The sequence below is a fragment of the Lutra lutra genome, chromosome 11 (assembly GCF_902655055.1).
Source record: "Lutra lutra chromosome 11, mLutLut1.2, whole genome shotgun sequence".
NCBI classification, from domain to species: Eukaryota; Metazoa; Chordata; class Mammalia; order Carnivora; family Mustelidae; genus Lutra; species Lutra lutra.
Window position 1 is genome coordinate 81,050,456 of NC_062288.1, and position 117,084 is coordinate 81,167,539.

The 117,084-nt window shown below is 37.4% G+C and overlaps 2 protein-coding genes across 2 annotated transcripts; both read right to left on the reverse strand.

The window, feature by feature from the left end:
- Positions 1-11,114: 11,114 nt before the first annotated feature.
- Positions 11,115-62,649, reverse strand: IQUB (IQ motif and ubiquitin domain containing). Its single transcript, XM_047695148.1, has 13 exons — positions 62,526-62,649; positions 56,772-57,205; positions 53,644-53,778; positions 50,548-50,709; positions 50,289-50,461; positions 49,567-49,722; positions 44,373-44,583; positions 38,191-38,366; positions 29,604-29,774; positions 26,814-26,990; positions 21,619-21,867; positions 20,320-20,505; positions 11,115-16,364 (listed from the first exon to the last, which is right to left on the reverse strand). Exons 2-13 carry the CDS (start codon positions 57,199-57,201, stop codon positions 16,182-16,184), a joined length of 2,409 nt encoding a protein of 802 aa, XP_047551104.1. The 5' UTR covers positions 57,202-57,205; positions 62,526-62,649; the 3' UTR covers positions 11,115-16,181.
- Positions 62,650-69,867: 7,218 nt separating this feature from the next.
- NDUFA5 (NADH:ubiquinone oxidoreductase subunit A5) lies at positions 69,868-83,727 on the reverse strand. The gene is made up of 5 exons (XM_047695164.1): positions 83,598-83,727; positions 83,275-83,319; positions 78,594-78,710; positions 73,155-73,220; positions 69,868-70,026 (listed from the first exon to the last, which is right to left on the reverse strand). The coding sequence occupies exons 1-5, from the start codon at positions 83,616-83,618 to the stop codon at positions 69,925-69,927; spliced, it is 351 nt and encodes a 116-aa protein (XP_047551120.1). The 5' UTR covers positions 83,619-83,727; the 3' UTR covers positions 69,868-69,924.
- Between the last annotated feature and the right edge of the window lie 33,357 nt (positions 83,728-117,084).

The following is a 117,084-nucleotide window of genomic DNA, read 5'->3' on the forward strand; positions in this document are numbered from 1 at the left end:
AGTTTCAAAAGAGGGAGATTTACAGAGGAACCCATTGCAGACCCGGACTCAAGAAGTAACGGTCATGAGTCAATATACCTAGAGCAAGTAGCCTACGTTTTGTCACCTGAAATCAAGAATGGCCTTGGGGAAAACTGCTGTGCGGCGCTTCCCATATATGTAATAAAGCTGGAGTTAAAGGGAGTGGGGTGGTGTGTCCCTTTGTAAAGAAATTTCACCCCCAAACTACCAGAACTCATACAGCAATTCAGTAATGTTGCAGGATACAAAATCAATGCACAGAAATCAGTTGCTTTCTTATACACTAACAATGAAAATATAGAAAGGGTAATTAGAGAATTGATTCCATTTACTATAGCACCAAGAACCATAAGATACCTTGGAATAAACCTAACCAAAGAGGTAAAGGATCTGTACTCGAGGAACTACAGAACAGTCATGAAAAAAACTGAAGAAGACACAAAAAGATGGAAAAGCATTCCATGCTCATGGATCGGAAGAATAAACATTGTTAAAATGTCTATTCTGCCCAGAGCAATCTACACTTTCAATGCCATCCTGATCAAAATTCCACTGGTATTTTTCAAAGTGCTGGAACAAACAATCCTAAAATTTGTATGGAACCAGAAAAGACCCTGAATTGCTAAGGAAATATTGGGGGAAAAAAAAAAAAAACAAAAAAAAAAACAAAAAAACAAACCTGGCAGCATCACGTTACCTGATTTCAACCTTTACGACAAAGCTGTGATCACCAAGACAGCATGGTAATGGCACAAAAACAGACACATAGAACAGTGGAACAGAGTAGAGAGCCCAGATATGGACCCTCAACTCTATGGTCAAATAATTTTTGACAAAGCAGGAAAAAATATCCAGTGGAAAAAAGACAATCTCTTCAATAAATGGTATTGGGAAAATTGGACAGCTATGGATAGGAGAATGAAACTCAACCATTCTCTTACACCATACACAAAGATAAACTCAAAATGTATAAAAGACCTCAATGTGAGGCAGGAATCTATCAAAATCCTAGAGGAGAACATAGGCAATAACCTCTTTGACATCAGCCACAGCAACTTCTTTCAAGACATGTCTCCAAAGGCAAAGGAAACAAAAGTGAAAATGAACTTTTGGGCCTTCATCAAGATAAAAATCTTCTGCACAGCAAAGAAAACAGTCAAGAAAACAAAAAAGGCAACCCACGAAATGGTAGAATATATTCGCAAATGACACTATAGAAAAAGGGCTGAATCCAACATCTATAAAAAACACCTCAAACTCAACACTCAAAAAACAGATAATCATGTCAAAAAATGGGCAGAAGACATGAACAGACACTTCTCCAAAGAAGACATACAAATGGTTAACAGACACATGAAAAAAAGTTCATCATTAGCCATCAGGGAGATTCAAATCAAAACCACATTGAGATACCACCTTATACCAGTTAGAATGGCCAAAATCAATAAGACAGGAGACAACAAGTATTAGAGAGGATGTGAAGAAAGGGGAACCCTCTTATACTGTTGGTGGGAATGCAAGTTGGTGCAGTCACTTTGGAAAACAGTGTAGAGATTCCTCAAAAAATTAAAAATAGAGATACCCTATGACCCTGCAATGTACTACTGGGTATTTATCCCAAAGATAAAGATGTAGTGAAAAGAAGGGCCATATGTATCCCAATGTTGATAGTAGCAATGGCCAATGGCCACAATTGCCAAACTGTGGAAAGAGTCAAGATGCCCTTCAACAGACGAATGGATAAAGAAGATACAGTCCATATATACAATGGAATATTACATCTCCATCAGAAAGGATGAATACCCAACTTTTGTATCAACATGGGCAGGACTGGAGGAGATTGTGATGAGTGAAATAAGTCAAGCAGAGAAAGTCAATTATCATATGGTTTCACTTACTTGTGGAGCATAAGGAATAATATGGAGGACATTTGGAGAAGGAAAGGAAAAGTGAATTGGGGGAAATCAAAGGGGAAGACGAACTATGCTAGACTGTGGACTCTGAAAAACAAACTGAGGGCTTTAGAAGTGGGAGAGGGATGGGTGAGCCTGGTGGTGGGTATTAAGGAGGGCAAGTATTACATGGAGCACTGCATGTGGTGCATAAAAAATGAATCTTGGAACACTGAAACAATAAAATTAAATTTCAAAAAAATAAATTTCAAAATTTATGCTAGTATCTATGGAAATAAGTAATAGACATTGGGTGAAAAAGTTAACCATGCAATTTCTAGGTATCAAATGAGAGAGGTTATTATACCAAAAATAGTAAAAGTGGTTTTCCATCCTCATTTACAGTAGAACAGAGGACATAGGACTGGTCTGTGACATGAGAAAAGTTGCTTAAATGACAGGAATTTCCCAGCAGGGAGGACGTGTAAATTGTGGAAGGGGTTAAGAAATTAAGGTGTCAGCGTTTCATTAGTGAAAGCATTTTGGAATCTATATTCACTCATGTATTGGTTACTTCTATTTTTTAGAGAGATAAATAGGAAAATGTACTTGATCAGTAGCCCGGTGCCTATTCCCAATGCTCTTCTCAGTAACCAGTGCATTCCTCAATTAAGGGACAGGTAACAAGAGTTCACCTTCATGGATTATTTAAAAAAAAAAAAAAAAAAAAAAAAGACTCTTGGGGAGCCTGGGTGGCTCAGTTGGGTAAGTGTCTGCCTTTAGCTAGGACATGATCCCAGGGTTCTAGGATTGAACTCCAGAGTACCATATCGGGCTCCCTGCTCAGTGGAAAGCCTGTTTCCCCCTTTCCCACTCCCCCTGCTGAGCTCTCTCTCCCTGTCAAATAAACAAAATCTTTAAAAAAAATTAACCCAAAATAAATAAAAACAATAAATTAATAAAAGAGCAGATGTCAATGTAGTAGACAGCAAGGAATACAGAAAATCAATTAAAGTACCAATAAAAGAATGAAGAAAGGAAATTCCTTTCAACAAATGGTGCTAGCACAACTAGATATATTAAAAAAAGAAACTTCAGTCAATCCCAGTCTCACTTAATATACAGAAATTAATTCAGATAAATCAAAGACCTAAATGTAAAGGCAAAACTACAAAGCATGTAGAAAGAAGCAAGAGCTGCTAAAATTTAGGGAAGGCAAAATTTTCTTAGGATACAAAAGCACTGACCTCCAAAAAAATAGCTGATTAATTGGACTTTCATAATTTCATAGTAAAAACTGTCACTTATGAAAGGATACAACTAATACAATTAAACAGAGAGCCATAGACTGGAAGAAAATATCCACCATACACATATCTGACAAAGGAGTTGTATCCAGAATGTATAAAGAACACAACTAAATAATAAGAAAACCTACCCAATTACAAAATGGGTGAAGTACTTGAAGAAACACATACAAACAGAATCCATAAGAATGACACAATAAAAACAGGAGAAGTTGTTTTTCCCTTTGTCCCTGTTGTCAACAGGGATATGTAAATTAAAGCTACAATAAGATGCCCCTTCACATCCAATAAGATGACAAAAAGACCCACACCTCTAAATACTAGTAAGGATTTAGAACAAATATAGTTCTTATATATTGTTGGTGGGAATGCAAATACACATTTTTGGTGGGAATGCAAAATAATATAACCAATCATGGAAAAAACTGTTTAGCACTTTGTGCTAAAATTGCAGATACACCTACCCAACAACCCAACAATTCCAATTCCAGATATTTGCTCAATAGATACGAAAGCATATGTCTAGAAAAATGCTTGGTAAAGGAAAGTTCATAGCAGCTTATTTATACCAGCCCAAAAAAACCTGGCAATAATCCAAATAAAATACCATTCAACAATAAATATGAATAAATTGCTGATGCATTCAATATCAGTGAGTCCCAAAAATATTACATTGCACAAAAGAAGCCAGGCACAAAAGAATTCTTTATAAAACTCAGGAACTAGCATTGCTCATCTTTGAAGTCAGAATGGTGATTGTCTATGGTGGGTAAGAATTGACTATACGGGACCACAACACTACTTCCTGACATAATGTAAATGTTCTATAACATATTGGTTATATAGATATACACATTTTTCAAAATCCACTAAACTATACATATATGATCTATGTATTTCACTGTTTACAAATTCTACCTAAACAGTAAAATGATGCAATAAAAATGAATTCCTTATATATACTTTACCCATGGTAAATAAAAACTCCAACTATAGGTATATTCAGGGACTTAGGATCCTTTTTATGAGTCATAAGTTGTCAAATTTATGTCTTATGTAATATGGCTTTTATTAAAAGAATAACATGACTACTTTTGCTATTTCTTATCATGGCATTTTTATTAGTATATTGATGCTTTAAAACAAAGTACTATTAATGATTTATCAAATATCCAAGGCTACTTTCTTTTTCCATACTTGCGTAACATACAAAATTAGACATACGTAGTCTAATTTTTAACAATCCTGCATATTGTGACGTTTTGGCTTACATAGTTTTCCCCTAACAGTTATTTATAAGGGGTTTAAAAGGTAGATCGAGATGAGTTAAGTCAAATAATAATGTAATTTAAAAGCTGGAGAAAACAGCAGGTATTAAATTCATCCTAAAAATAGTTAATATTGCTGGAATTTTCTCCAAAAAAAAAAATTACAAAAATAAATTGTTACTACAAAACAGCTGGGGTTTTTGTTTAGCAGATAAGAATTCTTTATTCTCAATTAAAAAGTAACTTAAACATTTTTTTCAACTCAAGAGTCTTTTCTGGCTACTTGCTGTGCATAACACAAATTATATAGTTTCTTACAATGCAAGGCTAACTCCAATTGGTCTTATTCATATCAACTTTAAAACAGGTATGGAAAATAGAGCTATCACAATATGTAATATTTTTATTCTAATAACTGGTATTTCAAAAACTTTTACATTAAGAGAATATTTGTAAATTATAAAGCTTAAAAAGTTAAAGACCATATATAGTTCTTTGTTTCAAAGTCAAAGCAGTCTCCTAAAGTTTGAGAGAATTACTGGCTTTACAAATTAGAAAAGAGAGAACTAGTGAGTTGTTGTCTTCCTAAAATTGGCTAGCTGCTTCTAATTCGGGGAGGATAAATGCAGGTTAGGAAGACCACTGGAAGCTGCCAAACACAGATATTAGTCAGGAGCCAAGCTGAGTGGAGGAGAGAACCAAGGAAGCAATCTGAAGATAAAGCTGTTGTGAAGATAGATTTTTCTGAGTAAGGCCACAGGAAGTTCATAACCTCTTGAATACCTGTAAAGCTCATAGCTTGCAATGTATCATGGTAGTTGTTCTGGAACATTCTCAGAGTTCTGTCTCTTCTGAATAAAAGGAAAGAGTAAAGATAAGGGATAACTCATGGGTCAAATTAGCATCCACTGGCTGTTGGGCAAATTCCCAGAGAGCCATGTCACTATTTTATAGTTAACAAGCATGTAGGTGACAAAAAACAAACAAAAAAACAAAACAAAAAAACAGTCATTAAAGGGTAGACCTAATTCTGAGTATCCTCCAACAACATATTACATATGAAATCATAAAAGAAAACTATTCTGTCCTAAAAAAAACTTTAAAAAAATACTTAAAGGAAGCAAACTTTAATCCTTCATTTAACAAACACTTAATATTTCCTGTTCCCCTATATTTTACATATACAGTCTAATTTTTAACAATCCTGCAGCTGAAGTATTGCCAACTTTACTTTATAGATGAGAAAGCACAGAAAGATTGCAATTTTTGTCTATTTACCCGGGTTCCTCTAGGCCATGGATAGCATTTTACTTAACACTGTGGCCCCAAGGCATAACAACTAGTCCATATTAAGCCTGAGAAATATGTGCTGAAGAGATGAGTAAATGAGTGAATGAAGTACAGTTGGGCTGGCCCTAAAAATAGTAAAATATTAGAAAAAGTAGAGACATGGGAGAGAAGATAGGAAAAACAACCAACCAACCAACCAACCAACCAAGGGTAATATCCAGCATGTGAAAATGCATACTGTGTAGATAACAATTTGAAGAGCCATCAGGAAAAAATAATCCAGTCTCTTTCTTTCATTACTTGCTCTTGCACCTAATTCAATTCATAAATCCAATACTAGCATGAAATACTAATACTAGCAGAATACTAATTCTGACTCTCATTGGAGAGTCAGAAAAATACAGACTTCTGACTCGTGCAAAACTTTTATACTCTGTTCACTATCAATTTGCTTCTGCATCACCTATATTCATCTTCACATCAGCTCACATGAATCCGCAATGATTAAATATTGCTCAGTTCAGTTTTTGATAAGCTCTTAATTTCAGTTTAACACGACGCAAATATATCAGCTCTCTAGAATGTGAGATCAACTTTTAACATGTATTTGTTGAGATTGTAATTTAATTCTACATTGTATGTGGAAAAGTTCAAATTCAGTTTAGATTTCACAAACACCTTGCAACAGCTGTATATAAAATGCTATGAAAAGTAGACACTGTCATTGTCACTAACTGTTCATTGCTGAGAGGTGCATAGTTTAGTATGTATTTTTCCTTTCATGATTACGTAAATGTATAATATTTATGGGGACTGTAGTGGAAATATTTCTTCCTGAGCCATTAAGACTGAAAATTGAGTATTTTATCTATTGTATGTGCATTAGATGTGTAATATAAATGTTTTTTAAATATTTTTAAATGTTTTTAAAAATATGTACCTGTTTTATATGTATTAGATGTGTAATATAAGAATGTTTTTAATGCAGTTCATTAAACTTAAGTTTGTAAAAGGACTATTAGAATTCTTTCCAAGCCAAGAGCATCCAGGGGGCTTCTGGTACAGCATGTAAAAAGTTTAGAAGTCCTCACACTGTCCTAACAAATAAAAAGCTAGGCTAACTGAAAAATCAACAACTCTTCTTAGATCCATAACAGAAGGAAGGTCATAGGACCAACCCCTGCCCACACTATTGGAGAGGATGACAGGGAAATAGAGAATCACAGCCTACTGGAACAGTATTCCTAATTGACCTAACAGATAACATTTTATTCAAAATAACAGCAACAATACATTTGATTGTGCCTTTGTATATGTCATTTATATGCTTATATATATATATAAGTGAAATGAATGACAGCAATGATACAAGGGATAGAAGGGAAGAATTAGGATTATTTTGTTATAGTTGGGGCTTCAACATTTATCCAAAATGTACAGATCCAGCAGTCAGAAAGTCAATAAGGACATAGTTGAACTCAAAACTAACACCAATTAGCTGCATAGAATGGACATCTACAGACTACATCATCCAAAAGAATGTATATTCTTCTCAAGCAAAGAACATCCAGTATATTATTCTTTCGAAGAAAGTTTTTCAGTTCTCCCTCTGAAGTACATATTACTGTTCTACAATATTTTATGGTGACAGTTTTGAAAGTGTAAAATGATGTTTTATAATGCCCATTATGGAATGATACATTATTCCCATAAGGCAACGTGGAGTACTGCCTCAAATAGGGCACCATAGCATACTATCTGGAGTATCATTTGGAGATGCCAGGGATTTTGTGAGATCTGGTGAGAATGAAATCATCTTAAAACCAAAAAAATTATGAAAGTGTTCTTTCTCAACCAGGTATTGGTAACTCTCAACTTCTAAAAGGTAGAAATTATGACTTGTTCACTTAGTTACCCTTAATTTGACCATTTGTGCTCTCTAAAGAACTGTGTTGAGTCTCAAATTCCAATTCAGTGGGAATATTACTGTGTTCCCTGGAGAATTTCTTCCTTGTGCATTAAGACCTACAAATCTACTGAGTCCAAGGTTGAAGGGATGGAAAGTGATAATTTTATGTAGATTATGTGGCATAGTAGTGAAAGGGCTGCACTCAGCTTTTTCCTTTTGTTCCCAGGTCTGTGTACTTTTAGGATAGGGCAGACAGCACTATCCACTAGTCAGCTCTACCCATTTTTCCCCAGCCTATGCATTCCAGCTATGGAGGAGACAGCACATTCTGATCAGTGATTTAAGGCATAATACTGCATCCTGTAAGACACCACTCCAACACTCCAGAGTACTGTCACTCAGATGATGCCATAACTGACTCTTCAGTAGGCCATTCCAGAACTTTATGAAGTCAGATATTTCTGGGTAGTAAGGACATGGTAAGACCAGTGAACTCTGTGAGCATGAACCCACTGTCTCTTTCCTACTTTGTGAAATGAGTCCTTCGTTGAAGGTAATGTAATACATGACATCATAGTGGTAAGTAATGCTTCCTGTAGGTCCATGACAGAAATACTGTAAGCAAGGAGGACAAATCCATATGCATATTAAATACCCATATTTGTGAGGATGTCCTCTCCTTGATTAAAAAAAATCCAAAATACTCAACTATCCATCAGAATGCCAGCTGCTTTCCCTGAGGAATATTATCAGCTTATTAGTGTCCTCTGCTGTTGGTGAATTAGACACCCAGCTGTGAGGGTAGCTGAATGAGCCTTGGCGCAGCAAAACCCCTGTTGTTAAACCCATAGATGAGTTCCATCCATACTGTCAAGGTTAGTTTGTAAATGAACCTATCAAGCAAACACCAGAAATCTAGTAAAAGAAGCTGATTGACATACACAAGAGGATGAAGACTTGATTACTGACAGTGTCCTCTGCGGTGGATGCCATCTGGAGTGCTCTTACATAGGACAGGCTTATTTACACACATCTCCCCAAATGCCTTATCACTAATATTTAAATATTATTCTCTTCCTAGTTGATTAACCATTTAGGCACTGTCCATGGATCTCTGTAGATCTATACCACCATCTACATCCCACTGCACAAAAAGTGGATAACGAAGACTTGAAAGTCTTCCCTCGGAGAGAATTCTTTATCCGTGTCTTCCTTGGCCTTCCAAAGTGCAGCTGTAATCCAGTGGAAGCATATGTGCAGAACTTTCCCTAAACCAGACCATCAGTTGACACTATGGTGTGCAGATCCTCTGCAAACCAGTTCTTTTCTTTTCTTCCATTTAAGTGACCATAGGGAACTCTCCATGAGCCACAGTTGTTTGTTGAGGGGTAAGTGGAAAAGCAGTAGGAGCATATACCACAGGAGACCGAAATATCTGCTTCCTGTGGTTTACTTGTAACTTCCAAACCTGCAAGGGCATTCTTGGGTATACAATTCCCACTTTACAATGAAATGATGCTGTGTACATTTGACTTTATGACTGGGTGAATCTGATAACACACAGTTTATTATGGGCATTTTTTTAGTAATATAGTCACTTAGTGAATCACTCAGTGATAAGTATCCTCATAAGAGAAGGAAGAGTAGAAGACAGACACATAAAAATAAGGAGGCCAGGTGTGACCATTAGGGCAGAGACTGGAATAATAATACAGTCAAAGAAGCCAAGAAATTCCTGGAGCCACCAGAAGCTGGGAGAAGCAAGAAAAGATTCTCTCACATAGTATCCAGAGCGAGTTGGCACTGCCAACACCTTGATTTCAGACTTCTGGCCTCCAGAAATGCGAGAGAATAAATTCTTGTTGTGTTAAGCCATCTAATTTGTCGTAATTTGTTATAGGAGCCCTAGGAAACAAATACAGCTGTCCATTTCATTCCCACGGATCTGATTATCATTTAATCATTGTTATAAATCCCCACAGGGTCAAATCACTTGGCTCCTAGGGCTTTTTATTATAACTCTGTTCTCTTTTTCTCTGATGATTAAACTATACCAGTTGGCTTTTAGCATTAGGGATCCCATTGTTCCCATCAAATTGGGTTATCACATTCCAGTACAGCATGCCCACTGTCATCTCCAGCCTAGAGGGAACAGCTATACCACAGAGCTTTTCAAGGATGCTGGTAATCCACTCATGACTGCATTTCTTAATGCCTTGGTGAAGATCCTCTTGTGGAGTGTTGACACCTGTAAGAGGTGTCTGAGAAACTCACACATAATGGAGCCACCCCAACAACCCATTTTCCTGAGTAATGTTTTCCAGGGAAATTCTTGCATTTTGAGCTCATTGATATTTGCTATTTTTGAGGCCAGGCTTCAGTTAACACATCTAGAAATTCACAGGGCCTTAAACCAACACATAAAATCCTGAACTCTAGGCAAGCACGTGAATTTGGCTTGATACAATCTTTTGTCTTGGCTTTTTTGTTCTAATAGCCTTAGAATAATCTCTTACACATACTCCCCTGACTCTTGATAAAAACTGACACAATCCTACAACTCTTTCAGTATATAGGCTAACTCATACCAGACCGTACCTTGTTCATTCTTCCTCACTACTATCCTTACCTTAGCATGAAATCTAGCTGGGGTGCACACTTAATTGACAATACAACTCTATAAGCCTTACACCTGGCTCTAGACTTAATCCTTAGCCACATCCTGCCATGTAAACACAGGAGATAAGTAATTTCTGTAGAGTTGCCATAAAGGCTTTCTGAATTTCTCTCTGGGCCTTGTGTTGGACCTTCAAGGCTTTCAGTTTATCGTTTTCCTCATGAACCCTTTCTGGTGTATGAAATGCCATCCTATGGCACAATCTTTGTCATCAAAGTGACTACTTGGCTCAGCCATTTGATCTCGCTGTGCTTATCCTCCCCTCGCACCCCATTCTATGCCACCACTTGTGGTATTTTGAGTAATCATGATGCTACCACATGCTGCCTATCACAAGTGTCCTATTTCCCCTGGCAAGGAGGTTATCCATATGTTCTTCAAATATGTGAGCAGCCGAAGCCCGGATTCCATTTTAAAGTCTGTTTGCGGGGATCATTCCTGGTATCAATTACTGTTCTTGTCAGGGTCCAGCAGGTACACGTAAACTGGTTAATTTGAGAAGTATTTAGAAAAAGGTTGTTTATGAAGTCAAGGGCACTGTTTAAGGAAATCAAAATGAAAAACGGTAGCACCTTAAACCTCACTACAAAAGAAAACAATACCCATATGCTGAAGGAGAATGAAGCTCAGAATTCAAAAAGAGCTATAGCGCACAAGGGCTGACCACCCAACCAGAGATATGGTCTTAGGCACATAAATGCAGTCACTGACAACAACAGATCAAAAAGATAGGAGAAGCCAGGGGAATAAACACCCAACCTCTGCCTGTCTTTCAGACCTCAAATGTCCTGCTGATGCTTCCCATTGTCCAAAAGCAACTGGAAGACATCACATACTTACTGACACAATGCACAAAGAGCGGCTTGCTCTCTGGGCACAGAGCAGAAAGGGGAAGGGTAGAAGGTGGATCTGAAGAAGCAAATGAAGAATGTCCAGCAAAAGCCATGTTATTTCATCTTTTCATGTTTTTAAATTTGATTTGCTAATACTTTGTTTAGGATTTTTGCATCTATCTTCATCATGAAGTTGGCCTATCAATTTCTTTCTTGTGCTAGCCTTGTCAAAGTTTGATCAATGATGTACTGGTGGCGTGAGTTGGGGAGTACTCACTTTTTCTATTCCTTAGAAGAAGAGCATCTATAGAATTTGAATTTTTTGATCTTTCGATGCTCAATTGTGACACAGGACAATTTTACTCGCATTACACTTTGGGCAAAGCATATTATATAATCCTGCCTCATTTCGAGAGGGTGGAGAATTGCAGTCAGTCACCCAGTGCTCCCACATTTTCTACCTCTTGAGTCACTTCTCTTTTTTTCATTTTTAAGGTTATCTGGGTCAAGAACTGCTAAGGCTCTGAAAGGCTACCCAAACACAAGCTAACAAGTTTGGCTGCCAGAATGTCATAGATGACAGGGGACAACACGAGACTCCTGGGTCAGAGATGAAGCACACTTTATTGTTCACAGAAATAGAGCAGCCAGAATATCAGCATTTTGCCCTAATTCCCCCAGGGTGATACAAAGTCTGGATGACACATGCACACACATTAGAGGGTAGAAATCCTGGGCTTAGAAACTCTGACTCTTCTAGAGTGAACAGTAAATACTATCCCTATCTTCCAAGATTGATTACTATACAAACCACCTTCAAAATAAACCAGAAAAGAAGAACTACTATCTCTGCTCCAAAGATATGCATAAGTGCAAGAAGCCTATGGAGAATGGTTTTTTCAAGTGACTTTTTAAAAACTTATTTTTGTATTTAACAGAGATTAATCATTTATATTGTGAATAATAATTTATCAATATAAAGTAACTCCCATTTCTCTCTTTTTCTTCTCAGTTTCATCCTTGAAATTACCATTACCAAAATTTTGGTATCTGCTTGCATGTGACTATCACAATTTTACTAAATATCATACTTTTAACCTTTATATGTCATTTCATTCAGGGTATATATCTGGTACACAGCATTTAGTTCACACTTTTGATATAACTATCCTTTACTGGAGAACTTTAACCTATCTGAATTTATGCACTGTGATATTTCTAACCCAGTTTTCTCTAATATGTACTTCCTGCTAACTTTAGAAAGCAAAAACCAAAACCCTTTATTTCACAATAGTTCTCAAATTTGTTGTTTCCTTTTTCTCTCTAGAAATGTGTTTATAATTCCATCCTCATTCTGCTACCAGTTGCTTTTAAATTTTTAAACTAAATATTTGAATATCTACTTTCTTACCTATCTGTTGACACTTCTCCAACTAAAAAGACTTGGAAAAATTTCATCTCTCTGAACTCTCCAGTAGTAGATACTTTATTGGAATAGGGTATTATTTTTACAGATTGATTTTTTTTTGACAGTATAGATTTTTACTTGAGGAATTACTTTTGTTCATCACATTGTTTCATAATCACACAAATGATCATTTAGAAAGGATCTTGAGGTTATAGGACTCACTATCATTTCTCATTTACGATATCATGCCCATACCCTTCTGCCACAGTTTTAAGGTGGGCTGGAATACAGAATGGGAAGGCAGAGATTCATGATATGCTTCCTGATTAACAATGTCTTTCTTCTGCCTTCATAAACATGAAGTAAAATTCTTGGGTCATTTTTTTTTAACCCTCAAAATTCAAAATCCTTCAGTAGAAATGTTCCTCCCTTCTGGCATTTAGTGTTGGAAAAGAAAAATCTATGAAGCTATTGATTTTATTTTCTTGTGGCTAACTTTTCCCCTCTTACTTGAATGCTTATAGAATTTGTCCAATATTCTTGAAATTCAGAAATACCATGAGATTGTGCTTTTATATGTGTCTCTATATTAATTTTCCCAGTACTTGGTAGATTCTTTACACAGCTAAGTTATATGTCTTTTTAGCTTAAGAAATTGGCTTTAAATCTCAATTTCCTAATTGTTCCTCCTTTTTTATTCCATTCTAGGCTCATGTTATCTTTAGTGTAGATACAGCAAGACTATTAAACTTACTATTTTTGCTCATCTACTTCATTACTTTGTCCTTTTCCTCTAAATTCTAGGGAAGTATCTTGAGCTAATCCATCAAATCTCTATTTTAGATTCATCTTTAAAGTACCAAATGTGCTGTTCATTGCCATCTATGTGTTGTTTTTGGTAATTAAGCAATTGTTTATCCTGTGTAATAGCTATTTTTTCCCAGTACCATTTTTTGCCCAAAGGACAAAAAGTGCTATCAAATATCATTAACATGAATCAAGAGATTTGATAAACGAATATTTGTTCTCATTCCTCAGAGGGTCCCTATTTGATTTTTGCTATCTAGTGACTATTCTTCATCAGCTTGTTTTTAAAATTTGCAGATATAAAATTCTGTCCTATTATATTATTTAGGCATCTATCTATATAATACAGTCCTCATGAAGGAGAAAGACGGAAACACCTGCTATAGTTTCCACTTGTTAGTGGGCCAAGGGAAGTATCATCATCAGGTCATAAACTAGAGGAATGCAGATACTATGAAGGCAGGAGAACCAACTGCTAAATGAGCTGTTGCTTTCCAGTATGCTAGCGTTAGGATTTTAGTGGATAGCAACCTGACTTCCCCCCCCCCCCCCCCCCCCCCCCCCCCCGCCCACTGACAGCTCTCTAACCAGATACGCTCTCTAACCGGATACGTCTTCTAGCCCCTTCTGCTTTGGATTTTCAGATAGCTGTCTAAATTGAGAACTGTAGTTCCAGAAGGACTGAAAAGTGCTTACCAGAATGTTCAGGAAAGCCTGTCTGTTCTTAGCTGTTTTCCCCCTTAGTGGTTATTCTCCCAGTTCTATAGGTACTGCCCCTTTCCTATATTCAATTGCTCTAGCTGGTCTACCACTCTCAGTTGCATTCCACAAATCTTCCATACTAACAGCAAATGCTATCTGGTCAGTTGCTTCATCCCTAGGGTGAACAGTGGAATTCCCAAAGATGCTTATTTGCCCCTATCTGAATATTTCTCCCCTGATGCTTGCCTCCCCAGCCTTTTTTTCTAAGATAGCATGTTCTTGTACACTGTCTAATGAAAATCTGGTCATTTACATTCCTGTGTAAACCCACTGTTCTCTGTGTTAAATTGTTACCTATTTATTAGTGATCAGAATGGTCTCCAGTCTAACCCTATCTGTAATTTACCACTGAGAAAGTTCCAGAATGTCTGAATTGTCCATGGAAACCTGAAAATAACTCATTATAACGCTTCTCTCTTTGATGTTTATTTCCTTAAGAACAATCACCATGTGCCATGCTTTTGCCACAAAAAGAAATAATTGTAGATGTCCTAGAAAATATATTGCTGAAATATTGGCAAATATTTATGTAGAACAGATATTAATATTTAGATTGAATTCCTTGAGCACTAAACTGAAGAGAACAGCTCATTAACTACTGATGGGAATCAGGAGAAAAATTCTCCCCTCACCCCTCACTCTCAAATTATGCCATGTGTGCATGCACAGGCACACACATGCACGCACACATGTGTGTGTGTGTGTGTTGTGTGTGAAATACTGCTACCTGAGTTATAGAGCTTCACTCTAAATTCATACTAAGATGGTATCTTCTATTTAGCCATCTAGATCCACCATCCCCATTATCTACTCCACTCTTTTCCCTGAAACTGCATGAATTATGCCAACAGACATCTATTTCTCCTGCTTTCCTTCTGGGATCTACTAATGGGGAAAGCAAGCAGGAGACTAGAGAAAGGGAGAAGTATGAAATCGGAGTATTTATTTCTCCAGTTCATGAGACCACCTAGGGCTGACTATCCCATGACAGTTGGCTTCTGATCCTCTCAACTACCTTCTTTACACTGAGCATTCTCAGACCTCTTCCTCTGCATGTTCATTTAAGACAAGGGGTCGAGATAGCCTGTATCTCATACTGGCCCTGAGTTCCTGCACTGTTCCTTTAGTTTCCCTAAATACTGCCCACACTTTATAATAACTCCCTCTGTAAATACAACCTCCTTGAATTTTCCTATTTTGAGTGTCAATTTCTTACTAAGACACACACACACACACACACACACACACACACACACACACACACTGTTCATCACTGTAGGTCTCTGACATGCATGTAGTCAAGGTTATTTCTTTGTCTTACTGAGGAATAAGGCTGTTAGAGTTAACTTAACCAAGTTTATCCTTCCTCCAGAATGTCGTCATTGCCCCATTGGGAGTTTTCCCCCAATAGAGTAAAAGATGGTTCTACTGTTTACCCTGCTTTCCAGCATGGAATGCATTTGTTTGTTTATTTAGAAATAATTCCAGTTGTTTTACTGGGATTTTAGGAAGCATGGAAGGTAAAAGTAGAAAATAAAAAGTGAAGATTAAAATCATTGTATTTAAATATAGCGTCTTTTATCCCACCTGCAAAGATTTTTAAGGAAGAGAATTTTATGTTTCCTCCCATCTATATACTGACTATTCCACAACTACATTTAACTTAAATTACTTGAGTCAAAAGTTAAACCTAGCTTTTGTTTGTTGGTTTTATAGTGCACTGAAATTTCTAAAAATTTTAATTGTGAAAATATGAAAAATAAAATGTTCTCTTTACCTTAAAATATTACTTTCAGGAACTAAACTGTATTTCAATTTTCACTAAACGTCTAATAATAAAACATTTATATGAGGATGTTTTGTCTTCATAAACTTATAACACTATGAGAAACAAAAAAACAACTAAAATCAATAAAAAGATAAAATTCTATTTCCATATTGTACAGCCTCTGTATTCCTCTATTAGCAGTGGACAAAAATGCTGATCATCAAATACTCCTGGATCTTCTAGGGACTAGGCCTCTGGGACACTATAATCTTAGGAGTTGTTTCTGAGTGATATTTCTTTCGGATCTCATCTATCTCACCATCACCAAGTAAATATGAAGCCAGCACTGGAATTTGAGAAAAATAGTTCTTAGCCAGGATATGTTTGTGTTTGATCTTGTGAATAAACAAGGGTTCATATCCCTGAAAAGAAAAGAAAATCAAATTCTATTAAATGTCACAGATATATTTTGCCAAACAAAAAAATAAAAACACTTTCATATCTTGGTGCCCTTGCTCATCTGTCCTCTCACCCCAGAGAACATTGCTTCCTACTTTGTCTACCACCTTTCAGGGCTCAGCTGCTATGCTGCTCTAACCCTGAAGCCTTTTCTGACTCTCCCTCTGACCTCTGAGTCCAAACTAATCCCTCCTTCTTCTTACTTGCAAGTACTTTTATGTATTTTAATTGTAATATTTAGTTCATTCTGCCTTCAATTTCACTATTTGCTTGAGAGTCCCTCCATTATAAGGAATACTCCTTGAAGGTTCAAACTGGGTCTTTTTTATATAAGTGTCTCTCAACACCATCCAAAATCAATATATTTGAATGAACGATTTTGTCACCTTGGTTCTCTCTTTAACTCTACTTCAACACTGGTTAAATTACCAACTTTTGCCCAAGTTATTTTTTCTAAAATTGGTACTTATCTCCCAATCTCCAGGGTCCAAAACAAAGATTATGATGGTATTCTGACAGTATAAACTTCTCTTTGTACCCCTTTTTACCACCTTGAATTCCTACTTCATGAGTCCATTTTCTGTCTTCTAAACAGAAAATAACCTTTCTGCCTTTATCAAGCCTCTGTACCTTGCCACTTTAATTCTTTATTAATGTTTATGCTTCTTGTCTCTCCACAGCTAGAACAGTACTTTGAACGTTTTTTGTTATGCAGCATTGCCACTGTATATGACCATCCGTTTTCTTTTTCTTTTTTTTTTTTTAAGATTTTTATTTATTTATTTGACAGACAGAGACCACAAGTAGGCAGAGAGGCAGGCAGAGAGAGAGGAGGAAGCAGGCTCCCCGTGGAGCAGAGAGCCCAATGCGGGGCTCGATCCCAGGACCCTGGGATCATGACCTGAGCTGAAGGCAGAGGCTTTAACCCACTGAGCCACCCAGGCGCCCGGACCATCCGTTTTCTAATGAGAGCCGCAGACTGCTTGCTGCCAGCTCCACATCCGCTCTCTCTTCCCCTGGTATTCGGAGGCCTGATCTTATACTGTGGGATGTGCTCAGCTTTCCCAGCCTTTATTCCAGCTAGGGGTGGGCATGTGACAAGTTTCCGGCCATTATACATACATGTATGTATATACATACATACATACATACATACATATAACAGAAGCCATTGGACAAAGCGTACAAGAAAGTTTTTTTAAGAGAATGCAGGAGATGATTTAACTATTTCATCCCTAAGAGTCCACAAGCATGAGAATGAAAGTCAAGTGTTAAACAGAGCTGAAGAAAAGGTCAGAGGGCCTGGGCTTCTGAGAGCACTGTGGAGCCACCATCTGGACCCCAGACTGTCAACCTCTGGACTTCTTGCTTGATGGAAACCAACTTCCCATTTGATTAAGTCATTATCAATTGCTTAGTCTGTTCTTTGCAACCAAACTTGGATACAGCCGAAACAATGAAGACTTGTATCCATACACGTCCTTGTTCTACTCCAAGCACCTAGCACAGTACGGGGCAGGCACATTCAAAAGAAAATTCTAATTGAATTAATAAATACCATCTATTTCCTTTATTAATCTTAATCGACACTTCTTTTCAATCAAATCACAAATACAAATTGTACCTCCTCCTAAAATTTGTTTTCTAATAGTAAGACATCCCTCACTAAAGATCCCTCTATCGTGTCAAAACAAAGGTAAAAAAAAGCCTGGAGAAAAGGAGCCAAAGCATACAATATTCTGGCAGAGATTATTATGTAGGAGTTCCCTGGGCCTATTTTTAACTTTCCTCTCTACCAGACACATATACCAGGGCAAAATACTCATCCCTTGCACTAATCTGTGTTCTACCACTTCTTAGTCCTTACTTCATTAAGAAAATTAACACATTTCTGATATGCAACACTAAATTACATGTGTACAGAACTTAAAAGGTTTTCAAAGCACCTTCACAGAACAAAAATGTAATCATTAAAGGTAAGATAAGCATATTATGGTACATACAAGCAAAGGAACAATAAGCAACTTTTAAAGAGTAATATAATATGGAAAGATATACAGTATATATTATCCCCTTTTCACATTATCCCCTTTTGACAGATGAGGGAACTAAGGCACCGAGACATGAACAAATTTGCTCGACTTCTTCCAGCTCCTAAGTGATAGAGCCAGAATTCAACCAGGGCTGCTCTGATCCTCTGTATTGATTGCATGCGTTTAGCTAATCTTCACAAAAATTTATGATGCAAAGAAGTAGGTCTTAATGTCCTATAGATTATGAGCGACAGAAATGGGGAAATTCTGGGTCAGATCTCCTGACTTTAAATTCACTATTGTTTCTACTTTGACCAATGTGCACACAAGAAACTGCTCTGCATCATTTACATTCAGAGAACAGAAGCCTTTTTCCAGGCTTTTCCCATAACTTGTGTCGTGATTTCAGGGAGCCAAGATTATTTTAAAGTTTGAGCATTTTTTTACTTACTGAGAAAGCAAATATCTCTGGGCATTAAGGAAATCCTAGAAATGCTTTAACTTGTGGCAAGACATAAACTATTCTTTAATGAGGCTGAATACTAATACTTAACCGATTACATTAGGCCGAAACCATAAAAAGATGTTGTTACTGGTTTTTTTTTTTTTTTTTTTAGTTTGTTTGGTTGAGAACCTTAGCTCTATTTATAGAAATTCAGTAAGATCGTCACCCTGAAATCAGAAATGCATGTGAATAGAACATTTAATTTGGTACTGCAGTAATTTGATTAAATACACAAAAGGAGTGTGTGGATTAATTGAAGCAGTAATATCAGCTTTGGGAATGAACTTCAATCCCACTACGGGTCCTAGATGAAATAATATTGTAGTGTTGGCTATGCTTTCTGTGATTAAATATTGATGAAGCAGTTTAGTTTACTAAATATAATATTTAACACAGTTTCAGTTTCATGCTGTTTTTTCTTTCAATCCCTTTTTCTGAGCCTGGCTTCTCCTAGAAAATTATTCAAAAAAGCTAAAAATTTAACTAGTTTCTCCTCTTTATACCTTCTGCCCACCCAGTAAAAACAGAAGCAGGGAATAGCACCATTCAAAATGACTATTAAATTTGAAGTCATTTCTTTATTTTTTCTTAACTGATATTTTGCATGAAATTAATAGTATAGAAATTTAATCAATAGAAGGTAGAGAATCAGTATCAGGTGTTGGGATCCTATGTTTGCTCGGTGTAAGAGAATCTCTGATGAACTCAATTCTGCTCATCAAAAGGTTTTATGGATTGCATCTTGTAAGTAACTAAAATTAAATGGTATTGAATTTTTACAGTGCTTTCCTCACTCCAAGTTAGTTGGGAGAAAATAAAAAATGGAGTCTCAGAACCATACCCCTCACTATGATTCCCATTTAGAGCACAAGATTATGAGCAAAATTTGAGAATTTAGTGTGCTTTTTAGACAGACTTATGATGGTTAATCAAAGAAGGGCAGATTCTAGGTTATATAATATCTATCTGGTATTTCATTTATTCATTCAGCAAATACTTACTAAAACTCCTAATGTGTGACAGGCACTGGTGTAGTTTATTAGAGAGACAGACATGAATAAGCTAAATAAAATTCCCTATACTCATGGAATTTACCATGGAATGACATGCTTGAACTTGTTATTATTAGCAGAGAGGGGAACCAAGTTTAGATACTTGCAAGATGTTCAGATCTCTTATCTTGTCCTTTTCTATGCCCTAGCATCCTTTTAATTTTAATCGCAGCCATAAATACCATCCACACATTTTGTTACTGTTATTCGTTCTCTGTTTCTTCATCCAATGGAAGCATGAAAACCATGCATGGAATGAAGTAAAAGATTACACTCTAATATTTTCACTGATCAAATTAATTCCTCAAATAAATTTCCACTTTCTTACCTCTTCGATACTTGTTAGCTTGAGATGAGCAACACCTTCATCTTTGGTAAGAAGAATGCAGTTCCAGGGGGACCATTCCAAGGACTTATCCCACCTGACCATGACCAGATCATTGAGATCCTTCCAGGCACTGAGCACTGACTGCGATGCCCAGATGTTCTCTACCAGGTACTGAATATCTTGTAGCTGCATGTCAACACAAGTTTGAAAAATAATGTTTTCTTCTAAACATAACAGTTCTTTAAGATTATTCTATTACTTGAGGAAATAATCATATTGAGCACATTTTTAAAAGAGAAACTTTATTCATGAAATTTTTAGTGCTTCTTATATCTTCTAATTTTTTTTAAAGAGTTTATTTATTTATTTGACAGACAGAGATCATAAGTAGGCAGAGAGGCAGACTGGGGGGGGGGGGCAGGCTCCCTGCTGAGCAGAGAGCCTGATGCGGGGCTCGATTCCAGGACCCCGAGATCATGACCTGAGCCGAAGACAGAGGCTTTAACCCACTGAGCCACCCAGGTGCCCCATATCTTCTAATTTTTCACCAAATCTCTGCTCACTCTGCCCAAGCTACATTATTAGTTTCACAGTCAGAGAGACTGCATCTTTAACCCAGAGAAAGATACATATATTTCCTCCAGTATGCTAATTTTACCTTATGTGTATATGATATTCAGGGCTTCTCAAAATGTATTATTCACCAATATCCTTATCCTAACCCTTATCCTCAGGGTTATTGTAAGCCATTTTTTTTTTCCACTTTACAAATGAAAAAATTGAGATTTGATAAGGATTAAGCAATTTCCTTAGTGTTATTAAAAGACTTTGTTGTCTTAATGAAAAAAGAAGGAAAACGGGGGGAAATGAAGTAACTGTTTAAAAACCTTTTTTTTGTTTTTTAATCTAAACCATAGTAGCTAAAATTCTTGAAATGGTTTTTTATCCCGAGGTCTTCAGACTTAGAATTGCCAGAGGGGCAAGCTTCGCAAAGTATAAGCATAAAGAAAAGAACCATTATTTTAAAGATTTTCATTTATTTATTTGACAGAGATCACAAGTAGGCAGAGAGGCAGGCAGAGAGAGAAGCAGGCTCCCCGCTGAGCAGAGAGCCAGATGCAGGGCTTGATCCCAGGACCCTGAGACCATGACCCGAGCCGAAGGCAGAGGCTTAACCCACTGAGCCACCCTGGCACCCCAAACCATTATTTTAAAAGGTTTCTGTGGGAAAGCAGGAATCTTTTCTGTAAAATCAGTGAACAAATTTCATCCATGACTGGAAACCCGCACTGATCATACCTGGATCAGGAAAGCAATTTTGGAATCATCTTCATAATCAGCTTCTGAATAGTAGAGCCGCTGAAGTAAACATTTGTACTTCAAAAATGATTCTCGTTGTCGAGTCTCATTGTCAAGATTAATACAGTGACGACACCGGTATATGCGGCGTAAGGTGGATGAGACGGCAAACTCTGTGGAAGGCAAATAGAGCTGGCAACCGTGGCAAAAATAAATCTTCTTATAAAACTTCAATGGGTCTGGAGGGACCTAAGTAGTAAAAAAAAAAATAAAGAAAGAAAAAGAAAAAGAAAGAAAAAAAGAGAAAAAGAAAAAGAAAAAAAAAAGAAAGAAAGAAAGTTACAAAAGTCAGGCCAAACATTATTCAACAGAAGCATTGAGGGCTAACTTATCTTAGAATGAGATTAAAAAGTTGGTTAATTCTTAGTCTTATTTCCTTTAACTTCCCATTCTACACAAAATTTAAATTTCAAGCAGTATTCATTTATCCTGCCAAAATATTAAGAAATCTGTATTATTTTTTAAAAGAATTTAGATTTTTGGTGTCCTGCTACATTAATCTTACAGGCTAGATTCACATATAAATAAAAGCCTGCTAAACTAAGTGTTTTTCTCTTTTCATTTATCTTAACACTAAATTTGGATTGGTTTAATGATCCATATTCAAAACTTGAAACTCTATATCATATAGTGGTTCTATTTTTTTTTTTTTTGAGGAACTTCCGTACTGTTTTCTGTAATGGCTGTACCAATTTAAATTTCAGAGAACAGAATAATACAAGTGTTCCCTTTTCTCCCTATCTTTGCCAACAGTTGTTATTTCTTGTCTTTTTGATACTAGCCATTCTTATAGGTATAAGAGGATATCTCATTGTGGTTTGGATATGCATTTCCCAAACATTAGTGGTGTGAAGCACTTTTTCATGTTCATGTTGGCCATTATATCTTCTTTGAGAAAATGTCTATTGAGGTCTTTTGCTCATTAAGATTTTTTTATTTATTTGACAGAGAGAGAGATCACAAGTAGGCAGAGCAGCGGGGGTTGGGGGGAAGGCTCCCCACCAAGCAGAGAGCCCGACATGGGGCTCGGTCCCAGGACTCTGAGATCATAACCTAAGCTGAAGGCAGAAGCATAACCCACTGAGCCACCCAAGTGCCCCTCTTTTGCCCATTTTTAAGTTGGGTTAAAATTATTTTGCTGTTGAGTTGTTATAAGTGACTTTTTTTTGTATTAATTCATCAGATACATGGTTTGCAAATATTTTTTCCCATCCTGTAGGTCACCTTTCATTTTGTTGACTGTTTACTCTCTGTGTAAAAGGTTTTCAATTTGATAAATCACATCTATTTTTGCTTCTGTCACCTTTGCTTTTATTATCATGACCAAAAAATCACTGCTAAGGTCAAGGTCAACAAGATTTTCCCTGTATTTCCTTTTAATAGTATTATAGTTTCAGGCCTTATATTTAAATCTTTAACCTATTTTGAGTTGATTTTTGTATGTGGTGTGAGATAAAGGTTGATTTTTTTTTTGCATGTGGCTATTCAGTTTTTTCAACATCATTTAGTAAGGAAACTATCCTTTCTCAATGGTATGTTCTTAACTCCATTGTGGGTTTGTTTTTGGGCTTTCTATTTTGTGGCATTGATCTATGTATCTGTTTTTGTGCCAGTATCATACTGTTTGAACTATATAGCTTTGGAATATACTTTGAAATCAGGAAGCATGATGCCTCCAGCTTTGTTCTTCTTTCTATACGGGCTATACGGGCTCTTTTGTGGTTCCATACAAATTTTAGGGTTCTTTTTTTTTTTCATTTCTGTGGGAAATACCATTGGAATTTTGATAGGGATTGGGTGGAATGTACAGATCACTTTGGGTAGTATGAACATTTTAACAATATTAATTCTTTGAAAAATATTTCTTTAGTACAAAATAAATGCCAACAGCATGATCCATTTTAAAAAGGAGTAAATTCAGGGGTGCCTGGGTGGCTCAGTGGGTTAAAGCTTCTGCCTTCAGCTCAGGTCATGATCTCAGGATCCTGGGATGGAGCCCCGCATCGCATCGGGCTCTCTGCTCAGCAGGGAGCCTGCTTCCCTTCCTCTCTCTCTGCTTGCCTCTCTGCCTACTTGTGATCTCTGTCTGTCAAATGAATAAATAAAATCTTTTAAAAAGGGGGGGGGGCAAATTCAACTTCACTGAAATAATAAAAATCTGCTCTGTTAAAGATACTATTAAGAGAATGTGAAGACAAGCTACAGACTGAGGAAAAATATTTACGAATCATCTATCTTACAAAGGACTTACATATAAAATATATAAGGAATTCTCAAAACTCAGTAATGAGAAAACAAACAACTCAATTTTAAAAAGAGGGGTAGTGGGAAAAGGTATGTGCAGATACTTCACCAAAAAGTTACATGGATGGTAAAAAAAGATGCACAGAAAGATGCTTAATATTATATGCATCAGGAAATCACAGATTAAAATATAATGGGATACTACTATACATTTAGTAGAATTCCAAAATTAAAAGAGACTGGCAATCCCAGCTTCTGACAAGGATGCAGAACTATTGGAACTCTCACATTAGAGATAGGGATGAAACATGGTTCAGCCAGTGTGGAAAGAAAGTTTGGCCATCTCTTATAAAGGTAAATATGCATTTACCAGATGACTCAAAATTCCCACTTCCTACGTATTTAATCCAAAACAATCAATTTACACAAAAACTCACAATCAAGTGTTTGTAGTGATTTTACTCACAAAAGCCCAACACTAAAAAACAGTCTAATGTTCTATAACTGTGAATGGCTAAAAAAGCTCTAGTATACCCAGACAACAAAAATATTACTCAACTCTAACAAAAATTAATGATACACTCAAAAACATGGGTGAGTATCAAATGTAATATGCTAAAGGAAGGAAGCCTGTTCTCAAAAAGTTACATATAGTGGGATTCCATTTATATGACATACTGGCTTGGGTATAACCATAGATATACAATGCACACCCGTGTCCGTCAAGGGTCAGGTTGCTGGGGGAAGGGCTGACTACAAAGTGGCAGCATCAGGGAACTCGGGGGGAGGAGGCAAGACTATTTCTTATCTTGATTGTGCTATTGATTACATGACTGCATTTGTCAAAACTGACCCCGAATAGTCAAATTTGTTATGTGAATGTGTAGAATATTAAAATCTATTACTGCAAATATGTGAAAACTGAGTTAAGTATATAGAGGACCAGAAGGTAGCTTGGGCTAATAGAACATTAATTTGAATAAGAAATAATATAATGGGTAATTTTTCTCTTGGAGTTTTGTTATATTTATATAAATATTTTTTTAAGATTTTATTTTTAACTAATCTTTCCACCCAATGTGGAGTTCAAACTTATAACCCTGAGATCAAGAGTTGCATGTTCTACAGACTGAGGCAGCCAGGGACAATGACTTTTTGTTATATTCTCTTGCAATACAATTAAGTTTTAAAAATCCATTAAAGGGGGGCACCTGGGTGGCTCAGTGGGTTGAAGCCTCTGCCTTCAGCTCAGGTCATGATCTCAAGGTCCTGGGATCGAGCCCCGCATCGGGCTCTCTGCTCAGCAAGGAGCCTGCTTCCTCCTCTCTCCCTCTCTGCCTGCCTCTCTGCCTACTTGTGATCTCTGTCTGTCAAATAAATAAATAAAATCTTTAAAAAAAAATCCATTAAAGGGGTAGCTGGGTGGCTCCATCAGTAGAGCATCCAATTCTTGGTTTCTGCTCAGGTCTGATCTCAGGGTTGTAAGATCGAGCCCCACATCAAGTTCTGGGCTCAGTGGGGAGTGTGCTTAGGATTCTCTTTCTCCCTCTCCCTCTACTTCTCCCCATTTGCATGTGTTCTCTCTTTCTTTTGCTCTCTCTAAAAATAAATAAATCCTAAGAAAAAATAACAAAAAAATAAAAATCCATTTAAAATAAAATATGAAATTAATTTTATTTTTCTAAAAGTTTTAACTAGGGTGCCTGGGTGTCTCAGTTGGTTAAGCAACTGCCTTCGGCTCAGGTCATGATCCTGGCGTCCCATGATCGAGTCCAGCAGGGAGTCTGCTTCTCCCTCTGACCCTCCCCCTTCTCATGTTCTCTTTCTCTCTCTCTCTCATTCTCTCTCTCTGTCTCTCAAATAAATGAATAAAATCTTTTTAAAAATAAAAAATAAAAGTTTTACCTAAATATTAAGATTTTACATCAAAAAAAGAGCAAAATACATGTTTAGCCGGCTTCTTAATAAATTATAACTCTAAATATAATAATTAGAATATAACACTATTTAGAATTCTTTAGTAAGCCACTCCCTTCCAAACTTAAAAGTGTTTTTAAATAGTTTTGGACAGTAAGAAGGCAGTAAGATTGACTCTAGACAGCAAAATCCTCATAGAGACCTAAGCATGTTGGAGCTGGAAATGGTAGTTTAATTCAAATACATGTTACACTTGGAAGCTCTCTCAGGATATCTGTTCAGTCATAACTATGACTAAGCAATAAGTCTTTTTTTTTTAAGATTTTATTTATTTGTCAGAGAGAGAGAGAAAGTGAGCACAGGCAGACAGAATGGCAGGCAGAGGCAGAGGGAGAAGCAGGCTCCCCCCTGAGCAAGGAGCCCAATGTGGGACTCAATCCCAGGATGCTGGGATCATGACCTGAGCCAAAGGCAGCCACTTAACCAACTGAGCCACCCAGGCGTCCCTAAGCAATAAGTCTTATAAGGAAACACAAACAAGGCACGTGTAGAATCCCAGAAATGAAGAGTTTAACTCTCTCTGAGGCCTCATGAAGGAAGGGACCCATGAATTAAATGTCAGAAAATGAACAAGAGTTAGCTGAGTGAAGTAGAGGACAGCATTCCAGGTGGAAATAGCAGTATGTTCAAAAGCATGATAGTGTGAGAGAATAGGATTGCTCAGTGTAATATTCAGTTTGGTTCAGAGAGTGGGGAAGAAATTCGAACTTAAAAATACAGACACAGAAGAAATTAAATGACTACATTTAATTTATTGACATAAAAAACAATCATTCTAAAGAGATTTCACTAACAAGATGGTCTTCCACATGGACCCCAAGTTAAAGCATTAAAACAAAATTTAAATGTAGTTCAATTTACTATGGCATATCTCAGAATTCTGAGAAAGGAATAAAGGAAAAAAAGTAGAGTACCTTAAGATGTCTTGCAACTTCTGGATTAAATAGAGGTGTTTTGATGTAATGAAAAAAGAGTGTTGCAATTCTTTTTCTGAGTCCTTCAAGATTACGATGTTTGACTCCTCTCATTATAAGGTCCACCTCTCTGTCAATCAATTCTAGAATTTCCTGAGTCAGTTTACATTCATGTTCCTATATAAAACACAAACATATTCAGTACAGAATTTTTAAAGTCACTAAGTTCGTTTTCGAAATTACCACCAAAATGAAAACTATATTCTAAAATGAAGAAATCCCAAAAGAAACTGGTAAGAGTATAAATTGGTTCAACTAACTTGGAAAAAAACTTGACATTATCTAGTAGAGCTTCAGATATGTGTAATCCGCAATCTAGCAATCCCACTCTTTAGGTGCTTTAGAGAAATGTGCATATAGGATCATTGCTCGTAATAATCCAAAATTAGAAACAACCAAATATTCACAAATAAATTGATGACATAAATAAGTGATGGCTTATTCATAGAATACATATAGTGACAGAATATCACATGTATGGAAATGAGTAAGCTATATACAATACCAAACCAATCTTACAAATTAATGTTGTTGAGCAAAAGCAGCAAGGCACAGTATCATTCCATTTAAATAAAATCAAAAAGTAAGCAACACTAAACTATATTATTTAAAGATATATGTAGATATATATATATACACACACACACACACACACACACACATACATACATACATCATACATAGGTGGTAAAAATATGAAGAGAATCAAGGAAATGACTGCTGTGAAAGTCAACATTCTAGGGAATGAGAAGGTGAACTGGGATTTCAAAGAGAAAGAGGGATACTCACAATGTTGGCAATGTCCTGTTCTAGGGTTTGAGACAGGTTACATGGTTGATGACTTCATATTTGTTAAATTGTATATATATGTATATTTTACATATTTTTTCTGAAAATTTGTATAATTTACAATAATTTTTTGATAAAGTCACAGAAATGAGTATGGTTGAAAATGAAAGCCCCAAGTAGGAGTCAGGTGATTAGGGTAGGATCTATGAATAGTAAAACAGAAGTATGTTGCTCCAACTGCTCAAGAGAGGATTAAAAGAAACACAGTTTGAATGAGGAGTCAGAACGTGAAGTCAGTGCAACTGTAAAATAATGTTCTTCTGCACCTTTTAATACATTCTTGGTAAAGCTAACTCAAGAGTCTGTATCAGGGGTCCTTGACCATAAAGGCGTATTACAGTGACCTGGGGGAGATTTTTAAAGGTTTTAACATTGCCCTCCCACTTGAGGATCCAATTTAACTTCAAATGGGGCCTAGATATTATCCCTTATTCATTGATTCTCATATTCTCTCTCTTTCAATCTCTCTCCTGTCTCTGCGAATCTTGCTCTCTCTTTCAAGCTCTCCAGGTGATTCTAATGTGTACTCAGGTTTAAGATTCCCTGGTGTCTCTTAGTAATTGTCATCAAAGTAATACCTATAATTCATTGAGGGCTCCCTATTTGTAAGCACTGAGAAATACAGATTATAGTTATTTATATTTTATAAATATATATGTACATATATATACACACATATATTTATATCCTCTAAGAAACTAATTCTATAAATGATGAAACAGATTTTCAGAAATATTAAATAACTTATCTAATATAATATAGCCATAATGAATAGATCCAGAATTTGAGTCATGCTTAAAGGCCTTAATCCTCTATCAAAATATTGTTAAATAAATATACATGTAGATATACTAGGTTAAACATATTATTTAAAATATGCACAACTTATTTTTATAAGCCTACCCTTTGTTTTTGTTATCTTTTTATTATTATTGTCATCAACCAGTTTATGTTCCTAAGTATGTCAATTAGGAGGATTTCTAACTGTATTCTTCCCTACCTGCACTCTTTTTTCCAATCTGGCTCTTTTACTGCCCACCATGGATATCATACTCATTTCCAACCTCTGGACCTACTGCTTCTCACTTTCTTCCCAACTATTTCTATCTTCCAATGTTAGTCACTAAACAAACATCTTTAAAAAGGTAATCCAGGACAAAGGCAGTCAATGCCTAATTGAGTCAATGCCTTTGTTCTCAAGATGAGAAGAAATGCGGGCACCTGGGTGGCTCATCTGGTTAAGTGTGGCTCAGGTCATGACCTCAGAGTCCTGGGATAGAGCCCAGTGTTGGGAAGTCTGCTTCTCCCTCTCCTTCTGCTGCTTCCCTCCACTCCTGCTCTCTCTCTAAAATAAATAAATAAATAAATAAAATGGGGAGAAATACAAGAGATCTATGGAGACTTACTTTCCAACAAGAACCATCTACTAAACCACTTAAAGTGTCTTAAATCAATAAAGAGAAAAAAATTAAAATATTCTAATGCCACTTTAAAACTGCTAAAAATAAAATTTTCATTGAAAAGTGTCAAAATATATAGACAATTGCTGTTTTATTGAACTGAGTTGAGTATTACCCCCATGAAATATTTGCATCCATCCACTGCATAGATATGGGTATATTTATGTTTAGAATATTCATTTTGCTACATTTATATTTATTACATATCATAATATATAGTTTGAGAACTTTTAGATAAATATTAATGCATAAACCACATCCTCCCCGAAGTACACCAAAACAATACAGCTGTTGACAAAATAAATTCATGTATATAAACATTGATTAATCATCTTTACAATTGATACAAAACAGTTTATTGTAGTATTCATTTTTTAAAAATTGATAGTAATACCTCAAAACTAAGAGAAAGTTAATGTACCTTCACAGTATGTTTAAGCGTTAGGAGTACATCCAGCCTTTCATCTTGAGAGATATTTTTCAGCAGAATGCACTTATAGATGTTTTGCAGCTCTCTGGCTCTGATGGTAAACTGTGTATCCATCTCAATTATTTTGCCACTCAATGTTCTCCATACCTTTGGAGCTGAACACTTAAAAATAATATTATGTTTATAATTATCAGTTAATGAAAGGTTAAAAAATAATTTTGTTACTTCTGTTAAAAGCTAACTTAGTATCATACGCTTTATGAAAAAAGTATCATTAAAACTTGAGGAAATTAATTGAGGAATTTGTAGACCATGGGAAAGTAAAACATTTTAGGGAAAAAAATATATATATAAAAGAGCTATTCAGTCTGCCGAAGTGCAAACATTTCTACAGGGTTCAGAATTTGCTATTAGTTTGTACTAATCAGTATGTCGAATGGCTTAATGGGTATACGGAATAACTCATTACCCTTTGGGAAAAGGCATGCTATTTGGAATGTGTAAAAATATAATCTGCTTGGTTACATTGATTTATAGAAATGTGTCTTGATCATGCTTTGCCAATTGAAAACAACTTTTGAGGAGCAACGGTTATAATCCTCAAGGCATTAGACCTACAGATACTACAAAACGGGACTCTGTGAGTTAAGGTTTTGTTTTCCATAACACAAATCTACAACAAGTTCACAGTTCCTTACAAAGCAGATGTCCTGGTCAAACAGCTATATTTAGCTATCTTAGCAGTGCTATGGTCCCAGCTGATGGGACTCCCTATTTCCCTATTCTCACTCCCTATTTCCAAATCTGGATTGGTGCCTCCCAACCTAGCCTACCCCAGGAACCGAGGGTTAAAAATGGCTTTCCCTTGCCCTGAAACTCATCTGCAGACTCTTGGGCTAAGAATTCAGGAGATAGAGTGTGGAGTAGGACACCAGAGACACCCTCTAATGAAGATTAAGTCTGTGTTTGACACTGCTCCTGTTCCTTATTACTGAGACTTTAAGAAAAAATGCATTCACCTAGAAATTTCACAGTAAAAACTCACTATTTTCTCCTCTCCTTTGTGGTAATAAAGCTGCTCAATTTCTTTCCCTGATGTTAATCTGTCAGAAACAAGGCTATTTTGATGATGACTATTAATTGTCCAAAGGCTGGATTTTTTATATGCTTAATGGTAACTGCTTTGGAGACCTGCAGTCCAATTTATGCTATACTTGAAGCCATTTAAATCTTAGATTTGATACAATTTAAAGTTTAAACAGAAGCCCACGTATAGGAACAAATCATCAGGAATGCAGACTAGCCAAATAGAGAAATAATATAAGGTTGCATTTAGAATGAGGAATTTTTAGTTGCAGACTTAAATTATTTTTAAATTTTTTTTTGCATTTCATATTAGCTAAATTGCATTGAAAACTGAAAAGAACCATCTAAAAACAACTTTATTTGATATGTTTTCAAAGGAATGGCAGCATTTTCTGAACAAAGCCAAAATAAGTGCTGTTCAGAGCTAGGAATTTTCATCAGAAACTTTAGATTCCAGTTCTAGTTTTAATTCAGCAAATGAGAGGCTGTAAGCCTATAATAAATCTATATTCTTAGGGCATAAACCTAATATTAAATAATGTACTACAATTTAGCAGACTGATAGAATTAACTCAAATTTATAAAGGATTATAAAAGGGAAATAGCTCAGTAAGAAAATATCTTATAGGGGCGCCTGGGTGGCTGAGTCGGTTGAGTCTGCCTTCAGCTTAGCTTGTGATCCTGGGGTTCTTGGATCAAGCTCCTTTGAGACCCTCGTCAGCAAGGAGTCTGCTTCTACCTTTCCCTCTGCCCCTCCCCCTGCTCGTGTGCTCTCTCTCTCTCTCTCTGTCCTGCTCTCTCTAACTAAAAAAAAACAAAAAACAAACAAAAAAAAAACACTTTAAAAAAATAAAATATGTAGTCATTTAATTATTATTACTTAGAAACAAATAAATATATATATTGTTTAAAATAGATATAGCCTTGTTTGGAGTAGGCCTCAGAGTGTTACTAAAGTTTAATGTTTGTTTCAAGGCTCCTTTTTTAAAAGTTTTAAGGTATAAGCAATCTTAGGCTAAGTTTCATATTGTGAGATTTTAAAGTCTAATATCTTTATCTTTCCATGCAATTTTCTTCAGGGTGGTTCTATTAAATGCAATGTCCTTTCTTTCAGTAATGCGGACAAAACCTTTTGCTCTGCAGGCAGTAACTTACTTCATTTCTAATAATCCAAGCATAACTACTTTTTAATGAAATGCCTAGTTCATCTACTAAATTGTATTTTAGCTGGTAAGACTGATTTAACTCCATCTCCCCTCCAAGTTTTTAGCCCTATATAATATGGTATGATATGGTAATACCTTGGATTTTCTCCAAATACATTCAATGTCCAAATCCTTCCCACCCTCCAAGTTTTAATCCAAACCCTACCTTTTCCATAAAAATTCTTAACTACTATGTTTTGAACCAATGACATTGCTGGTATCTGAAGGGCTACTGTGAACACATTTGCTACTTGTGAACACACACATGCACACACACAAGTATGCAGTGTGTCTATTTCAATCACTCGGGCAATGAAATTTAAATCCAAATTGTTCTATAGTTATCTTGTTTGTTAATTTTATTTCTCCTGAAAGATTATAAGAAATAAATCTCTCACATAGTTCTGTATATCTGATAGGGCCTACCATACTCATTCATTCATTCATTCAACAAATATTTGTTGTGTTTACTATATATTAGTCAGTGAATTAGGCAGAGTAAATAAAATAATATACTGACTTCAAGAACTCTCAAATCTAATAACATGTAAAGATAAGAAAATAAGTAATTAAAATAAAGGGTGATTATGCTTGATGATTGCAGGTAAATAGGAAACTAACCACAGGTTGCTATGAAGCAATTAATGGGTGAAAAGAAAATCGTATCCAAGATGAAACCTGAAGAATAACCAGGAATTAGCCAGAGTAAAGGGAACTGAGCAATATAATCAAAGAATCCTGGATTTGAAGTTTGAATTTCTCTAGTTAGCAGTAAAAGATAGAAAAAAATTCTGTTTGACAAAGCTGTTTTTACACTTGGATATATTTCTGCCAACACTGATAACTTGGTCTTCATTCAAGTCTAAGCTTCTTTGATTTCAGGCCTTAAGGTATTTTTTTTTTACTCCGACACAGGAAAATGGGTCAACCTTGCTTGTTTCTCTTTCCTATTTTCTTTTTTCTTTGAAAGCTTTGGCTGTAATAAGAGATGTGCAACAATCATGTTCTTAAATTGCTTTGGAAAACAGGAGTGTAACAAATTCCATTAAGCTGCCAACAACTGAGACAGGGCAAACTCCGGGGGAGAGAAACAGAAGAACAGCAGGAAGACACATTTCAAGGAAGGGAAGGTGGGGAGATAACAAAAACCTTGAGAACAGCAGGCTTCCACAGAAGAGGAGAAATGACTGCACTGGGAGAGGAGGGCTTTCTTCCTCCTAAATTAATACTCAGGTCCACAAGGGCACAAATTAAGAATAACCCTAACCCCCCAAAAGCTACTGCGTAGTGATCAACTTTTCTTTTACAACAGCAAAGGGGTTTTGTTCGTACACAGAGGACACCCCTGTGAACTACGGTGCTCAGAGAGAAGCAGAAATCGGTTGCATTTTTCTATCCCATTAGCTGTTGGCCACCAGAGTATGGGAGAGAAAAAAAAAATTTAAATGACAGAGCTCACAAGGACTGCAGTTTTTTTAGCTAGTGACTGTGAGAAGTCGTATATGAATCAAAAAAATAAATGGCCTTGACTCTAGAGAAAATGTCCTGAAGAAATTCAAATTGTCTCTTTAACACAGTTTGGGTGAAGAGAACCCAAGATACTCTAGAAACTGGCTGATGCTTTCTTATTCGAATTTCTTGGCCTGCTTTTTTTCATCTCTATTGGCTGCCAAGGTCAATGTTTGATGTGTTAAAGGTGTTAAAATCACAGATTATTTAACTAATACTTCAAAAAAATCTTTAGATTAAGCCTTTTATGGAGAATGAAGACTTAGTATGAATCCATAATAGCTGATTAGTTTAATGCCTTGATTGGACTATTGGAAATAACAGCATTCATTACTCAGAAATTCAATGTGCAGGATAAGAGGATTAAAAATAAAATATTAGGGGGCGCCTGGGTGGCTCAGTGGGTTAAAGCCTCTGCCTTCGGCTCAGGTCATGATCCCAGGGTCCTGGGATCGAGCCCCCCATCGGGCTCTCTGCTCGGCGGGGAGCCTGCTTCCTCCTCTCTCTCTCTGCCTACTTGTGATTTCTGTCAAAGAGATAAATAAAAATCTTTTAAAATAAATAAATAAAATAAAATATTAGTTCAGTAAACCATATAATATTTAAATACAATGAAGTTAAACTAAAACCAAACATAAAATTTTATTCTCCAAAGTTATTTCCAAATTATAGGAAAATAAATATTTTCATTATATATCTATACATTACAGGGCTAAATGTGGATTTGAAAGTCTGCATTATAGCTCTGATCATTAGTTTTGACATTTGAAAAACTCTGACATTGATTAGTTTCAGGGATTAATTAATTATAAGCTACTTTTTCTTAGTAATAAAAAAAAACTGCTGGATAATAAGTTACTTCATGTTTTATGAAATTGGCACTGTCTCCACCTGAATCTTAGAGACAGTGCTAGGTGTGGGGGAGGGAAGAGGCAGACAGGCCTAAAGAGGAATAGATATTGTAGAAGTCTTTCCAAGGAAAGACTATAGAATCTATCTTTATTGGTCTTTTATTTTTTTATTTATTTATTTATTTGACACAGAGAGAGAGAGAGAGAGAGAGAGATACAGCGAGACAGGGAACACAAGCAGAGGCAGGGGGAATAGGAGAGGGAGAAGCCAACTCCCCACCCAGCAGGAAGCCCAGAACCCTGGGAATATGACCTGAGCTGAAGGCAGATACTTAACACACTTAAGACTGAGCCACCCAGGCACCCCTAACTCTATTGTTTTCTATAATGTTTAGTATGGCATCCTATACAAAAAAGTGATTTAAATGAATTTAAATAGAATAACAGATTTTGTAATTTACCATAACAGGTTAAAAGTAGGCCAAAGTCACTGTTAGTCAATATTTTTAAGGACTAGACTAATTAAGCTATGTAATGGATAAGGATCAACTTCAAGCGTAGCAGTGCCAACCTATGGATGTGTTTTCCTTGCCCTGAACAACATTTTGGTCAAAACTAAGGTAAGATTCCCTTGTATCAGCTAAAATGTCCATTTCCTTTAAATCTTAGCCTGAGGATTGGTTTATCAGCTGAGGTAACTGTGAATTTAGAATTCAAATTCTAAAACCTATGACTCACAAAAAACCTTTCCCTTGATTTCTACAAGTTCTTGTGGCTAATTTTTCCCTTTTTCCTTCAGTCTTCTGGTCTTCCTTGCATCCTTTTCTGTTGTCTTGAATCAGTGTGGACACTAGGCCCCAATCATTTCTCTTGTTCCGTCTCCTCTTATTAACAACAAAAAAAAAAAAAAAAAGAAGAAAGAAAGAAAGAAAAAGAAAGAAAAAAAAATCTTGCCCTTAATCATTTATTTAGTAAAAAGTCACATTGTGCCCATTGCCTTCCAACTGTCTCCTCACTCAACTTTCTCTTTTTCTCTTCTGGCAACACTCAAAAGACTTCCATCTTCTTGGCAATTCTTTCTACACTTAGGATCCTTCAGGGCCTTAGTTCCTACCCCAAAAACTTAACAGTTTTTACAAAAAAAAAAAAAGACTAAGACCTCATCCTTGTTTCTCATGAAAATTTTTGTGAACAACATTTCTCCACCTCAATTTTTTTTTTTTTTTTTTTTTTTTGTGAGATTTCAAGACCTTCATAGAGTGCTATACTTCATGAGAAAGAGCAATGGGCATCAACCGGCTCCAGAGTCAATATTGTATATGGGGACTTGATCTCTTTATAATTCAAAAAATGTTTAGATACAATGTTAGACCTGAAGCCTGGGGTGGTGGGGCAGGATGGGAGGGGGTATAAAGACATAAGTAGGATAGATACTGTATAAGTATTAACAAGAAGGATTTAAAGTAGTTTATAGCAAACAAAGCATCAGAGAAAGCCTAACTAGGAACTCCTGTAGAAGTTCTAGCCTCAAATGAGGAAGGGCAGGTGCCACTCATCCTCCCTGTCCACTGCACCTCAGAGGCCCCCAGCTCCTTTAAACATTCTGGATCCCTGCTGCCCTATGTCCATGCTACCCTTGTGGGTAAGGTTAATGATCAGACACGTAAGGAACACAGTTCCTGGTGGTGAAGCCGGATTCAAGATAAAGAAACTTGCTAAAGGAATAAGTTTAGTTTGAAATATGACTGGAAAAATATGAATATTATGCTTCCAGCTTTTCTAGAGTGAAGAGTTTCAAGAATCTGAAATGACAGTATCTATAGTGCCTAATTTCTTGATAATACCTGAAATACGAAATTACACAACCATTATTTCTGTCCCTTTGTTTTCCTCCCTGCCTTCTCCACAAGCATTTAGTAAAACTCAATGATCAGCACCCTGCTAGGATAGGAGGACACAGAGAGAAAGACTGCTCTTGGTTAAGAAACTCAGTATCTAAGAATGATTCACAGATGTAAATACAGATATGTAAGTAGATATAACAAAAACTGACCACTATGTACTAAAACAAAAGTGAAACAGGGTCTCATGAAAGTGTATAGTACAGGCTAGAGTAGGACGATCAGCAGATCCCTTCTGGGAGAAGGGGCATCTGAACTTGTTTTGAAGGGTACGTAGCTAGCTAGCTACTAAGGAAGGAGGGAAAGGATGTTCTGTGTGGAGGCAACACTAGAGGCAGAAGCATGGAAGAAAGCACGTGGTCTTTCTGAGGCTGTGCAAGTGAATGCGCACAGCTAGAGGAGTGTAGCTATAGTTGCGAGGAGAGATGACAGTGAGACAATAGCAGGACAGGTGAGATGTGCTGAGGATCAATGATGAAAATCCTTGCTCCCTGAGGACAGTAAGGAGGGGCAGGAGCAGAGCTGTGTGTAGTGAGGTCACTAGGGCAGCGGTCTGGATGACAGAGGTGAGACTGGAGGCTGAGCCTCATTTGGAGACAGAAAGTGATCCAAATGAGAAGGAAACCCACATTCAACTGAATTACTGTCAAGCTTACACACACATTACAAGACCTCTCATGACCGCCTCTGAGGGGACCCAGGGGAGCAAAAGAAAGGAACTGCTCCATAGCATTTCTTCAGAAGCCTCCCATCCTTTCATTTTCCAGCAGGATCACAAGGCATTCCACCAGGATTCAGATTAGCTGTGGTTCAAGTCTTCGCCTGCCTGGCCTGTTCGGGTACAGGCAAGGTCATCAGGGTGCTATGGCAGAGCCATTTCCCTATACGCAATAGTAGTGGCTTTGAAAAGATAGAAATAAAGGACTGAGAAGATTAAAGTAATAAAACAAACTGGTTGGTGGTTGGATGGGATGTCAAGAGTAATGCCCAGGTGTCTGCCTGAAGCAAATGCATAGATGACGAAACATCCATGAAGACAGATTATGTGAGTGCTATAAAATAGGATCAGTTTGGAGATGAGGAACCAGTGAGATGGTTTAATTTCAGTGTTGACATGTCAACTTAAGGTGTATTCTTGGGACACCCAGAGAGCAATAACAATAGGCAATTGGATATGTGATTTGGAAGCTCCTGAGAGGGGTCTGGTTTGGACCTGCAGGGAGTTCCGGCCTGTAGGTAGTAGTTAAAGCCACAAGAAAAATTGAGATCAAACAGGAGAGTGTATTAGTAAAATGAGAGGGCATTTACAGTATCAAAAAAACAAGTTTTTTAAGAATGAATATGTTCAAATAACAAGAAGCATACAACTAGAGTCACTATAGGCAAAGATCTTGAAGAATTCTATCTCTTTTCTTCTTTTCTGGAATAGCTTTTAACTGTTGGGAAAGATCAGATTTACAAAAGGAGATTGGTCACTATGGAAACACGCTATGCAATCAATATCAAATGGGCCATTTCAACACGAAAAGGTAATTAGTTTTTCCCTTAAGTGTACGTTTTCATGGTTTTCAATAATCATATATGCTTTTGATCAGAAAGTTCTAGTCAGTTAATGACCTGGTGAGCAAAAGCAAAAACACAAATCTCTTTTCCCCAGGTTGCTTTCTATGAGACATCCCAAACCCAGACATTCTGTGACTTCAATAACTCTCCACTTCATCAGGGTGTGCAATTCATCTAACTTCCAGACCAACCTAAAGCTAAATGAACAGTCACAAGGAAGGTAGCTTTATTTTTTCCTTCATGGCCAAAACCTTTTAGTTAAGAACATATTGATTTCATGTTAATTGTCAACTATTAGTCTAGGCCACAGTTAAAAGTCTAAAACTGTAACAGAAAAAAGGAAAACACATACATAAATTTTAAACATGTAAATTTGTACAATGTAAGTCTCTTCTTTAGTTTATTATTCTACATTTTTAAACTCAGGATACATTCTTATTTAAATAATTGTTACTTTACTAACCTTATCCAAAAAAGCTTGTATCGATGCTTCCCGGTTTGCCATATATGCAGTGTATCTATGCCTCCCAATGGAAGCAATTATCTGGGTCTCTTTCTCCAGAAGTTCACATAGAGCAGCTTTCCTTTCAGCTCCAGTGAAAGACTGGTTAATGCGTACAAATTCTTCTTGCTTCCAGACTAAAAGAATAACGTGAAAAACTCTTGAGTTTTTAAAATCCCACATCTTTTCAGAAAATTTTTTTACCTCATATCCTGACAAACAGTATTTTATTTGTATGTCAATTTAAATAAAATTATACATGAATATAAGCATCCATATTGTACACCTGACATATGAAAAAATAGGATAAAATGGAAGCTGAGAAACTTAAAGCAATAAAATTAGAGTCAAATAAAGGGAAGACGAAGGAAATCAGCCCAGATAATGTTACATTTTGCTCTCCCCAGTATTGAAAAATATACGGTTTGGGTTTGTAGCAGCCATGAACATGTACTACTCAGATCCCCCTTCAAGAATATGTGTTTTTGCCAACTAAGCCAAATAAGGCAGTCAGAGAGACAAATACCATATGATCTCACTCAGATGTGGAATTTAAGAAACAAAACAAACGAACCAAGGGGGTAAAAAAAAGAGAGAGGGGAAAACCAAGAAACAGACTCATAACTCTAGAGAACAAACTGGTGGCTACCAGAGAGGAGGTGGATGGGAAGAGGGAAACAGTTGATGGGGATTAAAGCATACACTTTGTGGGGTGCCCTGTGGGCTCATTCGGTGGAGCCTGTAACTCTTGATCTTGGAGTTGTGAGGTTGAGCGCCGCCTTGGGTATAGAGCTTACTCAGAAAAAAAAGAAAAAGGAAAAAGAAAATAAAATGATAAAAAAAAAAAAAAAGAAGAATTTCCCTCAGGAAGATAACCCCCCAAAAGAAGATACACAGAGGGTAACATGTTATTTCCTTCCCATATATATGTATATAAATATATAAATGTGGTTAATATTTCAATATATATACATTTCCCATATATTTGTGTGTGTGTGTGTATATATATATATATATATATATATATATGTTTACTATTCTGATATATGTGAAAATACCTATCACTAAATTGTTTTTTACCTTTCCAGCTAAATTCCTCCATAAGATGACTCAAATTTCTTAATCTTAAAACTAATGATTATTATTCTTTTTAAGATTTATGTATTTATTTTAGGGGCACCTGGGTGACTCAGTTGGTTGAGCAGCTGACTCTTGATTTAGGCTCAGGTCATGATCTGAGGGTCCTGGGATCAAGCCCATAAGGGTCTGTGCTCAGCCAGGAGTCAGCTTGAGATTCCCTCTCTCCCTCTGCCCCTACCCCTACTCATGTTCTCTCTCTCTCTAAAATAAATTGTTGTTTCTGGCCTTCTTGTGTTATAACCACTGCCTCTGATAATATCTAATTTTAAAGTTTTATCAAACTACTACTTCTTCCTCTCAACTTTCCATTTGAAATCATCCTGATCAGGCCAAGGACATGCCACTGATATTCTTTATAAGAATCCACTCTGTCCCTTACCAGGAATACATTATTCAGACACTGTACAGCTCTGTCTGTTGAAAAAGAAGATTTTTAAATTTAAAAGCTAAATTGTCTTCAGCAAAAGGGTTGCAAATTTAAGGCCTAAATTATGTTATGTAAGTCCAGAAAATCTATGATTGATGAGTTTATCCTTTAAGAGTAGTTCTACCTTTTGAAGGGGTGGGGGGTGGGAGGTTGGGGGCACCAGGTGGTGGGTATTGTAGAGGGCACAGATTGCATGGAGCACTGGGTTTGGTGCAAAAATAATGAATACTGTTATGCTGAAAAAATAAAAATTTAAAAAAAAAAAAAGAGTAGTTCTACCAACCAAAAGAACTTTTAAAAATTTGACAAAATCCATATATCCAAAGGCAGTATATGAATGAAGAGAAAAATTGCTTGCTTGTGGAAATAATAACTTAGAATATTTATCTCATGGGATTATATAGATGTTCCCAGAAAGCAAATAAAAATTGAATGATATAAGTAAGCCTATTTTACTTCCAGTTTTACATTAGAATCCTTTGGGGCCAATAATAAATTTAGGCCACTAGGCTATTACTTAAGCTATTCCACCAACATTGAATAGCAATATACTGCTCTCCTAAGATTAATACTTAAGTCCTGGTGCATATATATATATATATATATGTGCACTCAAATTCATTTATATTCATATATATTCAGACTTCACATTTTGCTCAAATTATTAGTATGATTTTTTAAAAGGGAACAATCCAGTGAAGCTAATTAGAAATTAAAATAACGGGCTTGCATTCCAACAAAATTCTCCATTAGATGAACAACCTCCTGTAAATTTACAGTAAGGAATGGAACATGACATCAGAGAAATAGCATGTCCCAACTACCGATAAGGAATAGAAACTCACAGGAATCAGGAGTAGATGGACAAAACTTATTTTCTTTCTGAATTCACAGTTTCCAGACCTATACAGAAAAAACATTTACGAAAACAAAAGAGATTCTGCCCCCTTTCGTAAAACATATGTTCCATGGGGATGATAATGATAAAAACAAAAACAAAATTGGAATATTGAATTAGTTTTCTAGGACTGCTATAACAAAGTATCATACACTGGGTGGCTTAAAAAACAGAAATTTATTTATGTCCTCACAGTTCTGGAAGACAGAAGTTCAAAATCAAGGTGATGGCAGGATTAGTTTCTTCTGAGGGCCTCTCTCCTGGTCTAAAGGGACACCATCCTCCAAAGTCTCTACATGATCTTTTGTGTGTGTGTGTGTGTGTTTGTGTGTGTGTCTCCTAATCCCCTCTCCTTATAAGGACATCAGTCATACTGGTTAGGGCTTATCCATGTGACCTTATTTTTTTTCCAAGTTACTTTTTCAAAGGTCCTGTCTCCAAATTCAGCTATATTTTGAGGTACTAGGGGCTAGGACTTCAACATATGAATTTTTGGAGGAACACAATTCAGTACATAACAGATGTCAATAGCCACCAATATTTTTAAAGAAGAAGATATTAAAGGAACTAGTTCAATTGAAAGAATATATTTTATCTCCTTAATTTATCTTCTTGGACAAATCATCCAATTTCCAGGTCTGAAGTTCAACTATAAAATGAAAGGACAGGACTAGTCCTAAAATCTACACACATTCTAAAATTTCTGAGATCTAAACTTGCAATTTTCAAATAAGAAATAGCAGAACATACAACCTTTTGTCCACCACTAGCAGTTTATAATCTGCTTTTTAAAATCCTCATTCACAGACTGAAAGCCTAAATGGAGAGAATCAAGAAAGATTCAGTGAACGCCCAGAGCCAGAGTACGTCAATGGACTCCAGAAGATAGAAGTCAAGATAGATTGAGATCAAGAAATAATAATTAGAGAAGGTCAGAAAATGCCATCAGCACAAGTTAAAACAAGGCAAAGGGTTAGCAGATTCAATTCAACAAATATTTACTACATAAAATGAGCAAGCGTCTTATCAGGCACCCTCCGTACAAATGTAGACAGTTAAGAAAGTGGTGTTTACAGAGAATCATGGAGAAGGAAAACGGGCTCTGAGCCTAATTCGTGCTGTCAAGAGAAGTTTCCTAAAGATAATGATCCCTATGCTGAAGTAAGAGTGACAATTCAGATCAATGAAAGGAGTCACCTTCTACATACTGCTACAAAAAAAAGAAAAAAAAAAACATAAAAATAAAATAGTGTTGCCTGGAAATGGTCTTGATTTTGACCCATTACATTTTCTTACATACTTATATTCATTTTCTTAAAATGATATATTTTGCCTTTATTACCGAGGGACATATTACCCAAAGGAAAAATAATTAGGGGCTATAATTCAAATTATGCAATTGCCACTAGGAGCCACAAGAGGGCAGCAGTTTCAAAGACAACAACAAAACAACTTCTAAATTATTGAATTTTAATTTAGAATTTCAGGGCTGGAAATAAACTAAGAAATATTTCTTTTATGTAAGAAATTTCATTTTCTCCCATACAAATCATGTGTAGACATACAAAGTATGTGTGTTCTACTTTAATACAGAAAATGGTATAAAATTATTTACCATATAACAGTAACTTATGTATGTACGTCTTTGCGCTTTTAAAGTACTTTCATGGGGCGCCTGGGTGGCTCAGTGGGTTAAGCCGCTGCCTTTGGCTCAGGTCATGATCCCAGGTCCTGGGTTCGAGCCCCACATCGGGCTTTCTGCTCAGTGGGGAGCCTGCTTCCTCCTCTCTCTCTGCCTGCCTCTCTGCCTACTTGTGATTTCTGTCAAATAAATAAATAAAATCTTTAAAAAATAAAAAAATAAAGTACTTTCATAAATGCAATATTTATTTTCACTTTATAAAGCCCTGTGCAGTAGTAAATATGCCAAAGATCATTAAGTCCTTTTTTTTTTAATGTCTTTTTTTATTTATTTAACAGACAGAGATCACAAGTAGGCGGAGAGGCAGGCAGAGAGAGGGGGAAGCAGGCTCTCTGCTCAGCAGAGAGTCCGATATGGGGCTCGATCCCAGGACCCTGAGACCATGACCTGAGCTGAAGGCAGAGGCCTAACCCACTGAGCCACCCAGGCGCCCCTTATTAAGTCCTTTTATAGATGAAGAACCTAAGGCTTAGAAGTGAGTGACTTGTCCAAGTTAATAGCCATTAAGTAGAAAAAGTAGAACCTCATTCAGCATATTTTCTGTTGTTTGCACAACTGTCAACCGAGCAAAATAACAATAAAATATCCTTTGGTTTTTTTCATATGTGAATTTGGAAAATTATTTGAATAGAGTTCTGTTATACCAGAACTTTAGTTTCATGCTTGTTAATAAGACCTTTCACAGACACTTTGCCAACAGTACTGTCTTTTAACTCTTAACACTTAGAAACAAACTTTGTTTTCATCTGAGAGAAAATGAAAATGGAAGTGAAGTTTAAAGTAAAACAGAAAGTATTTGCGGAGGTCAACAATTAGGAGAAAGGGGAGGCAGACGTAAAGCTGAAGAAGGCTGTTACCTCAAACACTGCCACATTTCTAAAGCCACTCAATTTTGCATGTTACCAAAGAGAACAATGTATTAGTATTGCTTGTTAGACCAAGTGTTTAATTGTTTCATCTTTTGGTAAATATCATGTTACCATATAGCTATTTAAATAGACCCAATATCTGACACCTAAAATTGAACATGTTCGGTTACTCAATCTAGAGATGGCTGCATTTCAACATCTTTGGGTTTCCCCTCAGGGACCCACTCATTCATTCTATTAATATTTGTTGGGCATGTGAACTAATCACAGAAAAAGAAATCATCAAAAAAAAAAAAAAAACTAAGTTATTCTCTCATGCAGATTACCATCTGGTGGTGAAAATTAATGTTAAACAAAAAGATGTGTTATTACAAACTGTGGTGGTAACATAAATGAAAAGTTTTGGGTACAGTGGGAACCGTGATGACAACAGGATATCCAGGTTCTTCCATCAGTCACAGAAGCCTCTGACAAAATTTAAGCTGAGATTGGAAGGAGGCAATGGGAAAAGGCTTCAAGAACAGTGTAGCTACTGCCCTGAGTAGGCAGTACTTGGCCAGTCAAGTAACTGAAGCTTTTAATTGTGTCAATGACTAGCACACATCTTGTGGAAGAAATAAGGCATAAGTCACTTGTATTGAGACAATACATTTATACTGATCATTAATGGATGGGAATTAAAAGGTATTGCCCATCTCCCCTCTAAAGAGCGGACTCAGAGACAGGCTGTTAAACTGAGGGATTCCAAATTGCTCGGCTCTGAGTTCACAAATTGCCAAGACCATCAGAGAATCAGATAGGACAATACTTCTCTTTTTACCTCACAGGGATGATCAAATGAGATAATACACCAAAACCACATAATTCACAGAGCAGTATACACATTTTATTTACCCATTGCTAATATAAAAGCATTCCCAATTTTATTCCTGCCTTAATTCTTGTCCCAAATGTAAAACATTATTTATCTCTTTAAATTCTCTAGTCGGAGATTCCTACGACATCATCCTGAAATAATGTTTTCTTTCTGTCTTTAGTAAACCTGTTTTTCCTACTGGTGAAAACTTATAAAACTAATATTTTATGTGAAGGCTATTTCAAACTCACGTTCCAGGGCATTATAAAGAATCTCAAAATCTTCTTTTGTTTGAGGATTATGCCTCCGGTAGTAGTCCAATTTGATCCATTCCTCTTTTTCTTGTATTTTCCTTACTTCTTCCTCTGCTTCCCACTTGAATCTTAACATTTTCTGTCTTTTCAAATTCTCTACCACAACTTTAGCATGCCATTGTCTATAGTAAGTCTGTAGCACTATTACCTATAGTTAAATTAAAAGGAAATAAAAAGTATTCATTATCAACTATATCAGACAATAACAAAAGGCAATGGTGATTATTTCTATTTCAGTGTGTAATTACTAGAGAGTACCGAGAGTCTAGGTTTGCCCTATGCCAGGTGTTCTCACACACAGTAGACATATAAGCTGTGGGTACTGCACATCAGCAACTTGGCTTTGAAATCTAGCAAATATGCCTTCCTAGGAGGCAGTTAGCACAATGATTAAGAGCACAGGCTCTGGAGTAAAATTTAGGTCTAAATCTGCCCTCCGCTACTCACTAGATTTTTAAATTTTGATTTTGCATATAAAGCCCTCAGCTTAACCCTGATATATCACAAGTCCTCAATAAATACCATTATTGTTATGAATATTAATTGTCTCTAGTTTATCTTAACTATCATTAGCTTAGGCTCATAATTAAAACAAAATTTCATTAACTAAACACAAGGCAGGTAGGTTATGTGTAGAAGCCACCAAAGGCAGGTTAGATAAAAGAAAGACTTAAGCAAACACGTGTTTGTTAAACTGTGAGAAATATAAGTATGTCTGAGGTTACAGTACAGTACTAAATCCTCAAGAAACTTGCAATGCAGCTAAGAGAGCTCATATTTGTATTTACTAAACATGTAAATAAAATGTGGAGAGGCTAGATCAAAATTGAGGACAGAGAATATGCTGACTCATCCTTTTACTATAGCCTAATCCTTGGTAATTACAGAAAATCATGTAAGCAGAAACCAATAAGGACATGGGGTCATACTAAAGGAGTCCTCCAAAGGAACAGAAACTCTGAAGAATTCCCTCAAGAAAGGAGACCGGTAGAATAAATTAAAGAATCTATGCCTAATCGTCCACAGGGAAGGTGGAAAGGCAAGTTAGAAAATACAGAAGAGTGAAAGACTACTCCAGCCCTTAACCAATCAGGCCCCTCTAAGGGATGTTCCGGCAATTGATAAGGTAACTGATTGAGAAATGCAGCAACAGAAGTATTTGCCTCTAGGCAAGAACAGTTAGTGTCCCAGAGACTGGTGACACCCAGGAATCCGAACAGAAGCTCCCTCTTCAGAACACTACCTCTCTTCCACAATCAAGGCTTGGCCATCCCCTAAAACTACCCCATAAGGCTGTAGTAAACAAATATGCTTAGCACACTGGACAATGGGGACTTCAAATACCCTGCCTACACACCGAAGAATAACCAAACATTTGGGAAGAGCCCAAAAAATATAAGGCAGCTCATTCAACAAAGAAAAGTTTACTTTTATGTGAAACAATTACTAGAACGGTGGTTCTCAAAGAGTAATGGTCAGACCAACAGTTTCATCTGGAAAACCGTTAGAAATGCAAATTATCAGGCCCCACACCAGAGCTACTGAATGAGAAATCCTGGGTAGGGCACAGATTCTGTATCTTACAAGTACTCTTGGTGTTCCTGATGCCTGCTAAAGTTTTAGAACCACTGTACTACAGTAAAACAAAACAAAACAAAAATCAAGACCAGACTAGAAAGAGTTAACATTTTCAGAGAATAAAGGGGGGGGGGCGCTAGTGAATCAATATTTAAACTTCTTTTTTTTTTTTTTTTTTTTTTTTTTATTTGACAGAGAGATCACAAGCAGGCAGAGAGGCAGGCAGAGAGAGAGGAGGAAGCAGGCTCCCCGAGAGAGCAGAGAGCCCGATGCGGGGCTCGATCCCAGGACTCCGAGATCATGACCTGAGCCGAAGGCAGCGGCTTAACCCACTGAGCCACCCAGGCGCCCCTAGTGAATCAATATTTAAAAACCAACAAAAAAATTTTATAAAATTTTTATTTTTTCTTAATTTAAATAAAAATCAATAGAATGCATTTAACTTGGGTGCTATTACACTTATTAAATAGTGACACTAAAACACAGTTGTTTAAACAATAAATACAAGTTTTTCCCTTCTTATATCATAATCCAGGGATTAGCAAGCAGCTTAGAGCTGGTAGAAAGCTCTATTATATTCAACAAATGGCTTCCTACTTTTATGACCTAGGTGGCTGGCCCATTTCTCATCATCTTCCAACCAGTAGCAAGGGAAAAAAAGACAAAAGAATGGCAACTCAGGCATGGGTTGCAATGTCACAAGCAATGTCACAAACAACAGTAATCTCAGTGCAAAAAAAAAAAAAAAAAAAAACCCACAAAAAAACAAAAACAAACCAGCCAGCAACTCAGCTGGGATTGTCTTCTGGAGCAAGCAATAGACAGGCAGACTAGCCAGAAATTAATCAGGGAGATCAGGAAAATGAGATAGCCACAGTGAGCTGTGATAACCTCCCAAATATCCCTAGTAGCATAAAGGCTGAACACATGTACAAGGATAAACACATACTCAGAGAGTGGAAAAGGTGTTCCCTGTTTCCATATCCCAGGCTGCGAGGTCTTGTGCAACAGAAACGCAAGAAAAAAACCCAGCAGAAAGTAAAAGCCAGGATATACAGAAACTGAACTTGTCTGGACTTTGAATGCATCTTTCAATATACACATGGGTCCATTAGCTAAAGTGGAAGTTTTTGTTTTTGTTTTGTTTTAAAGTGGAAGCTTTACTAGATCAAGGAATTTGAGCACAATCTCTGGTCAATCATTACCTAACCATTAGGGAATGCTAAACCAGGGGTCCTCAGGAAGGCAAACTTAGAAATAGAAAAACAACAATAACAAATTGACCAGAGACATCAATGACTTCCTACTGTGATAGAGACAGACCCTAAAGCAGGTTTTAGCAATGGCACTGTTGATACTTTGGACCAGGTAATTATCTGTTGCAGTGGGGCTAGTGTTCCTATGCTTATAGGATGTCTGGCAGCATCCTTGTTTTCTACCCATTAAAGCATGGTAGCACCCCCCACATGTCATCATATCAAAAATGTCTCTGACAATGTAAAATGTTGCTAATAAGCACATGAAAAGATATTCAATATCATTAGCCATCAGGGTATGCAAATCAAAACCACAATGAGATATCCCTTCAGACTTACTAGGACATCTGTAATGAAAAATATAGACAGTAACAAGTGTCGATGAGGATGTGAAGATATGTGAAGATATTGGAATCCTTGTCCACTGCTGGTGGGACATAAAATGGTGCAGCTGCTTTGAAAAACAGTCTGGCAATTCCTCAAAAAGGTTAGACATATACTTACCAAATGATCCAGCAATTACACTCCTGGACATACACCCAAGAGCAATGAAAATATATGTCCACATAAAAATTCGTACACAAATGTTTATGGCAGCTTTATTCCTAAGAGCCAATAAGTGGAAACAGCTCAAATGTCCATCAACCGATAAATAAACAAAATTCAGTATATACATTGGCATGGATACAATAGGTATATCCAGTTGAGTATATACAATGGGATATTATTCTGTAATATAAAAGAATGAAGTATTGGTACATGTCACAACATGGAAGAGCCTTGAAAACATTATGCTATGTTTTTAAAAAGCCAATCACAAAAGATTACATATTGTATGATTCCATGTATATGAAATATCCAGAATAGGTAAACCAACAGAGGCAGAAAGTAGATTAGTGGTTTCCTAAGGCAGAAAACATTGGAGGGAAATAGGGACTGACTGCTATTGGGTCAGGATTTTTTTTTCTGGGATGATGAGAACATTCTAAATATTGTATAACTCTGTCTGTAATAAAAATCATTGAATTGTATACTTTTTAAAAAGTACATATTATCTTGAAAAAAGGGTTTTAAATGGGAAAAAAACCGAAAGAATTAATATGGTTCATTGGAAAATACCTATTTAACATAAAAGACAGCAAAGGAAGAAGAGAGGACAAGAGAGACATCTGACATACAGTAAACAAATAACAAATGGCTGATATAATCCAACCTTAACAATAATTACATTAAATACAAATGTATTAAATATTCAATCACAAGGTAGAGATTATCAGACTAGATAAAAAGACAAAATCAAATTATATTGTCTACAGAGAAATATTCTAGATTAAGACTCAAATAGGTTGAAAGTAAAAGGACAGAAAAAGATAGACCATGCAAACAATAACATAAAAGAGTTGGAGTGGCTATGTTAATATCAGAGAAAACAGACTTTGGTGTCCTTTTGGTTTCAATTACTCTGGAAAGCCCCCTAGGTGATTCTACTGTCCCAATGATTAAGGCCAAGGTATAGAGAAGACAAAGCTAACAATGCCCAAAGGTAACACACAAACCCTTAGGAATCCCTAAGAGAAAGGGAAGGAAGGATTAGGGGCATTTAGGATTATGGTTCCTTCTACTGGGGGGAGACTGGAGATAAAAACTGCTTTTAATACCAGTGAAACAGAACTCACACTAATAAAGATTCTCTCCTTGACCAAACTCTAATCAGACCCCTCTGAGCAGTTTTTTAATTAGGCCTCAACTTTTGGGCTTCTGTGATCATGTCTGAATTGTTCAATTTTAGCAAAAGCCTGCTCAGTCAGTTTAACCAGGATCCCATCCTCAATATTTAATGAGGCTCTTATAATATAAAAGAAAATTTGATCTTATAATATACTTATAATATATGGCTCCAGACAATGCCTAATCAACTCTGGTCTGCCTTCAGTAAAAAATCCTGTTTAGGATGGTTTAGCCAGAATCTCCCCTTACCTCTGATGTTTTCTTAGTAATTTTCCATCCACCGACCTCTACCCTACTCCTTGGCTATAAATTTCCACTTTTCCTTGTATTTAGAGTTGAGCCCAGACTCTTTTCCTCGACCAAAAAACCCCATTGTAGTAGCCCCTCCTAAAAGTCTGCCTTACCATCTTCAGTATGTGTTACGAGTAATTTTTTCTTTAACAGCACCCATGTGGGTTGTTTTGTAAGCTAGTGTGGCTTAAGGAAACACACAAAGATGCACACAGAGCAACTGGCTCATTTCTTTCATTCTTAGTAATAGTATTCACTCATAATAAGAGTTATCTTACCGACTGTAGTCTTTGAGCATGGTATTCTGCTGCTGAAAAATAATTTCCTGGTGTAACCAGTTTATCAGTCATGTTTGATACATACACACCAATTTTAGTCATCTGCGTGGATGTTGTATTTGTAGTCTGTTGGAGCTTTTTTCTCTGAAGAACTGTCTAAAATCAAAACATAAAAATGTAAATATCTACTATGTACACATCTAAGTGAGTAAAGAGGACATTTTTCTGTGTTGAGTTAATTTTCTGTTATTATTTGAATTACTGTATAATTCCTTGGAAGATTTTAACTTAATTTTTTTAGGTTTTTATTTAAATTCCAGTTAGTTAACATACAGTGTAATATTAGCTTCAGATGTACAACAGAGTGACTGAACTCTTCATGCATCACAACAAGTGCACTCCCTAATCCCCATCACCTATCTACCCATCCCCTCACCTCCTCCCCTCTGGTAACCATCAGTTTGTTCTCCATAGTTTAGAGTCTGTTTTTTGGTTTGCCTCTCTCTCTCTTTTTTCCCCTTTGCTTGCTTTGTTTCTTAAATTTCACATATGAATGAAATCAGACAGTATTTGTCTTTCTCTGACTTATTTCGCTTAGCATAATACTCTTTAGCTCCATCCACATCATGACAAATGAGGCAATTTTTAATTTTAGAGAGGTACACAGAACATCTGTTCATTCTGCAGTTTCAAAAACCTACACAGAAAAATAAAAATATTACCTGGGTATCCCTAGAAAATACATTGTCTTTTTTGGGAATCTTTTTAGGTACAGTTTGCGTTCCAGCATTGTGATATTCTATTCCTGTTATTTTATGTCTGAATCCACCAAGAAACGGTTTGTGAAAGTCAGATTTTATAATCTCAACAGCTACCTCCTGGTACTCAGTAATGCCTAAGGGGGTAAAACCAAGACTGAATGAAAGTTCACCTACAAAGGGACTCTAAAATACTTTATCTAAAAGACATGAAGTAACTAACCAGTTTGTACTCTGACAGTTACGATTTGAGAGGCATCATTTAATCCTTGTATTCTTTTGATTGGAAATAGATCTGGATCTGTAGAAAAAATTTCCACTTGTACAATATCCTGTGGCTTAACTCCATGTTGCAGTAGAGTCTCATTATTTTTAAGAATCATTCCTAAAAATGACATGAAATTAGAAGTGCTATGACAAAGAAATAACCATATATACTCATTGTAAGGGGATGGAAAACATCAAAGATGATTGTATGAACACATATAGTTCAATTACTGAATAGAATATTGATGATGTCTACCCCTTGCTGTAATGTTAGTACAGAAAGTGCCACAATGGGAAAAGTTAAGATGCAAGAATTCAGCACTACAAGTAAAGCTACAACTCTCATAGGATTTCTCATCAGAAATACAAATATAGAATAACCATGCAACTCTATAACTATTTAAAAATAAAAACATATTCTATGAGCAAAATCATGTTCTAAACATTGAGTCTCTAAAAAATCACAATGTGTTATATGTGAACATGGACATATCTAGATCAGGAAAAATTTGATTATTTTCATACCTATTCCTCTCTCCAGTGCAGAAAAGCATATACTCAGAGTTCCATCCTTCCCTTTCTGCTTCTATAATAAGGAACTCATATAAATAAATTCATGAAAAAGTGGAATTAAGGCTTAGGTTTGTGCTGGAAAAAAGTGTACATCACTTTATTTTTATGTTATTTTATATCTTTTTTAGTTCTATCTCCCTTCATTGGTATATCCTGTAAATTTACTCAAATTTTACTTCTCTATTTCAAGGAATACAAAACTATATATAATGTTATTGGCTGCTGTTTTGATAGAATCTCTATCACTCTTCCGATGCATGGTCTTCCTAAATTATAGGTAGGAACTCGAACATACCAAAGATTTTGTGACACTCATTCTTAGAAATATATCAGATACCACCAGTCCATTTTCGCTATGTTTAAGAAAGCACAAAGACCCGAAATTCTTAACTCAAAAAAGTAACCTGAATATTATATGGACTATGTGAAAGGTTGCCCCAGAATATATCCATGTCCTAATCCCCAGAACCTATGAATGCTAACTTATATAGCAAAGATGTCTGTAAATTTTATTAAGTTAAAAAGTTTGAGATGAGAGATTATCCTGGAATATCTATGTAGGTCCTAAATGTAATCACGAATGCCCTGAGAGAGGAAGAAAGGGAGATTTGACTACAGAGGAGAAGATGATAAAACAAAAGCAGAGATTTGAAGAGGCTCTACTGCATGCTTTAAAGAGGGAGGAAGGGGCCATGAGCGTATGAATACGGTGTACAACTCTAGAAGCTGGAAAAGACAAGGAAGCAGATTCTTCCCAAAACTTCTAGAGGGAAAACAGCCCTGCTCACATGTTGGATTCATCTGACTGAAACTGACCTATGACTTCTGACATCCAGGACTGTAAGAGAAATCATGTGTTAAGTTATTAAGCTTGTGGTTAATCATTACAACACCCATAGGAAAACAATATAGATTCCCAGAGCCCTCGTCATTCCTCTAGTTTGTGTAGGAGGCTTAATCCCACCAAATTTGAACTCCAATTCTAGTACTAGAAAAAAGCACCTATGTTAGAGAGCAGCTGACATAGAATCAAGCTCTTTTATTATCACGGCTTACATAAGCCTTTTACTCAGTGGTGATGACTGGCACCTACACATAAAGGTTGGTCATGAAATACAAAGAACAGAGAGTCTCAAATACCACTGGGTAGCTACTCCAGTCTCAAAGTGCTCTCTCCTCCAATTTTGAACTTCATCTTATAGAGAATGCCAAGCAAGCAGTTTCAAACTCCGTTTTTGGAGTCATACCTATATTTAAGTTCAGATTCTACCATTCATTTGCTGTGTGAATTTGTGTAAGTTTCCCAAGCTTTAGTTTCCTTCCTTCAAAAAAAGTTAGTAACAATACCTACCTCAAAGGGTTGTTGTATGGACTGAATGATAATGTGATAATGTAGGTAAAACATTCTGTAGATGGACTAGCACATAGTACATCTCAATAAATTAACCATCATGATTGTTATTACTAATAACTATTTAAATTTTAGCGTTGTTTCTCTACCCGAGCTTTAATAGTCAGTTGTTTGAATACATGAGCATCTTAGTATTACAACATATTCATTATAATAGTTTTCTAAAAATAATTTTGAAATTGAACTGATTATTTTCTCCGATTTGATGAGGAGGAATTTAATAGGTATGGTTTACTCATTTTTAGTGTTTAGGATTTTCCCACATGCAGAAAAAATGTTTTTATTTCCCTGGAAAGTTTTTTTTGTGGCATCTTTATAAGTTAATACAAAAACTTCAAAACTAAAATATTAGCATCTGTGCAGACATATTCTACAGAAACATTTATGTAGCTAGACTGCTCTCGCTCTCTCTTTCACAGTTACAAAGACTATGTCCTCTCAGGACACAAGGCTACTATAAAGTGGGCTACTCAATACTGCCCATAAAAAAGAAATAAACTTGAACACCATGGGAAAGAGAGTTGACCTTAATGTATCAAGACTGACAGAGAAACCATCTTTAAGTCCTTTTCTTATTCCATACATACTCATTCCTCATCAACTTCTCTCAACCTCATTGTCTCCCACTCCCCGCACAGAACCTACTTCTAGCCACTCTAAACTTCTTACAACTTCCTCCGGAGTCCCAGATTTTCTAACTTCTTTGGGACTTAGCACAAATATTACCACTTTTATTAAATGAAGCTTTCTAGACTCCCAGTTTCTTTCCTCTCTGTTCTCACAGTTTTTTGTGCATATCTCCATTAAGACATTTACACATTATGTGGTATTATTACATCATCTTTCTGACTAGTCTGTAAACAATTTCAGAATGAAGATTTTGTTTCATGTTTCTTTACATCTTCAGTTCTTAGCTAAGTATTTAGAACAAGTATGTCCTCAATAAAAATGTGTTGAATGAATGCATAATCATAATATAATGTTCAAAGAGTAGATATTAATTTAACAAATCAAAGGTCTTGATTATGCACATGATAAAACTAAAGTTTTATTAGCTTCCCAACTTACCTGAATATCTTATCTGCAGTATATTAGATGGGATCTTTAGTAGATACGAAAAATGATCCTTGAGGTATTTTATAGTGATATCTATTTTAAAAGGCATTATAATTTCCTGGCCCACAGGAAAAAGTACAACTTTTACTGTAGATAAAAAGAGAAAAGAAAGAACCATAGTCAAAAGCAAGGGTCAGCAACCTACAGTCCACAAGCAGAGAGAGAATGATGGAGCAAGTTGACCTTAATTTCCCCCAACCCCAGCTCCAAGTTCCAATCTTTTTTCCATTCTCTGCTATGAGGATCCATGCGCATTCAGAATTACCTTCTCACTCAGAATTCCACAAGAAATAGGAAATAAAACTAAATTGCTTTTAAAGAGTCCCAATATTTGATATCATACTGGTATTAATTGGTACTAATCTGGTATTGGTATCTGGTATTATATTATTCAGATATAAATAGAAGAACATCTCAGAAATGTACTGAATAGCAGAACGGGAGGCCCGGAGACCTAAGGGGTGTCCCTGAAGCTGTGATGTGCATGTGCAAGCTTTGATTATATATTGATAGCATGCATCCATAAGTCAGTGCATATTCATGAAGTTAGGAAAATCCAATAGAGAAATTTTCAAAGAAAAAGATATCTAAGTCCACTCTTCTTCCCATAATTGATTTATGACTATGGCTGCCAAAATGTAAAACAGAAAAATCACTGTTCATTACAAATATCTAGAATAACTAATACAAATCTACTTTTCACAAAAATGGACATTACGTGGCTCACTACCCATTCTATAAAATAGGAAATCAAGACACTTACATATTGATAATAAAGAAAACCTTTATAGAAGCTTCTTATAATGGGGTAAACTTTCTTCTTTTATATCTACAGATTTTTAAATTTTAATGGAGAAGATGTAATGAGTAAGAGGTAGAAGTGAGTGACAAGTAAGAGGGCAGAGTGTACACTGTAGACCAAAAAAGTTTTGTACATTTCTAAATTCCTGACATATGATAATTTCCATAAAGCTAAATGACACATTTATCAATAACCCTAGAATAAAATTTAACTAGGCATTGATAATGCTGAGGTTCTTTGAGATTGTTAAAACTTATTTTCATAGCTATCAACAAAGAAAACACTCTCACAGATGTTAAATTATCAGAAAGCTAGTCTAGTTGTTTTATAGAGTCAAAATTCTATGGTTAACATATTTTAACATTTTCATGGCAGTGATTTCCTAAGCTTTGGGAAGGGGAGGTATGTGAAGGAATTCACGAACCCTAGAAAGCACAGGGCCAAGACAACTTAGTTCTAATTTCCATGTGCTTGTTAAAAACTACAGTATCAGGCAATCACAAAGATATCAAAAAATGGAGCCCAGGGACTGCCTGGCTGGCTCAGTCAGGAGAACATGTAATCTTGATCTCAGGGCTGCAAGTTCAAGCTGCACATTGGGCAAGGAGATTACTTTAAGAAACAAATGAACAGGTATTCTTGACTGGATTATTTGTTTTTTGGGTGCTGAGTTGGTAAGTTATAGATGCTGGATACCAAGATGAAGTCTCTTACACTGTTGGTGGGAATGCAAGCTGGTACAGAAACTCTGGAAAACAGTATGGAGGCTCCTCAAGACTTTAAAACTAGAGCTACCCTATGACCCAGCAATTGCACTACTGGGTGTTTACCTCAAAGATACAGATGGAGTGAAAAGAAGGGGCACCTGCACCCCAATGTTCATAGCAGCAGTGTCCACAATAGACAAATTGTGGAAGGAGCTGAGACGTCCTTCAACACATGGATGGATAAAGAAGATACGTTCATATATACAATGGGATATTACTCAGCCCTCAGAAGTGATGAATGCCTACCATTTGCATTGACATGGATGGAACTGGAGAGTATTATGCTAAGTGAAATAAGTCAAGCAGAGAAAGAAAATTATCACATGGTTTCACTTGTATGTGGTATATAAGGAAAAGCACAGAGGACCATAGCAGAAGGGAGGGAAAACTGAATAGGAAGAAAACAGAGAGGAAGACAAACCATGAGAGACTCTGGAGGTGGGAAAACAAATAGAGGGTTGCAGAAGGGAAGGGGGTGGAGGGATTGGGTAACTGGGTGATGGGTATTAAGGAGGTCTTGTGACATAATGAGCACTGTTATACACAACTAATAAGTCACTGAACACTACATCAAAAACTAATGATGTACTATATTATGGCTAACTGAACTTAATAACAAAAATAGCTTTTGAAATAAATAAACAAACAAGAGGGAAAAGGAGCAACCAGTTAATCAGCCAAGTAGGCTGCTTCTAGGTATAACCACCTTCTTGCTGCTCCACTTTGGCTTTGTTACCAACAATGCAGTAATAACTCCTACATGCCATGAACATTATGCCTTTAAAACTAACCAATAATACAAGAGAACAACAATTTTTCCAAAGCTAAATATAAAGTTAACCCTAAGCAGAAGTATGGAAATATGTAAAAGTAACAAGATATGAAGAATGAGCCCTGAATATGAAACGAGGAATCTGGAGTCAAGTTCCATTCCAACTCTTTCTTGCTAGCTATGAACAATTAATTCCAAAGAGGCATGCAAAAGAACTACAATTATACTCAAGAATCTGTCCATTTTCCAAAGTTCCTAAACATTTTAAAAACATACTTTACTTAGGAAAAAATGGATCAATATCAACTTAAAATTTAATGGTGTTCATCTATTTTGGGAAAATAGAATAGAGTATCTTCACACTTAATTAAGAGATCAGGGGCACCTGGGTGGCTCAGTGGGTTAAAGCCTCTGCCTTTGGCTCAGGTCATGATCCCAGGCTCCTGGGATGGAGCCCCGCATTGGGCTCTCTGCTCGGCGGGGAGCCTGCTTCCCCCTCTCTCTCTGCCTGCCTCTCTGCCTACTTGTGATCTCTGTCTGTCAAATAAATAAAATCTTTAAAAATATAAATAAAAAATTTTTAAAAAGAGATCAAGTGGTAGTAGCTACAGAAGTTTGGTGGATAAAGGAAAGGGAAAGTAATGTAATAGCAAATATAAAACAAATCTTCAAGCAAAACAAATTTGAAAAAGCAGCCATTCTACAAAATGAGGAAATTCCTATCTTCCCTATGTAATACCTGTTGCTAAAGGATTTTTCACTGATGCTTTCAGAGATTCCTTTATAGCCTTTATCTTATCCAGAAAAGCCAGAGATCCAGGCTTTGAATACTGTTTGGCTGGCTGCATTACATTATCATATTTAGTTAGATAGTGCTCTGTAGAACTTTCTGGAGAATATGAAACTTGTTTGGGCAACAAAACTTCTTCCATGAGTGGTTCTTCATCTTCTGGTTCCACGTTTGATAAGCCCTGGTGACCTTCCTCCTTAGCATGTGTTGTATAGCCCTCACTGGATGGTTCAATTTCAGATTCATTATCTTCTGCTTGATCTGACTCTGGAAACTCTTCAGAGGGAAGTGGAATACTGATAATCCCAGAAGCATCTTTATTTTCTTCTGATGCATTCACAACATTCTCAGCATCAAATTCTTCTTCCTGATCAGACATTTTCCTGAACCAAGAAAAATAAATATATTTATTACACATAAAAATTTCTACACCAGATATCAAATTCATTGGTGGTATACAGCAGTGTTTATAATATACTATAATGCTCCTTGTTATTTTGTTTTAAAATACTGATTATTTTAATAATGGCATCAAGTAAAAGCATTGGTGAATTTTTAATAAAAACACCACAGAAAGTAAAAATTAAACCAAAAGAGAGCCTCAAAATATAATCAATTTGAGAAAAATCTACTGTCAAGAATATACTGAAAAACAGGGGCACCTGAATGGCTCAGTCGGTTGGGGGTCTGCCTTCAGCTCAGGTCATGATCCCCCGAGTCCTGGGATGGAGCCCTGCCTTGGGCTCCCTATTCGGCAGGGAGTCTGCTTCTCCCTCTGCCTGCTGCTCCCTGTGCTTATGCACGCTCTCACTCTCACTCTCACTCTCATTCTATCTCAAATAAATAAATAAAACCTTAAAAAGAAAAAAGAATATATTGAAAAATATTTTAAAATATACTGTCGCCTCTTCCTTATTAAAAAGAACAATGCCTTGTGAAAGGACTTATTTGAATAGTTTGTTGTTTTTTTCCTGAACACAAACACAGGATTTATGCTTCTGGGATTACAACTGATTAGAAGCTCCAAGGAATCCCCCAGCTCCACAGAAACCATACCCTGGATAGTATCACTCTCTGTAGTAGTTTTGTTCTCACAAACCGTAGCAAGTCACCAAGGACCTTTGTTCCCCAAAACAAACAGATCAACAAACAAATGTGGGTTGATCTTGGAGCTGATTAGGGCATGAGGTACAGCAACCAAGAGCTTTGGCTTGGGAGACCGTAGGACAGCATCCAGGACGTGGGCCAGAGTGGGCTAGGGCGGCCGACCGCCAGGCTTCAGGGGCAGGAGCTGGATCAGAGCAGTGAGGAGCCCGTCTGTGGGACGGATACCTATAGAAGCTGGCAGCCAGGAAGGGAGGGCAGAAGTGACCTTGAGGCATATTTCTGTAACAACAGCAGGGGCAGATCAAAATTCAGAACAGTAGTGAGGTGAAAAAGCTGTGTCTGGGGCTAACAAATTCAGCACAAATCCTTCAGAGAAAAAAAATAATAACCTTAGTCACTGAAGTTGTCTCGCTGCTAGATGACAAATTTCCAAAAATATGCACTATCTGGAATAAAAATATGTATGTGTTGAATTAAATGAATATACCGTTAGAGTTGAGGAGAGAATTAGTAAACTAGAAGATAAAGAAAAGGATTTTATATAGAATGCCGCAAAGAGATAAGGATATGAAAAGTATGAGAGATTAAGGACCATGCAAAAGAGAAAAAGTCTAGCATATTTTACTGCTAAGGGTATTTCTTCGCTTAAGCTGAGAATGCTTTTGTACTTTCGAAATAAAAAATAACAACCGAGACTATATGTGGCCTGAGAAGCCCTTTCCAGAAAAAGTCTGTCAGCCCCTGATCTGATATATGCCAAATTGGAAACCCAGAGAAAACAAAAAGAAGAGAGAAAATATTTTTAAAGGTGATGGCTGAGAATTTTACAAAACTGATGAGAAATATGAATCCAAACAGCCAAGAGGCATAACGTAAATATATGCCCAATGGGATAAGTAAAAATAATTCAAAACCATGTAATTCAAAGCCAATGATTCAAAGCCACATACATTGTAATTACATTACAGAGTAACAAAAAGAAGATATGGAAAGCATATAGTGATAAAGGATATATCATCTACTGCTTTGAATAATAATAATAATAATAATAATAATAATTTGCTAACATTAATACAAAGGAAAGAAAGGAAATACAAAAGAAATTAATACAAAGGAAAGAAAGGAAAGATTTCTCATCAGAAGTATAGAAGCCAACGTAACAATGGACTAATTAAAAGAAGATAACTATCAACCTAGAATTGTGCACCTAGCAAATTTCTCTTTCAAGAAAAAAAAAATAGAAATATTTACAGATAAGTTATACCACAATACCTGCTCTAAAGAAAGTTCTAAGGGGTACACTTAAAGAGGAAAATGGGCTCAAAAGATGTTCAAAGTGCAAAAGGAAAAGTGAACAAATAAATTACAAGCATATGGGTAAACACAAATACTGTCAACACAAAATAACAGTAGAAAATTGAAATATTAGACAATAAGAATATATAATTGGGAAGGGAAAGATGAGAATGAACGGTTCTCAAATTCTTATACTGTTTACAAAATTGAGGGCTATGATATTCTTAACCCCAGACTTTGTGAAATTAAATATACATACCTGAATTTCAAGTACAACAACAAAAAAATGAAAGCTTTACACTTCCAAAATAATAAAGAAAAAAGCAAAATGAGAAAAAACAAATAAAAACTCAAATTTTAAAAATTAAGAAACCTCTTTAGGTTCTCACCTACAAAAAAATTTTCCTTTTGGCTATTTTCTCCTATAATAGGACTTAATGGCCTGATTAAAGAAAGACTATCATAAAGAAGCCCTGACTCCTGGCAACATATTCCTCCCACCCCTTTGGAGAGGCTGAGGTCATGCTTTTGTTTCTATCTGGTGGGTCATCCTTCCAGCAAAATAGCCAAGATGTCATCTTCTAAAACAGAAACAAAATCAAGAATGTCTGCTCTTCAAAAAAAAACATAACTAGAAAACTAAAGGGACAAACCATAGCCTGGGAGACAATTTTTTGCAAAGCTTCTATCTGATCAAGGACTTGTAACCAGAATATATAGAGAACTCTCACAATTCAATAAGAAAAGAGTAACACTTTAAAAGTGAGTAAAATAGTTCAACAGGCAAGTCAACAAGAGTACATACAGAAAGCAAAGAGGCGGGGACAGGACTGGAGTGGCACAAGTGTGATGTCGCACCTGCACTGAGCCACACTTGCAGGTGCACCTGAAGATAAATCCCTCCTCAAATTTGGGGCCTAGCTGTCTCAGTTGCCTCAGTCTAGCCCTGGTCCCAAGAACAAGCACATGAAAAGATGTTCAATATCATTAGTTATTAAAGAAATGCAACTTTATATATATATATATATATATATATATATATTCATATTCTTTAGCCCAACAATGTCAAGTGCTGGTGAGTATGAAGACAAGTAGAACTTATAGCTTGATGGTGGAAACAAAAATTGGTACATTTGAAATAACTTATTTTTCTTATAAAATTAAACATACATGTATCATATGACCCAGCAATCTATGTTCTTTACCCAGATAGAATGAAAAACTACATTCATACCAAATTTGCAGACACAAGTTTATAAAGCCTTTATTTTTTTTTTTAAGATATTGTGTATTTATATGCCAGAGAGAGCATGAGCACAAGCAGGAGGAATGTCAGCCAGAGGGAGAAGCAGGCTCCCCGTTGAGCAGGGAGCTCCTTGCGGGACTTGATCCCAAGACCCTGAGATCATGACCTGAGCTGAAGGCAGACGCTTAATGGACTGAACCACCCAGGCATCCATAAAGCCTTTATTCTTAATCACCCAACACCGGAAACAACACAAGTGTTCCTCTGTTGAGGCATGGATCCTCATACTATGAGACAGTAACAAAATGGACTACTACTCATCAAGAAAAAGGAATAAACTATTGATACAACATGGATGAATCTCAAATGGATTATGCTAAGCCAATTCTAAAAGCTACATACTGTATAATTCAATTAAGTGAAAAAGCAAAGCTGATGGTTCACAACCTCTCGAGTTCCGTGGGGGGTAAGCCTGATACTGAGCCCCAACCATGGACTCCAAGGAGAAACTAAAGAAAGAGGCAGCACTCCAGATTTGTAGGTGGCAAGTTTAATAAGCGAGGAACCTTACACACTAGGCTCATCTTTGGCAGCTGCAAGACAGTAGATCTCTGGACCCACTAGCCAAAATCTTAAAGAGTTTATCTAAAGAGACCTTTAGGGCGCCTGGGTGGCTCAGTGGGTTAAGCCGCTGCCTTCGGCTCAGGTCATGATCTCAGGGTCCTGGGATCGAGGCCCGCATCGGGCTCTCTGCTCGGCGGGGAGCCTGCTTCCTCCTCTCTCTCTACCTGCCTCTCTGCCTGCTTGTGATCTCTCTCTGTCAAATAAATAAATAAAATCTTTAAACTAAATAAATAAATAAATAAATAAATAAATAAATAAATAAATAAATAAAGAGACCTTTATTGGGTTCAGTCAGGTATCCAGTCCAGATGGTCTCAATTACACATTACTCTCTGGGTCCTTGAAGCAGCCCGTAGCTAGGGGCCTTGGGTGGGAGGCCCATTCCAAGGACAGGGGAGGAGACTGTGATTGCCCCAGTTCAGTTCACTGGTCAACCAGCAATCACACCTCCATGACTGCCTCCAATGAGAACACATGCCAGTACCTACCACGTTACAGGTACAACTACATATTTATATAGGGACAGAATAACTGTGGAAAATAAAGGGCAGAGGGGAGGATATGAGTGTAAAACAGAATTTCACTGTTCATTCTTTGTACTGTTTGAACTTTCTACCTTTTACATTTGCCTACTCAAATGTAAATGTTTTAATCTTAAAAAAAACTGTTCAAAAAGAAAAAAGAAGTCCCTATTATGATTGCATACAAAAAATGTCCCTCTTGATCATAGAGGAAGGGAGGGAAAAATGAAACAAGATGAAACCAGAAGAGACAAACCATAGGAGACTGTCAATCTCCGGAAAGAAACTGAGGGGAGGGGAGGGTGGGAGAGATGGGGTGGTTGGGGGTTGGACATTGAGGAGGGTATGTGCTGTGGCAAGAAAAAAAAAAAAGTCCCTCTTTCACCGACAACGCATGATTTCACTGATGTATCTAGAATGTTAGTGTAACCGGTAAGGCAAGGCTCCAGTTTTGCCTTCTACCAAATACACCTGTTGAATTTTTAAGTTTTTAGGAGGCACGGCAAAGACCACGGGAGGAGAGGAGGAGAGTGCCAAGGAGGAAGGCGTGAAAGCCCTCTATTGGCTCGACTGGAAATGTCGCCATGGATGCCCACACGTCTTCTAATGTCAGATCTGGGTTACACACAGGTCTTGCTTTACTGTCACTTAAGATAAGCACTCCGGGTGGGAGATGTTTCCGAACCCCAAATATGAGATACAGAGCCAGGAAAGGAACCAAGAAAAATGGGATGTTTTGCACGATTTTTGAAGTAGAGGTGGAACATTGTCCAGCGGCCACGCAGTCCGCAGAGCCATGGCGGGACCAGCGCCCCGCACAAAGTTCTGGGAGTCCCGCGCCGTCGTCACCAGTCCAAGGCCGGTCTGAGGGTGGGGCCAGGAGAGGGCAGCCCAAACCTGTCCTCCTACCTGACTGAGAAACGCAGCTACTCGGGTCGCGGAGGTTTCTCAAGAACCGCTCCGAGGAAGCAGCGTCCACACCCGCCGCATTCTCTGTTGCCTGCCATATCCTAGCAACCGCCCTACCACCGCCGGACACCGATCCCGCGAGAAGAGGCGGTGCTCGCGTTGGGAAGAAGCGCAGGGGAGGGGAAGGCGGGGCCCGGGTCTGGCGGCGGGCGGAGCAGTGAGGCAGAGGGAGGGGCGGGAGGAGGAAGGCGGTGGGGAGGGCTGTCGCGTGCAGGTTATTTAGATCGCAAAGTGAATGGGACTTTACTTTCCAAACTTCTCTTCCACCTGTGAAAGGGCTCAGTTCTCCGAACCAAACGCTGACGGCAATTTGGCTTACAGATACAAAAAATCGGGTCTGGCGAAAATGTAAATATCAAATGAGAGTGAAGATCTTGACGTAAAAGAACACAGTTGTACACAGAAGGTGCCTACTTGCATTTATTAAAATTAGAACTTGGTTCTTCGTTTTTCGGCAGCTAAAGAGAAAAACGGAGACAGGAGCTATTCCCTCTTTTAAGTCAGGAGAAGAAAAGTTTTGTTAATCACCTAATTGTAAAGGTTTTTAAAGAAGGTTTTTAAAGAAGCACGTTATTGGGGAAAAGGATCAATTATGTTCCTATTGCAAATGTAGTGGTAACTATCATGTGGCTTCATAATAATAGCTAATATTATTTGTTACTAAGCACTTCACATATATTTCTAATTTAACTCTTACAAGGGTTTTATTGATTAACCTCACTTTACCAATGAGGAAACTAAGGCTCAGAGAGGTTTTGTGGGGGAGCCAGGATTAAACCCAAGCAGTCTGATTCCAGAGCCTCCATCCTAAACCACTATTTTATGCTGTTTGCTTTAACACCCTTTGATATTTAAGAAGCATGTAAGATTAAGTGATTAAAGTTTTTGTTGTCTGTAGTACAAATCCATTCTTCCTTCATAATGTTCAGTGCCTTCATTCCTTTATAGCATTCTGCGGAAACTGCATTCTCATCTCCTCAATAACTTCCTAATGTCCAATTTCATTTTTCCCTAACGTCTTCATTCCATTTTATGACATATTTCTTACCAGAACAATATAAAATGTGCATTATATTCTCAAATATAACAGGCTTTAATAATGGTTTTAAATAAAAGCAAATGTGTTTAAATCACTTCATGAAGCCACCATGCATAAAGAGCAAAGACAGGGAAGCATTCATATAACTGCTCGGGTTAGTTCTTCATGGGTAAACCAGGTAAATCATAATGTATCTTATATTTTATTAGTAATGAGAATTCCACAGGTTTTAAAGACTCACCTTCTTGGTCTCTTTAAAATGTATTGTTTGTTGTCCTCAATGTTAGGGACAGTATGAAAAAACTAGGTTTAAGCATACAGGCAGGAGATGGAGGGAAGAAAACCTGGTGGTAGAGAACTTTTAAGTACTTCACAGTGTTAAGTGTGACTTGATAACCACTGTATGTTCCTATTTTATTTATGGTTGGCTGTGGAGATGATCTTATACAACTCAGTCTTACAATATGGGCCTAAATTGGTAGGCTTCTGAGGTAGTGTCTGCAGGAGGAAATGGTTACTACTTACCAAACACCCCCACACACACATATTATATACACACAAATATATAATTGTTTGGTTATACAAAATAAATGTGAAAGCAAACTGAAAACAACCAATAGGAAAAAGGCTCTCAATTCTGAAAGTAGCAAAGTAATTTTTAAATTTCATTTTATATTTTACTTTTCACAATAAACTTGTGCATTTTCTCAGGAATTACTGCCCCAAATTACTTATCTTTCTCATGACACATCTACTTTATTTATCTCAGTATTTATTTATACAATAAATATTTCTTTAAATGTGCTTTTATTTCTACAAAGATGCCACCTAGTGGCTTTATGAAATCAAGCATCTCAAAGTATTTCCCATTGTTACAAATAAATGAGTTAGAGAAAATATTAGAATTTAGAAAACCTGAAAATTACGCCTTTGGATTAAATTTGGATCGTACCTCTATGAGCTTGTTAAAGAGACTATATAAATACAGATCCATAGTCCCTTTTCTGAAACTTTAAGGGACAGATATGTTTAAATTAATTCAGATTTTTTAAAGGTGATATGGGCATGTACTGTATATTCTGTAACACTGTCAGGACATCTGGGGAAGTAGTCCAGGATCAAATACATTAAGAATTCTGTGGCAAAAATATATTCGTATTCACACATTAAAGTGAGATAAAGACCACAAATAGCTTTATGTCAATTCAGGTCAGATTTTACTTCCAAATGAGTTATGAAAAAGTTTGGTTTTATCCAGGTATAGAAAAAGAGAATGATGTGAAATATTCTGTCATACAGTAGTATGAGTATGAGAGGCATTTAGATTAATAGTATGAGAGCCATTTAGAAATGCCTAAAATGGTAATCTGAAAAAAACATATTTGAAGATCATGAGAAATCCCAAAAAAGAATCTCTGCAATGCTTTTCATTTAGAGTCATATACAAAAAGAGGTTAATTCATCATAAATTCCATCTAAGCACACTACAAAAACTTAGCTACTAATATAAACCAAAAGATCACTTTGAGCCATCTGGGTGGCTCAGTGGGTTAAAGCCACTGCCTTCGGCTTAGGTCATAATCCCAGAGTCCTGGGATCTGGCCCCGAATCTGGCTCTCTGCTTGGCAGGGAGCCTGCTTCCACCTCTCTGCCTACTTGTGATCTCTGTCAAATAAATAAATCTAAAAAAATCTAATTTTATTTTAGGTTTTATTTATTCTTTTGGCAGACAGAGATCACGAACTCATTATTAGCAATGCGTGGCAAGGTAAATTTGAGTTTTATAGCACATTCAAAAATTTGTGTCTTTTGTGTGTGTATGTGACTGGTATGTTCCCTTTCCCCTGCCCTATGGTTATGGAAGCATGAGTTGAAATGGCATCATCCTCAGCCCAGATACCTTATGTAACTCTTTTGAGAACTGTAAACCCTCATTAGCCATGCACTATGAATAAGAAACAAACTTCTGTTAAGACATTAGGATTTAGGGGTAACCTATTCTAATTTACTGTTTTTCTCACTACTTTCTTTCACTAAGTAGTTTTGGTTTATTCCCTCTCTAAATACTGAGTTTCAAATAAATTTCTCCAGTCCCTATCATAAATTCAAATCATCTATCACATTCCCACTTTGATTTCTTGTGAATTATATTAAAAATAAACATCTTCAGGGGTGCTTGGGTGGTGCAGTCAGTTAAGCATCTGCCTTCGGCTCAGGTCATGATCTTAGGGTCCTGTGATCAAGCCCTGCATCAGGCCTCCTGCTCAGCAGTTTCCTTCTGCCTCTACCCTTCACCCCAACTTGTGCTCTCTCTCTACTCTCTCTCAAATAAAATCTTTTCTAAAAAGAAAATAAACTTCTTCATCCCCCTGTAAGCCAAATTTCTATCTTCTCATTTACTGCTTTCTCAAAACATTAGTGTTACTATTATTATAGCATAGGCTATAATCCCATTGAGTACTGAGTTCTAAAGGAAATTCTGCCCTCAGATGGAAAATACTCATAGTATGTTCCTCAATTTGCTGCTTTACCCTAGACACCAGAACACACTCAGATGGTTTCTCTAACTCCTATTTGTTTATATAACCATAGAGCCTGGGAGGAAAAAGAAAAAGTGGGTATTAGCCAAGATATGGGTATTTTCCCATACAGAACATTGTTGATTTCCTCCCTTTGACAGAGAAAACATGAAGGTGCAGCACATGTCTTCCAGCGATTGAGGCCTGATGTAGGTAACAGGGAAATGGCAACTCTGAAACAGTCTGCTCTGTGGTTGGAGCACATGTGAAGCAAGGTCCTTTAAGACCTGAAAATCTTGGCTACGGAAAACAGTGAAACTGATCTCTTAAACTTCATGGAAGAGTTCCTGGATATACAGAAGAACATGAACTATCTGGAATACCATCTTGAAAGTCAGAAGGAATTCCAACGGGAATCTGTTTGAAAAGACTGCTAAAGCATCAGGTGAAGACTTAACTTCTGAAGGCAACACAGCAACCCTCCCCATTGTAGGAGGTCCCAAAGTCAGCTATGAAAGACTGATCTTACTTTTATCTAGTATGCTAATCCTCACTGTTGTGCTTGAAAATAAAGAGGCTTTCCATTATAACAACAGCAGCAAAAAGCTCAATTAGCTTCACTTCTTTAACTGCACTTTAAGATTAGAAGAGGGAATGATAATGGTAAGCTCCTTTTCTTCCATCCCCCAATTCTGAGAAGCTGGGGTGTGGGGAGGAAGTAGAATAGTGGAGAATGAAAGGACACAGGAAACCTGAGGCCTGGTGGCTCACAATGGCTGCCACTGCTGACATCATAGCCTTTCTACTCAGATAAGACCACTTCTGTAACTTCCGGTGTGGAAATGATGGCACCCCTCAACGCTGAGCCTTACTTACTCCACTGGGTGCTACATACCATTAGCCTATGATAGTCACAGTTTATACCTGTTACCTTTATGACATTATTAATACTTCTTTGATCTCTCAAAATCATTACAGGTTGAACAAAAAATTATATATCATCCTAGATACAAATCATTTCTATCCCAAAGGAAAGAATGGGATAAATTTGAATATTCTGCAATCAGTTCACAGAAGAAAGGGAGTGTCAACTTTGCTGCCACTTTCTTGTTTGCAAAGCTCAAACTGATTAGCTTCTTTTTCTTTTGAAGTGGCTGGTATGTGATTAATCTGAATGAAACCTAAGACGCCTAGGAGGAATTGAAATGGGCCATTCTGAAAATTACTCAAGTTAGTCTAGAAGCCACTCAGCAACACTGAATATCTTTAAATGGAACAATCACTTGTAAATGGATCAGGAAAGCCTAATCTGGACGTTATAGAGCAACCAGAAAATTTTTTGAAGGAGTAAAAACTATCAGATGTAAGGTGTATGGGCAGTTGGAATGGCAGTTAATAAATGTAAAAACATGCCCCACACAAAAATGCCTTTTAAATACCTACCCCATTTATATTATCTACCTATAATCCATATGAAGATTTCTGTACAAAATGAAATCCAGTTTACTATCTTTGTTCCTATTTGTTCTTTATAGTCATTTTGACAAAACAAATCAAGAAAGCAAGAAATAGGTTATTTTAGTACAGTCCCTATGGTATAGGCAGGAGTGACAGCAATGCAAGAATATTCATAAAAATAATATAATGGTTAGGAACATGAGTTCTGTAGCAAGACTCCCAGATTCAAAATTTAGTTCCACATCTTACTAGCTAGCTACAGGACCTCGGTTAATTATTACACCACTTATTCACCTGTTTTTCCAAGGTGCCTGTGTTGCCTATGGTGACCTACGATTGCAGAACACTGCTCACACTGAATTTTGGTTTCCTTATCTGGAGAAATGGAGACAATTTACAGGATCACTCTTTTAGGAGTTGTAGTGCAGATTTAAGAGTGAAATTAGTCAAGTACTTAGACCAGTACCTGGCAAACTAACAAATATTAATTATTGTTATTATATTATTACTATACTACTACTATTCTACCACTAGCATTTCTAATGCAAACATCAATATGGTCCCCTTTTTATTAACAGCTACAGGAACCCCGTTTGTAAAATATATGATGCCCAAGAATCGTGGGAGGTGAGACTAGAAAGTCTGATAGAGAAATCAAGCCATCTTTGTGTTCATGTGCTCAAAGGACCTAAAAAAAAACGTGGTTGATTAGGAAATCTGCTTGAATTATCTATACAGATATGCTTTAAGATCATGTATTTTTTTACATCTATAAATATGTATTATATTTACAGCAAATATTTAGGACTGAAAAGGAAGTTATAAATCGTAAGTTCTACTTTTTTTTACAAATAAGGAAATAGGTCAATCTGACAGGTTGACAACTTGCCTCCACTTGAGCTCTTGATGGCACTGGAACCATGGGATGAGAACCCCTGGACCTCTGACTCCCTCTAAAGCTTTTCCACTTTCCCCACAGAAGCCTTCTCTTGCATTCTGACTGCTGAAAAGTAACTCAACCCACCTCAATTAATGCTTATTTACCATTCAATTTACAGCTCTGTAAGGGGAGAAATATATCAGAAAAAAAAAATTTTCTCATTCTGAAAATTCTGAATGATTCTGCTTTGCCACAAGGATAGCAAAAGACACAAAAACATATGTGTACAAACACACACAAAAGTACATCTTTGAAGCTAAAAAATACCAAATTTAAGTACTGAGGACACATGAAAAGTAATTTATACCAACTGTTTCTTCCCTTGAATTAGCATTTATCTTAGGTTTGATACTCAACTGCACTCATATTGGAAACTTAGTGAAAACTACCTCGTGATTCCACTTTGAAGTTACAACCTATGTATGACTAAGATGTTCTGAATATAAGCCTATCTATCTGTATGTCAGATAAACTTTAGAAACTCTTGATATCTCTCCTTTTACATATACTCAATCTCTATCCTGTAAGCTTTGGTTGATCAAGAAAACTAAAGGCTAAGGAACAGAAAGCTAACTTCTTTAAATAACACAAATGGAAAAGTTTTTCCAACTACCACTGTAAGAAATTTTTTCTTTCAAGAAAGAAATTTTTCTTTCAAATACCAAATCAATTTCCTCAACTGTACAACTATAATTTGATGGCTTTTACTCTTACTACTTCACTTTAGTGACCTATAAATTTGTCTAAACAATAATAATAATTAAGTATCTTTCCTGTTTTTTGTTTGTTTTTTTTTTTCAGGATAAAAATCATTAAATGATCTGTTGAAGACACCACTATAAATACTTAACATTTTGGTTATGGCTTCTGTGCTGAAAATCTACAGGAATTTTTCCAATTAACTTTCAAATCTTTCTACAACCTTTCTGTAAAAAAAAGACAAAAAACAAGTAACAAAAAAAATCTTTGAGATAATTTAAATGAATGCTTTACATATCAAAAATGGATTCACAAGTCCTTATTACCATAGTCATCAATTTTAAGAAGTGTCATAAATATGTTCTGTATTAGCTTTCTTGATTATGTCAATAATATAGAAACATTTTTTTTTTTTTTTTTTTTTTTAAAGATTTTATTTATTTATTTGACAGAGAGAGATCACAAGTAGACGGAGAGGCAGGCAGAGAGAGAGAGAAAGGGAAGCAGGCTTCTTGCTGAGCAGAGAGCCCGATGTGGGACTCGATCCCAGGACCCTGAGATCATGACCTGAGCCGAAGGCAGCGGCTTAACCCACTGAGCCACCCAGGCGCCCTATAGAAACATTTTTAATAGAACATTTAATTACATCCATTTCCCATCAACACACTAATCATTTAATGATGATTATATTGGCCATTTCCATTGGTTGGCAGGAGGCTCTTCCACTAAAGGTTCCCATGGTTTCCACTGTAACATTTTTCTTGCCAGACTTAGTTCATTTTCAGCCTGTTAATAAAAATTTTTAAAAAATCATTTGATTACACTAACAGATATTTATCATAGCTAATGATTGAAATACAGTTATTAAAACCATTTTCATGTTAATACCTAATAAGCTATTCTACCATCAAATGTTGAACACTATTAATAAAATTATCTTAATTCTCATATCTACATAATCATGAGCAAGAATGGATGGCTTTTGATATTTTCTATTTGATTAAAATTTGCTATTAGAGTGTTCAAAAATTTACTTGGTGAATTTTCAATCTTAATTGTCTGTTTCACCATTAGACTATAAATTCTTTGAGAATGAGAAGAATATCTCTTATCTATGTCAATGGCTTTCAAGCTTTATTTTATCATGGTCCACAGTAAAAAACAACAAATTCTATTAAAGGATCCATAATATGCACATAAAACAAAACTAAAAATATCATTACGTTTACTAGCTATGATACATTATTTTCTATTTTTTTTTTTTAAATGCTAGTCATAACCCATCTAACTGACTTCCTGACCTATAATCACTTGAGACCCACAGTTTGTAAAACAGTGATCTATGGAGTGTAGAATATCATAGGGGCACAAAATTTACTGATTGAATTAATTTCCTTAGTCAGATTATGTTACATTTAACTTTTTCCCTTCAAACAAATGTGTAACTATTTAACAAATACTTTAGGTTCTTTTTATTTCACATTTTTATACAACAAAAAGACCTATGACAACTCCTGCTAACTTAGAAGAACACTGTTAAACACTTGTCAGGATGTCAGAAAAGGAATTCAAATACAGAATAAGTCCCAGATTCCATCACAGACTGTAATTCTTTAAGAAAGGCAATGCCTCATTTATGCCAGTGGGTCAAAACAGCCAATCTATGTTTAGCATCAAGTCTAAAATGTATACAAACAATGAGTTAGAAAATACCATAAATACTAATTAAAAATATCCCTAACGATGGCTGTTTCCCTGACAGCCCTCTGGCCTGGGTCTGTTGACCATTCATGCTTTCTTTAAGCCCCAAAGGCATCGTGTAGTGTGGGGAGGGTGCCTAACCCTAAACCATCACGAGGTCAACCCCATTTCAGGTAGCTGGACTCAGCTGCATGAGAGCTCTGTTGCCCATTCCTGCTCTCTTCCTTACCTCTAACACAGCACCTTTTCCTCCTTCTTCTATCATCCCTCTAAAAATGGGTTGTCAAAAATGGTAGCTACTGGGGCACCTGGGTGGCTCAGTGGGTTAGGCCTCTACCTTCGGCTCGGGTCGTGATCTTGAGGTCCTGGGATTGAGCCCCGCATCCGGCTCTCTGCTCGGCAGGGAGCCTGCTTCCTCCTCTCTCTCTGCCTGCCTCTCTGCCTACTTACGATCTCGCTGTCAAATAAATAAATAAAATCTTAAAAAAAAAAAAATGGTAGCTACTACCTACATGTGACTACTGAGTAGGCATTTGAAATGCAGCTAGTTCAAATTCAGACATGCTGCAAGTATAAAATACACAAAAGATTTTAAAGACTTCGTATAAAAAAGAATATAAAATATAATAATATTTTTATATTGGTTATAGGTTTCAATTAATGTTTTAAATATTTTAGGTTAAGTAAAACATTACTAAAATTCAAGCTTAATACTGCCAATGAAATTGTGGAGATGGCACAGCTGACTTAAAAATAGCTATTGCACCTTAAGACTGTAACTGCATAATAAATTAATGTGTAAGTTAAACTAATCATGATCAAAGTGAGATCTGACAAAAAAGAAAGAGGAACAGGAAAAGGGCAACAGTAAGTTAGGCAGCAAATTGCCATATGGTACAACAGCTGGTGAATGAATAGAAGGCCAAGAAAATCGGCCTCTGAATGACTGAAATAGTCTACATTCATAAAAGGCCGGATGAATGCCCTATTCCTCTTTTAACAGAGCCATCTAACAATTCTTTTGAATTTGTGTATAATTCTGTTGGTGATATACCTCCCTAATCACCAATACTACCCACTATATCCTTTTATTTGTCCTTTAATAAAACTGAAGAAATGGTTTTATTTTCTTTAAATTAAAAAAAAAAATTAAATGAAACAGAATTGAGTGTCAGATGGCTTCTAAGGGTAGACGTCTAAACCTATAATACTGTGGCAGGGAGGTGGGTGGTGAAGTGGTGGGGCAAAGCGGGGAATGTGATTTGACCAAATAAAAATTTAAAACATCTTTACATATGAGAGAAAATATTCAGTTGAAGTCAAAAGGCAAAGAAGAGACTAAAAAACTGTGCAGATAATATAGCAAAAGTTTAAGGTTAATATCTCTTTTATTTTAAAAAACATTCAAAGAAATATAGAAGATAAATGCTAATAAATAAATAAAATCTTAAAAAAAAACAAATGATAGAGTAAAAACATGAATGATGTAATATATAAAACACAAAATACAAGAACATATTTTAAGCTTAACCTTTTTAATAATTGGGGGAAAAAATGCACAACTTAAAAAAAGGCACAGGGGGGGCACCTGGGTGGCTCAGTGCATTAAGTCGCTGCCTTTGGCTCAGGTCATGATCCCAGGGTCCTGGGATCTAGCCCCACACTGGACTCTCTGCTCAGCAGGGAGCCTGCTTCCTCCTCTCTCTCTCTCTGCCTGCCTCTCTGCCTGCTTGTGATCTCTGTCTATCAAATAAATAAATAAAATCTTAAAAAAAAAAAAAGCACAGATGTGTTAATCAAAGTAAAAAATAAAAATACATTTTCATTTTATGATTTTGTGATTCAAAAAACTTGTATTTCTCCATATTAAAAATATACTAAGCCTTTAAAACACAAAAGTATGTATCTAAAAAGATAAAATTATTCAACTAATAGTAATATTGTTACTAGTTTGAACTAAAGGCTAACAGATTAAATTTAAGGTGTATCTAACTCCAAATCTCCAACAGAAGCCTCATAAATTCAAACTATAATTACTGATAAATATTTAATTGATATATACATGACAGAAGTATTTCCTATATGCAGTTATTCTTATATTTGAGAGTTGATTAAATAAAGAAATTTAGGGTTATTTTTTCTGGAATGTCAGTTTTGTATTGTGCCTCTGACCATTTAAAGCCAAACAGCTAAATATTCAACTTTTTGTTTACCTGAAGAATAACCTCTTCTAGTTGGCCACACTGAAGTTGGTCTTCTAATTTCTTAACATCTGGTTCCTACAATTTAAGGGAAAAAAAGAAAAAAAGATTTAAACAAAGAAGCACAGTATCTACATGTTTCAATATCCTAATTAAAAAGACCCAAATAGGGGCGCCTGAGTGGCTCAGTGGGTTAAGCCGCTGCCTTCGGCTCAGGTCATGATCTCAGGGTCCTGGGATCGAGTCCCGCATCGGGCTCTCTGCTCAGCAGGGAGCCTGCTTCCCCCCCCCTCTCTCTGCCTGCCTCTCTGCCTACTTGTGATCTGTCCCTGTCAAATAAATAAATAAAATCTTAAAAAAAAAATAAATAAATAAATAAATAAAAAGACCCAAATATAAAATAGCACTTATTATAGCAAACATAATTAATTTTTATTTTATTAAGCCCTTACTAATGTTTGCCAAATATCTGGCGGAAACCCATTTCATCTACTATTTTATTGTTTTTCTGTCTTAATATTAACTTGCTTATCAAGAGTAAGAAATATGATGTCCACCTCAGTCTTTCTAAAATACAGATTTTAGGGCACTTGGGTGACTCAGTTGTTAAGCATCTGCCTTTGGCTCAGGCCATGGTCCCAGGGTCCTGGGACTGAGCCTCACATCGGGCTCCCTGCTCAGCAAGAAGCCTGCTTCTCCCTCTCCCATATCTCCTGCTTGTGTTCTCTCTCTCGCTGTGTCTCTCTGTCAAATAAATAAATAAATAAAATCTTTTAAAAAATAAATAAATAAAATACAGATTTTAAAATACTACTTTATTTTCTTAGTATTTCCTGTATTTCTTCTGAGAGCATTAGTATTCAAAATAAATGCTACTCTACAACCCAGAATTCTACTCCTAGGTATATACCAAACAGAAAAATATAATACATTAACCAAATGGCATGTTCAAGAATGTTCACAGCAGCACAAATTATAACCCCAAACTAGAAATAATTCAAATAATCATATATAGAATTAATTAATATAGTATTTGGATATAACAGAATACTACCTAGCAACGAGAATACATGAACTACAACAAGATGCAAGAACACGGATGATTCTCTCAAACGTAATACTAAATGAAAGAAATCACACACAGAAGAGCACAGACTTAGATTCCATTTATAAAAAGTTAAAAACCCGGTGACATGAACCTGTGGTGTTAGAGGTCAGAAGAGTAGTTATCTTTAGGAGGGTAATAACTTGGAGGGTAAAAAGAGAGGATTTGGGCATTCTGAAAATGTCCTCTGATTTGGTGTTAATATGGTGTGATTACTTTGTGAAAATTCATCAAGCTCTACACTTAAGATTTTTGCATATTTCTTTTGTACATTATTCTTCAATAAAAGGTTTTTTAGAAAAGAAATGCTAATATGTTACCTAGAAAATACAATGACATGTATTTATTGCTAGTAAACTGAGCTTTGTGAGGTCCAGAAACCATGTTCTATACATACTTACACATACGTAAGGTGTAAAAAGGATGGTTTTTTGACCCACAAAAGGAATGAAAAGAAGGAGAAAAAAAAACAAAGATATCTTCTACAGGAACTGGCACGTTCCTGCTTCAGGGCATCTGCTGGCTAACCAGGGATATCTGCATGACTTGTTCCTTCACTTCCATCCAAGTTTTTGCTCATATATCACCTTCATAGTGAGGACCACTCTTGATAGTAACTGTGGTAGGTTAAATAATGCCCCACAAAATGTATATGACCTAATCCCTAAAATCTATTAATGTTACCTTGTGGGGCTAATACTTTGTAAATGTAATTAAGAATCTTGAGACAGAGATTATCCTAAATTATCCAAGTAGGCCCTAAATACAATTATAGGAATCCTTTAAAGACAGAGGCAGAGTGAAATGATGCACAGAAGAAGAGAAAGTAATGTGACCACAGAGGCAGAGATTAGAATGATAAACCAAAAAATGCTGAAAGCCACCAGAGCTGGAAGAGTCAAGGAACAGGTTCTACCCTAGAACCTCTAAAAGGAATGCAATCTTATCAATACCCTGATTTGGGCCCTTGGTACTAATTTTAGGATTTTTGGCTTCTGGAAATGTAAAAGAATAAATTTCTATTGTGTTAAGCCACCAAGTTTATTAGGACAGGCAGAGGAAACAAATATATATCGTAACATCCCTCATCACCTATATACACATCATTCTCTTTTCATTTTCCTTCACTGCATTTAACTACTTTCTAACATGCTATTTAATGTACTTCTTTATTAACTTACTTACTTCTTTGCCTCCCATCATTAATGTGTAATCTCCAAGAAGGCAGGGATTTTTATCTACTTTGTTTATTGTCATATAGGCACTGGCTTCCATCCCTACAAACATACATGGCATATAAAAGGCATTCAATGTTTCTTGAATAAATGAAAATAGTTAGAAAAGAAGGGGGAGGAAAGCAGATGAACATGTTTGAGAAAGACTGTTTAACTCAGAATTAACTGAGCTTTAAAGGCGAACTCCAAAAGCAAAACAGGGAAGGTGGTCAATGTTAAGAGACCCAGGAGAGTGAAGAAAAGAAGGCAAAGAAGGTTCAATATTTCCAACTCAAGAGAATCCTGTGCTAGGAAAAAATTCAAAATTTGTCTTATTGAAGGTAAGTTAATAATATGACTTCTATTTAACAGTGACAGAACGTCCTTAAGCTTAATAAGCTACCATGTACTGATCACCATGTGCTTGCAACTGTGTTAAACATTGTACATAATTACCTCATTCAGTCCTAACAATAAGTATTCAAGTAGGTATTATACCCGAATTGTAGATGAGGAAACTGAGACAAAGAAATGGACAATATGCCAATTAGTCACTCAGCAAATAAGTATTAGAGCTGAAATGAAAATTTTGGACAGGCCACAAACCAATACTTTTCACCAATATTCTATCTCCCTAGTATAATCTGAAAAAATATTTACTTTTATTTCCATTTCAGGCTTAGTAAATAGATATTTTATAATCATAACAATATTTACTGAAGACTTCATATAGGACTCTATTGAGGGTTAAAAATCTGTAATAATTTTACCAAAAACAGGAATCGATGATACAACTATTATACGGTGCTTGGGATTATTAAAACTATTTGTATGTAGCCTTTTGGATAGACAAAAATTTCTACAGGACCTTATATAAGCACCAGGCACTATGCTCAATTCTTGGGACACAAAGAGGAATGCAAGCATCAATCATAAGTAGCTTAAGGACTAGTAGAGAAGACATAAATAAAATACAGTGTGACAGGTACAATGTAAGAAAAGCAAGGAAGTTGTTAATCTCTACTTAGGGAGATACGAAAAGGCTTCACAGAGGAAGTAACGGATCTTGAGGCCTTGAATAAGCCAGAAAGACAAGGTAAGAGTATTCCAGGAAGATGGAAGAGAAAATACAAAGAAACACAATAATAAAATTACATGTAAATCACGAAATTATCAGCTGTTTGGTATTGCTGAAGTTTAGGGTATGAAATTGGAAATGACAAGGTAAGATTCAGAAGATAACCCAGAGTCAGACATTGGAGCACCTTCCATACCACTCTAAGGACTTTAACATGTAAGTCAGTGGTTCCCAAACCTGGCTGTACATCAGAGAAAGGCTTGGAGATAAAAGCAGTTAGGAGAGTTTCATACAACTAACTCAGCAAAAATTCTTAAATTCCGCGTCTGAGAAACACTAACCAAGAAACCACATCTGGATCAGATTTATATACTGAAAAAAAAAAAAGAAAAAAAAAAAAAAAACACTCTATTGGCAGTGTGGGGCATACACTGAAGTATGATGGAACTACACATGGACCAGTAAGTTACACAACAATTAAAAGAGCCCAAGTCAGAGAAAACAATTTTAACTAATAAGTGAAAGTAATGACAGTAAACTCTTCTTTGGTCAACACTGGGTAAGAGAGAAAAGAAAAATAGGGCAAAAATAAAGGAAGGTATAAAGATAAGAATTTTCTTTTTAAGAAAATACATTTTGAGGCCATCTGAAAGTTAATTAAATCCGTGGAAAAAGGGAAACAGAGAAAAATGATTAAAGTGGGATAAGGTTACGGAGAAGGAAAGCAGAGAAAGACTCAAAGAGCTTTACCTCACGAAAAGAGAAAGGGAAATTTCTTACTCTGTGATGGAAAAAAAAAAATGCATAAGCCCATTTTACCTAAGGAAAACATGAAATCAAAAGAAATGTTGAACTTCCCCTTACAAACTTTCATCTGTAAGCCACTTTCAGAATTGCCAAGCTAAGAATAAAAGTTCTAAATCAAATTGTTTTGCTGCATACCTAGGGAAAAATATTCTCTTTGGACTACAGAGCATGGTAACATAATAATAAGAAAAATGTATTAGGACCACTTATTACTTATATGTAAACTACTTTTAGAGTTTATGAACACTTCTGGAAAATTACAAAAGTCCATGAAATAATTGCTAGTGTGAAAATTTAATAATTGAAAAATTTAATTGTACAATAGTGCAATATAGCTTGGTATAAAAGAACTAGCAGCAGTCTATGGTGTGTCTGGCTAGGGCCTTTGATTTAAAACCTATAAATGCTTCTATTAGTCTGCTAGGGCTGCCAACAAAATACCACAGACTGTGGCTTCAACAACAGAAATTTATCTTCTCACAATTCTGGAGACTGTTAGTCCAAGATCAAGGTGCAATAAGGTCAGTTTCTGATGAAACTGTTGCAGAAACAGTTTCTTTCTGGCTTGCAGATAGTTACTTTTTCATTGAGTCCTCCTCACATGGCTGTCTCTTTTTATAAGGACACTAATTCTACTGAATCAAGGCTCCAATCTTAGGACTTCATTAACCTTCATTACTTCTACAGATGTTCCACCCACACTGGAGAGGGGTTAGGGCTTCAACATATGAATGGGGGGGAGGGGAGAGAGTCAGCCCATAACAATGTTTGATACAATTTTTGCTAATTAAGAGACTGAGTTGGTCCTCTCTGCAACAAAGCACTTTTTAAAATAGTTATTTCTGAGAATTTTTTTTTAAACACAACAGACATTTTTTGTTTTCCTTTCATTCTTCTCTACTCTGAAACTAGAGAAAAGAGGTAAGAATTGTTATATCTATAGATAAGTCAATAAATCAACAAAGGACCTGATCAGGAAGAGAGGTAAAAAGAACAATGTGAACTTAGAGAAGAGACCTACTGTTGTTATTTCACTCTGGTATTTAACAGTGGCTTGCACATGGAAGGCATTTAGTAAAAAGGAATTTGCTGAATGAAGGGACAAAGGATGGAAGGAAAGCAAAGAATAGAAAAGAGCAAAGTATATTCCATATGTGGAATATGCAAAAAATAAACAACTGAACTTTTTTGTTAAAATTGCATTGAAACCATCTATCCAAGAAAACAAAATCAAGTCAGCTACTTACCGCTTTAACCATACTCAGCTTCTCATTTGTAATCTGTTCTGTGTACTTCCTGTATGCTGCATTTTTAGGAATTTGCTCAAGAACATCAAGAATCTTTGTGTACAATATTCTTAGCCTCTGAAAAGACAAATCATATACATTTTCAGTTTAAAATATCATCTTAAGATTCAACAGAATACTTCAGAAAGTCTCACAAATTACAAAAAGGCAAAACAAAACAAAAACCCCTCACATCTGTTTTTTAAAAAGCATTTAACTCTTCCTTGTTGCAATTTCTTCATGTCTATGCACTATCACTTTTATAACTGAGGAAAATGTGAGTACAGTTCATTCCTGGACAACGCTGGGGTTGGGGGCCAGTCCCTGGCATGGTTGAAAACCCACGTATAACTTATGACTCTCTCAAAACTTAACTAATAGCCTACTATTAACCAGAAGCCTCACCAATAATACAAACAGTTGGTTAACACATATTTTATATGTTGTATGCATCACATATTATATTCTTACAATAAAGTAAGTTAGGGAAAAGAAAATGTTATTAAGAAAGTCTCAAGGAGGGGTACCTGGGTGGCTCAGTGGGTTGGGCCTCTGCCTTCGGCTCAGGTCATGATTTCAGGGTCCTTGGATGGGGCCCTGCATTGGGCTCTCTGCTCAGCGGGGAGCCTGTTTCCCACCTCCCCCACCCTACCACCCCCTCCTCTGCCTACTTGTGATCTCTGTCAAATAAATAAATAAAATCTTTTAAAAAAGAAAAAAGAAAGAGAAAGTCTTAAGGAAAATACACTTACAGCACTGTACTGTATTTATTGAAAAAAAAATATGCATATAAGTGGACCCAAGCAGTTCAAACCTGTGCTATTCAAGGGTTAAATGTAGAAATATGGATACTTTTCACATTGCATGAACAACAAAAGTTGTATATAAGCCAAAGGTATGATAATAAGTAAAAATAAAACTGCATTCTAAATTATTACTAATGATCTAATCTGAAAATCAACTCATTTACTAAATCATTATTTCTCAAATTGAGATTCAAAGCACTACAAAATCAGATTTTTTTTTCAATTTTTCTTATCTGAATTTCTGTAGAAGTAAAACAAACAATGATTATCAGGATGATCAAATTTAACTAAATGTAGTCCTAATACTTCAGCTTATGATAACTAAGTTGGTATCATGTGAATGAAGGTTTCACCACAGGCTTAACAGGAAAGGAACAAGAGAACTGAATCACTCACTGTACAGCCTGTATTGAAGCACACTGAACTTCAAGTTTACAGAGAGCAGTCTGGATAAAGTCACATGTAAGAAGCTGTGATGTGAGTTAGCAGATGCTAAATCACAAATGTTCACAAGTAGTAAGTATAATCATAAATACACATACATGATAAAGAATTTTTTATTATTTCTTTGTATTTAATTTGAAATGTTTTAGTTTAATTGTATAAAATCCACAGGTGCTAATACCTAGTTTCATTCATATATATTCACAATATACATTATGAATAAACAAATAAACCTTCAGGGCCTCTAAGAATTGCTTTTCTTAAAAAGCAATCTGCATATTTAGACATTATTTAGACATTTGATACGATGTTCCATAAGAGAATATTTTTTTTTTAAAGATTTTATTTATTTATTTGACAGAGAGAGATCACAAGTAGACAGAGAGGAAGGCAGAGAGAGAGAGAGAGGGAAGCAGGCTTCTTGCTGAGCAGAGAGCCCGATGTGGGACTCGATCCCAGGACCCTGAGATCATGACCCGAGCCGAAGGCAGCGGCTTAACCCACCGAGCCACCCAGGCGCCCCAAGAGAATATTTTTTAACTATACTAATGTAGAAATTATCAGATAACATATAATCTGTATTATACATGGGTTTTCAGCCTCATTTCTTCTTAATTTTAGCAAAGGATATGGCAATTGAGATGTCAAGTTAACAGACTTGGGTTCTAAAATGGAGATGTTAATAATACCTGCTTCATACGTTGTTGTATAGCTTAGAACAGTATCTGGCACACATTAACTTTCAATAAATGTAAGCATTACTGTTCTAGTGGAGGGAGTCACTTTAGCAGGTATCAGGGAAAGGTTCAAAAAAAAGAAGTATCTGAGATAGACCTGGAGGAATGATAGGACTTGGACACTTAAAGATGTAGGAAAAGACAACCTTACACATGGAATACACACATAGGACTGAATGGCAAAAATAAAAGGAATATAAAGTAATTAGTATATAGTTCTAGTTTCCTTTGACTTTGCTGCCCAATAGCCACTGGCCAAATATGGCTATCAAACACCTGAAATGTGGTTAGTCTGAACTATATAAAAGTGCTATAAACATAAATACACAGTGGATTTTGAAGATCTAGTATAAAAAAAGAGTATATTAGTTTTTATACTGATTATATAGTGGAATGGTAACATTTTATTAAAATAAATAACATGTTTTAAATATATTAAATAAAATTATTAGTTTTTACCTTTTTCTGTATTTTAAAAAAGTGAGTCCTAGAAAATTTAAAATTATGAACAGAGTTTATATTTATAACCCACATTATATTTTTATTGGACAGCAGTGGCTAGAATAAAGAACCGTGAGTTCCGTTTTAGACAATAATGAGTCATTATGAACTCATAAGAACTACACAACATTCGTTTAACAAACCTTATGTTTACTGAGCACATACCATGTGCTCATCATAGTTCTAGCAGTGAATAAAATAATAAAAAATCCCTGCCTTCATGAAAACCTACCTTCTAATAGAGAAAGTCAATGAGCAAGATAAATTACTAGAATTCAGAATGCTAAATAGCAGTCTGGAGGGCCTTTATTAGGACTTCTCTATTGACAGTGAAATCAAAAGCCAGCGGAGGGTTCCGCTGAGAGACATGACCAGACTCATGTGTGTCAAGCTGATCCTAGCTTGGTTGAAAAAGACTAAAGAGAAGCAGTGACAAAGAAGGAGAGGCAGTTAGGAAGCAAATGCTCAGTTTGATGATGGTAGCTGAGAACATTGTTGCAGCAGAGGAGATGGTGAGAAGTACTCAAAATCTGGATATATGTTAAAAGTAGAAACCTAGGGTGCCTGGGTGGCTCAGTGGGTTAAGCAGCTGCCTTCGGCTAAGGTCATGATCTCAGGGTCCTGAGATCGAGTCCCACATCGGGCTCTCTGCTCAGCAAGAAGCCTGCTTCCCTCTCTCTCTCTCTGCCTGCCTCTCTGTCTACTTGTGATCTCTCTCTGTAAAATAAATAAATAAAATCTTAAAAAAAAAAAAAGTAGAAACCTAGAGGATGTAATTAAGTACTAAATGTAGGATGTGAGCAAGAGAGAGAAATTAAACATGATTTCAAGGTTTCTGACCTGAGTGAGTACAAGAATGGAAATGCCATTCATTGAGGTAAGCAGGCCTGAGAGAAGAGCAGATTTTACACAGAAGAACAGGAACCCAATTTTTTTTTTTAAGATTTTATTTATTTATTTGACAGAGAGAAATCACAAGTAAGCAGAGAGGCAGGCAGAGAGAGAGGAGGAAGCAGGCTCCCTGCTGAGCAGAAAGCCCGATGGGGGGCTCGAACCCAGGACCCTGAGATCATGACCTGAGCCGAAGGCAGCGGCTTAACCCACTAGCCACCCAGGCGCCCCAGGAACCCAATTTTGAACATTAAGTTTGGGTTGCCTGACATTCAAGTGGAGATATCCACTAAGCAATTAAATAGATAAGACTCTCATAATGAGAGGTCCCTGCTTGGCACAGAAATCTAACAGTTATCAGTGTATAAATGGTATTTAAAACCACTAGCCTGGGTCCAGACAAGGAGATAAATATAAGCAGAGGAAAGTTCCAAGAACTAAGTCTTAGCACTCCAAAATTTGTAAGTGGGGATATGAGAAATAACCAGAATAGGAGAAGGAGAAGAAAGTAAGGGGGAAAAATAACCAAAAAAAGCAGGAGACTGAGATGTCCCCAAGCCCCAAATGCTTGATGGAGACAGCGCCAAATGTGGCAAGTGCTGTTAATGGGTCAATTAAGATGAGAAACGTGAGGTGACCATTGGATTTAGCAGCACGGAAATCATGGTGATCTTGAAAAGGGCAGTTCTAGCCAAATCTGAGTGAAGTGATTCAAAGGGGAGTAAGAGACAATGGAGACAGTTAAGTACAGATAACTCTTTCCAATCATCTATAAAGGGGAGGAGAGAAATGGTGTGATTACTGGAGGAGGAGAGGGATCGCGGGAGGTGGTTTCTGAAGTTTAGATGGAAGCATTCCCACTAGAAGGGAAAACTGATGACATAGGGGTTAGTTGCTAGAGCGATATATTCCGTAAGCCAGAGTGTGCTGGAATCTGAGGCACCTAAGGCAGAAAATGTGAGGCGGGGGTTAAAGGTGGAAAATGGAGCTACAGGTACGGGAGGGCCTTCAAACAAGTACAGGTGAAGCCACCAGAAGGCTACGGAGAAACTGGCAAGGAAAGTGGCTGAAGAACGAGGGCGGGGGGCACGCACGACACAAACACACGGCACCGATCAACGAAGTGGGCACTTCTCTGTCTTAAGAGAGCTCTCAGGCTGAGCTGTAATTTCAGGCTTGAAATATCCACATCCCCTTGGTCTTTCCAACAAGGTCACAGCTGTCTAGTCGTCCTTGCGACGTCAGGAATGAAGCAGCACGTACCTCGTGCGGACTCTCACATACAGCCAATCCCACAAGGCCGGTGGTCTGTTCGGAAACAAAACACGATTCACGCTGCATACAATTCCGCGCAAAACCACCAGTCCCCAGGCTAAAACTGGCCTAACCCAGCAATCGGTCTCTCAGAGCCACTAGTTTGGGGCGGAGCTACTAAATCTGTCATCTCTGAGGACACAGCTGAACGAGTCCCCCCCAAACCCCGGCAAGCCCGCGCCAGTTCCGGCCATCACCCGCGGAATGAAAGGCTTTCGGGCTGACTCTACCCCCACGATCGAAAGTCCAACAGTGACCTCCAGTCACCTTACCTTCTTCAGCAAACCCGCCATGACGGCGCCGACAGGACGGGGACGCGCAGCCCTCTGGGAACCTCGCTCAGACCCGCTCAATCCACCACCGAGGCCGCCACACCGTCACCTTGGAAACAGCCTCGGTCAGCCTCGCTCAGGATTTCCACCGGGGCAAAGGCTGTACCCCGCCCATTTCTAAGCGGAACGTTGACGCATGCGCAATGAGTACACGAGCGTCTAAAGCAAGCGCTGGAGGAAGCTGGTGTGTTAGCTGAGTTAGGTCTCGGCTTCTGCCCTTAACTGCCTTTGACGGCTTGCCTAAAGGCAGAGGGAAATACTACAAATCTCCAAAAAGCTGTGACAGAACCTGCACTCGGCTTAACCTTTGGCGAATTCCTCAACCTCCCTTCCACGGTGCAGCGTATAGTAAAATGAGAGTGGTTCTCTGGAGCTATCATCTAAGTGATCGAATAACAGCAAGGGTTAATTCGTAGCGCAAGCTTATCCGTATTCTCGGTCTAATGCGCCAAAGCATTTTGCAGTGTGAGGCCATTTCCTATCTCAACCCTTTTCCACTTCACCTTTCGGAAGTACATCATCCACTTTTCCTCAGGTGGAAGTGACAACAGACCACACCACTTCTCCCCACTTACCTCTGCAGACGTTCATCGAGTACGCATTATGTGTTAGTTACCGGGACATAATTTGTAAGACAGGATCCTACATCCTGGAATTTACTGAACAATAATGAAAAGATGCATTAATATTTGGTAAGTGTTCTAAAACAGTCTGTGCCAAGTGCAGTGGTAGCAGGGAAGCGGGAGTAACTAACCAAAAATGGTAGGTGACTGTAGTTAAAGAAGGCATTTGCTAAAAAGTCAACGAGAGAAAAGCACAACAAACTGAGTAAACACATATGTGTATATATATAAAAATATAAAAGCCAAAGTCCTTTCTCTGCCTTTCATCTGCACCAGAAAGCCCCACAGCCTCTCACTTCTCAGAACCGACCTCCTTTTCTCCTCTCCATGCTTAGGTAGCTGTTCTAATTCTTTCCTAGGAAAACCATTCCACCAGATGGGCACATGGCTCCATCTTTCACTTCCTTCAAGTCCTTGCTCATATATTAACTTCTCATTACGGCCTGCCCAGGCTATGAAATCTACCCTACAATCCTTGCGATCTTTGTTTTGTTTTCTTCATAGTCTTTATCCCCTTCTAATACACTATCTAATTATCTTGCTTATATTGTTACTGTGCATCACCCTTTCTAGAATATATAAGCCATATGCAGTGGAAATTTATTCCTACCACATCTGAAATGCCTAAAATAGTACATGGTACATAATAAACATTCAATAAATATATTTTTTAAAAGATTTTATTTATTTATTTGACAGAGAGAAATCACAAGTAAGCAGAGAGGCAGGCAGAGAGAGAGGAGGAAGCAGGCTCCCTGCTGAGCAGAAAGCCCGATGTGGGGCTCGAACCCAGGACCTGGGATCATGACCTGAGCCGAAGGCAGCGGCTTAACCCACTGAGCCACCCAGGCGCCCCTCAATAAATATATTTTTAATGAATACAATAGAAAGATAGGCAAAGGAAATGAAAAGGCAATTGACAAAAATGGAAACAGGAAGAGTCAATAAACGTGAAAAGGATTCAACCTCCCTAATAATACAGTGCAAATTAACTATAATTTTACTGACATCTTATGGACAAAAATTGAAGACTGACAATACCAAGTGATAGCAAGGATGTGGAGCAACAGAAACACTCATACACTGCTGGTGGGAGTGAATTGGTATAATCACTTTAGAGAATAACTTCACAATAGTTAGTTGAAGATATGCAAAACCTACAACTGAGTGTTATAGGTTAAATTTTGTCCCCCCAAATTCGTATGTTGAAGTCATAACCCCACTATCTCAAAATGTGACCTTATATAAAAATAGGATCTTTGCAAATGTAATTAGTTAAGATGAGGTCATGATAATGGGCCTTTGTCTAAAACAACTGAGGTGCTTATTAAAAGGAAATATTTGGATCCAGAGAAATATATACAAGAAGAATGGCAAACATAATGCAAAGATGAAGGCAGAGATAAGGATGATGCTTCTGTGAGCCAAAGAACAACAAAGAGTGCTAGAAAATCCCTAGAAGTTAGGGGAGAGGAGGAAACAAATTCTCTTAGCCCTTAGAAGAAACCAACTCTGACTTGACCTCAGATTTAGCTAATACTTTTAATGATGTTTTAAATCCCTGAGTGTGTGGTATTTTGTTACAGCAATCCTATAAACTGACACTGAGTAATAGATTTGTTTGATCAATGTTCCTCTCTTCTATTAGGATAGCTGTCCCTAGAAATATGAACCATGGAGGCCTTTTTTTTTTTTTTTTCAGCTTCGTATTTCCATTATGGGGGGGATCATAATCTTTCTAGCTCAGATTACTCAAGAATTAGGCTTCACTATAGCTTCCATAATAATTTCTAACTTCTTGTGTTTAAATAATTCATAATGACAATTCAGGACAGAGGAAATACATATTAACACATATGCATGTATTAATGGCATTTTAAAGATACAAGCAGGCACGTATATGGATGTATACACATACAAAAATACAAACTACTAGAACTGGAACAAACCATCTGATGCATCAGTTTGCTCCTGCAATGGTGACATTTATATTTGGACACACTAGATTAGATTCAGGAAATGATATTAGGATTGAGAGGAAATGTCCTTATTTTTCAAACCAAATAATGCTGAAATAATCACCGGAATTTAGATGAATGGAAGTTTATGAGGTCACAAACTTTATTCCCTGTCCCCCCGCCAGATTCTAAGAACTTCTGTCATTGTAGATATGTTCTAGAACACAGAATCATGTGATTATAAAAGATGCATGTGTTTTCACTTGTTGTGGCTTTGGGAGTTTAGGCTTCTGCCGTACTGTATTTGCTAAAGACACCACGGCTAGACAGACCTAGCTGATCCTGGCTAAGGTACTGCATAGCTAACCATTTCTATGTGGTGGGAAAATGTGTAGGTTTTCTGAAGCAACCCCGTTGCAGAGGTGCAAGGCTATGTATGGAGAGGGCTTGATAGTGGTGCCCTGTGGCTGGTGATAGTAGAATTGCCTACAAAGAAATCAACCTTGGCACCTGTGATATCAGAAAGGGATTTGGGAATATCTTAATGTGAGCAGCAAGGACATCAAATGCATGATATTCTCTTTGGGAGAGAGTTCCCAGAGGGTAAGTGTTAGAATCCTCCTAAGGAAGGAGACAGATGTTAGGAAGTTCTGTGAATAAAATTAGAGCAGGCCAGGTGACTTAGAGCTAAAATCTGGATATCATGTTTTACATAATAGGCTGTGGAGGACCCCTAGCTCTTCCAATAAGGGAGGTCTTGTTTCCCCCAAATTAAGTAACTGAACGGTTTAAGACTTCCTACGCTGCTGCTTACTGACAGAGGCTCTGTGAAGGGCTGGATCTTACCAAAATTATGTTATTAAAGTGTTTCTCTAGAATCAAGGGCTCTGGAACTATGCTCCCCAGCCAATTGCTTGAAGGAGGCATGAGACCAGATGGCTGAAAAAGAAGAAAGCATCTCAATTATCAGGGCACAAGGGGCTCTAATAATCTAGAGGAGATAAGTACTACCTCGGCCAGTTTACTCTTCGTTTTCATGGTCAGGGAGCAAGGGTAAAAATAATGTCGCCTCAGGGAGTATTCTTTCCTCTCCCAGACTTGGCAAGAAAGAAAATAATTTTTTTCAAGTTTGTTCTTAGAACAGACCAAAATGTTAAAATTTGAATTGTTTGGATATTACCCATCTCTTGTGCCTCCATTCATATCGGGCATATTCAAAACATTTTAAATGTTTTTCAGTCTTTTCTATCTATGCTGTGGATATTTGTAAAAAGTGTTCATAACCAGATAATTTTCAATATGTTTTCAATATAGTGCTTTTTAGAACCTCACTCTAAATTGGGCTATAACTTAGATAAAAGCCATTACCAAGTTTTGTCTTAGTGGCTGTCAGCTTCCATGTATTTGAGTTACCTGATGTGTGAGAAAATGGGGCTATCCGACACTGCCACCCAGACTCAGGATAAGTTTAACACTGAGGTTAAACATTTAGGTATCTCTTAACATTGAGGTTTAACATTGAGGTATCTCTATTGGAAAATAGAAGAAGATCCTATGCAAGGATCGCGTAATAAAGATTTCTAGTAATAAAGACTTCACCCCTACTGGTGGGGGGTCATATCTAGCATTACTTCTGTGACCAAAAGCTGCTGCTCTCCACTTGAAAGCAAGCAAGAAAAAAAAAAAATGATGAAAGTCAGGAATTTTTTAAGATGGTGGAAACTATCCTATGAGATTAAAATAATAAACATTTATTAACATAAATGGTAATAATAATATACTAATAAAGTGGTAATAAAACAGTAATTACTGTTGAAATGAATACCTTAACAGAATTTAGAAATAAGATAATAAAGTTTGCCATTTTGTATCAATGATACTTGTTTAAAATGCAGTTTCTATATTTATTATATCTTTCACCACTTTCAATTTTTTATTATACTTAATTTTATCTTATTTGAAAAGCTGAGGGGTGCCTGGGTGGCTCAGTGGGTTAGGCCTCTGTCTTCAGCTCGGGTCATGATCTCAGGGTCCTGGGATCAAGCCCCGCGTCGGGCTCTCTGCTCAGCGGGGAGACTGCTTCCCTTCCTCTCTCTCTCTCTCTGCCTGCCTCTCTGCCTACTTGTGATTTCTGTCTGTCAAATAAATAAATAAAATTTTAAAAAAAAAGAAAGAAAGAAAAGCTGAGCAAATACTTTAATTGTGGAAACTGTTCATCTAAATGCCACAGTCAGGGGCACCTGGGTGGCTCAGCTGGTTAGGCATCTGACTTCAGCTCAAGTCATGATCTCAGGGTCCTGGGATTGAGCCCTGTCAGGGTCCCTGCTCAATGGGGAGTCTCACTTCTTCTCCTGCTCCTCCTCCCCCACTTTTTTTTCTCTCTCTCTCCCCCCCACCCCCCTCAAATAAATAAACAAATTAATTAATTAAAACTCCATGGTTAACCTAGCTTTAATTCCCAAAAGTTCCATTATTTGCAATATATAATATTATGCAAGTTATAATATGTAATATAAAATGTAGTAAAAAATAGTCTCAGGGATCTTCTTATACATTCAGGCAACTTGCCTCTCTCCATCACAAAGTAATCCTGTAATACAGAGGTATTACAAAATATCCCAAACCGCCTCTTTGTTTTCCAGAGAAAGCCAGTTACGACTTCATAAGCCATGCAGTCAGTTCTCCAGGAGGTGGTGATAAAGAGACAAATGTAAATGGTAGTCTTGGCAACCTTATTCCATTGAGGGATGAAGAGACTTTTTTTTTTTTTTTTTAATTTTCTGGCAAGTTCATTTGGTAAAAAGCATAATTAGCAGTACAACATAAAGGAGTTTGGTCTAAAATATCTCAGATATATATAGACAGCAAGAAAAATATCTAGTCCAGGAATGGCGAGGACCCAAAAGAGCCAATCTGCCACTTAAAAAGTCATTACTAAAAACAGTAAATATCAGGATAAGGAGGATTTGATTATATGCCCTTATATGACATTAGAACATTATTGGATGCACTGTTAATAGTTGGAGAATGTATGAGGTTAACTTAAAGGGCAGTGAAAGGGAAGAGGAAAGGGGGATAGTCCAAATATTACTGCCAGCACCTGGGGGAAGGAGGTTAGCAGGGAAAAGAAACAGGCTGAAGAAAGGTGGATACTGTTACTAAAATTCCAGCTGAATGAGAATAGAACCAGTACACCCACAGTAACTCAGGGCCAGTAAACAAGGCAGAAAAGGGAAGCTAACGGAATTCACATAACATCCTAAAAGTACAGCATAGCTGCGATAGTTGGAAAGGATATGATGGGGAAGAACCTTGAAGAAATATAGAGGCAAGCATGTTAAATATAATTGATTTCTTGGCTTAATTACAAGAAAGAGGATGCAGAAGAGAATAGGAGTGTGATGTAAATGTCTTACTATGGGTAACTTAGATGAGTAGAAATTACAAGCAAATAACGATTGCCGTTATTAAGTCTTTGTTAAAGAAAAACTGCATTATAATAAAATATGATTAAATCCTTGTCAGCAATACGGAAAGCTGGGGCACCGGGGTGGCACAGTCGGTTAAGCATCTGCCTTTGGCTCAGGTCATGATCCCAGGGTCCCGGGATCAAGCTCCACGTCAGGCTCTCTGCTGAGCGGAGAGCCTGCTTCTCCCTCTCTCTGCCTGCCTCTCTGCCTACTTGTGATCTCTCTCTTTGTCCAATAAATAAATAAAATCTTTAAAAAAAAAAAAACAGGAAAGAAAACTTCTAACTACTGCCGTTGTCTTAGGTGGTAACACTTTTCTTCAGACCACCTCACCATGCTCACAAGTCTCAGACTGTCCCTTCCAAGAAAGTTGCCAGGCCACTACTCTAGTCAGCATTCACATGATGTCTTCTTGACTGGCCTTTATTTCTGGGATAGTCTAGGCATGAGCAAGGAAAGCTGAATAGAGTAAGAAACTGACTTCCTATGTCCTCACTTACTCCAGAAAGTACATCCACTCACCTCTAGTCCTAGGCTTGATCCCACCCACCTTGACAGATTATGGTCTGAGCAGATATTAGTTCTGCAAGAGACACATTGCAGGGCACCTCCGTGGCTCAGTGGGTTAAGCCTCTACCTTCCGCTCAGGTCATGATCCCTGTCCTGGGATGGAGCCCTGCATCAGGTTCCCTGCTCAGCGGGGAGCCTGCTTCTCCCTCTGCCACTCCCCCTATTTGTGTCGTCTCTCTCTCTCTGTAAAATAAATAAAGTTTTCAAAAAAATAATTAAAAAAAAAAAAGAGAGAGAGAGAGACACTGCAAGGGAGATACCAAGCAATTTCTCCTTCCTTAGTCTTAATTTGGAAGAGTCAGGTGGGCTTATCTTTCCTTTTCCGCCCTGCGCATTTCCCATTCCCACTAGCATTTATATAACCTTTTTTTCTCTTATGGATACCTCTCCCTTAGGGTCTTTTTTCCCAAATCACTGTGAACTGAAAAGGATTCTAAGCAGGAATATATCTCTGCACTTTCCGGCTTTATGGCTTGGGCCGCTCCTTCAGCTTCACTGGTCCAGCTGTGAGACTCACAGTGGTTGGATTAAGTCATCATTTCCTGAGAGGCGGCTCAGAACCCCTTAGCTGTTCAAGGCTGCATTCCAGGGCATTCAGGTCAATATAAGTTATAACAGTATTTGTTTTGACTTCTATTTTTAGGTCATAAATAACTTTAAATGTTCCCCATTAAAACAAGAATATCAGAAAGCTTCCAAGTGCACAGCAGATGAGTATGTGCTGGAGGTCGGATGAGATTGGGAGCAACGCACCACACTTGCACGCAGAAAGCCTCAACAATTTTGACTGTTATTTAGGATTGAGTTGCTTTTAATTTTGGTCAGAATATTGACATTTTATAGTCAAGGTATAGAACTCTTCCTTTACCATAAGGATCTCTCACGTTGCCTTTTTTTTTTTTTTCTTCACACGGGGCTTGAACTCATGATCCTGAGATTAAGGCCTAAACTGAGATCAAGAGTCAGATGCCCCACCAAATGAGCCACCCAGGTGTCCCTCTCACGTTGCCTTTTTATAGCTACTCCACTTCCCTCTCATTCACCCCCTTTTACTCTGGGCAACCACCAGTCTGTTCTCCATCTCAAGAATGTTCTATAAATGAAATCACACAGAATATAACCATTTGGGATTCTCTGTTCTCACTCAGAATGATTCTCTGGAGATGCATCCAGATTGTGAGATGTACCCATAGTTTGCTTTTTTTATTGCTGAGTAGTATCACAGTTTGTTTAACCGCTCACCTGTGGAAGGACAACGGCTACTATGGGTATTCGTGGTCAGATTTTGGAGTGAACGTGCGTCTTCATCTCTCTGGTATAACTACACAGGAGTGCAGTTGCTGGGTGTATTTTAATTTCATGTCTAAGTTTTTAAGAAACTATTAAACTGTTTTCCAGAGTGGCTGTATCACTTTACATTCCTACCAGAAATGCACATATAACCCAGTTTTCTCCATCCTTGCCAGCATTTAATCTTATCACTATTTTTTTAAAATATTTTATTTATTTACCTGACATAGAGAGATCACAAGTAGGCAGAGAGGCCGGCAGAGAGAGAGGGGGAAGCAGGCTCCCCACTGAGCAGAGAGCCCGATGTGGGGCTCGATCCCAGGACCCTGAGATCAAGACCTAAGCCGAAGGCAGAGGCTTAACCCATTGAGCCACCCAGGAAGCCCACTATTTTTGTCTTTAATTTTAGTCATTCTGTGTGGTATAGAGTGATGTCTCATGTAATGTGGTTGTAATTTCCATTTCCCTAATGACTTGTTGATGTGAAACATTTTTCCATGTGTTTTTTTGCACTTTTATAGGGTCTTCTCATTAAAAACAAATAAGGTAACTCCGTGAGGTACGAGTGATAGATGTATGAATTACTTTGATTGTGATAATCATTTCAAAATATGTACATATATCCCATCATCACATCACACCCTTTAGATACGTACAATGTTGTCAATTATACCTCAGAAAAGTGGGCAAACAAACTAAAACATCACCAGAGCACAACTAAATTTAGAAATAATTTAGTTTCTGCTTCCTCTTTGCTAATTGTGAGAGCAAAAAACTGATTTTTACTTCTTATACTTTTCCACAGTGCTCTCTACAGAGCTAGTCAAAGTAAGCATACCTGACAAACAGACTTGAGTCAGCCGACAGATTGTCAAAGCACTGAGGGAGTCATCAGAAATTAGGAGTCATCAGAAATTAGAAGGAAGAGGTTGTATTTGAGAACCATAAAACACCCTCTTTCTTCCCACCAATATTCTGGTTTTACCCTCAGTATTTCAGGCTTAAGGATCATGGAAGGGAAACGCTGAAGAAAGCTCTGAAGACATTTTCAGAAGATCCTGCATAAGCTAGTCTCTGTTCTTCACATGCATAGTATTTTCCTCTTTAAGCTTAAATGGACTGAGGCTGTATTTTTTAATGTTTATTTGTTTTTTTAGTAATCTCTATTTACTCTAGCAGTTCATTCACACAGTGAGGTAGTTAATTCCTTAACCAATTGTGCTTTGTTCAAAAGAACTTGTAGCAAATAATATTTTTTCTTGAAGAATAGTCATGTCTTACTCAGTAATGGGCGGTTCATATCATGTTTAAGTAATTCCGGTCTCATTTCCCTTCACAGTACTCTTTATTTTGCTATTTCAGTCTCGGATACTTCACTGGATTCACATCTGACTCCGTTAACTTCCAGCTCCCTTGGGCTCTATTTACGGCACAAATCGGAGAAAAATGTGGAGAGAAAGGTGAGGGTTCACCATGAATGTGTGAAATTGATCCTCTTCCTTAGTCAATAAAATAGGCTCATTTACGCTTAATGATATAACATGTATTTGCTCAGATTTTTGTATTTTTTTCCTACACTGCCAGCTTTTATTTTTTATGTAGTTCGTCACATACTAAGGAAAACATCTATTTTTTACTTAGAGGTTGGCTTTATATTTATAATATTACATAATTCTCTTGGTTTCCAATTTTTTAACAGTTGCTGTTAGTTCGCTAGTAGGAAAAAGTTGACGAAATAGTCATGTTCCTTCTTCCACCTCACCCACCCCCTGCCTCCCTGTGTTTTCTCTACCACTCAATTTTAGTAAAAAACTATTACTTTTCTTCGTGTTCACCTTCATATGTTAAATATTTTTATACTTCCATAATATAGTATGTCAAATTTACTTTTTATCATTTTTTTTTTCCCCAGCCACAGCAACGGAGGTAGTCAACACTGCACTAAACTACTTTTCCTTTCTATCCCAAATTTATGTTAGCTGTATCATTTCTATGTTGTCAGGGCATGTAACATCAATATTCTGTTCCGTAACTCTAATTCCTACCTTGCTTTTATTACTAGTTCTACAGTAAATATTTTTTCAATGTTCTCTGCTAATCCATATGTCATAGTAACCCCAGTCATTTATTGTTTGGCTGAATTAATCCTCTAGCAGTTTCTTTAAGAAGGTCTCATAGGAACAATATACAGTATTTTTTGAATCTTACAAGTGGATCCTTGAGGGGTAGCGTGACCAGATATATGATGATTGGCTCATGGTGATCTCTAGGTGCTGCTTTGGAGAAATACTATGTCAGATTGCTGTTCCCTTTATAATTTTTTTTTAACCCTAGCAATACATTTTTCTTTATCTTTAAAATCCAGTAGCATTAGTTGATTATGCCTCTGTATTAACATTTTAGGTCATTTTCCCCTGACGCACAGTGCATCCTGTAGCTACCTGGATTTAAATCTTTTATTTCAGGAAGTTTTTATTTATGTCTTTCTATCCTTGTTTGCTTCTTTTTTTTTTTTTAACTTCTTTCTTTAGAGTCTCTGCCAGTTCACTTGTTGAACCTTGACTATTTTAAACATAAAGATATGTAGATATATACTCTACTGACCTTTTTAATGCTTTTAAGTTTGTCATTCTATTTTGTTTTCTTTTCTCATTGTTATCCCTATATTTCACACTGTGTCCTCTTCAGGGTCCACCCTCTCTAGAGAAGTTTTTCAAATTTGATCAAAAAAGCTTATTTTTCCCCCCTTTCTGAATTTGGCTTTTTTTTTTTTTTTTAACTTTCTGCTTTCCTATTTCCGTTTGTTCACTTAGTTCTCACATTTCTACCTTGTAGTCTTTTCATTGAAGAAATCATGTCATTGTTATTTCACTTAATGATAAAGTAGATGACCATAATTTTCATTTACTCCGTGGCAACACCTTCCATATGAGTGTGATTTATCTGCTGGAAAGTTCTACTCTCATCCTTATCTTTCATTGTATTTACATCTATCCTGTAAGACTCCGATATTTATTAATCATTTTAAAATAGGTTGGATTTTCCTGGGCTGACCATGTTCAGGAAAGAACAGACAGACTGCTTCCTGCAGCTATCACTCATCTCTGTGGTTCTTGGTGTAGCTCCCTCCAGTTCTCTTAACCAAACCAGATACAAGAGAGTTTGTGCCACCACTTTCCTGTTTTGGACGCCGCACAGATTACTATAGTCAAAGGTAGTAGCTTTTACGAAAGAACTCAGTCTGAATGTGAGTGCTTCAGAAAATGTGTATGTGCTGGTGTGGTTTTTTGTTGTTGTTGTTGTTTTAAAGATTTTATTTATTTATTTGGCAGAGAGAGATCACAAGTAGGCATACAGACAGGCAGAGGGAGAGGTGGAAGCAGGCTCCCTGCTGAGCAGAGAGCCCAATGCGGGACTCGATCCCAGGACCCTGAGATCATGACCTGAGCTGAAGGCAGAGGCTTAATCCACTGAGCCACCCAGGCGCCCCTGTGCTGCTGCTTTTATGATCTGTTGCCACTGGCCTTCTCATGGTTCCGTACTTCTTTTTACATCCTCTTGCAAAGATTTATTTCTAATCTTTATGCTTTTAGCAGCCCTTATATTTTTGTGAGGTCTACTGATTGTTTTAGACTGGTTTTGCTGAGAATAATGTTTACATCTGTTTGGGGGTCATTCTCCTTATTTCTTTTGCATAATTTTCCAGAAAAAAAGAAAAAATAACAAACTTATTACCCAAGTTCAAACCAGAAAACATTATCAGTTTTGATTGGAAAACTATTCTTTTATTAATATCCTATAAAGTTACGACTATAGTTGTAAAAAATAGCTATTGCATAGTAAGTCATACTTAAGTCACCAACTGAAGTCTCTGTTTTTTTTTTCATATTATTGGCTATTAAGCCAGGTTTTTACCTCACAGACCTATCTGACTAATATTTTGAGCTTTTATGTATGGCTTTAATATGTCCTTGATAAATTCCATTGTTGGATTTTCCCCATCTTTCTAGCATATTGAGAAAATTTTGTATTTTGATAAGATCACTTGTGTTCCATTATTTCCAGGGATGTGTTCCACTCTTATTTTCACCATGTATTTTATGATTTCACTATTATCCACTATTATGTTATTAACACTGTCACCCTTCTAGAACCAAGCACTATGTTTTACATTAAACAGTTCTATAAATGACCTGGTTTCCCTTAACAGCTTTTAGAAAACTAAGACCCAATTTTTGGTTCATTTAAGACAGGCAAACCAGTCATAATGATACACACTTTTATTTTAGCTCCACTTTTTTATTCAGATCCATTTTAATTCATGCAGTTTTGTCCTATTCGATTTATCATCCTAAGTCAACTCTAGTTCTTTCTGCAATAATTCTCTCCTTCCCAGGTTTTGAAAACACCCAAAATTTGCTGCCCATAGCAATATAACTTAAAATGTTAATAAAGATGTGGAACTTCTTGAACAGTACAGTCAAATTAACATCAGCCTTTTATTAAGATTTTTTTGGGGTATGGTTATTCAGTCTTGAACCTGCTAACCCTTTCTTCATTCATGTTTCTTTATCTCACCCCTAGGGTCCTTAGGTGAGTTTCTGTTGAAGGCCTTGTGGAAATTATGACCTCTATTTACTAGCTAGTGTTCCTTGTGGAAAAAAATGCCAAGCATAGTACCTAATACATAGAAATTATTTTTATAATATTGGATAAATAAAAGGATACAAGAACAGTAAAATAAGGTTGAAATGATAAAAGTTCCCCACAATCCATACTGGATAATCTATTTCTGTCCTAACCGTTCATAGACCTCCTGCTTATATTTTACTTCAGTTTAAAAAAAGTCATCACAGCATTAGCCATCCAAAGTCTCCTGATGCGTTTTTCATTGCTGTCTTGCTCCAACTTTAACAGCAGTATTTCTGTGATCAGAACTGAGTGATTTTCAGTCTCCAGGAAATAACTTGCCATGATCTACTTACCTGGTATTTTAATATTTTCTGTTCTCCTAAACTGTGAACGTATCTCTCTTTCTCTGTAAAGAATTGTTCTTTAAGCAGTCATCTCTGTATTTTTAGTACTCATTCATTCATACATGCATACATGCATGTGAGCTCAGCTAATCTGAGGCTTAAGTTTTCCTAGCATTATTCTTATATGTATCTTCATTATAAGGGATCTTGGCCATCTTTTGTATATGCCCTTTTAATATTAAAACTCATGAAAGAGGGGCGCCTGGGTGGCTCAGTGGGTTAAGCTGCTGCCTTCGGCTCAGGTCATGATCTCAGAGTCCTGGGATCGAGCCCCGCATTGGGCTCTCTGCTCAGCGGGGAGCCTGCTTCCTCCTCTCTCTCTGCCTGCCTCTCTGCCTGCTTGTGATCTCTCTGTCAAATAAATAAATAAAATCTTTAAAAAAAAAAACTCATGAAAGAGACTGCTGTAAACTAGCAATCTAGTTAATCACAATGATGTGTACATGACTAGAATTTTCTACCCTATAGTCCACCTCCCTCTTGTAGATACTCAGGCAACTGAACCATCGTCATCAGTAAATTTTATGAAGTCTTATTTCTCCTATTTCATATCTGATATACCCGGTTTTGTCTTTCTTAATGCAAATCTATGATAACGCCATTTATATTCAAGATATTTTATATGCAAAGGTAAGAAAGAAGAAAATATTAATAGTGTTATCCAGTATATAAAAATGGGGTCATGTTTATTTTACCAATAATATTTAAATGCATTGATTCTACTGTGATATGTTTTCCTTAATAATTGTAAAGCTTAGTCGGGAACACATCTTAGATAAAAATATTTTATTAGTTAGAATTAAAGAAGAAGAATCTTAAATTTATTTTTTAAATGAGTATTTCCACATTGCGATAGACTCACTGCTGAAATATAAGAGTTAGGTTTGTTCTCTGAAGTCTTTTTTTTATTACCAATTCACTCCTATGCAAAGTAAATTCTTGGTAAGTATTCTCAGAAATATCCGGAATGGCTTTTCTATTTCTTTCTTCTGCTTAATTTTTGCTTAACTTTAGCCTGAGGGTCTAATAGACAATCATTGCCAAAGCAAAAGTTAAAAATTAACTCTGAATTAGTTTGCAACCTGCCTGTTCCCAAGAGATTTGCAAAGTTATGACTTATTCTGCTCCTGGGAGCTGAGTTAATTATGGCAAATCACACTAATTAAATTATTCACTAGGTCTTTATTAAAAACAAATCTATTATGTTATAGAATGCATTGTGGATTTGCCTTCCGACTCCCAGCTTGTCATTGCCTGTGCTATGAAACGCCGATGAGGACGTTTAGTTTAAGAGAGAACATGAAACATATGGGGAAGCTGCAGGTTTCTCTTGCTTTTGTTTAGGTCCCCAGGCCCTTAATTTAATTCCCATTTACTGCATGCCTGGTTTGCCCAAATCCTGCGGGTTACATCCTGTGTCCTCGGAGGTTAAAGATAAAAACCCAATGTAAGAAATGCGCATAGATAATTGCAGCCTAAGGCAAACAAAAAAAATATATGATCAGAAGATAAAGAAAAAAAGATGGACTCTGGCAGGATTGGGAAAACTTGACAGAAGTGGAGAAAGAAGAGTGAAGCTGGGTCTCAAAGGAGCAGGACTTCATTACGCAGAGCTGGGGAGCAGCAAGAGAGGACGTTTGAGATGGGTGGCATCTCAAATATAAGACAGGGGGGAAGAAGGTACATAGCCTGTTCAGAGAGCATACAAGTTAAGTAAAGGAGCAGGAGGTCTTGAGGGGCATGGCAACCCTGGATTCTCCAATGCAACGCTTGATACGTTTTTGATTTAGCTACTTGTTGAGTTGCTTGAATCACTGAGCAGAGCAGCCGTTCAGTCAAACTTGCAAGGCACAGGGGCAGCTCTGAGCTTGCCTCTGATTTGGGCCACTTGAGCAGGAGTTCCTGGTCGTGAGAAGACACTGTACTACACCTCTCGCTCCAGTATGGGGATGGAGACAGTGATCTGACATGCAAGCACCTGTGTGCATGCACACACACACACACACACTCACACACACACACAGTCACACTCACACTCACACTTCTGGGAGGTCTCTTAGCATATGGTCAAGTCTGTCTGGGTTACAATCTTGCTCTGCCCCCTCACTAGTTATGTGAACTTGGGCAATTTACTTAACCCTTCCTAGGTCTTACTTCCTCCTTGAAAAAGGACCATGATAATATAACATCTGCTTTGCAGGAGTGTTGTGAGAATTAAATGCACACAGGAGACTGCTTTATACGGAACCTTTGTGCAATTTAGAAAATTTCAACCCCCCTCTCCAGGCAGACACAACCCTTCAACAGAGGGCTCATACGAATGAGTGGAGATGAAGACAATTTCATTCCCTTGGTGCCTTCACCCAAGGCATCCCTGTGCAGGGCACAACCTGCACAACTGTACACAGAAACCCTGGGGAAGGACTTAGCCTAATACTGTTATAACAGGACCTCAGTAAACATTGGCCATCATTATAATTATTAGGTGGCAAACGAATGCAAAACGCAGTGTTGAGGCTCAGTTGGAGACTATGTGGGTAAGCCAGTGATGACAAGAGACCGCTGTATTCCCAATGCACCCCTAAGTCTTTGAAAAGTGTTCAAAATCCAGAATCCAGAATCAGAAAACATACCAATGGGCATCCACTGCTGTGTGACTCTCTGCCCACTAGATGGTGCTGTCCTCCAATGTAGGCACAGCTCAGCTCCGTTTAGGAAAAATGTCCTTTATTTACCAATAACTCAGTCCATAGCCAGGTGGTATCCGTCTCCCACTGGCTTCCTTCAGCTCTTTGCGGAGGAGGTGTTCCTTCTCTCTCAATGCATCCGTGTTCCACAATATATTTCAGCACCAATCCACGGAAATGACTTTCACTAGATGGTAGAAAACAACAGGAGGGGTGTGAGCCGCCATGAAAAAGTCCATTAACTTCTGGACTCTTTGAAGTCAAAACCAGAATTCATCAATAATTAAGTGATCACGTAACAGCCTCACTTTAGCATTTGACCGCCTTCGGCATTGTTATAGTAAAAGGGGAGGCAGGACAAGATCATTCAACTGTGTGGTTAGAAAAAGCTCTTTTCCAGACACCCAGTCTCCAAGCGGGAGGGTCCTGCCCAGCTTAAGTCCTGAGGCTGTATTTTCATTATTTCTGTCTTCCCCTTTTTCAATGTATCTCATTCTAAAGAACTTGTGAGCTTCACTACCCAAAAGATAGGTTTCTGAGAAGCCCTTTGGTTGAACTCGTGTATATCACATTATGAGGATGACTTGCTACTTAATAAGTTTAATACATTATTTTGTAAAGTGAAGGTTTTATTTTATTATTGCTGAAGCGCAGTTGGGAATTTACCAGATATGTTTCCATGGTCTTTCCATGGTCTGACAGATTTCGAGGAAAAAATAGGAGACTTCAAGGGTATTTTTCGAAAGATTTCTGCAAACTTTAGAAACAATATAAATGAACTTTTTAGGTAAAGCAAATGGATTGGTTAACAAACTGAAAAGAGGCTTCTGACTCTGCAGTCACACGTTCTGGGCCATGCTGGGCCAGACGTCGTCTGCTCTAGCTGTACATCCGTTTATGAACAGAACACGTCCTATTAAATATGGAACAGAATCTCCATCTCCATTTCAACAATAAAATATCTGCAAAATTAGAAGAGGGAAGAGAAATAATCAAGTCAGACCATGACATTGTCCTACCTAGAATGCTCCATGGCTGTTTCTTGCCTCCTGCAGTGGTTCTCTGACACTGAAACACTTGGCCAAACTCATTCCACAACGTTTGAGGTTATGGCTTTTTGGAAAGAAGGATGTGTGAGGATGGGAGGTGGGGTTATAGTGGAATACCCAGAGGGAGTGCATGTTCAATGTTCAGAATATGCACACGGCCTTTGAGATCCTGGATAAGAATGCCAAGCAGCCCAGTTAACACCTGGGAATAAGTCCTTTGTCAATGCTACTGCCCTAGAGGAAGAAATAAAATAAAATGTAACGTACCTAGTTCTCAGTATATAATGTTCCCCATGTTCTGACTCCTGCCAAAGACTCCAGCTCATTTGCTACGGCCCCTCAGTGTGTTCTGTGACCTTCCTCCCACATACGCCATTTTCCTACAGTGATGTGCATTTTCTCTGCCTGGGATGCCTGTCCTTTTTTAGGTTATATATATATATTTTTTAAAAATCCTTCTCATCCTTCTCAACTCTGTGATACATTCTTTGTCCCCTCCGAAAACTAAATATCACCTTCTTTTGGCCATCTCTCCATCTTCTTCAACTGAGGAAGAACTGCCTTGGAGATTACCATTGTCCCTGGCACATAGCTAATAAATCCGTGCCCAGTGAATAAATGTATGTAATACCTATTCAGGGAGAAACACATTGCATTTAGGTTGCTCAGAAATAGTAATACAGGATGTAAATCTTATTTAAGGGCTAACCTGTTAGCTTGTTTTTTAAAAAAGATTTATTTATTTATTTGACAGGCGGGGATACTCAACACTATACTAACGAGGAGAAACCTTATTTATTTATTTATTTATTTGAGAGAGGGGAAGGGGAGAGGGACAAAGGGAGAGGGAGTGTCTTAAGCAGGCTCAGAGCTGAGCGCAGAGCCTGACCTCATGACCCTGAGACCATGACCTGAGCCAAAACCAGGAGTCGAATACTTAACTGACTGAGCCATCCAGATGCTCCCCCCAAATAGCCATTTTATAAAATCTAAGTCAGATAGAAGGTGAAGAAACAGCCAGCATTTTGCACAGGAGTATTTTAGCAGAATCTGAAGCTTTAAAAGTAAGGACTATTCAAGCTACAGAACATAGAATGTAGAAAGCATTATAGATTCTTGAAATTGAAAGGGAAACAGCACGTCTAATTCCAGTCCTCATTTTAATATTCCTGCTGGGAAAGGGAAGATCCAGAGATGTAAGAGATGGACCCATTTCCAAATGTCCCAGCCGGTTCTGATGTCGGGTCATGGGAGGAGCTATCACGGGGAATGAGCTCTGAGAAGACGCTGGAATTGAGGGCCATGAAGCGCCCCAGAACTCTGAACAGCTCCGAAAGCCCTCGCCTGCGGAGCCTGTGGCGCAGGTCCTGCCCTCCACCTCACCCACTTGTGCATCCTGCGTCGGGTGATTTTCTAAGGAATTTGTAGAATTCTAAATTCTACTTACATGTCTATCCTATGACATTGTTTCATTCTGAAGCAGTTGCTAGTATAAACTTTAAAAGCACTGAGTTTTCCAACTCCATGTCCCTTACTCATCACATAAGGCTAACAAAATGAGCTGAGGGAGATTTTTCAGAAAGAAAAGGTATAAGAAAGGAAGCAACATTCCCTGATTGAGGGAGCTACATAAACCCAGTCTCTCTTGCCCATACAGAGAAGGAGGGCAGAGGAGGAGAAAGATGGGAAATCACGAAAGGAAGCCTGGACGGTTACTGAGATGATTTTGGAATAGAAAACAAACCTGAAGAGTGCTGAGTCCAATAGTCAGTTCTTAGTCCTCATCTTACTTGACCCAGCAGCAGAATTTGATACAGTTGCTCACTCCCTCATGCTGCAAATATTTTTCTTCCCTTGGCTTGCATTCTATCTTGAAGCTTTGGTCAACCCCAGGCCCCATCCCTTGAATGTATTTATTTCTACATCTAGGAGTATTCATTGGTGAGCTCATCTAGCCTCATGGCTTTAAAAATCACTAATTTATTTCTGCAGCTCAGCCTTCCCCTATCCCCAAATATGAATGCACATTCACTGGCTTATTAAACTTTTCCTCTTGGACTTGAATAGGTGTTTCAAACTTTACGTGATCCAAATTGAGCTCCTAGTTCTTCTCTTTAAAACTGCTCCTTCCGGAACCTTCTTGATCTTAGTTGATGGTACCTCTGTCTTTCCAGCTGCTTAGGCTCCATCCCGGTCTCCTCTCTCACAAACCCAATGTCTGACTCAAACCAGTACTCCAACACATAAAAGTCCCTGCATGTCAGAGGGTAATGTGTTTTATTCATCCCTGCATCCTGAACGGTACGTCTGGAATACAGTGCTGTTCTAAAAAGACTTATTGAATAAGGGAATGTATGGTTTTGAGACCAAGTAAGAATGAGTACATATTTAAAACAACAACAAATATTTTTTTTTTTTTAAATCAAGAGTTAGATATGTCAAAGCACAAAGTTAACCGGGAAGGAAAGAAATAAGATTTTTATATGACAGTGAATATTTTAAGTCACCTATAAATATGGTTCCTAAGTTTGGCAATATGTTAGAATCACCTGCAGAGTTTTTCTATCCTGATGCTCAGGAATTACCGCAGAGTTTCTGGGGGAAGGGCCCAGCCATCAGTTTTTAGTTTTCTAAAGCTCTTCGGGTGGTCCCAATGGGAGCCAAACCTGAGAACCCTTGCTCTATAGGCATCATACTTAAAGTTAGTGTTTATATACTAATTACTTCTAAATGTTTCATAGTGGAATCTTTTTCTTCTCTTAGAAGCTGGTCTATGATTTTTTTGTAAGGTTTCTAATCACTCAGCACGCTGACACTGTGTACAAAAAGAAGAGAATGCAAGAAAATTAACTTAAAATTATTAGAACAAATAAGAGTTCTGAAAGGCAGCTAAACCAAAATAAAAATACAAAGAGGGTTAGCTTTCTATGTGCCAGAAATAACCAATTCAAATATACTGAGGAAAACAATTCTTTTTACAAAGAAATAAAAATTACAAAATACTAAGGAATACTTAAACAATAAAGACTTGAGGGGGAAAAAAAACTATTGCATCTTATATAAGCTTAAAAAAAAACTTTTGAATCAATTGAAACATACAGTTTTCCTGCATGGAGAAATTAAGTATTTTAGACATGTCAACTATTCCCAGAGGAATCTATTTTTAGTGTATGCCCAGTCACAATTCCATCTTGACTAGATGATTTAAAAAGTCACCTAACAGATACTAATGTGTGAAATATCAAAAATATTTTTAAAAGAAAAATGATGAGGGATGACTTGCCCTCTGAAATATCACATCATTCTATATAGCTGTAATAATCTAAATAGCGTGGTCCTTGTGAAGGAACCGATAGGTATAGGAATGTGCTAGTATTTCCTTGAGTTTTTCAGTTACAGGATACAATTATCTCAATGAAAACTAAAAAATCTTGCACTTGAATTGGGTACCAGTTCACCCTCTTAGAGATTGATTTTTTTCAGGTGAAATTTTCTGAAAAATTTAAGTGGTTAAAGAAACACCCAACTTTTTTCAAAATAGGAAACACCTCCTTATTCCCTAAATCCCAATTTAGGAAGCACTAGAATTAAGTCCCCAAACTGATTCATTACTTGTGGGGATTCCTATGTGATATATTTGTTGCCAATGATTTTCATGCTTATTTTCTTCATAAGTTTACAATTTATTCTCTTGTTTAATATTTACTTCACTAACATAAAAGTAAGTTCTTCAAGAATAGGGACCTGGCGGGTCATTGCTCAACAAATATTTGCCAAATATAACATGGGTGAGAATCCTGTAGTCATCTACTTCTCCGGATCCTACCATTCTGGACTTTGTAAGATGCCCCATAGCCCATGAATCCGTTCACTGTTCTATCCCACCCAAAGTCCCCTTGAAAGGATTTGCTTACACTGAGACTGAATGGTTCCGATCTTCAGGACTGGGAAATTATCTCAACATTCCAAGCTGCATAAAAACACCTTAATAAACCTTTAACTTGGGGCACCTGGGTGGCTCAGTCAGTTAAGTGTCATAATCTCAGGGTCCTGGGATGGAGCCCCACGTTGAGCTCCCTGCTCAGCGGGGAGGCTGCTTCTCCCTCTCCTCCTACCCCTCCTCCCCAACTCGTGTTCTCTCTCACTCACTCTGCTCTCCCTCTCTCAAATAAATATTTTTAAAAACCCTCAAAATTCACCTTAATTTTTATATTTTTGATATTATAGGATCTGTGAAAAAATGCAAATTGCCTTATTTGTATTGTAATTGCGTATTAGATTCTCAAATCAAGTCAAAATGAAGCCAAATAATTAGTAGAAATACCATTTTGGAAAATCCGGAGTATTCCATCCAATTACTTATACTGTTTTATTAGAGATAAATCTAAGCCTAGCAGAAATAATCACATTTTTCTAGTTTCCTCAAAGAATCACCAAGCTTACCTTTCTTTCTTTTTTTTTTTTTTTAACAGATTTTATTTATTTATTTGACAGACAGAGATCACAAATAGTCAGAGAGGCGGGCAGAGAGAGAGAGGGGGAAGCAGGCTTCCTGCTGAGCAGAGAACCTGATGTAGGGCTCGATCCCAGGACCCTGAGATCATGACCTGAGCCAAAAGCAGAGGCTTTAACCCACTGAGCCACCCAGGCGCCCCGTAAGCTTACCTTTCATATTGAAATCACTTGAACATACACAAAACAGTGGGTCAAGGGGCACCTGGGTGGCTCAGAGGGTTAAGCCTCTGCCTTCAGCTCAGGTCATGATCTCAGGGTCTTGGGATCGAGCCCCCACATCGGGCTCTCTGCTCAGTAGGGAGCCTGCTTCCTCCTCTCTCTCTGCCTGCCTCTCTGCCTACCTGTGATCTCTGTCTGTCAAATAAATAAATAAAATCTTAAAAAAAAAAAAACAGTGGGTCAAAGTTGAAATATAAAAAAATAAAGATCTGAATGCAAGAGCAGCAAAAGGTGGGTCTATCTATCTATCAAAAGGATAGGTTTACAGTGAGATTGTTGAGCTTTAACATGGTAAGTTTTCTTTACCAACTTTATATAAATCTTATATAATAATTAATATTAAAATGTTCTTGTTCATAGCCAAATATTAGTTGATGAATTTCATGCATTAGTAGCTTCAAAAACATTGAAACACAACAGGTGCATATAAAAAACATCAGTCTTTTCAGAAAAAAACAGTATACAATACTGAATTTTCAGTAATTCAAATTTTACTTTGGTTACCAATATAAAGTTCTATTATATAGTCTTGATTATGATTCTGTTTAGTTTAAGTACGATACTGAGAATAGTGAGTCTCCTTGCCTTAGCACACTATCAATCTGGAATAGATAAGAGATCAATATTACAAAAGAGAAGAAGAAAAATAAATACTCTCAAAGTACTTTGATGGTCTATTAATGCTGAGCCATTTTCTCTTTTTTTAAAACTCAAACGTATGTCTTTGTTCTCTGACCTTCTCCTCGAAGGTTTCTTTCTTTTTTTTTTTTTTAAGATTTTATTTATTTATTTGACAGGAAGAGATCACAAGTAGATGGAGAGGCAGGCAGAGAGAGAGAGGGAAGCAGGATCTCTGCCGAGCAGAAAACCCGATGCGGGACTCGATCCCAGGACCCTGAGATCATGACCTGAGCCGAAGGCAGCGGCTTAACCCACTGAGCCACCCAGGCGTCCCTCCTCGAAGGTTTCTTATGCCTTATCTCTCTCACTGATTCTGGCTTCTTTTCTACTTATTTGTTCTCTACACAATGGTAAACTTCTTTTCTTCTTATTTATTTATTTATTTGAGAGTGAGTGAGAGTGTGTGGGGGAGAGGCCAAGAGAGAGGGAGAAAGAGAATCTCAAGCAGACTCCATGCTCCATGCAGAGCCTGACATGGGGCCCTGAGACCATGACCTGAGTTGAAATCGAGAGTCAGATGCTTAACCAACTGAGTCACCCCACTGTGGTAAGCTTGTTAAGGACTGGAACTGCATGTCCTACCTCTCTCCACATGTGTGTCCTGAAGTGGCCTTACACCACTGCACCATTCTGCGTCTAGTACAATGTGTGTGTTCATGTACAGAATAGGCAGCCGAATGGGATATTTTCTTTAATGTCCATTTTAGGTCTCTGAAATATAATACAACTGACCCTTGAACAACACAGGGATTAGGGATGTCAGTCCCCGTTCAGTCAAAAATCCACAAATGAGGGGGAGGAGTCAAGATGGCGGAGAAGTAGCAGGCTGAGACTACTTCGGGTAGCGGGAGATCAGCTAAATAGCTTATCTAAAGATTGCAAACACCTACAAATCCAACGGGAGATTGAAGAGAAGAAGAACAGCAATTCCAGAAACAGAAAATCAACCACTTTCTGCAAGGTAGGACTGGCGGAGAAGTGACTCCAAAGCAACGGGAAGATAGACCGCGGGGGGAGGGGCCGGCTCCCGGCGAGCGGCGGAGCAACGGAGCACAAAATCGGGACTTTTAAAAGTCTGTTCTGCTGAGGGACATCGCTCCAGAGGCTTAACTGGGGTGAAGCCCAGGCGGGGTCAGCGCGGCCTCAGGTCCCGCAGGGTCACAGAAGGATCGGGGGTGTCTGAGTGTTGCAGAGCTTACCGGTATTAGAACGGGGAAGCCGGTTGCAGAGACAGAGCCGAGGAGTGACTCTCAGCTCGGGGTTGCCTGGAACCGGTTGCGGGCTCAGTCAGCTAGGAGCGCGGCCTGAGGCCAGGCTGACGGGAGTCATTGGGCGCTGTTCTCTGAGGGCGCACTGAGGAGTGGGGCCCCGGGCTCTCAGCTCCTCCGGGCCGGAGACCGGGAGGCCGCCATCTTTATTCCCGTCCTCCGGACTCTACGGAAAGCGCTCAGGGAACAAAAGCTCCCCAAAGCGAACCCGAGCGGATGACTCAGCACGGCCCCGGGTAAGGGCGGTGCAACTCCGCCTGGGGAAAAGACGCTTGAGAATCACTACAACAGGCCCCTCCCCCAGAAGATCAACGGGAAACCCAGCCAGGACCAAGTTCACCTACCAAGGAGAGCGGCGGAATTCCAGAGGAGAAGAAAGCAAAGCACGGAACTCATGGCTTTCTCCCCATGATTTTTTAGCCTTGCAGTTAATTTAATTTTTTTTTTCTTTTTCTATTTTTTTTTCTCTTCTTCTGCTAAATTTTTTTTAACTTTTACCGTTTTCTTTTTTTAACGTTTTTTAAATAGTTTATCTAATATATATAATTTTTTCCTCTTTTTATATTTTTTCTTTATCGGCTTTCTTTTTTTTAATAGTTTCTTTTTTCTTTCTTTCTGAACCCCTTTTTATCCCCTTTCTCCCCCCTCACAATTCGGGATCTCTTCTGATTTGGCTAAAGCATATTTTCCTGGGGTTGTTGCCACCCTTTTAGTATTTTACTTGCTCCTTCATAAACTCTTATCTGGACAAAATGACAAGGCGGAAAAATTCACAACAAAAAAAAGAACAAGAGGCAGTACCAAAGGCTAGGGACCTAATCAATACAGACATTGGTAATATGTCAGATATAGAGTTCAGAATGATGATTCTCAAGGTTCTAGCCGGGCTTGAAAAAGGCATGGAAGATATTAAAGCAACCCTCTCAGGAGATATAAAAGCCCTTTCTGGAGAAATAAAAGAACTAAAATCTAACCAAGTTGAAATCAAAAAAGCTATTAATGAGGTGCAATCAAAAATGGAGGCTCTCACTGCTAGGATAAATGAGGCAGAAGAAAGAATTAGCGATATAGAAGACCAAATGACAGAGAATAAAGAAGCTGAGCAAAAGAGGGACAAACAGCTACTGGACCACGAGGGGAGAATTCGAGAGATAAGTGACACCATAAGACGAAACAACATTAGAATAATTGGGATTCCAGAAGAAGAGGAAACAGAGAGGGGAGCAGAAGGTATATTGGAGAGAATTATTGGAGAGAATTTCCCCAATATGGCAAAGGGAACAAGCATCAAAATGCAGGAGGTTCAGAGAACCCCCCTCAAAATCAATAAGAATAGGTCCACACCCCGTCACCTAATAGTAAAATTGACAAGTCTTAGTGACAAAGAAAAGATCCTGAAAGCAGCCCGGGAAAAGAAGTCTGTAACGTACAATGGTAAAAATATTAGATTGGCAGCAGACTTATCCACAGAGACCTGGCAGGCCAGAAAGAGCTGGCATGATCTATTCAGAGTACTAAATGAGAAAAACATGCAGCCAAGAATACTATATCCAGCTAGGCTATCATTGAAAATAGAAGGAGAGATTAAAAGCTTCCAGGACAAACAAAAACTGAAAGAATTTGCAAATACCAAACCAGCTCTACAGGAAATATTGAAAGGGGTCCTCTAAGCAAAGAGAGACCCTCAAAGTAGTAGATCAGAAAGAAACAGAGACAATATACAATAACAGTCACCTTACAGGCAATACAATGGCACTAAATTCATATCTCTCAATACTTACCCTGAATGTTAATGGGCTAAATGCCCCAATCAAAAGACACAGGGTATCAGAATGGATAAAAAAACAAAACCCATCTATATGTTGCCTACAAGAAACTCATCTTAAACCCGAAGACACCTCCAGGTTTAAAGTGAGGGGGTGGAAAAGAATTTACCATGCTAATGGATATCAGAAGAAAGCAGGAGTGGCAATCCTTAGATCAATTAGATTTTAAGCCAAAGACTATAATAAGAGATGAGGAAGGACACTATATCATACTCAAAGGAACTGTCCAACAAGAAGATCTAACAATTTTAAATATCTATGCCCCTAACGTGGGAGCAGCCAACTATATAAACCAATTAATAACAAAATCAAAGAAACACATCGACAAGAATACAATAATAGTAGGGGATTTTAACACTCCCCTCACTGAAATGGACAGATCATCCAAGCAAAAGATCAACAAGGAAATCAAGGCCTTAAATGACACACTGGACCAGATGGACATCACAGATATATTCAGAACATTTCATCCCAAAGCAACAGAATACACATTCTTCTCTAGTGCACATGGAACATTCTCCAGAATAGATCACATTCTTGGTCCTAAATCAAGTCTCAACCGGTATCAAAAGATTGGGATCATTCCCTGCATATTTTCAGACCACAGTGCTCTAAAGCTAGAACTCAATAACAAGAGGAAATTTGGAAAGAACCCAAATACATGGAGACTAAACAGCATCCTTCTAAAGAATGAATGGGTCAACCAGGAAATTAAAGAAGAATTGAAAAAATTTATGGAAACAAATGATAATGAAAACACAACAGTTCAGAATCTGTGGGACACAACAAAGGCAGTCCTGAGAGGAAAATATATAGCGGTACAAGCCTTTCTCAAGAAACAAGAAAGGTCTCAGGTACACAACCTAACCCTACACCTAAAGGAGCTGGAGAAAGAACAAGAAAGAAACCCTAAACCCAGCAGGAGAAGAGAAATCATAAAGATCAGAGCAGAAATCAATGAAATAGAAACCAAAAAAACAATAGAACAAATCAACGAAACTAGGAGCTGGTTCTTTGAAAGAATTAATAAGATTGATAAACCCCTGGCCAGACTTCTCAAAAAGAAAAGAGAAAGGACCCAAATAAATAAAATCATGAATGAAAGAGGAGAGATCACAACGAACACCAAAGAAATACAGACAATTATAAGAACATACTATGAGCAACTCTACGCCAACAAATTTGACAATCTGGAAGAAATGGATGCATTCCTAGAGACATATAAACTACCACAACTGAACCAGGAAGAAATAGAAAGCCTCAACAGACCCATAACCAGTAAGGAGATTGAAACAGTCATCAAAAATCTCCAAACAAACAAAAGCCCAGGGCCAGACGGCTTCCCGGGGGAATTCTACCAAACATTTAAAGAAGAACTAATTCCTATTCTCCTGAAACTGTTCCAAAAAATAGCAATAGAAGGAAAACTTCCAAACTCATTTTATGAGGCCAGCATCACCTTGATCCCAAAACCAGACAAGGATCCCAACAAAAAAGAGAACTACAGACCAATATCCTTGATGAACACAGATGCAAAAATTCTCGCCAAAATACTAGCCAATAGGATTCAACAGTACGTTAAAAGGATTATTCACCACGACCAAGTGGGATTTATTCCAGGGCTGCAAGGCTGGTTCAACATCCGCAAATCAATCAATGTGATACAACACATTAATAAAAGAAAGAACAAGAACCATATGATACTCTCCATAGATGCTGAAAAAGCATTTGACAAAGTACAGCATCCCTTCCTGATCAAAACTCTTCAAAGTGTAGGGATAGACGGCACATACCTCAATATTATCAAAGCCATCTATGAAAAACCCACCGCAAATATCATTCTCAATGGAGAAAAACTGAAAGCTTTTCCGCTAAGGTCAGGAACACGGCAGGGATGTCCGTTATCACCACTGCTATTCAACATAGTACTAGAAGTCCTAGCCTCAGCAATCAGACAACAAAAGGAAATTAAAGGCATCCAAATCGGCAAAGAAGAAGTCAAACTATCACTCTTCGCAGATGATATGATACTCTATGTGGAAAACCCCAAAAGACTCCACTCCAAAACTGCTAGAACTTGTACAGGAATTCAGTAAAGTGTCAGGATATAAAATCAATGCACAGAAATCAGTTGCATTTCTCTACACCAACAACAAGACAGAAGAAAGAGAAATTAAGGAGTCAATCCCATTTACAATTGCACCCAAAACTATAAGATACCTAGGAATAAACCTAACCAAAGAGACTAAGAATCTATACTCAGAAAACTATAAAGTACTCATGAAAGAAATTGAGGAAGACACAAAGAAATGGAAAAATGTTCCATGCTCCTGGATTGGAAGAATAAATATGGTGAAAATGTCTATGCTACCTAAAGCAATCTACACATTTAATGCAATTCCTATCAAAGTACCATCCATTTTTTTTCAAATAAATGGAACAAATAATCCTAAAATTTATATGGAACCAGAAAAGACCTCGAATAGCCAAAGGAATATTGAAAAAGAAAGCCAAAGTTGGTGGCATCACAATTCCGGACTTCAAGCTCTATTACAAAGCTGTCATCATCAAGACAGCATGGTACTGGCATAAAAACAGACACATAGATCAATGGAACAGAATAGAGAGCCCAGAAATAGACCCTCATCTCTATGGTCAATTCATCTTCGACAAAGCAGGAAAGAATGTCCAATGGAAAAAAGACAGCCTCTTCAATAAATGGTGATGGGAAAATTGGACAGCCACATGCAGAAAAATGAAATTGGATCATTTCCTTACACCACACACGAAAATAGACTCAAAATGGATGAAGGATCTCAATGTGAGAAAGGAATCCATCAAAATCCTTGAGGAGAACACAGGCAGCAACCTCTTCGACCTCAGCCGCAGCAACATCTTCCTAGGAACATCACCAAAGGCAAGGGAAGCAAGGGCAAAAATGAACTATTGGGATTTTATCAAGATCAAAAGCTTTTGCACAGCAAAGGAAACAGTGAACAAAACCAAAAGACAACTGACAGGATGGGAGAAGATATTTGCAAATAACATATCAGATAAAGGGCTAGTGTCCAAAATCTATAAAGAACTTAGCAAACTCAACACCCAAAGAACAAATAATCCAATCAAGAAATGGGCAGAGGACATGAACAGACATTTCTGCAAAGAAGACATCCAGATGGCCAACAGACACATGAAAAAGTGCTCCATATCACTCGGCATCAGGGAAATACAAATCAAAACCACCATGAGATATCACCTCACACCAGTCAGAATGGCTAAAATTAACAAGTCAGGAAATGACAGATGCTGGCGAGGATGCGGAGAAAGGGGAACCCTCCTACACTGTTGGTGGGAATGCAAGCTGGTGCAACCACTCTGGAAAACAGCATGGAGGTTCCTCAAAATGTTGAAAATAGAACTACCCTATGACCCAGCAATTGCACTGCTGGGTATTTACCCTAAAGATACAAACGTAGTGATCCGAAGGGGCACGTGCACCCGAATGTTTATAGCAGCAATGTCTACAATAGCCAAACTATGGAAAGAACCTAGATGTCCATCAACAGACGAATGGATAAAGAAGAAGTGGTATATATACACAATGGAATACTATGCAGCCATCAAAAGAAATGAAATCTTGCCATTTGCGACGACGTGGATGGAACTAGAGGGTATCATGCTTAGCGAAATAAGTCAATCGGAGAAAGACAAGTATCATATGATCTCCCTGATATGAGGGAGAGGAGATGCAACATGGGGGGTCGAGGGGGTAGGAGAAGAGTAAATGAAACAAGATGGGATTGGGAGGGAGACAAACCATAAGTGACTCTTAATCTCACAAAACAAACTGAGGGTTGATGGGGGGAGGGGGTTGAGAGAGGGGGTGGGGTTATGGATATTGGGGAGGGTATGTGCTATGGTGAGTGCTGTGAAGTGTGTAAACCTGGCGATTCGCAGACCTGTACCCCTGGGGATAAAAATATATGTTTATAAAGCTGTAAAAAAAAAAAAAATTAAAAAAAAAAAAAAAGAAAGGATGAATACCCAAGTTTTGTAGCAACATGGACGGGACTGGAAGAGATTATGCTGAGTGAAATAAGTCAAGCAGAAAGAGTCAATTATCATATGGTTTCACTTATTTGTGGAGCATAACAAATAGCATGGAGGACAAGGGGAGATGGAGAGGAGAAGGGAGTTGAGGGAAATTGGAAGGGGAGGTGAACCATGAGAGACTATGGACTCTGAAAAACGATCTGAGAATTTTGAAGGGGTGGGGGGTGGGAGGTTGGGGGCACCAGGTGGTGGGTATTGTAGAGGGCACGGATTGCATGGAGCACTGGGTGTGGTGCAAAAATAATGAATACTGTTATGCTGAAAAAATAAAAAATTAAAAAAAAAATCCAGAAATGACTTTTGTCTCCCTCAAAACTTAACCACTGATAGCCTACCATTGACCAGAAGCCTTACCAACAGCATAAAACAGTTAACACACATTTTGTAGATGAGTTTTCTATTATATTCTTACAAAAAAGTAAACTAGAGGAAAGACAATATTATGAAGAAAATTATAAGACAAAATGCATTTATGGTACTGTAGTAAAAACATCCATATATAAGGGGCCCATGCAGTTCAAACTTCAAGGGTCAATGGAACAATGTGATAGTAAGTACTCTATCTGTAGAGTGATTATGATTTTTTCACAGAACTCCCTAATTATGCTCTCATTTTACTCTCATGTCAATGATGTGAAATAACAAGAGCAGAATTATTATATAGGTAGAAACCAGAGCATAGACATTTAAGTGGTTTGCCTTAATTCACAAAAACATGGACACATCTGAAACTAAACTCCAAATTCCCTGCCTTCTTTTAATCCAAGGTTCTTTCTCTTTGATTCCTAAAATGTCTTTCATAGTAGTGAAAATTAATTCCATCAGCCTGCTTTCTTGACATTTATTATGACTCAGTTTTAACTGAATTAACCTTTAGTTAAAATAAATAAGAGGGGTGCCTGGTTGGCTCATTGGGTTAAGCCTCTGCCTTCAGCTCAGGTCATGATCTCAGGGTCCTGGGGTCGAGCCCCACATCAGGCTCTTTGCTGAACGGGGAGTCTGCTTCCCTCTCTCTCTCTGCCTGCCTCTCTGCCTGCTTGTGATCTCTCTTTCTCTCTGTCAAATAAATAAATAAAATCTTTATAAAAAAATAAATAAGAAATAACTGCTAGGGCACTTGGGTGGCACAGTTGGTTGAGGTTCCAACTCTTGGTTTTGGCTCAGGTCAGGATCTCAGGGTCATGAGATCAAGCCCTCTGTTGGGCTCCACACTCGGCATGGAGTCTGCTTGAGACTCTCTCTCCCTCTGCCTGTCTTTCCTCCCTGCTTCCTTGTGCTCTCTCTCTCTCAAATAAATAAATCTTTTAAGAAAGAAAAGGAAAAGAAATAACTGCTAACCCAGATGAAAAAGTCACCATGTTTAGAAAGCATTTACACATATTTCATGCATGCTTCCAACATGGCGAGCACTTCCGCAGACACCAGGGACAAAGTGCATGTAACTAACCGCCAGGACAGAACTCTTCCCTCTTTTGTGCTCCTCATTCGCTTAGCATGCTATCTGCAGTGGTGGCTTCCTAGAAATTGCTTTCTTGTCACTTGCCTTTGTGCTGCTGTATGGAAACAAGATGGCAGGAGCGATGCCGCTTCCTCAGAGGCCTGTGACGTCAGCACCCTGGTAGAGTGTGGTGCTGATCGATTTGACTCCCAGTGTCAGCTTGATTTTAAGTCTGAGAAAGAAAACAAAACAGTAGAAAGCACAGCAAAGGCAAACAACCAATTATCAAAGTCCTCAGATGAACACCAGAAATAAAGGATATCTTTTCTGCTCACATTTTTCTGCTCTGTTTTATACACAATTGAAATAAAATGTGCATATTTAAATCACAACCCCTCATGACCAAAATAATGAGCAAGTGAATGAAAGGGAGGAAGGAGGAGGAGAAAATTGGAAATACTGTATTTTGAAGTAAAAATGAAACCAAGGGACATGTGCATAGATGTTGCTTACTAAACTGCAAAATATTAGGACAAAACAAAGCAGGATTCCCCAAGGAGTTTGAACCAGGCCATTTTGCCCAGAAGGCAAAGATAAAACTGCAGTCTGATAGGCTTTTGGAAAGCAGAGATCGGATCAGAATAGAATCTGATAAATGGCTTTGTCAGGGGTGGATTTGATTGTTTGGCTAATCTTAGCAAGATCTGTATTTTTAACTCACCTTCAAAGGCCTGCAGGTGGCACGTTTCCAGCAACACAGAGTCACTGTGAGCAAGTAAGGAGTATAGTAGCAGCAGGTGCCTGAACGTGAAGGCCAGGAAGCCCTGTGCTTTCTGGAAGTTAATGCACATTGCTACCCAAATCCTTTGTTTCCCAAATAAGAATGGGTGCTTCCAGGGACAGTCCTTCTACCACCATGCTTCAACCCTTCCCACCTAAGACTCCTCATTTTAGTTGCTATAATTATCATTGTGGAACAGGACATGGATTTCTTGCCATATAAAGACACAAGGACATGTATTTGGGTGTCAGTATCATTATACATGCCTTCCTCAGGACAGCAGTTGTGTTCAACAGCTCTTCACAGCTTGCTCACACCCTTTGCTGGAAACACCCTTTCCAGGCGAACCCGAAGTCCACTGTTCAAAAATCTGATTCACTTTGTTTCCATTTTGAGAGGATTGACAGGAAAAGCCAACTTCTAAAACAGGCAAATATGGGAATGATTATAAGCATATGAACAGATCATTCTTTCAAATATTTGAATTACTCAAGAAATGCTTTATTGCGTGTGTAGAGAAGATTAACTGTTTGAGGAATACACCTCCTAAAAAATGGTGGGTGTTGCGGTCATTGTATTATTACTTTCCTTATTGTGGTTATTATTATTATTATTCCTCATTTCAGGTGAATAAATTGAGTCTCAAAAATTTAATAGCAAATCTAAGGTGAGAGAGACAATAAGTAGTAAGAGAAGACTTGTTCATGGGCCTACGACATCAGGAACATGTTTTCATTTATTTGGCACTCAGTCTGTCTTTTTTGTCCTTTCTGTTATGTTAAGCATTATTTTAAATGTTGTGTGATCTAAGGAGAGCCATAATAACTATTATATAAATGGATAAAAGAATCATAAATTGATTGGTATAAAAGCAGAAATGTCCCTGAAATGTGCCAAACCACATTTTTAAATGGTGGGTATAGATTTTACCCATAAATTGCATTGAACTCTAAGCCTTCATATGAATTTTTAATATTGTTATCTCAAAGTATTATATAAAAATTAAAGGGTTTCACAATGCCATTTGTTTCTTATAAGAATTTTTATTGAAAAATTCCCAATTATATTAAGAGTTACAAAACATATACCATATTCTAACCCTCAAACCTGACCATTTCAAGATACAGTTAATAGTGGTATAAATACATAATATTTCTCAGGGTCTGCTCTGAGAATGATGGAAGTATAGCCTGTTCTATCACAAAGAAGAGCTAGGACCTCTGATTTCATGTTTATGGCATTCCAAGTTTAGAAGTAAAACTGCTAAATTCACTACAGTTGATGTGTTTATTCATTGACACCAAGTCCAAAATATGGGTCAGAGAGATAGAAGAAAAACAAAAGCTTATTTATAGTGCTCCCCAAAACCTGGGAGTAGATAGTTCAGGAGAAAGGAAGGAACCAACGGCAGAAATCTAACAGAGGGTCTGAAAAGTAATACACGCAGTGTCTTTAGACACTAGGAGGGCATTGACGCCCTTCAGAAGAGTTGCTTTAGTGGAGTGCTAGGGACAGAAGCCAGATGGCTTTGTGAATGCTGACAGTGACCTGAGCTAATCCAAGGAGAGCCATGTCAAAACAAACTTAGGGCAGATTATTTTCATTAGAAAATCAGTAAGACACTCAACTTTATTGTTTGTTTGTTTTAAATAGGAAACAAACAATCCTTCCCAATTAAAAAAAAAAATCCTGATTTTTCTGCTTGCTTTACATCTGCTGCTCACTTTTTTTAAGGACTATATATGTTTTATAATTAACCGAAAAATCCATGATTAGAGTAGATGTCGCTGAATGTTGTATCCCCATCGGTGTAGAAGACTGGCAGGTATTCAATGCAAATTAAATGAAAAGCAGTAAATTCATACACCAAGAAGATCATATGTAATGAGATTTGATGTGAGTC

Bases quoted from the DNA above. Each gene is read 5' to 3' on its own strand.
- IQUB (XM_047695148.1), bottom strand. From the start codon at position 57,201: ATGTCTGATCAGGAAGAAGAATTTGATGCTGAGAATGTTGTGAATGCA. The intron at 49,723-50,288 runs GTAATATTTTTA...TTTTGATTTTAG, and splicing joins TATTTTCTAGGGATACCCAG to ACAGTTCTTCAGAGAAAAAA. The intron at 38,367-44,372 runs GTGAGTTTGAAA...TTATTCTTTTAG, and splicing joins TCTTTATAATGCCCTGGAAC to TCTGGAAGCAAGAAGAATTT.
- NDUFA5 (XM_047695164.1), bottom strand. From the start codon at position 83,618: ATGGCGGGTTTGCTGAAGAAG. The intron at 73,221-78,593 runs GTAAGTAGCTGA...CTTAAATTGTAG, and splicing joins AGCTGAGTATGGTTAAAGCG to GAACCAGATGTTAAGAAATT. The intron at 70,027-73,154 runs GTAAACAAAAAG...TTTTATTAACAG, and splicing joins TAGAAGAGGTTATTCTTCAG to GCTGAAAATGAACTAAGTCT.